This window comes from Crocodylus siamensis, chromosome 5 (assembly GCF_052110815.1).
Source record: "Crocodylus siamensis isolate JL-2025a chromosome 5, ASM5211081v1, whole genome shotgun sequence".
Lineage (NCBI taxonomy): Eukaryota > Metazoa > Chordata > Crocodylia > Crocodylidae > Crocodylus > Crocodylus siamensis.
The window spans coordinates 33,614,323-33,736,218 of record NC_143399.1 but is presented as its reverse complement, the minus strand read 5'-3'; the positions used below and the strand labels follow the sequence as shown (position 1 = coordinate 33,736,218).

Sequence of the window (121,896 nt, the reverse complement as noted above, 5' to 3'; positions counted from 1 at the left end):
AGGAAATACTGGGGGGATTGGGGGAGGAGAATGTCTATGTGGTTGAGACCATTCATCTTTTGCAGCACCAAGAGCTTTGAGGTGGAGATGTTTTTCAGGGTGGAGGGTTCAGCTTTTTAGTGTCAGGGTGCAGCCACTAGGGTGCTCTTGCTATTCTCCATCCCTGCAGAACTTCAGCATTATTTGCAGGTGTGGGCAGGTTACCGTGTGAATTTAGAACAATTTATATTCAAGCTGGGCCAAGGCACAAACTGAATTTTAATTAGCAAAGCACAAAGGCAACAAGAACATTTTCTTAAGTTAGAACCTAAGACTCTTGGTTCCCTGCCTTTACCGACTACACCACACATCACTACCTGGGCTAGGCCTAAAACCCTGGGGTGTCTTTTCATGTGCGCCAGGGGAAGGTGGGTGGCACTTTAATTACAGCGGCTCTTTGGAGCTGGTTTGACAAGTGTTAGTTGAAGCACCCTGATCACCATTTTGAAGCACAGAAACACTGAATATATGTAATGGCAAAGCTGCTGAAGTGTGCTAACTGAACTTCAGGATAATGTTCAAAAAACTAGCTCTGGATATAAATTTTGGGTCTTGTCCTCACTGCAGATCAAGAGAAAGAATAAGTAGATTTTGAATGTTTACTCAAGTGCAAGGTTAATGATAATTTGTTAACAAGAAGAGGACTTTTAAGTACTGGAATAAGCTCTTTTAAAGGAACTTCATGGTAGTTTGCCTAAATGAACTCTCTAACAGTCATTTAGTTATGGGCACTCATATGAAATACAGCCACAACAAAGTTAAACTTATTCACCATATTTTTTTTACTAGATTCATATTGAGAGATTTTGACAGACTGAAGTGAACTGCAGAGTATGCAAGGGCATGAAATAACCCTGCATGGATGTATAGGCTATATTTAGTATACGGATGATGAGTACTGAATAGGGGGAAATACAGCATTTAGTCTGTATTGCATGGGAAAAATGAGTATTTAATGTGGCCTATGAAGAGTAGAGATTTAGGCAAATTAATATGGCAGCACAGGAACACTGTATCTATTTTATTTTATTTTGTTATAATTGTTAAAATGGAGCCAGGACAGGAGCTGGTGACAAAACTGAATCTTTGCAGGACCAAAAATTGAGACTTTGAAGAGGTATATTTCACACATACTGTCCATATGCATCTGTTATTCAATACTGTTTAGACATGCACCTGTACACACAGCAGACAAATGCTTGCCTTGCATTCTTTTCAGTCTGTTCATGGCTGATTTTGAGGAAAGGGTATGGACTCATAGGAGGAGGTAAGATTTAGCCTAGGCTGTTTACTTCACACTGAGACCACGATTATACAAAATACTAGTTCATCACAGTATGTGATCTCACATACCACTAATGTATGCGTCAGCTTATCCAGTTTTTCCTGGAGAGTCAAAATAGCTTAAAATAGTTGTCAGCCAAAATCATTCTTGATAGCTAGAAAAAAAAAATCCTCCTGCTTCTTTTGGTGATGACATCTATAGCTTAGCAGGTCTTGATTTGAGTTATTTTACCATAATAAAATAACTCTTGTGTGGAACAAACTCTGTTAATGTCACTTTCTGTATTCATCATTTGGAAAATTAAGTCTTTCACAGGCTAGCACAGGCTGTCACAGTAGACCTGTAAAGCATTTTAATGAGATATTTTTGTAGGGACCTTCTTTGCATAGGACAATCAGGTATATAGTTTTCTGGCTTTCAAAATACAATTCTAGCTATCAGCACTTGAAGTGAAAATAGCTCTTTTGTTCTAACTATGGGTCCTTCAGGGCAACAATTCAGTACATTTAGCATAATGGGGCTTCACTGTTAACTGGGAACTATGGCAATAGAAATAAACTGTTTTGTGAACAGGAGGGGATAGAGCGTTAATTAAAATTTTTATTCTTACTTTGCTTACCAATAACATTATTATTAAAGGGAAAACTATTGCTCAGCAACACTTATGGTGACAGGCCAAAATGCAAAAGTCATGCTTGCCAAGCTGTTCTAGGGGGAAATGTAAAGCTTGAGCTGATGCTAAATATTGTGTAAACTTTTCAAAATATAAAGCCAACTTCACCTGCAGTAACTAATTCATTTTTAAAGACTTACTTTTCTTTCTGTATTAAGGAAGGACATTTTATCAGTGGAAAGTGCTGGTGACAGACAAAAGAGAGTAGCCAAGGATACTAACAATGCTCATGTTGCTCAAGCCTGGTTTTTTTTTTCTGAAGGGGGTCAACATCATTGATCAGCAACAGAATAACTGAAGAGGCAGAACAAAATCAGCCTCTGTCTTATTCTTGGCAGGAAGAAAATGTTAGAACTTTTCCTCAGTGCTATATGTTTTTTGGAAACACTCTTATTTACCCTCACAGCCAGGAGGAGAGGGGCCTCTCCTGCTTCTTTCTTGTAAGTAAAGCAGTCAGTTTTTTGTGAGCTTAGTATTCAGTGTAGCAGATGTGTTGGCAGAATGAGCCGATGAGTGGTGCATTTGAATTTTTTGGGAAAAACAACCTGTATGTCTATTCACACAGCATCCTTATTCCATATTCCTTTGGTGTTACCTTCTCCCTGTCAATTCTAATTGCACACAAAATTAAATAACCAACCTGTGTTAGTCTGTTGCATTTAAAGGTTTAGAAAGTACCACATGTTGAAAGAGATAACTCTCAACATCTTTCTGTAAACACATTTAACAAATAACTCGGCTGAAGAATCAGGTCTGCTCATTGAATACTTACTGCACAATGCTTTGCATGGTTTACCCATTAGCAACACAGGAAGTCCGTTCAAAACAAGCAACTGAGAAAGAAATAAACTTTCAATGAACCTTTAAAGAACATGTTTCTTGAATAAAAAACCACAAAGTATTTGACAATGAAATGTTTACAAAGAAGGAGGGAGATGCAAATGGCAAGGAGACTATTATTCAGGTGCTGCAACATAACTTTTGTTTCTGTGCAACACAACTTTTGTTGCTGTGATGGGGGGATTTTAGTAATCTCATTAAACTCACCTCTTCTGGCCTCCTTTATAGGAAAGGAATTCAAGCCTCCCATTAAATGAAAGCAGTATCTGGTTGAAAAAAGAGGTAATGCCTCAGGTTCAAAGGAGGGTGAGATTCTGTAAGAGTTAACGTTCCAAGGGCAAAGCAATCTTACTTACTTCTAAACCTCTGTTTTATGTCAGGCGGTAACGTCTGTGCCAAGCTTGCCTCACTTCAGACAAAAGGACAGGTGGAGGAGGGGGCCCTGTAAAACATTTAAAAATGCAACACAAGATTTTGTTTGCCATACAAGATTTTACATGTTAATTACAGGAATGAAAAGCTGTTGAAAGCTAAACTGTTGAAAACGGGAACAAGAGAAAGCAGCATTTAATATGCTGTTTAATGTTATAGAGTTCATGCCCTTTTACTAAAACATTTCAGAATATTTCCTGGGTTCTGATCATGTAAAAATGACTAGAAAAAAACCTGAGACCTTGAAGGGAGATGTTTTATACATATTGGGTGCATCTACATGAGACTTTTACTGTGGAGCTGACTAATTAGCTCTGCAGTAAAACATCACGGTCTACATCAGGGGTTCCCAACCCTGGGGCCGCAGCCTGAAGGGTGGGCTGCTGGTCCACAGGAGGGCTGGCTGCTGGACCGGAAGTGACTACGGGCCGGCAAAACATGGACTGGAAGTGACTGGCATACTGGAGACTGGCAGCCAACACTTTTTTAGCCTGGGTACCTGTGGCTACCTACCCACAATATACCCGTCACTGCTGGTCTGCAGTTTGCCAGTCCACAGTCACTTCCAGTCTGCAGCTTGCTGATCCTCAGCCTAAAAAGGTTGGGAACCCCTGGTCTACACATGTGACCCTATTAGGTCACAGTAGACTAATAAATGCTACCGCAGGGTAGTCTGGCTAAACACAAGAGTTGGGACAGACATTACACATAAACCAGTTTAAGTGATCAGAAATTAATTTAAATCCGTAATAAAACAGATATTCAGTGCACATAAACCAGTTTGAAAATGGCTGAAACTGGTCTGAAATAAACCTGGTTGAATGCAGTATCAGACTTAATTGATTTGCATCAAACTGGTTTATGCAATGTCTGTCCCAGATCCCTTGCTGGTTTAAGATGTGCCAGAATCCGCCAGTGGAGTTCTGGGCTGGACAGGGCTCTCTGCTTCGCAGCAGGGCTGGCCCCTCCCCTCTGCTGCCTGGCTGCAGCTCTGGCAGGGACTGTGGCTGCTCCCCTCCTCCCCCTGCTAAGCAGGAATTCCCCCCTCCACTCTGCCTTGCAGAGAAGTGTCTGTGTATTAGCTAGCAGACCACATGCTGGCTATGGTCCATGCTGAGTCAACAGGTAGAATCAACAGGTAGCTGATAATGTCCCTCCCTTGTTTTCTTAATGGGGTGATAAACACTGAGCTAAAGGTGGTAAACAATGTTATCAATTCCATGCTGGGCTAATCAGAGCATCCTGCCAGGGCCTGGTCACGTCCCCCTCAGCTCAGTACTGTACAAGGGAAGGGAGGGCTGCTCTAGCACCCCCCAGCTTCTAGCCTGAACCACTACAGGCAGATGTCTGCATGCCTGGGATGTTTGTGCAGTTACAAAGTGATTTAGCCTAGCCAGGTTAGATTAAATTGCGAAGATTGAATCAATTCAGGCTCAGACTTTTTGAATGTCTGTCCCTAACCGAGTACTACCATGCAGCAGCCTTGGTTCATGTGCCATAACACATGTGTAGACAGTGATGGGGTTGGCTGGAGCATGAAGGTGCTTCAGCATGGGGGCTGCCTGCCTCAACCAGCCTTCTCCACCCCTCCGCTGCACATGGAGCTTGGGTAGGCTGAAGCCTTCAGTCCCCTACCAGCCTGGGTTGTTCTGACCATGCTTCATATGTTGCACACGAATGAACTCTGGAGTAATAAGCTCCAGAGTTTATTCATGCACATTAATTGCATGTTTAGACATGCCCACTGTTCATGTGCATCTGTTATTCGGTGCTGCTTAGACATGCACCTGTAGAAACTATAAACCTTCAATACTGCAGTCTAATATAGAAGCTCTGGACATCCTCTGTGGAAAGAAGTTGAGGCTTGTGTACAGGAATAGCCTGACATTAATTTCCAAATGGATGTTCTTATTTATGGAGGTGGATTAAAATTCCATTTTCATAATTTGGTTTAATGGTGAATCTGAACATCCACAGGGGGAACTATGGAAGTTATTACTTTAAATTCACTACTTCATTTTGCTGTAGCTTCTTCTAATAGACAGGCATTTAGATTGTAGAAGGACTGTACAGCTAACAGTCCACTGAAACAATCAATTTTCATGGATATGGAAGGGACTTGGTAGGAAATGGAACTTCTTTACAGTACCACCTCGTACTGAATTCTATGGATATGCCAGGTCAAAGTTCACTTGCTCCCTCTGTCACCACTCTTATGTGATTTTATCTGTATCCATTGACTTCCAGCTTGAATTACTTGAAAACAGTGGGAGCAGATGATAAAATAATTCCTGAAAAATTAGATTATTGAGCCAGAGGAAGCTGGAAGGTAATTTAGAACTACAAGGTCTTTGCTAAGCTCTTTGGGGTTTCTTAAATGGTAATTTATAATACTTTGTGGTTGTTTTGTCACAACATACTGAAATGATTCTAGAATTTTTAGTTACATTACTTACATAGGTGTCACAGTTCTTCACAAAGCAGGAGATGAGTTTTGCCATTTAAAATGGAATTTACTGTGGAATCCCGGTTTGGCTAATAATGGACATGAAGTTTATATTCTGGGAGTTACCTCTAACTCATTAATTGCTGTAGTTCTTTGAGCTATTGGATACCTTAGATGTGCAGGGAATACTGTTCCATTTTGACAATTCTCTCTTTATTGACTGTATACTGAGTGCCAGCTCTTGCACCATTTAAATCAGTGGAAGCTGCGTGATAGTCTTCAATAGGAACTGAATTGGGAACTGAAGTATCTTAATGGTCACAACATTCCTTTGGCCCAAAGAAATACTCCTTATAGCCCTATCTGTGGAGATCTAGGGTGTATCTACATGTTCTTTAATGCACTGTAATTGCGGCGCATCAAGTTTAGTACCCATACAGGTACTAAGTTAACGCGCTGTAATCAGTGCTACAGCACAGTAGTGCCAGCACACTTTTTTAATGTGATGCTAATGTGCAATAAATTAATTCTACTGTGCATTAGTGCATTAGCATGGCTTTTGCCATGACACGCTGTGGCAAAGTAGGAACTCACCGACCAGCCACAGTGCTAGTCTCCCACCTGCCTCTGGGCATGCCGCCTACCTCTCTCTCACTAAGGCCTCTCTCACTCCACTACATCCCATGTGGTCTCTCTCATACTGCCCCTTTGCAGGGCCACTCTCATACCACCCCTCCTTTTTCCCAGGGCCACACTCCCTCCCTCCGGGAGGGTCCTTGGACGTGTTTTCCTGCATTCCCCAGCCAGCAAGTGCGTGGCCTTTTGGGCGCCCCTGCTGCCCTCACCTGAGCGAGCGCTGGGTGGTTTGCAGAACACTAGTCTGACTCTGCCACTAGCCCCTCACTGGGTGACTCACCCAGCTGCTCTCAATCAGAGGCTCCTGACTCGCCCTGTTGTTTACTTGCAGCTCTTCTTTAGCCATCCCACCCAGTTGACCTCCGACCTACCTGTGGCCTCAGGTGCCCGAAGGCTTACCTGGACCTAACACAGCCCCCATGTTAGCAGGACCTACCTTCAAGCCCCTTGCTCACCAGGGCCCACTTCCTGCCCCTTCCTCACAGGGCCTGATCTCAGGCCTCCTTGTTCGCAGGGCTTCACCACTCTTGTGAAGGCTGATAGGTGCCCCTCTGCAGCCCGCTCTGCACCTCCACCTCCTCTGAGACACATACTCTTCCCCCTGCACTGGGACCTGGGGCCAAACACCCCCGCAGGCTCAGCTGCCACTCGTTGGTGTGCCTGACCCACCACTCTCATTCTCCAGGGTCCTGTACCCCACATGGGCTCAGGTGGCCACAGCCGTGCCTGGCCCCACTACCCATTCTGTGGGGTCCTGTACCCCGTACGGGCTCAGGTGCCACACCACACATGCCTGGCCCTCTACTGCCTCCGATGATAACCCACCCAAAGGTGGGGGCTGGGGTTAAGATGCCCTGACCCACCTTTCACCAGGGTGGTAACTGGCCTGGCATTTCCTGGGGGCTCCCACACCATGAGGAGCCCCACCAGACCACCCTTCCCTGCAGTTTTAGGTCATGCCCAGGACCAGGAGCCTCCAAACCATCCCCATAAGCTCCTGCCCTCACCTCCAAGCATTACCAGAGCAGCAGCTCCACTGGGAGATGTTGTTTCCTCAGTGCCAGGCAGCAGATTGCTGCCTTCGGCCCTGCTGGCCTGGATATTAAAATGGGCACTCATCAGAGCTGGGTTGCACCTGCCGGTTGCCTCTTCACACTCTTAAAGTGGCAGACACCAGAGGTGCTCCGCCACACATGCCAACACAGGGGCTCCCAACCTTTTTAGGCTGAGGACCAGCAAACTGTGGACCAGAAGTGACCGTGGACCAGCAAACTGCAGACCAATGGTGATCAGCATACTGTGGGCAGGTAGCCAACCCCATTTTATACTCAGTATAAAAAAGGGTTGGCTGCCAGTCTGCAGTGTGCCGGTCACTTCCAGTCTATAGTTTGCCAGCCTGTGGTCACTCCCGGTCCAGCAGCCAACCCCCCTGCAGACCGGCAGCCAACCCTCCTGTGGACCAGCACAGGGGTTGGGGACCCCTGCACTAATGCACAGTAGAATTAATTTACGGCACTTCCAGCATCTGGTGTAGACATGCCTCTAGTGATGGAAATGAAATGCCCAGAGTATAAACGAGAATTTTTGTTTTTTAATTACAGATCAAACAAAGATTTATTTGGCTCCAAGCAACATCCTATTTTCAAGACTAATAAGTTAGGGCTGCCTCTGTTTATGTAGTACCACAGTTATCTAAATATTAAGTAAATACTGTTAATGAGCCCAAGTAACTGGAATGCAGACAGATCTGAGCAGTTCTACTTTTTGTAGAATAAAAAACCTAAGATTTTTTCCTCTTTTCCTGTGTCTACTTTATATCCGTGTCAACACAAAAAACACAAACACTCTCTTAGAAGAATATTTAGGTTGCAAAGCCAAATGTTCAGCAGTTAGGAATGCCAGAATTAAGGCTGCACAAGCCACTTTAATTATTCCCTTTATATGCATGATTACCAGCTTTTTTTTTCCCACCGACCTTTTGTCTCAGTTCACAGAACAGACAGTACTGATTTAGTAAGCTGCTAATCAACATGTTCATTCCTTTTGATTGTGCGACCTCGTGCTTTATTTACTGGTTGTTTTTTCCAACTTTGCTCTGCATGCATGATTAATTTTCTCATGGGCTTTTCTATAGTGCTTCACAAACATCATCTTCTTAATATCCCCATGTGGTGAAGGGGCAGTTCCTAGATTTTAAGTTAGGTACAAAGATTTGTTGTATTGCTTTGGCACATAAAAACCTTAAACATGGAACCAGGACCCTGTTGTGTTAGGTACTATACAAATATGGAATAGAAAGCCATCTTCTGCCCCAAAGAGCTAGTGATCACTGGTCAAAACTGTCCACTAGCTTTTGGTGTAAAGTTTAAAACATGTTCTGCTTTGCTGTTTTGCTTTTAAGAAGGCGTATCAATTTTACACACAGAAGCTGCTGACAGACGTGGAAAAAAAAGTGCTTTACCAGAAGAGGCAGTGTGTTAGTTCGACTCGGCTCCACAGTCTCTGTATAGATCAGGCACTTCAAAGGGGCTTTTTGATGCTTTTTATCTAATAGCTAATAATCAGCTATTAGATAAAAAGTGACAAAAAGGTCCTGCTGAATCACCTGATCTATATAGACATTGGGCGAGCCAGGTCAAACTAATGCGATGCCTTTTCTGGGCATGCACTGGGCTCAGGGAGTTTAAAATAAAGCACCATTTTGGGGGGAGAGTGGGGAGGGTTATATCTGTAAGCAGCCTATGTGCTATAAATTGATAAGTTCATTTTCAGCTAAGAGTATGCAGAACCTGGGAGTCAAACTGTACAACTACAAAATGAGAAACACGCAAGTAGTTATCACTTCTGAAAAATATAAATGACTTGCCTATCATAACTCAGGCCTGCAGAGGCAGAACAAAGATTCATGTCTGTCAGCTGTTTTAGCCATGACACACGAGGAAAAATGTAGGGTGTTTTTGGCAATGCCTGGTTCAGTGGAGGACAACCTTTCTGGCAGGCATGCCAACAATTAGCTCCACTCCCTCCCTAAGTGCAACTCTGAACTTCTTCCCCTGCCTGATCTGTTGCTCTGCTTTCTGCTACCCTTCTTTGCTATCTGCCATTGCACTGTCTGTCCCCTCCCTGATCTCCTGTGTGCTACATAGAGGCCACCCAAGCCACAGGTTGGCCACCCCTGGCATAGTTCATGGCCTGATAGTTATGGCACTTAGCTGGAAAGTCAGCAAAGTTCAAATTCCCAAAGGGAGAGAGGAGCCCTGGACATGAGGCTTCCATTTCCTAAGCACCCATCCTAACCATGAGGCTGGGAGCTAAGAAGTGGGAGAGCCTCCACAGAGTTATGTACCTTCCCAAGGGAAACAGGATATAAAATCTGCCTAAGTGCCTCAAAAAGAACTACGTATGTGGCAAACTTAGGTACATACGTGCTACTTACCTACTTAAAGGCAGAGTTAAACATAACATCTATTATGCGCTTGCTTGTGATTTCAGAGGACTAGACTTGATAACCCCTGCCCCTTCCAGGCCTGCAACCCAGTTATTCCTTGCAACACCAGAAAGGTTAAATAGGTTAGAGCCATGCATACCCCTTGTGACCTTTCCAAGTATCCCTAGGGGTTCTCATACCCCTAGCTGAAAACCCCTGGCCTAGCATCTTATAACCAGGGATCCTGGTTCTCCTTGATTAAAAAAACCCACAAATTCTCTGATAAACCCCCCAAAATCCATGATTAAAATGAGAGGTCCCTCATTCCCACTCCCACAGCCCTGCCTCTCCACCCACAGTCCCCTTCCCCCCAGCCCTATCTGAGGGGGCCCCCAGCTGCCAGGGCTACAGGGCCAAGGACCAAGGTCCACAGCCCCCTTACCCCAGCAAGCAGCAGTGGCTGCTGCAGCAGAGCAGAGCCTGACTCCCCCTGCTTCTGCCTGTCTGCCTGCTGTGAGGGTGGGGGCATCACTGCACATACTCCTGGTGGGGCAGAGAGAATCCATGATCCCCAAATCTGTGCAGGGGGTGGGTGTGGCCATAGGCTGCCAGCTGTGGGTGTGGGCTCCTACCTTGCTGCCCTCCCCAGGGTCCTTTGCAGCCCAGTGGGTGCAACCGGGCACTGTAGGGGACAGCGGGGCCACATGGGGGTCTCCTTGCCACTGTGAGCTCCATGCTGCCCTGGCAAGGTGTCCCCTGTCTGTGCAGCAGCAGTGAGGGGTACAACCCTGAACCAGCACCCCCATGCTGCCATGCGCACAGGGGGAACCTGGTTACGGCAGCACGGAGCTTGCAGCAGCAAGCAGCTTTCCTGTGCAGCCCTGCTGTTCTCTGCAGCACCAGGTCACACTCACTGGACTGCAAAGGCCCTGGGGGAGGGCAGCAGAGCTGGAGCCCAAGCCCACAGCAGACCATCCATGCCCACCCCTACCCCACACACAGATTTGGGGGCAACAGGTCCCCCCTCTCCCTGGGTGCGCGTGCAGCAGCAGGGAGACAGCCGCACCCCCAGCCCCCTGGACAAGCCACCCATGGCCCCATCCCACTCCCCACTGGGGCTCTGCAGCCATGCATTCTGGCCCCGGGCCCCAAGTCCCATGCACCTCCCAGCTGAGTAGCAGCCCCAGCCCTGCCCAATTCCCTCCCTCCCTATAGGGGCCTCAGTTCCTCCCCTCCCCACCACTGACTTGTGGAAGCTGCTCTCCAGGCTGCCTGGCAGCCATGTGCATATGTGAATGGCCACCACCCTCCTCCTGCTCCCCTCAGCCCCTTGCAGGCTGGAACTCTGCCAGCCCGCAGAGACCTCTTTGCAAAAGTACACAGTCCATGGATTTCTCCGTTAAAATGAGAAATCCCCTTTTCCTTGGATAAAGGGGAAATTCTGCATTTTTCTTCGGTTTTCCCTGCTTGTAACAAACTTAGGAACTTTAGTATGAGAGACCAATGACCTCTAAAACTGCAACGTACCATAGGAAGAAAGCAGGAGAAGCCATTTCTTCTTAGCTTTAACTTTTTGAACCATTATGGGAGCAGATACAAAGTAAGATAGCAGCTAGTAATATCACAGAAATACAGCACACTAGAGAAACTCTTGGTCTAAGTTTGCTGAGTAACTTTACTACAAGGAATGTTTTTTGTTCTTATTAAATAACCACAAAAGAGAGCATTATGTGACAAGAGGATTAAACATTACCATAGCCAAGTCAAACAGAGTCGGGTTTACATTGCTATCCCTTACAGTTCCCAAAAGTGGGTGTAATTACAGCCTAGGGACTACGGTAGACAAAGTTTCAATCTGAACTCATTTACCATTTAATTGGCTGACCTTAATGATATCAAGATCCTTTTTAAGCTCTGTATTGGAATGCTAGTGGGTGTGGAAGAGTTATGTAAACCACATATTGCATTAAAAATCAGCAGATACTTTTAACAGCAAAAAAAAGCTTTGTTAGCAACTATAAATAACTAAGTGGGTGAATTAACCAATTACAGTTATATGATGAACCAGTTGTAAGCAGAGACTGGACTAACTGTGAAAAGAGAGACTCCTTTTAACTTATATACCTCCTTTTTAATATTTATGTTATACAGAGGTCCTAGAGATTACCCCAGTCCCTTTTTACTGTACAAACACATGCAAACTCCCTGTAATAAAAAAGTTTGTGGTTCAAAAAAGCTTTAAAAATAAATATGAGAGTCCCTTATTTTCTTTGATTAATTTAATTAAGCCTACATAAGAGTTGAATAAACTTAGTGATAAAAAGACAGTGTTGTCTCACCCCTCTTGAAAAGATTTCCACTTTCATCTCCCATTATAATCCTCTTGTTCTGATACTGTTGCATGTATTAATGGGAGCACGTGCCAAGTTGCCTGTGATTCCTGTAGGTTTCAAAGTTTTGAACACTTTATGAGGACAGATTCTATCAAATACTTTTTCTGACGACAGTGAAATACAAGCATGCTCAACAGCTGTTTCTAACACGAGCCAGAGATGTATGACAGAATTTATCATACTCTTGGCATTTCTGGAGTTGTATTGTTATTTGTTGATCTTCAGATCAGTTCATTGGTCTCCTTATCAGTCTTTGCTGGTATACAGTCTTGAGCAATGGGTAAACGTATTTTGGAGGCATGCAGAACTACCTTGATTGTACAGATCTTGCAGTACATTTCTTTGCTCTTTGGGACTAGGATGTTGACTGGCAATTAACTTGTGCATAATGTGTCATTTCTTATCTCTGAAAGAGCTTCTAAAACTTCCTCTCCCAACATTTTAGCTGCTCTTTTTAGCTGCCCTGATGTTATTCAAATTGGAGTGCACCCAGATGTGATAGAAAGTTTCTTGGTTTCAGCCTGTGTTGTCTTGATATTAATGAACTTTCTTGTGTAACTTCAAATAGAGGTTTTTCAGAGTTTGTCATCATATGATTCCTTCACCATCTCTCTTTTGAGGAGGGGAAGGGATTTGTCTAGCATCTATCATTTTTAGTGTCACTTATAACTTTCATTTTTGTTGACTGCTTTATCCTTTGATGCATTTAATTTTATTTTATCCAAATTTGTTTCTTTGAATTTTTAATTCCATTGTTTGCATTTTGCAAATCTGCATTCTTTTTGTTTATCATCCTATTTTAAAATTTGGTATTCTTTTCCTGCTGCTGAACATAGTTCATTTACTTTTCTTCTGCTGTCTGCAGGATAAATGCTTTCTTTTGTTACCCAAGGGTTTTTCTTCAACTTCTTTCTTACAGTTTTACCTGCAGCTTTTATAACTGCATCTTTCAGTTGTTCCAGTGTCACTTGGTCTTTGTGGGCACCTATACACGTGCCCAACGCCTGCTCTGACGCATGCTAATTAGTATCAATTAATTGAGTCTGCTGGAGTGTCCTAATTAGCATGCTCCAGTAACCTCAGCATCACATGTATTCAGCATCCCCATGCTTCAAAATGGCAGTGAGGGCATTTTAACTAAAGCTCCTCAAACTAGCTTTTGTTAAAGTGCCCCTGTTGCCATTTTTAAGTGCAGGATACATGAGGTGCTGCAGGCGCCTTAATTAAAGAGGCTCCTGAGAGCTGCTCTAATTAAAGGACCCCACCCTGGAGCCCTTATAAAGATGCCCTGTATTTATATTCTACGTAACTACTTCCTGGAAGTAACTTTGAATTTCATGATACCTACCAACTTCAAGGCTTCATTTTGGGTAGCATTTGGCCTTCTGAAATTTTTTCATCTTAACGCTCAATCTCACCAATACCAATCTGTGGTCTGATGCCCAATCTATACTAGGTATGACCCTAACCTTCTAATACCATTTCTGTATCAGTGGTTAATACATTTGTTTTCTCTACATCCCTCTTCATGATTCACATGCACGTCTTGCACTTTCTGATTTTTTTTAAAACTGAATATTGTTAATAATGATTTGCATGCAGAATTCTGATTCTTTAACTATAATTTCTTTCAGACAGACCAAGCATAGTAGGTATCTTTTCCTGTCCTACCTTTGCAATTTCTTCCCCCCACAACAATTATCAGCAATATCCTTCTTTCAATGACTGATTTTTATTATTTCTTCATTATTTTTAAGTATGCTTACTGCATGTTCAATAAAATTCCCAGAGTGGGGTAGATAGAAGTTGGAGAGGCTAGGTAATCTGAATTCTGGAATTCTGAAAGAACTGACATAGGACATTGCAAGTCCATTGGCAAACTTTTTTTTTTAGTCTAAAAAGTTTGGGAGTGATACCACGGGGATTGAAAATTAGAAATGAAGTACTTATATTTAAGAAGGGAGAATGAAATAATATGGACCACTACAGGCTGTGAGTCTAATCTCAATATTTTGTATGGTTTGTATCTATTCTCAGCTACATCTATACAATCCAATTGGTTCCAACGTGCTTCTGAATTAAATATTTCAAAGTAAAGATAGCCAAATTAAAAACACAAGCTTAGATACAAATCACTTAAAAAAAACCATGGCAAGACAGCTCTAGAAAAAAGGGCAGAAAAAATCACACTTCATATTTGAAGTGAAAGATAGATGAGAAGTTAGGAATTCTGAGTTACTATCAGAGTGTTCATCAGTATGTTCAGTGCCTGAAATGGTCAACAAAGTTCCTAGTCTTAGGGCTTTGCTTGCTGGAAGTGCAGGGAGGATGACTGTACCATGCAGAGACAAGAGCAAGTCCAGACCTGAACATTCCTTCATAGTTTCCACCTCTGGGAGTGCCTGGCTTCAACTACAAAAATAATATGAGGAAATATTTACATGAATGAAATGATAAAGGATTAATTCTGAAAAGCATATCAGAAATCTATACTTGCCTAACTTTGGTCAGCAAAGTACTTTAAAATCGACCAGTAATTCATACTATATATTTGATCAAGTTATAAGAAGTATTTTTTTTATTAGGTCCAGTGCTTAACTCCACACTCATTAGTTTATTCTTTCAACAAGCATGATTTAATTGCAATTTAATGTCACTGCAACTCTAATATTCATAAAGAGTTTTGTATACCCAGGCTTACCTAGGCTGAAGGAGCTTTTATTACATTTTTCCAATTTTTGAGTTTTGAATTGTCTTTTTCTGTTGGTAATGTTGTAGAATCACCAGGAAAGGAACTGATCTGTAGGTAATCTGGGACTTGTTTATTCTTTGTATTTCAAAACTACTTAGTAATTCTGTCTAGAGTGCTAGTGTAATAGTGGCTTTCCATGAAACCTTTTTAACCATCCAAAATTTATATTTTTATTTGTAATATAGGACAGAGGCAGTGTTTAAGTAGCATTCATTTATCTTTATATTTCAACTGCTATTTGACAGCAGTTGATCTGAGACAGTTTTAGGGTAAGTCCACACACTATATTTCTCTAAGTATGAAGCAAGTTAGAAATCGCTTCTCTTCAACTATTCTTAATTTGATTATGCTGCAACTTATAACACTAATTTCATACCACAAATTCATAAATTCATTTCCCACTAAAGTTGACCATTAAGGTATGGTAATAATGTTTAAGAAGTAGAGTGAATATCTGCAGATATATTCACAATATCAGCATAATTCTTTCCTAGAAAACAAGAGATTAATGAAACTTTTGGACTTCATATGAAAACGTGTTTCATGTAGGGAAAGCCATGCCAGCACTACAGAGTTCTTCTAGCATAGCTATGTCATTTAGTGCTAGGAAGAGAAGTCCTGACTGCCATATACTAGCAGTATAACTTGGTTGCTTGGAATAAACAATGCCAGGAAGAGAGTGGTATTTCTGGTATAAGCTGCATCCCCATTAGGAGTGCTTTGCTGGAATAGCATGGCAGTACTGGCAAAGCACTGATAATACAGATGATCTTTATCAGTATGATTACATATACATGTAAGTTCTATTCAACCAGAGGAAGGGCTACAGAATTAAGAGCTTTGAATGAAACACATGTGAACCTGAAATTGTATAGGTGAAGTATCAGTTCAGCCTTCCCAAGGGGACTATGCTTTACAGGAGAGAAATTAGCTGTTTCCAGTGTTCAAAAGCAAAGGTAAAAAATCTTTAATATCAATTCTGCTTATTCTAGAATTACTCCAAAAGTGTTACCATGGAATTCTAAAGTATCACAACACCCCAGCTTACAGGTTACAAAATTCTGCAAAGAAAATAATCACAAAGCTGCGTCTGCATAAGAAATCGAACCATTACTGGCATTAATGTATGAATTTTACTTATGTGTCAGTAGTTGGGTATGATCAGTCTGGATGGGGCGGAGCAGGTGGGGCAGCCTCCTCTGCCCTCCCCATCCTGATCCAGGGGCACATGCCCCCCCATGCCCTCCCACCACTTGCCCAGCCAGGGCAGGGAGGGGAGCTGTGGAACAAAGCTGCTGCTTGTCCAGGCGATGCAACTCCCATTGTCTGGAGGCAGTGCAGTGGCTATACCTCATTTCGGCTGGGCAAGTAGCAGCAGGGCATAGCCCCACTCCCAGTGCCTTCCGCCATCTGCCCAGCATGTAGCCCCAGCCCCACCCACCCCACATAGATTCAGGGGCACACACCCCACCCCCCAGCCATGCCCTCCCAGACTGGCTGCAGGAGCAGCAGTGCGAGCCACAGGACAAGCTGCCAGATGAGCAGCTCGCAGACCGGTGGTGCGCAATAGCAGGAACCACCTCAACGCCTCCCCACATCCCCCGTCCTGACTGGGCAGCGCTTGCCCCAACCTGTCCTAGTCCCAGGCCCAATCCCTTCCTCACTGCAAGGGTGTTGATCTGACTCCCCATGCCCCCTCCTTTTCAAGTGTCATAAAGGAACCAATCACCCTTTTATAACATTGTTCCTATGGGAAAATTGGTTCCAATTTATGATGTTTTGACCTAAGATACAGTTTTCAGGAACCAATTGCATCATAAGTCTGAGGGCTGACTGTATATGTATTGGGCCCCAAAGTCATGAGATTTGTGCAAAAAAGAAAGATATTTTAAATGGTATATATAAGATTCTTATTATTTGCCTTCTGAATCATTAGGTTATACATTTCTCAAGTGTGAAAGTAAGGAGTGTACTTTTTCACTGAAAACTGAGATTCTCATGTAATCCTTTAACTTCAGATGCTGATAGCTTGGTAAAAACACTAACTCTTGCAGACATGATAGAATTGTGGGAACTAGTAACTCTGTTGGAAACCAAAATGTGTTCTATATGTCCAAAAAGCTAGGCCAGATACAACAGACCTAGTTCTTGGTGACCTTTTGTGTCTAGCTTGATAGAAGACAAAAGAGGCCAAATTCTGCCCAGGCATGGAGGTTTCCAGGGCTATAAGTCAGTATAGAGCCCAGTATACAGACATGTGATAGGTGCCCACATATTTACACAAAGGGAAAAATGACAACTATGAAACTATGAAACTATTGCGCTAACTAAAGTAGCATACTATGCAGATTCCTACCATGACAGAAGAATTTGTAAGAAAGTACAGGTTTCCCTAGCTTTATGCTGTAGATGCATTCCTGAAAAATGCTGCATAACTTGTATTCGCATAAAGGGAACCCACTTTACATCATAACAAATAAGGATATGTTCCAAGACCTCGACTGTACTGACCCCCAGATGCATTTCTACAACTTTTACAAAACAATTTTGGTACTCGCCAACAGCAGATGGTACACACAAGCACAGGGCACTATCATAATGGGGATGGCAACTACAGAAACATGTCGCAGATGAGCCAGGAGCACAGATCCACACAGGAGACTATATTTTGGTGCGCATCGCTCCCACAATGCACTGTACAAAGCAGCTGACTTCAGGCTTCCACCACACCAATCGCCTAAGGTGAACTTACCTCACATATAACGAATTTTTGGTATAAAAAGGGTCATTGCATAAGAGTGAATTCACATATACAGTACATGCATAAAGTGAAGGAAACCTCAAAATCTCTGTCTCCTGTATTAAATACTTCTAAGGAAATCTAACCACACATAGGATAGGAGTTTAATACAAAGTTAAAAGAATAAAAATAGTACTGTCACTGACAGAACTATCTTACAGTGGGGTAATTAGTTGTGATTAAATATACATGTCAATGCTGGCTGTAGGTATAAATTTTGCCTGGTCAACCCAGGCAGCAGGGGGCTAGACTCTTGCCTCCTGGCTGGCCACATGGCTCTGCACTTTCAGTACCCTTGTGCCCCAGCCAGTCCCTCCACTGCCTGACACTGCCACCTGGAGCTAGCCCCTTCCCCCCCTTGCACGTGTAGATGATGCACCAGGGAGTAGTTTACTCTGACTCAAAATGCTTCAGAGTTTATTGTTTTGAATTAAACAACGAAGAAGGGTTTTTTTCACCTCCCTGGCTGCCTCTGACATTGGATACCTCCAGGGACGAAGACAGCCTAATCTGCACATCACAGAGCAACAGTCTAACGAAAGGACTCTCCAAAGCCCAGGGGAATACACTTCCAGCCTCTATTACCCATGTGCAAAGTGGGTACAAGTTTATTTTCTACCTATGAGGACTTCTACAATCTTTTAATTTTCCTCAACCTGAGGAAGGGTGTCTGTGCCTGAAAGCTTGCAAATAAATCATTTTTTTGCTACTGCTGTACTCAGTTGGTCTAATAATAGATATTGCCTCTGACCCAAGAGCTTTTTGAATCTCTTGCACATGTAGATGCAGGCAGGAAGTCTGATAAGCAGGCTTGAGGGACAGAGAAGGCCTGAGTTCAGCAGCAAGCAGAACTTCCCATGTGATTCTGTGCAAACTACTTGTCTCGGTTACTTGAACAAAAGTCATTACAGGTCCCTACTTTCCTGGAGTAGAAACCCTGAAAGACTTGGGAGAACTTCAAGTGGAGTGTTGTAGCCACTAGGGGCCAGGAAATACGCGAGGAGGAACAGCTTCCTGGCCATCCCTTTATTGGAGCAAACAGCTGGGAAGAGACAACAGTCTGGACACCAAGCGCCCTTCCCAGGCCCTGACAAGGGACACTGCGCCTAGGGCTGCCAACTCTGCTGGAGTCCGTTCCGGGGGGATCCGTCCCATGATGTAAAGGACATTAATGACCGACTATTCCGTGCTCGGGAAGGCAAATGTACAGTTTAGAAACCTCCTGTATACATCGGCTTCAACATTTAATATTTGTTTGAATGGATGCGCTATCACGTATTTCCCCGGTGACTGAGCAGTCTCCTGGAGACGACCTCTAATTCCTGGAGACTCCGGGGCAGTCCTGGAGGCTTGGCCGCCCCAGCGCGCCTCTACGCCCCCCCGCAGCTCGTCCCACCGGAGACATCGCCAAGGCCGGAGAAGAGCTGCGGGGGTGGGGGGCGGCCGCGGCGCGGCGGAGCCGGGCGCTCGCTCCCCGCCGCCCCGCCCGCGCGCGCACCTGGGCAGAGACAGGCTCGTCCCGGCGCGTGAGTCACCCCGCTCCGCCCCGTCTGGCCCCGGACTTTCCCCCGGCGGCTATAAGGGCGGGCGCCCGGCGGCACCGCACACATGCTCCGCTCCGCTCCGCGCTGCTCTCCGCGGGATGGTGCCCGGCCGGACCCTGCTCCTGGGCGCGCTGCTGGCGCTGGCGGCGCCCGGCTCCGGTGAGTGCCCGCGCGGCGGCGGCGGCGCCTGGGGGGGCGGGGGGCTGCGCGACGGGCCGGGGCTGCGGCCAGCGCCTCAGTTTTCTTGCACCTGCCCGTCAGGGCCCCAGGGTCGCACCTGCTGAGCCCCTCAGCTGGACCAGGGGCTGCCAAGTAGCTTGCAGCGTCTGATATCCAGGAAGTTCTGATTTAGAGGCCGTGTCCCTCACTCCTGCTCTTGTAGCTACTGATGCCCCCGTGGATTTGTCCTGTCTTTTGAATCTGGATAAGCCATCAGCTTTACGCAATGTCACTGAGCCCATTTTCTCTCCTGTCTTTTTAAAGGTAACTCAGAAGTGCCAACAGCAGTTAATATAACTTGGTCATCAATCAATTATAAAACACTACTGACATGGCTGCCAAAGCCAACCAACTATGCTTACACCGTAGAAATATCTGGGTAAGTAGAAATCGTTGGAAATGTGTTAGTGTCAATGCGTATTGACCCTCTTTTTAAGTTTTTATACATAAGCTTCTGTATAAACTTATAAGAGTAACTTGGAGAGGGTACTAGCGTTTTGCAAACAGATTTTTGTATTAATCAGCAACTCCTTAAAAGTACTGGTAATAATTAGTCCTGTTGGGTAACATTCAAATTGCCTCCGTTCATCTAAATCTGTCTAGTCTTCCTTTGTTTCCTTCATGGTTTATAAAACAAATGTCACTTACTGGATGAATAAAACCCAAGCCTGCAGAAGTGTCTAACTTTTTTTTTTATTGTTAAAATGTTCCACTGCAATATCTGTAGAATATTACAACTTCTATGAATTGGCTTAGAAAATGATGATTAAACATGCCCCAAAGAGAAACTTCATCATTGCTCTGTCTAGAGTGGTGCCATTTATATTACTGTAACAACTTCTGGCAGGTTCAGTGCCTATAACTGAAGGATCAATATAAAGAACAATGAGAAAAATACCCGAGCAATAATTCAGTGACCTGACCTTGTCTGTGTGAGTCTGGGGCAATTGAATGACTTTGCCCAATCCGTGACAGCATTTTGAAGGCAAACGTTTAAACAGAACCCTGTAACACAGCCAGACAGTGCAATCCTGCAAATGCTGATAGACACAGGCGTCCATACCATGTAGCATGATCCATGTAATTCCCATCAACAGAGGTCCACTTAGCTAAATCAAAGGGTTCCCTATAGTGTGGCATAGTAGTCAACTAGTGCAAATCACTGTGCAGGATCAGGACCACAGAGGTCAGCATTCTGCCTAATTGGGCCATACTCCCAAAGGTATTTGTGTTCCTAGCTGCCTCTTTAGACACCTACCGTTCAGTAAGTTAGCCAAGTTGGTTTTTAGAAAACCCTAAATATCTGTTTGGACCTTTTTTACCTTTTAAAATTTGGTGCTCAGTCCATTGGGCCTCTAGGGCCAAATTCTATGTGTTTGTAATATAACATGAAACATACAGGACCAAACTTTGCTAGTCTTAATCACATAAATAGTTATATCTTAAAAAGGAGTTTGATTCACTTTTTTTTCTGGTCTAGTTTCAGCAGAGTCTAACAAAAGCTAGTTAATTTGCAAGTCGTACTATTTTAGTACTAAGCCTCTTATATGAATAGAAATGATCCTTTGGAGAGAACAATTAAATAATGTTACAAAAATTACTTAAATGTACTTGGAGGAAATGTGAACAGACTGGCATTAATTACTTCCCTTTTTTTTTAGTGAAAAAATAGCGTATGATGAGATCTGTAAATGGAAGTACTGTAGACTTCCACAGGCGCAGTAGTACACCCATGTGGATTCATTCACTGGTAGCAAAAGTACTGTACCTTGCTCTCAACCCCTAACAGACTATTTTTGATACTGACACAACTATCCCTCCATCCACCCAAATGAGAGGGGCAAACAGTTTTGAGTCCTTTTCACTTTAATGTCATTAATTACATAAGTACAGTCTTCCTACTGACTTAGTGTGACAACTGCTTGGTTTTCTTTCAGTCAATTGTTTATTTCAATATAACTGAAGCTCTTACTCCTGTCATTGATGATGATAAATGGATTTTTAATGTTGCTTATACCATCTAGTGAAGACGAGCATAATTGCAGGTTAAGAAACTTCTTCATGATGTATGCCAGCAGAGGCTTTTTTTTAAGGCTTTGTTAATTTAGGGTATAGGATCTGAAAATGTGTTATTGCATGTAAACATTTTCAGATTTCCATGCCATGTGAACTTACAAGTGACTCGAGAGTGAATTTTGAAAATTTTCTTCCTTTTTATTACAGAATATCTTTTAAAGTCAGAATTTATTCAATAGCAATTTATTTTCAATTTGGATATAACATGTATGTCCACATCTAAGTATAGACATAAAGCCATATTTTTCTCTAAAGCGCATGTTACTTTTTAGCAGAGAAGGAAGGTCAGTTAGTTTACTCTCCATATTGCTTGAGTTGATTAAATCAGTGTTTTGTTTTGTTTTTTTTTATATATTGTAAAGCTACCCTGTTTACATGGTCTGGAAAACAAATTTAGGTGTATAGGTACAATAAAGCCACAATCAAAGTTTTAAAAATGGAACCATTTTAGCCAGGCACAACATATGCCTAAAACTGCTAACAAAAATTTAATGCATTAAAAATGTCATTTGTTCCTTTCAGGAGTCGCACTAACATAAGAAGAAAATGCATCCACACAAAAGAAACAGTGTGTGATGTTACTGATATTATACTAGAGAATGTAAAAGACACCTATACTGCACATATAGTATCTGACATGCTTTCAAATATAGATGACTTTGATGAGAAACTTTATGCAGCCTCTCCAGAATTCACACCTTACAAACAGAGTAAGTAAATTGCCTTCATGTTGTCTTTCCTCATGCTTTAACTAAGCTATAGGACAAGTTCCATTTACTATAACTGGACTGGAATTGGGATAAAGACATTTTCCATTTTGAGTTCTCACAAAGCTCATGCTTGAAAGCCGTTCATAGCTAAATTTTTTTTGCTGGTACTGTGGACCACAAGTGGAAAGGTGCATCATAACCACATATTGTGAAGTTTAAGTAGTATATACAGGCTTGGAATATTTATTAATGTACTACCTAGACACTAAAACTTTTGAAGTCTACTGTAGCGGGTTGCAGGTGGGGTGGGGAGGGGAGAGAAAATTTGTCAATTAATCTTCTTTGTGTACAATTTTAATTCTGAAATAATTGCTTATATTTAGCTTTAATTGGGAAACCAACTATTCAAAATTCTACGCAAAATGGCTCCAAGTTGATAGTATTGGTTCAAGATCCATTTATACCCTCAACGTCTCCCAATGGAAGCTTGAAGAGCATCAGAGACATTTTTAAGGATGATCTGGAATATGTACTCTATTACTGGAAAGATAAAAGTTCAGGAAAGGTAGGTTTGTTTTGTGGAGTTTGTTGTTTTGTATGTGACAGTTACACAACTTCTACGGTATATTAAGAATTAAAACTTTTAGACAAAACACCACCTTAGGTGATTAAAAAAGACTTCCTTTTTCTCCACAGAAATATGAAAAAACCAAAAGCAATCAATTTGAAATTGATGTTGACAAAGAAGAGAACTATTGCTTCTTTGTGCAGGCAACGGTTCCTTCACGTACAGAGAACCGCAACAGCTTGGAAAGTAAAGTGGCTTGCACCAGTATTTCCAGAAATATTTTGGATGGTATGTATCTGAAAAAAATGTGGCTTGACTCTTGCATTCCAACAAAAATAATTCTAATCCTCTGTTTGCTTACATTTTTAAGGAAGCATACATTTATGAACAAATTTCAGAATAAACTATTTCCTGCTTAAATTATGAGGAGCACTTTTGCCCCCTGCAGTGCAGAAACTGATGGGGGGAAATCACGGAAATTCCTTACTAACTACTTAGATCATACTACAGTAATAATAATAGCTGCTAGTTTTTTAACTGAGAGATGAATCTTCCATCTAAAACCACCTATGGCTATTCATTCCTCTAGAGGAGGAAGGGGAGGTTGAGTTGATGGTTTTTCTGTCATTTCAAATAATTCCAGATTCTCTCCCGACTATTTTTGTTAAGATTAAAAAAATGTGGTTTGATATTGCAGTAATTTGAACTGCAGTCAACTCCATCCAAAACTACATGCATTAGGCAGATAATATTTTAGCCCAAGTGTCTGTTAAGGCTTGACTAATATATAGCTACTTAGGGAAGACTAAATTCATAACTTTTAGTTCATTCAGGTTTAAAAGTGGGTAAGCTAAATTTAGTGTTTCTTAATAGGGCTTAGTGCAGCATGTCTGAGGAAAAGGACTTATTCAAGAGCTCTCTAGTCTAGTCAGGATCTTAGGATAAAGAAACTGGCTATTCGTGTAAAATCTTTGTGCAATGATGAGTTACTAAGTCTAAATCTTTTTTTTTTTTTTTTTCCTTTTCTCCCCCTCTCTTCCCTCCACCCACTCTTAACAGAGTATCGATTCGAACTGTTTGTTATCATAGGGGCTGCTGTATTAGTAATCATCATTATAATCGTCATTGTATCTGTGGCCATCTATAAATGCAAGAAAGAGAAAGCTGCAATAGTGAAAGAGAAAACACCACTTAATGATGTCTGAGGAAAAAGCCTCATTACTACTGCAAAGACTACAGGAAAGCTCATGGTACTTGTTGAAGAACACTACTGTCTCTAAATATTTTTATTAGTTTTAGTCTTTACCCAAGAGCAAAGGAACATTTTGTTTCTGTGAAACAACTATGATTGTATTTTTTTTAAATAATGTAAGTGGTGATAGGGACTGGTAAAATATGTTACTTCACAGCAAAAAGCCACTATTTTTTATTCCTTCTACACTTTTTTTTTTTTTAATACATAGTTCTGCCTTTTTAGTTTGGATATTCTGTCCATCAGCTAGGTTATCAAAGCTGAACAAATAAGTGACTTCATAATCTCCCAGTGACTTGACTTGGTGAGGTAGTGACATGACTTACATCACACATTTTTAACATGAGAAAAAACTTTATGCAAAAAATCCAAACTGTTACTGGACACTCTCTCAAAGCACTTGTTACCAATCAAGAGACAGCATAGCCAGTCTGAACTCTGGCATGCTTCTAGCATCTCCAGGTAATGTCAGACTGAATAACTTGCATTTGCATTACCTGCTATTTTGAATTGGTAGATTGAATATGCAGTAGTAGCATTTGCTGCATAGCAAATGCAATGCTGATGATTAAACACTGACAGATCAATATTTTATTAATGATATCTGTACACAGGACAAGCTGATGTGATCTAGATATACCTCAGATTTATAATAATTTTAAATATTTATAGTTTTATTATTGGGGAATCTAATTTTATATGGGCAATATTTGTATATATTGTGGTAACTTTATTTATACTTTTTTACTGAAATAAAGATGAATCTGAAAACAGTTTTATTTATTATTGTAACATGACATTCAGTGTAGGAATCCAGTGCAATGTGGATTTTGGAAATATGTGGTGCACCCCTCAGTTGAGTTGTCAACAGGGCCAATATATCCTGTAGTGAACTCTGCTGCTCTAGCTACACTTACGTTTTTAAAGCTAATATGGATGTCTGTGAAAGTGTCTCTCTTACCCTGTAGTGGAATTAGTTTAATACTTTATAAAAGCAAAGCATTAGGTCTGAGTCTGCACACATGCATGGACACTGTTTCTCTCAAATTTAGTTTAGTTACTTGTATTTATTAAAGAAGTCTTGCACTGGAGTGAAACTTCACTTTTACCATGTATTTATTACTGTAAGTACTGTACTATCTACATAAAAGAAAAATGCATATTTTACTGTAGGTGTAGGTCTCAAAGTACATTACACAGCTTCTAGGGAAACCCTATGTATGCATTTACTGTAAGGAACACTAACTTACTATAGTCAGTTCCTACATGAGAACTGGCTTGACTTATAACACAGCACATTCTACAGAACACTTTGTAAGGGAGAGAAAAATAAATATCCTTATTCTGGTTTTACAAATTGGGTAATTCAGTCACTGCAAAATTCATCTTGCATATTTTATACCACAAGCAATTGATAAACACATGCTTCCTACCTTCTACACTTGATAAAATTAGAAAAAGCAGGTTCAATAATGCCTAAGGTGTACAAACAGATAGGTGAACAGCCAGCAACCAGGGAGCTGGCAAACAGGAGCTGCAAACAGGGTAAGCAGTTTGCAGGCCAGTTCACAGGCTCTCCATGCCCCCCCCCACTCTTCTTTTGAGCGGCAGGTCTTTCAGCTTGGTGTAAAGAAGCAGGAGCGGGGGAAAAGGGAACACTTTGGGGCCAACAAGAAATAAACAGGCTAGTTCTAGCTGAGTTTGCTAGGCAAAGTCTGCTTGGAAGAAGAGCAGTAAGAGACAGAAGGCAGATTAAGAGACCCAAGAAAATGGCTGGAGAAGCCACTGCCTCTGCTTGCACCTGTGAGGTTTCTGTCCAGGCAGGAGCACTCACCATCAAGGCTTCACCCAGGTCCAGGTTTGATGCTGCAGCTTGCAGGTTCTTTCTGGTGGCAGCCAGGTCAGGGAGTGCCTGAAGTGTGAGCGGTGCCTCCTGGTGGTGTCTTTTAGGAAACAGGGAAGAGAACTACGGGAGGAGGTGCTGAGGCTCCGAAGCATCCTATACCATGAAGCATTCATTGAGTCAGTGCTGGAGGAGACCTCTGGGACTGTGGAGGAAGAAATGCCAGACACAACACTGTTGGACCAGGATGAAATGGTGGATGAGGCTTTCTTCAAACAGCTAGCAGAAGTGTCTGGATCACAGGCCCTGGTTCTTCTGGGGGACTTCAATCACCCTGACATCTGCTGGGAGGGCAATATAGCAGTGTGCAGGCAATCCAGGAGTTTCTGGAGAGTGTTGGGGACAATTTCCTGGTGCAAGTGCTGCAACGGCCAACTAAGGGGCATGCCCTTCTTGACCTGCTGCTCACAAACAAGGAAGAATTGGTGGGGAATGTAGTATAGTGGATGGCAACTTGGCCAGCAGTGACCACGAGATGATTGAGTTCAGGATCCTGAGGAAAGGAGGGATGGAGAACATAAGAGTAAGGACCCTGGACTTCAGAAAAGCAGACTTTAACTCACTCAAGGAACTCATAGGCAGGATCCCGGGGGAAACCAGCCTAAAGGGAAGAGGAGTCCAGGAGAGGTGGCTGTACTTTAAAGAAGCCTTACTGAGAGTGCAGGAACAAACCATCCTGATGTGCAGGAAGACTTGCAAGTATAGCAGAAGATCAGCTTGGCTTAACAGGGAACTCTTCAGTAAACTAAATCACAAAAATATAAGAGCATTGCTTGGGCATGCAGGGATGAAGTGAGGAAGGCCAAAGAATAATTGGAGTCGCAGCTAGCAAAGGATGTGAAGGGTAACAAGAAGCATTTCTACAAGTATGGCAGTAGCAAGAGGACAATCAGGGAAAGTGTGGCTCCCTTCCTGAATGGGGGGAGGGGGTAGCAAGAGGACAATCAGGGAAAGTGTGTCCCTTCCTGAAGGGGGGGGGCAACTTTGTGACAGAGGATGCAGAAAAGGCTGAAGTGCTCAATGCTTTTTTGTCTCAGTCTTCACAGGCAAGGTCAGCTCCCAAACTACTGAACCATACAGCACAATTTGGAGAGGTGGTGAGAAGCCCTCAGTGCTGAAAGAACAGGCTACGTAGAAAAGCTGGATGTGAAAAATTCGATGGGGCCAGATGGGATTCGCCTAAAGGTACTGAGGTAGTTGGCTGATGCGATTGCAGAGCTATTGGCCATCATCTTTGAAAACTTATAATGATCAGTAAAGGTCCTGGGTGATTGGAAAAGGGCAAGCATAGTGCCCATATTTAAGAAAGTGAAGAAGGAGGATCCAGGGAACTACAGACCAACCAGCCTCACCTCTGTCCCTGGAAAAATCATGGAGCAGATCCTCAAGGAATCCATTTCTAAGCACTTGGAGGAGAAAAAGGTGATTAGGAAGAGTCAACATGGATTCACCAGGAGCAAGTCATGCCTGACCAATCTGATTGCCTTCTATGACAAGGTGACTGGCTATGTGGATGTGGTGTATCTTGATTTTAGCAAGGCTTTTCATAAGGTCTCCCACAGCATTCTTGCATGCAAGCTGAGGAAATATGGGCTAGATGAATGGCCTGTAAGGTGGATAAAAAACTGGCTACAGTATTGGGCTCTGAGAGTAGTAATCAATGGCTTGATGTCTAGTTGGCAGCTGGTATCGAGTGGAGTGACCCAGGGATCAGTCCTTGGGCCAGTTTTGTTCAATGTCTTCATCAGTGACCTCGAAGATGGCATAGAGTGCACTCTCAGCAAGTTTGCAGATGACACTAAGCTGGGAAGAGTAGTAGATATACTGGAGGGTAGGGCTAGGATTCAGTGACCTAGACAAATTGGAGGATTGGGCCAAAAAAAATCTCATGCGGTTCAACAAGGACAAGTGCAAAGTCCTGCACTTAGGACAGAACAATCCCATGCACCAGTACAGGTTGGGGGCTGAGTGGCTGGGCAGCAGCTCTGCAGAAAAGGACCTGGGGGTTACAGTAGACAATAAGCTGAATATGAGCCAAGAGTGTGCCCTTGTTGCCAAGAAGGGTAATGGCATACTGGCCTGCATTGGTAGGTGTGCTGCCAGCAGGTCAAGGGAAGTAATTATTCCTCTCTATTTAGCACTGGTGAGGCCATATCTGGAGTAATGTGTTCAGTTTTGGGCCCCCCACTACAGAAAGGATGTGGAGATATTGGAGACAGTCAAGGAGAGGGCAACAAAAATGGTGGGAGGGCTGGGGGACATGACTTCTGAGGAAAGACTGAGGGAACTGGGCTTATTTGGTCTAAAGAAGAAAAGACTGAGGGAGGATTTAATAGCAACCTTCAACTACCTGAATGGGGGATATGAAAAAGGATGAAGCTGGACTGTTCTCAGTGGTGGCAAAGAACAGAACAAGGAGCAACAGTCTCAAGTTGCAGCAAGGGAAGTTTAGGTTAGATATTGGGAAGCATTTTCTCACTAGGAGGGTAGTAAAACACTGGAACAAGTTACCCAAAGAGGTGATGAAAACTCCATCCTTGGAGGTTTTCAAAACCTTGCTAGACAAAGCTTTGGTTTGGATGATCTAGCTGGGGATGGTCCGCTGGACTAGATGACAGTATAATAATGTGATTACTGAAATGTTAGGCATTTTTGTTACTATGCATAGCATTAAAGCAATGCCCTGTACAGTCAGGGACTAGATAGAATAATGGCCAAACAAGGCATAGCAGACTCAGCTCTTCACAGTGGGAAGGCTGCTGCTGAGAGGTACGTAATGAATGTGATTATGAGCTTAACTTGGATCACTACTCATGTGACAGCACAGGACAAAGAGTTCACAGTATGGCGTTAAGTGACAATAAACAGCAGTGAAAGAAAATACCTGCCCGGTGAATTTTTTGTAATGTGGATTATTTTCAGTTGAGTCATAAATACTGTACAATTCCAGTTTTGAGATGCATGGTATGGTATAACTGAATCAAAGAAAATAAAGTTTTAAATGATTTTGGAAGGTTGCAGTGTGCTTCTGCAACCTGGCTATATTCAAGTGGGCTTGTCTGGCACATATCAGAAGCTGGAATCACATTTGTATTAGTTAATGCAAATATTAGGCACAGGGACCAAACTCAATCACAGTAAGATAAAGGGGTTTTTGTGGCCTGCTCATAACACAAAGAGCCAATTTAGCAGGTATTTTGTAGCAGCCCCACCCCTTGGCACTGATTGGTGGAGAGGCTCAAAGGGAAGAAGGGGTGAGGGGGTGGCCGCCATCTTGATTGCTGGCTGCCCTTCATACCACCCTGCCCTTCGGCACTGACTAGCAGAGCACCCCTGGCAGGGGGCAAACACCATCTTGCGTGCTGCCCTTCATGCTGCTCTGCCAGCCAGCGCATTCACCTTCCAGCTGTGAGGACCTATTGGGAAGCCAGCATTTTACTTTTATTAAGTTGTGGGGGGGAGGAAGTTGCTGATTTCATGGAAAATCCCAGATTTTGTGGTTTGCACAACATTTGTGAAACCACAAATTAAGTAGGTCCCTATTTCTGCATAATAAAAATACAGGGAAACAAGGATTTTTGAGGGTGATATCTTTTATCGGACCAACTGTATATGCATACAGATAGATATCTATATCTATATAGATACTATATGCATATACAGTTGGCCCGACAAAAGATATCATCCATATGCCTTCTCCATAATTCCTAGATCATCATGGCTACAACATCACTCCAATGCTACTAATACAAAGCAGTAATTCCTTTAATGCTTTTGTTTCATTGAGTTTGCTAAGGGGGACAGAAGTGTTTGTGAGTGAAATTCATGTCTGCTAAAGCACCACCCCCTCCAAAAAAAGTCTTGCTAATTTTATTCCAGAATTAGTATGCTAATTGCCCTCCCTGCGACACTTAGCAGCACAGCTACCCTCCCTGCAACTGCAGTAGTTTGGCACACTAATCCTGTGCCCCTGCCCAACATGTTCATGCCACTGGGGGGAGCCCCACGCGATGGAGCTGGCTGCTTTCCCCACTCCCTGCCATGCAGGTCCCGGGACTCCGCCAGAAGCAGCAGGGAGCCCTGCCCCCCTGCTTCCCAGCAGAGTCCCAGGACCTGAATCTGGTGGGGAAGGCAGCTGACTCCATCATGCAGGACATGATTTTTGGTATGATTTGGTTTTTTCCTGGTTCCAAGATGGCAACACCTCCCCCCGAAAAAGAACATTTCCAGGGCCATGGGGAGAAACTTCTGGTAGCAAAGGTCAGGGGGTTACAGGGTAGGATTTCTGGTCCCAAAATGGTGACCAGGGGGCAGGGCACCTATCAAGGGGTGGGGCTACCCTTGTGGCCCTTGCCAGCTCACCAAAACTCATTATGTGGCCCTCCAGCTGAAATAATTGCCCATCCCTTGTTTAGATATAGTAGCTCCTTCATGAAGTAGAATAGAAAAGTTGAGACATACTTCCTCTCCCATCAGCTTCTAACCCCCTGCGCCTGTTCCCTACCACCGCAATTCCCATCACTTACTCTGCCTCACAACTGTTTTCCTTCCCCACTTATAACAAGAGTAATGGGGAAAGACAAATGCCGTAAGTGTTCCTGAGTCACCCTTCACTGTTAGTTGCATCATACGTAAGAGATTAAACAAAATGGAATGAGGGTAGAAGTTTCTCCTACACAAATAACAGAGGGGAGCTTCAATCCTACACTTGATTAAACAGTATGCCCTAGAGGTCCCATCTTGCTTCAACGTATTGTATTCAAACACCACATTTTTACTTAAATGAATATAATCCTTGGACCAGCAAATAACAACATTAAGACAAGTGGCATCTCTCAGTTTCCCATAGCTTCCTGTTAGATGAAAATTGGATCTGCTTCTTGCCAAGATTAAAAATAGACTGCTAACATTAAAATGAGATCAGTAAGACCTATTGAAAATGTATGCATACCGTGTTCTGATTTTTAAGTCTATTATTCTAGGTGCACTATAGGATTTGAATACAATTGTTTTGCTAAGATATCTAACTAGAGGGGAAGCCATTAATCTTAACTCACGAGGATTTACAATTCTGGTTCATGGTTACTCTTAATGATGCAGATTTCATTCCTTAATTTTTTTAAATTTTAAATATTCACTAAAATGTGAATTATTTAAACCACAAATTGCTTGAACATTAGTCATGTATGTAGAGAGAACCTGTACTTAATTATTTCATCACAAATAATACAGCATAATTCAAATTCTTTTTTACTTTGGAATTTTTTTCCCCCCAGTTGCATAAGCATTTTTTCTTTCTTTTTGTTCCTCTGCAAGTCATCATAGTACTTAATTTTGAAACTATAATGGAAAGTGTTGGATACCAAGCAATTAAAAAAAAACTTAATTCAATACAGCGTACTTTATAACAGCAGACAATGCCTGGGATATTTTAAAATATGCACAGAGTACCTCCTCTTACTTTAATGAATGGCTTTTACAGAATGTGAAGCTGTCCTGCATGCCGTATTTTTTTTATTCAGACCACAGATACACTCATGGTAACAAAGATTACAATCAGTTTTGCTTCTTGTCCTTCCACTTTATTCATAATGTTATTCAGAAGCATATGAACATCAAGAGTACAGCCAGCTCATCTTGTTACAAAACTGCTTTAGTCAATCACTTATGGTAACAGTCATAGCTACTACATACATAGTGTTCCGTGTTTTCAGTTATTATTTAACAAAAAAATATCCGGGAATTTTTCAGGGTTTATTTTCCAAAACCAGGTTGAAATCAGGATAAAAGGAAGAAAAGAAAAAAGTTGGTTTAAATTGGGGAAAATAATACGTTCCCATGGCGGTGAGGGAGGGAGGAAGGCTGGGACTACGGAAGGGGTGTGGAGAGGGGTGCGGCACAGCCCGTCAGCTGCTCCTGGGGCTGCAGTAGGGAGCAAAGTGGAAGGAACTGTCAGTGGGTGCAGGGCAGAGTGCGGGGCATGGCTCTTGCTGCTACATGCACCCAGGGAGGGCTGCGAGCTGTGGGGCTGCACCGGGCTATTCCGGGGGGGGGGGGGCGGTGCATACCCCCAGATCCGCATGCAGGATGAGAGCAGGCTGCTGCTGCAGGCAGGACTGGTGGTGCCATTGGGCTCTTCCCAGTGCTTGGGATGGGTGGCAGCCTGCTCTTGTCTGGCATGCAGAGCCGGTGGCATGTGCCCCCCAGCCCTCCCAGGGTGCAGGTAGCAGCAAGAGCCATGCCCCCCTGCCCCACACCCACTGACATACAGCTCCCTCTGCAGCTGGTGTCACCTCTTCCCGGGGCCGCTGCAGCAGGGGCTGGGGCGAGTATGGACAAGTGAAACCCTGCAGGGTATGGGGCATGGCATAACTTGCCCCTACTCACCCCAACCCCTGCTGCTGTTGCCCTGGGAGCAGCTGATGCCAGCTGCCTCCAGCTGCTGGGCTGCGCTGTGCCCTGAACACCCCCCAAGGCTCCGCTTGTCCCTATTCACCCCAGCTTCTGGGCTGTGTCATACCATGGTGCAGGCAGCTGGTGTCGGCTGCTCCCAGAGCTGCTGCAGCAGGGGTTGGGGTAAGTGGGAACAAGCGGACCCCGGGGGGCACAGGGTGCGGCACAGCTTGTTCCCACTCACCCCAGTCCCTACTGCAGCAGCTTGGGAGTGGTCAATGCCAACTGCCTGCAGCTGCTGGGCAGTGCTACACCCCGAACCCTCCAGGTCTCCACTTGTCCCCACTCACTCCAACCCCTGCTGCAGTGGCCCTGGGAGCAGCCGACACCACCTGCCTGCACTACAGCATGGCACAACACAGGGACTGAGGGGAGTGGCACACAGCCGGATGCAGGTGGCAGGCGTGGGGACCCGATCCTGACCCTAGCACCAGCACTGGCACCTCCCGTCCTGTCCGGAGTAAGAGCCGGGAGCTCTGTGCCCACGGGCAGTGCCTCCAGCCCTGCAGGTCTGTGCAGAGTGGCTGGGTAAAGCGCCTGTAGCAGGGAGTGGGGCTGGGCTCTCCCGCCTGCCTCCCTGGCAGGGCTTGTAGCTCCCAGCGCCTGAGGCAGGGCCGTAGCCGGTGCCACCAGAGTGCAGTTGGGACCCACCCGCCCCAGGAGTGATTCCTGCAGCCCCTCCCAGGGTCAGAGCTGGGAGCCCCACACCCCCAGGCGGTGGCTCCAGCTACCCTCCGGCCCCCACACAACCAATGCCCCCATCTCTGCATGTGGCTGCTGCCACACCCCTTCCCCCACGTCTGGCCGGAAACCTGTGCCTCAGGTAAGCAGAATGTTTATCTTACTGCCACGCCCAGCCATTCCCCACTTGTACTGGTTAACAGGGATTTTACTGTACCTGGTAAAATTGAGTGAACTGAAAAGCTGGTGTAAATCAGTAAAAACTGCTGCAAATCAGTAAAAATCTAATAACTTCAATTAAAAAAAATCAGGGAATTTATCAGTGAAAAATCGGTAAAAACTGAAAACATGGAACACTATACATACAAAAGACCCAGTTCTTTGCCTCTGTATTTAACATAGTTAAATCAGAACAACAGCATTCCATACTGTGACTGACTGCCTGGTAAAAGTTTTGAGTGAATAGGAGAAAGGACCCCACTTTTCCCCAAAGTTTAGAAAAGAAAACACATCAGATTACCTTTGGACACCTACTTGGTGAAGAATAACAAACCTATTCCATCTGGTCAGTCAGATGGGAGGAACATCAGTTTCTGATGAATACCAGTCCACGTCTTCCATTTGCTTTGCTCCACTGTGTCCCCTAAAGATCTTGAGTCACAATTCACACATTTTTCTCATGCTTTGATTGTAGTGTGTTATTAGGAACAAGACTACATTAAGCATCCTTCCAGTGAAAATAAGCAGCACCTGTCTCATCTTCGTGATGGAGCTGATGCCTAGAAAATATCTTATTAAATTCCTTGTATAAACAAGTTCTCTTGTTCAGGATTGTGGAAAAATACAACATTTCTTCCCACCATCAGGATATTCTGCCATTGTATTAGCATTTACATAATGGACTTCTCCTCCATAGTCTAGTGTAAGTTGTTTTGAACACACAAAACAGAGTCCTGTCATCTCTCTTCTAACTCACGGAGGGGTAGGCTCTGAATCTTCAAAAGGTGTCTGGAATATTCCAGTAGTCATACGCATCACATTCTTACTACTAAGGCTGTAGCACAAGGGGAGAAATTTAATTTGAAGTTAGAAGCCTGCAATGGTTTTTCCTGCTCCGTGAAGAAAGATAGCCTCGACCCCCTGACCTTCCCATTTATGGTCCTATTTTAAAAATGTATTGGAGTTTGATAGTAATCATACAGTAGTAGCAGTATATATTGTGTTTTGAACTGTAGTGATGCTATCTTCTTAGCAATGAGAAAGGAAGAAACTGACCGCATCTACACAAGATGCATACTGTGCAGTAGCTCATTACTACTGTGCACTAGCATCACAGGACACGAACTGCGGCACAACACTACAGTGCAGTACTACGGTGCAGTAATGTCGGTTACTGCACAATCATTTAATACTTGGGTATGCAAGTACTAAATGATTGCTCAGTAATAAGTGCAGAGTCAGCGTCTCATGTAGACATGACCACCGAGAATGGAACTTAATAGGTACTTAACAGCTCAAGCGCATCCATATTTGTTTGGAAGAGTTGCAATTTATGGTTCCAGCCACTTGGAACTTGTAGGAATGGCCTGCTAACACATGTCTGAAGAAAAAGAATTCCTTTGAGGGGCCAGTCTTGTACCTGGGAGAGTAACAGTGATGACCAGAAGTAATGCTCCTGGGAAAGAAGTTCCTGCTTTTCTGTGTTTTCTCTCTCGCTATTATCTGATAAGAACCGTTACAGACTAATATATAATAATGGAGTTTATTATATATTTATGAGATGTTAACTGATATTGTAAACATAGGCACTGTCATACTGTATATGAGTCATGGTCCATGTAGATCACTATTCAATCTCCAATCTCCAACAGCAGCCTTCACAAGAAGCTTTAGAGAAAGCAGATATGGGGTCTCATCCTAATTCTCAGAAGTTAGAGATTCCTGTAGACCACAGGACAAGACTTGATATCCCTTCTAAAACTACTTAGGATGAACTACAGCAACTCTGTATTCTCTTACAAAAAAATCATTCTGCATTTTGTTGTTTTTGGCCTTACTTAAATTAATTTTCTAGCAGTATTAAAAAAAAGAATATCAAGATATAAACTTGTACAACTTTTTTAATCCCATATCACAAACAGAAAAAACATTTTGTACATGTAACTGTTACATGCTACAAATACATATATGTATATGTTACAATTTTAAATACTGGGCCATTCACTTTAACCATTTCTGCTTCAAACAGCTTTTGCTCATGTTCCTTTCTTTATGTGCTCAGCTTGTTGTACAACAGATATTATTTCATTGTTTCCATAAGTCTCCCATATGAAGAATTCTTAGAGATGGTTACAACCAGAGATAACAGCCACTTTTGTATCAGTACTTTTTAGTTAATTCCCATAGTGAAGTACCATTAAAAAGGTATTAGAGGAGCTCTGCTTTTTACTCATATTAATTTGTCTTAGCACTGAACATAAATCTTAGAATTCATCACATTTTTCTGTCTATGAACCATTCAGCTTAAGGAGACAAATAGACCCTTGGTTTAATTCCTCTGGCTTTGTTATTGTTACTCCATGGATGAATTTGGCCTAATGACTCTGCATTTCCTACCCCAATATGGTATGAAACACACAGAAATGGGACTGTAATTTAGACAGCTTTGTTGTATTAATGCAACATCATCACTGTGTTACTCAACACCTTTCTACAAAAACCTTACACCACTAAATAGCAATTCAATTAGTCTCTGAGCACCGTTGGCTCCCTTTTGCTAATACCTTAACCAAAGAACCCTCTCATTCCTTTCAGCATTAAAGTGATACATAATGACAAGTCAAACAAAAATGTAAGATAGAAATGGCTCACTAATCTACTACATTGGGAAACACTGCTTGACCACAGAAGTGCTAAAGAAAACTAGCATCTTAGTACAAAGTTAGAAATAAATGACAGAAAAATGTTCAAGTACTAGAGCAACATTTTTTGGAGTGCATACACAGCAACACCTTTCTAATGTGACCGCTCGAGACTGATAAAAATTGTTTGCTATCTGAGGGTACTTTTCCAGTGACACTACTCGCTATGTGCTATTTTACATTACCCTGCTAATTTCCAAAAGGTGCTTACATTGAAATAATAAAATGGGCCTGATCCTGCTCCCATTACATGTTGATAGCAAAACTCCCCCTGATTATAATAGGAGCAAGGATCAAATCTCAATTTCTTTTCCAGGATACTAAGCTGAAAAGAATCTTGAGAACTGACTGAAACATTAACAAGCCATTGACAAAACCCCCATTGCCTCAGTTCTACAGGACAACCAACGGAAGTTGTGTCACCCCTTAGAAAATCTAGGGCAACATAAGGTGCATGCAAGAAGCATATTTCAGCTTTATCATTTTACTGAATCAAACCCTACCTGCCAATATAACCTTTGAGAAAATGCACACAGAGAAGTTGAACTCTGTAGGTCAGGAGAGAATGAATTATCACAATTTGTGAAATACCATAGGCCAGGATTATTCAAAGGACAGACCACAGGTCATACCTGGCTCAAGAGGGGTTAGCATATAAACCTGGGCCCAACCCAGCCACTGCTCCCCCTCCCCCTCCCCCTCCATTGGCTCCAGTTGCTGCAGTGGCCAGGGTTTCCTGGCTCCCCTTCCCTCCTTTAACTTCGGGCTCCTGCCCCTGTGTCTGGGGGTGGGGTGGTGGAAGGGCACTGCACATGTGGCAGGGAGAGACCCTGACAGCCCAGGCAAGGAGGAACCCAGGCTGCTTGCAGCTGGGAAACTTGGGCTGCTTGTGCTGTACATTATGTGAGAGAGAGGAAGTCAGACTGCTCACATGGTGGGAGAGACCCCAGGGCTGTGATATGCAGCATCTGTGGCTAGAGTACTGTGCTGCTCCTTGTCATCCAGAAGATGGACAGTCCAGCTATCAGCTAGGGCAACAGTTCCAAGTGCTACATCCCACCTTATTATACAAGTCTTAAGTTGGTTGATCTCTGATAGCCATTTCCATAACAAGTTCTTCTCTGACCCATTTCCCACTCCAAAAACTATGCTCTGTACATCTTTGAAGAGCTGGTGTACAGCACTTCTCCAATGTGTGAAGATTTTCCAACATGGGTCCACTCTCTAGTTTCTCAAGTACCTTCATCTCTGTACAGGGAAACTACAGTTCTGTTTGATTTAGCCTTCTATGCTTTCACTGGAGATTGGGAGGCCAAGACTTGGTTCATTCTATTTTCCCTTTTTCTTAAGGTTCAACTGAAGCAGGGGTGGCCAACTTGTAGTGTGCATGCCACAAATAGCACAGGCATCGTGTGTGTGCCATGTGGCAGATCAGGAAGAGAACAGAGCACAGCAGCAGCAGATAGGGCAGGGAGCAGGTCGAGCCAGAAGCATAGGGTAGGAAGCAGAAAGCAGAGCAGCAGGTCAGGCAGGGGAAGGGGATGAGAGTGGCACTCAGGGAAGGTGGAGGGCTGATTCGTGGCATGCCTGCCAAATATGTTGGCCCACACAAAACAAAAGGATCACACTTCCAACATTGCTAAGTTGTGTTATTAGTGGAGAGTAGCCATTTCATTTAATTATACAGTTTGGTTGTATTTCAGAATAGAAACCTGTACAATGAAAGGCACTGGAAAAGTCACTTACTGAGAATTTTGTCATGCTTTTCAGGTTTTCTTTTTCATGTGGCAAACACAGCTGCAATGGCTAGGAGTGTTGGGGGAAAAAAACCTCTCACTAGTATAGTTTTGCAAGACCCAAATTCCTGCCCTATCCCTGTAAAAACAATCCATTTTTGGGTACAGCATTTGTAATTCTCAGAAATACTGAGAAATAATGTCTTTTGCCAATAAAGGCTGCCTCCCCATTAGGCATCTTGGCTGATATAACCACACCAATGCCTGACAGTGTAGATTAGCCCTTAATCTAGTAAAAATGTGATGTTTCTAACCAAAACTACACCCTGATCTGACTAGCATCTTCCATGGAAGAGAGAGGGAGGCCTGGTTTGCCCCCACATAGTCTATTTCATAATACCAAGTGCGTGAGCATTCTCACAATACAGGATTCTCACTGAAATATTGGCAAGTAGTCTCCTCTTGCATGAGGAGGCTGTTTCCCTGAAATTTTCACCAGCCATTTGGATCTGATTACTATTTAAATCTGAAGTGAAAGAAGATGACTGAAATTCAAGTCTCCCTTGTCTCTGTGGGTTTTTTTGTGTGTTTTATTTGGCTCTGCACATACTTCCCCAGGGAGATGATTCTGCAACATTTCAAGGATGACTTGGCCAGCTTTAACTGCAGTAACAAGAAGAAATGTACACACTGTACTGATGCTGTAGTAATCTAGCCTGTCTGCATTACGTTATAAAATCTACAACTGGTTCTGGAATATTTGAGAGGAGGAATACGGAAGAGTCACCAGGAAGAATGAAATACATACTAGCCTATGAGATGCTGCAGTTTAATGCTTTGTAGTACAGATGTGACAGTTAACTTTGAGAAAGGCTGGGTGGTAATCTGTCCCTCTGTGCAATCAGAGGAAAAGAAAACAAATGCATAAGACAAGGCCAGATAACAATAGATTAGGCAGGCTTATTCATGGAAAGATATCTTGAATAGGGCTAAAATCGAGTTCAGTTGCAACAATACATGGACTAGTATTTCAAATGTATTCTGAAATGTCATCATTTTAGCTTTAATTTATGGCCTGTATCCTTATAACCAGGTACATTATGCAGGGCAACCAGGATTCCCATGATTAAGTACTCACTAAAATAATAAAGACACTGATATACAAGTTTTTATTGCTTATTGTAAGCTACCCTGAGCCTGTCTGGAGAAGGGCCACATACATGTCTAATAAATAACGAAACAAAACAAATCGTTTAGGGTGTAAAAAGAAAAGCACTTTAATCTTTTTCTCTTGTAAAGAAAAAAGTTTTAAAATTAAGCAAGAGATAGTATGTTTGGTAGTAAAATATGGTGTTACAAGGTATTGGATTTGTTTGGACTCTGCCCTGGTATTAAATTCTGTGCTGGGAGCAGGAAGGGAAAAGCATATTTGGCTCATACAGGAATAAAGGGACTAGTATGAGCTTCACTTGCTCTTATGAAGTGGGGATAGATAACTGCATCTTAAAGTGTTACCCAGCCACATGTTCAGGCAAGTAATGGTGCAATAAAACTAGAAATGGGCCACAAAATTCTTACACAAAAAATGTGTCTTGAGTGAGGGTTCAGCCAGGACCTTGGTGGCTGGGCCTGCAGACAGGCCATGGGAGGGAACTAGGTTAGCAGGGTGGTTAGCAAGAGATATAGTCTGAGACAAGCTGAGATCAAGGGTCAGGAAACTGATGCCGAGTTCCAAGGCAAGTCAGGATGCCAGGAAAACCAGAGAGAGCAGAACCAGCACCAGCAAGTTTCAGGTAAGATCTGAGATCAGGGTCAGTTAAAGCTAAAGCCAGGTCAGAAGTCAGGAGAACCAGGGAGGGCTGTGAATGCAACGCTTGCTGGAACAGACTGAGGCTATGTGAAGGCATGAATGCAACCTGAGGCTGCAGGTATGTTTAAAAGGGGCGAGTGGTGCTTTCAGCAGCCAGTCTGGTTGCAGAGAATAGGGTCAGCCATACTGGGCCAAGGATCAGGGGCACATATGGTAACTCACATGCCTGACCCAGCCAGGTCTGATTGATCAGAATCCCTGACAATGATTTTCTGGCAGGTTTCCATTGGGCCTTGAATTGAACTGGGGTTCCCATCAGCCAACAATCACCTGATCATTGGCCAGATCTAGGACCATACCAGGGTGTGAACAGGTCCTGGTGGTCCCTGCTGATCGTCAGCTGGTGGAGACAGGTTGAGTTCAGTTTGAGTCCCGATTTTGCTGACAATCAGCTGATCATGAACATGAATGGAACCAGGGCCAGTTCTGGTCCTGGTATAGTCCCTGCTGGCTGAGGATATACTGATCACTGGCCGGACTGGTACTGCACAAGGGCTTGAACTCCAGTGCAGTCCCAATCCTGCCAACAATCAGGTGATGATGGGTGGATTCTGGGGACTGAACTGGGGTTCAGATCAGTCTCTGTGGGTCCAAGAAGCCAGCCAACAATCATTGGCTGACTTTTTGGCACCTGGCTGTCAACTTGCTGGTGCAGGAGAAGTCAGAGACCACCTCCCTCTGCACATGCAAGTAAGGCATGATGGAATCTGGTCCTCAATCCCAAAAAAATCACATGTCCTGCCATGCATCCATGGCATAGTAGGAGGTGCAATTGTTAGGATTAGGGATTATATCCCATTGTGCCTTTAAATAATGTCTGTTAGTGGCCTTAAAGCCTCAAAAAAGGATCATTGCACAGAGATCTCAGGCTAGCCTCTCGGTTAGAACTATTATTCCTTCTTTATACATATTAGAATAGCAGAAATGGAAATTCCCATGCTATGATTCAGCATGGAAAGAGAGCCTTTACAAATTACCTTTGTAGTGGAAAGGGTTGCCAATGGCTAGCTGACTGAAAACATGACTCCCACTACATAGCACCAAGTTCATACTTTGGCAACGCGGTTCTACTTTATCTTCCCCTCATACTGTAAACTACCTTCAGATGGCATCAGTGGGAATTTAATATTTGCTTTTACGAACACTATTCCACACATAGGTTCTTTTACAGCTTTCATCACAACAGTGCCCAAGTGGCTTGGAATAATGTACTCAGCAACATAAGTAACAGCTGTAGCATTTGGTTGCCTTATTGCTTCCACAGAAAAAAAGTGGGTGCTGTAGAATCATGGGATTTTGGCAGCAGCACTACTAAGTAGCAGCAAGCATGTACCTGTGTTTGTTACGAGGTAGCCTGGTTGAAAAGCATGCCTTGCATTTGGAACAGGGAGTAGAGTGATTTGTGATGACAGCATTTTATTCTAGTCTCAGACCAAATCTTTGTGAAAGACAGTTTGATTGTAGGCCTCCCTTCCCTGATATTCTATAGATGTTGGATGTAGGGTGCTAAGTACCTTAGAGATAAGGTTGAGACCTTTAACTTGATTCTTGAAAATGAACTTGAACTTGTTGCTGCAAAATTTGGTTTTGTTGTGCCATGAAGTACAGAGTCTTGACTACAAAGAAAAGGCTATAGTGTTAAAGCAGACAATTTATTTCATTTTCCTTAAAGGAAGTTCAAGCTGGCTCGCTGCAACAGAATGTAGACGGAACAGTAAAGAATTGTTTAAAGGGAATAAAGTCACCCTTCTGGCTACATGTGTATTAGGGAAATTCTTTCAAAAGGAACCTTCCAAACGTGAATTACCTGTTTTTAACTTTGCCATCAAAGACAAAAATAAATTATTCACAAAACTACTGACCAGAAATGGGGCTTTCCTCTTCTAATTCATGGTTCAAATTTGACTCCAATAAACAAGCATTTTTGTCCAATAGCTGGTTAAAAGTATGCAAGAAATCAGCTGGTCATTTTAACTCCTGTTTATATTAGAAAAAGAATCCAGTAGTGACAAAAGCATCAGCAACTGGTTTCAGTGGCATTCTTCTATTGGCACCTAAGTGACTGACTGCTAGTGTACAAAGGATAAAGCCATTTATCACTACCACTATAGTGGCAATGAATATAACCTTGCACAAAGGATAAAGCCATTTATCACTACCACTGTAGTGCTGGTGAATATAACCTTGCACCATCTACAACAGATGTGGGCAAAATACAGCCTGTGGGCCAGATTCAGCCTGCCAACTAGTTGCACCTGGCCATGGGCAGCTAGCCATGAACTCATGGGATCTGGCCCACGGCAGCCAGTGCTTCCAGCTCCAGCTGCTGCGTGGTGCCAGGTGTGTGGGACCATTTCTGCTGTGCTGAGTAGCAGGGACTGCTTCTGCCCAGTGCTGACATGGCAGCAGCAGCTGTGGACTTGTGTGGACACCCCAGTCCCCACCTGGAACCTGCCAGCTGACGCTGTTGCCCACCTGGGTATGTTTCTACCGTGCCACGCAGGTGCAGACAGACAAACAGACAGACCCTTGAGAGGACAGCAAAACTCACTAAAGTGGCCTTCAAGTCAAAACAATTGGTCACCTCTGATCTCCACTATATTGTTTCAACACCAGTAAGTAGCAAACATGGGTGAAGATCAAAAGCACAACTGTCTCAGCTAAAGATGGAATCCATTACACAGAGGAACACCACGATATAGATAAACTCCAAATTCCTGGGATCACTTTAACACAGAACTGAAAAACGGTGGAAAAGTAGATTGAGAGCTTACACCGAGCTCCTCTTGTCGAGAAAACACAGACGGTACAAATTCATAATGCATACAATCTCTTGTTTTGCATAAGCATTACCATTTACTTAACCAAAACGAAGGCCCATTTATACAGACAGTCCTGTTCTACTCAAGCCCAGCACTGGATGACACCTCATATCTAAGGTAGTAATTTCCAAAGAGACCCCTTGTTTTACACTGTACTCAGTGGTTCACGACTAGGCCTCCTGGGCATAATAAAACTAATAACACCAGCAAATTGCTTCTTACCATTTTAAACCCTGACCTTACAATAAGAATCATACATATGCATGTACCTATGCATGGCCTCACTACTCTCAAAAGGTCAATACAAAAGACTAAGAGGTTGCAAGCTGCAGCCCCAGCTCACACCACAAACACAGATTCAGGGTGTTAATTTGTTTTAAAGGGTGATCCCATCTCTACAGATTAAGTGTCTAAGAATCAAGCTTTCCATTGCTTTGCCCTGAACCTCTAAAATAGTGGGGGCCAAACTATCTGGCAGGTGTGCTAGTAGGCCCTCCTTCTCCCCAAGTATCACTCCAGTCCCCTTCCTTTGCCCAGTCTGTTGCCTTGTGCTTTCTGCTCCCTGCCCCATCTGCTGCCATATTCCCTGCTCCCTCCCCAATCTGCTGAATGCCACACACCAACTGCCCATACAATGGATTGAACATCCCTGCTCTAGAACATGGTGTTAAGTGTGAGAAATCAGAATGCAAACCAGCAGTCTGAACCAAAGCAAACCACCTCACCTCTAGTGTGTGCAGCAGAACCCATTTCCAATGCCATCAGTTTCCATTGGACTATCAACAATTACCACCATTGGGAAAACTAGGACCAAAGCAATAGTATTTTAAGTAACTAGCTGACTTTATTTTGACACTACAACTTCTTTAGAATTAATTTAATCAAGAGCTGTAATTCATAAATAAAAATTATATAAAGGCCAATATATAAGCAGCAAATACTAAGATCATGATATATACAGATAAGTGAATCTTACAAAATGCAAGCCTAGGATGTTTGGCATTTTCATATGCACCTCATGTAAGGTATTTTCTATGTCAAAAATTTCACCTAAATGTAGATATTATCAGGGCATTACATTTGTTGCACTTTACATGCTGTTGGTTATGCTATAAAAATGGTGGATCTGCCACAAAAACACCGAACCCACCCCAAAGAAGTCACTGTTTGAGAAAGCAATTTCTTTGTGGCTCAAAACTGTTCCACCACAAATTTAACATCTGCACAGGTCTCTCTGAGCCCCTCTGGCCCAGTATCCCACAGTACTCTATTCTCTCTCTCTCTGCCTCCAAAGGTTGGGGGCCAGGGAGGGAAGGAGACACAGTGGCTGGCTGAGTCCCTGACAGCCTGACCAGCAGGAATCCGTCAGGGAGCCCTGCAGGAACTGGTTTGCAGCAGTGGCAGGGGTTGATCTAGTAATGCAAACCACCCAGTCAGCCTTTGCAGGCAGCCCTGTCACAAATGTTGCCCAGTGACAAATGTAACTGGGCTGCCTATGAGATAGAAACTTTAAAAGACTGCTAGTGTTCAACCACCAGCAGCCTTTTAAAGTTTCCCACTTGCATGCAGCCCCATCAGGAATGTCTGTCTCCTTGAAAACCTCCCCCGGGAGTAATGGGAGCTAAGAAGTAGCCTTCTTTTGTCTCCTGGCTAGAAAGCATGCCTTTATGGCAACTCTGTTATGCTTCAGCCAGGAAGCTGTGCACATGTCCATACCCAAGAGCGATCTATATTTTTTATAGGGCTACAAAACTTCATGGTGTTACAAAAATAACATGTCAGCAGTCTCAGAGAACTAAAGGATTTAGGAAAGCTAGACTGGAGATGTGTTAAAGATTTAAATCTCAATAAAGTCAACAAGGAATTGGTATCAGGATTTAAAGGAATAAAAAGTAAACTATAACACAAGTGTTTTTAAATTAATTCATGGAGCAAATTCTGGGTCATCCTTTACATACACAAAAGTAAATTCTAAGTGTTCAAATGATGGGAATTTTTACCCCTGGGAAGGAAGCGAGAACAGATCAGAGCAGACAGGGTAATCACCAGTAGTCTTTTGGAAGGTAGACTGAACTGGAAACCTGTCTCTTTACAGCCTGATAAATAGCAAGGAACTGTAGAACTTTGGTCTTTATAGTCCATTTTCAGAACTTGATCATCTATTCAGTCTTGACAGTCCATATAACCTCGCAAAAATGTATAAAAATGAAAAGATACTGATCATTTCCACAGGATAATTACCATGATACCCATTTCTCCAATGTTTCGTTCTTTGTTTCTATTAGCCAAGTTGAGAGTGATTATAATAAATCTGACTGATCAGAGTATGAATTTCATGCAAACAGTGCAATTAAATTTTATGAAGCTGACCGCAGGTCAAAAGTTTTATAAACTGGCACTAGGTTTACCGAACATGCACTTTTCTTTGTATTATTAAATAACAGAATTGCTAATTACATCAATCAACAAATATAAAAAGCCTAGAAGTAATTTTTCTTTAGATTTATTATTTCAAAGGCACTTAGTGTTGTACATTTATATAGCGCCTTTTCCCCACAAAGCGCTTTACAATATACACACATACAGGAATTTTTTCCCCCACCATTGAAATGCAGGCACCTCTGACCGCACCACTGCTGCTTCAAAATATCACCAGCATGAGACTCCATACTTGAGGCCATGGAGATGCTTCTCAGTATTTTCAGTCTCAGCGTGACTTATTATATCCTTTATTTTCAAACTTCCAGCTTGAGCAATTAAAAAGACTGCAACTAGAATACAAACACCAGAGCTTAATTTTGGAACTGAATCACAATTTGTTCACCTTCACTAGATTTTTAGTTTCTTTGTCAGACTGACAATAAAAACATTTTTTTAAACTAGATTTTTTTAGTTTACCCTCAATGTAGGTTTTGGGACATCAAGACCTAGATGTTTAAAGATTTAAGGACCTGGTTTTACGAGGAAATGAGTGCCGTCAATTTCAACTGATGTTATGTTACAGAGATAGAGATATTCTTCCCTTGTTCTGAAGCAGAATCCGTGTCCGTTTTTAAGGCAAAACTGAGGATGTTTATCACCCAGTGCTGTTAGTAACCATTTTGAATTGTAAAGCACCCTGGGTCTTGCTGCAGAAGATGCCATATAAATGTGTTTTGAGAGGTTTTTGCTTGTTAGTGTCAAAAAACACATAACTAAAAACACATTTTTAAAAAATATCCTAAATCTACTACTTTACATCACTGAAGATGTCTCTCTAACCAAAAAAATAAAAATGGAAATCCTAATTTAAGGATTGTTTTTGCTTTGACTCTTTAAAAAGGTACTAAATCATTTCCCTTAAAAAATGTTGCATTGGGGATGAAAAATTTCACAAAAAAAGCTATCATGGTAAACCCCGATAATATAGGGCAATAAGAAATACACTAGTCATTTACAGCAGTACTAGCTGCTTCACTATAAATTATGACTTGAAAGTTTAAAATTTAATTTAAATTAAAATGTAGTAAATATGGTAGCTTTTTGACCTCTTGTGGAATGAACACACAATTTGTTTCCCTGATCCCTAAATGAAATTAGGCTTCAAAGACATATTTTTTTGATTAACTCTGTAACTGTTCAAATTTACCTGCTGTGTCATTGGGTAGCTGAATGTAGTCATTGGCATTTCTTGTGTGAAGAAAGATCACCAGTAAATGATATGTACAAGGACTATGATAATCTCAAAATTTCAGGTTTCAATACAAGAGGGAAAGTGTTTACACAGAGTAACAATTTTAACATGAAAGATGGTATCCAGTATTCACACAACTAAGCTACTCACTAACGGGCAGATGTAAACCCATACGCATATCAATTTTACAAAAAGAAAATAAGTATTTAAAACCTTGATAAAAGATGTACAGGAGATCACATTTATTGCATATTCAGTGCATGCCTTCATGTCGTGCATTCTTATGTTACAGCGTGTGTGCAACACCAAAGAGCTATCAGACCTTCAGTGCATACCAAGGATTTTTTTTGGTAGCATGGAATACAACCGAACACTCTCAGTGACCACCACACTCCTACGCCCTGATCTTTTTTGCGATCCTGTTAAATCATGTAGCAGCTATAGTAACTGTGACTAGAACTATTTTTCATATAAAGCATTAGATGTACTTGCAGCTGTCTTTTCATTAGATTTGACAGCTGGAATAATAACCAGTACTCCAGGTCTAGTAGCTCATAGATACTGTTTGGGAACTAGCTGTGTATAATTTAAAAACTTACAGAACAATTGCCTAATTGATCAGAAACAGTAAAAGAGCCCTCTGGAAAATGGAGACATCCTGAAGAATTTGAGGTGTACCATTTCAAACATGGCAAGAAAATAAATGAACCAAAACCCCAGAATGAGGATTACCATCACAGCTCATCTTAAAACCCAAACTATACAGTACAGCTGCTGAATAGGTGTTCACCTTAGTTTGAAAAGGTTGCCAAAAGGGGAGACTGGAGAAAATGGCCACTAGCCTTATCCCAGGAATAAGAGCATACAGGACAGATAGAAGTCTGCCACTGACCAATGAAATGGAACTTTCAAGGAGAGGTGATAAAGGTTTCAGAGGGAAGGATGGATTTTGAGTCCATTCTTTTTCTCCCATTAAAGTCAATGGTAAAATTCCTATGGACTTCAAAAGGAGGACTGGTCTCAATCTGCTTCCCTCCACCATTTCCTTGGGAACTAAAATCATACTCAGCTCCCTAGAACTGTCACATTAACACAATTCTAAACAGGAAATATTCAAGCTGCCAGAGGGATCTATAGATAGACCAACACTGGAAAGGCTCCATACGCACAGTGGGATAAGCCTATCATTTTAGCAGCAAAAAAAGTTGCTCCTGCCATCTTGGTTTAGCCCACCTACACCAGACGGTGTACATGCAAACACTGACCATAACACACAGTTACAGAAAGTGTGTCTACCCAAGCTAGCACTGTGATAAGATAACATGCCATAAAAAGGGCTGCAATACATGGGATAATTCAGAAGTATTAATAGAATAGATGATACAAACCGACAACTGTTTGGCCAGGGACAAAAAAAAAAAAATGTAGTAACCCTAATTTTAACTGGGTTCTTCACTGAAGGAAAGGAAGGTCCATAAAAAAAAAAAATATCAGATGAACTGACTTCAAATGGTTTACATCTTTAGACAAATCAGATTACATTGATTTAAGCCCAATTTAATTTAGGCAGGTTTTAAACCACAAGAATAAGGACATTCTTAGTACATATTAATAATTAAACCAACATATACACAATTAGCAATATCCTACATAATAATAAATGTTTAAATAGCTTGTTTTGGATTATTCTATATCTAGTTAATTTGTTTAAAAAACAAGCCAAGTAGTTTTATTTTACAATGCACTGTGCCTTTCTACACATTTCTTGTAATCAGTCTCTGTAGCACTGCACCTTTATAGATTTTATGATCCAAATTCAATGGTGTCTTCAGTAATTCTCTTGAACTCATAATTTCCTCTCCCATCCATGTGTAGATAAAACTGTGGAATAAAAATTATGCATTAACAACGACAAAAGATATTTTTGTTACTTTTGTTTACCGCAACAAATTTTAGTAGAAAGCAATTTGTTAAAGGAGTAAAATCTAAACCCCCATTGAACTGGTTAAGGAATAATTGAGTCCTACTGCAATGCCTGAACAACGTAATCACCTCTGAGAGACAGTATACTGTTACTTTTGTATACAGTCTCTCTCTATCTGCTGGTAGATATAATTACTTGATTTGTTGTGATAATTATATATGCGAGTTACAGGTCACTTACATAATGGATACCCAATTTTAAGAATATATGGCATTAATTACATGCGATACTGTGTAAGCTTTTGTCCATATAAAATTAGATATACTGTTTTTGTTTTTATACTGTTTTAAACATTCAAAAGGGTTTTCAGAATGCTTCACGTAATGAGCAATCCTTTCCAATCTTCTATGTAAAGGCAGAATTCCCCACCAGAACCTGAATGCATCCACCAGATTTCTTCACCTCTACAGTCTTTGGGAATGGGTAAAACTATCTTATATTGTAAAGGAAACAATGGCTGCTGCTGCTGTCATCATCATCATGTATTTATTTATTTTTTACAGGATTAAAAACATCCTAAGTATTCAACTGTATTAAAATCAAATTCTTGTTTTTATAAACAAAAACTCTTAACTGGCTTTTAGGGCACGTACAAAAAAGTTAGACATACAACTCTAACAAAATTTAATGAGTATACTTGTAAACGCATTCATTAATATCCTAATTTGAAAAACTTCACGATTGTTTAGCTACAAGCCCCACTAATGAATACCCCTAAATGACAAAAATACTCTGACTTTTGGATATTTTATATGGATAGCTCTTCAGGACAGAGCTGTCTGTATAATTTAGAACTGTAAACTGTTTCAATTTTCATTAGTATTTGTGAATATTTCAGATACTGCTAAAGGACTATGAAAATAACATCTATCATCCTTTAAGCAAGCATATTTGGTTGAAAGGCAAGATATTAGAACAAAATTGGATTTATAGCTCTTTTATACACAAAAAAGGCTTAACCCGTAATCCCCAAGAAAAAACAAAGACTACATACGTCATGGTGTTTCCACAGAGACTTTCTATGAGAGACTGTGAACAGCGTGATGCCAACCTATGGTAAGAGAACATACACAATAAACATAAACACATACAATATTTTAACTAATTTCCTGATCATCTTGCTTAATATTTTAAAAGGTGAGCTGTGTGTGTGTGTCTCTCTGTCTCTCTCTCACACACACACACACACACACACACACCCTTCCCCTTCAAGACTTTAATAATTAACAGGGAATGTATGTAACCACACAGAATTTTTAAGAGAATTAGAAATGATGGTGTAAGAGAAAGGGGAAAAGAAGTGTGAACAGCATGGTGTTTAAAATATTTTCCTTTAGTTGATTTTTGAAAGGTGTTCTAACAGGTTTAGCTTTTATCTTAAATAAATATACTGGTTTTTAAACTCCAAGCCCTAGATTGCAGCATGGCCAGTAAGAGAGGTTTTATGGCACAAAAAGTATAAAATTATCTTGGGATGTTAGACAGACTTAGATGTTAGACAAGTGTGAATAGTTTGTTTGAAATTAATTATTGAATTATACAAATTTGATGTTTTTTACCAGTTTTTCCACAAACAACATAAATATTATACTTCATTTCTACTTTAACTTGTAAAGAATCCAAAAACAAAGTCAAAACCAAAACCTTACCTTCCGGCAGTGATTGTAAATGTATCCTTCTACATCAACACTAACAGCACTAGTACATTCATCCAAAATTGCAAACTGGGGTTTATGATAAAATAATCTTGCCATCTGAAATGCAAAGCAAAATAGCATTTGTGAATACAGAACCAATTCTATAATATCAAGAACCACCAATTTCTATAACATCAAGAATTTTAAATAGAAAGCACTTAACTAAAAACTAGAAAGTTACCAAGACAAAAATATATTAATCTTTAACTATTATTAGCCCAATAATGCAGACAGTATTTTAATTTATTCACTCACAGAAAATAAATATAGATACAACAAAAAAACCAAAATTTCATATTAAAGCCATAAAAGATACTGCCTATCTATAAGCTAATTTTCCTAAGTTTCAGATGTTATTTTAAAAAAAAAAAAAAACAGTAAAAATATTTACTGACTAGACACTGATTGAGCTTCAAATGAATTGTTCTAATGCACAGAATTTTGTGAGCATGTGACAAAGACATACCGCCATTCTCTGTTTTTCTCCTCCACTGAGCACATCCATCCAGTCCTGAACACTATCCCAGCCACCCTCACGTTCCAGGATTGGACCCAACTGGACATTGTCCAAGTACTCCTGCAGTACCTTCCAGGAGAATAATGGTTATAGGTATAGCTTTATATATGCTTTACATTGTAATGACTCCTCATATTAGCACAGGTATATCTATTAATACCATTCAATAAATATTCATTTAATTCATCCAAAATACTGGTGCTAAAACATTAAAAATATAACCAAACTTAATCTACTTAATTGCCACAGCAATGTGATTAAAAATGAATGACCACTTAAACATACTTAAAGGAATACTGAAATTCAACAAAGTCCCCAAGTTCAAACTTTACTCCAAACATTTAGCATCTTATTGCCAAAGCATTTAAAAACATTAGTACTACAACTTGCAGTAGTAGGACCCATTTTTGCAAAGTGCTCCATGCAGGTATGTTCATGAAAATAGGGAGGAGCTGCTTGCATAGAGTAGCTTGCAGAAACACAGTCTTACGGGGCCTATCAGCAAATAAATGGGAAATAAAGTCAGGCTTTAGCAGACAGATAATAGTCTTAACATCTCTTGGCCTGGAATGCTAATGGGAAGTTTGTAAATGGGTAAAGAAACAGCCATTCAGTATGGCATAGTTAAAGGCAAACTGATAAGGACCCTGGACTGGTTACAAATTTATGTTTACCACATAACTTACAAGAAAAGGAAAGGTAGGGTAAGAGAAAGCCTGTTATGCTGCAAAATGTCTCAGATGGAAGGTTTTTAGGATGATCAGTTTTATTAACATTTTATGTTTGTATTCAATGTGGGGGGTGGGGTGGGGAGGCTTAGAAAGGGTTTCAGAACAGGTCTGTAGTTTGAAAAAACCTGGAGTTCTTTTCAGAAAATAGCAAATATCCCTAAACTTAAAAATAGTTTCATAGTTTCATAGTTTCATAGTAGCTAGAGTCGGAAGGGACCTAGGTAGATCATCTAGGCCGACCCCCTGCCTTAGCAGGAAAGAGCACCGGGGTCAGATGACCCCGGCAAGGTGCTCATCTAACTTCCTTTTAAAAATCCCCAGGCTAGGAGCCTGCACCACTTCCCCTGGAAGCTGGTTCCAGGCCCTAGCCGCCCTGACTGTGAAGTAGCGCCTCCTAATATCTAATCTAAACTTACCCTCCGCCAGTTTGTGACCGTTATTCCTGGTCACTCCTGGCAGCGCACGGGGGAACAGGGACTCCCCCAATACCTGCTGATCCCCCCTGACCAGTTTGTAGCAGGCCACAAGGTCCCCCCTTAACCTTCTCTTGTGGAGGCTAAACAGGTTCAGGTCCCGTAGCCTATCCTCATAAGGCCTGCCCTGCTGACCCCTGATCATACGAGTGGCCCTCCTCTGAACTCTTTCCATATTGTCCACGTCCCTCTTGAAGTGTGGCGCCCAGAACTGGACGCAGTACTCCAGCTGTGGCCTGACCAGTGCCGCATAGAGGGGGAGGATCACCTCCCTGGACCTGCTCGAGATGCATCTGTGGATGCATGACAGGGTACGATTGGCCTTCTTGACTGCCTCCCCACACTGCCGGCCCATGTTCATCGTGGAGTCAATGACGACTCCAAGATCCTTTTCCGTCTCCGTGCTGGCAAGAGGGGAGTTCCCCAACCTGTAAGTGTGGTGCCGGTTCTTCCTCCCCATGTGCAACACCTTGCACTTATCAGTGTTAAACCCCATCCTATTCTCATCCGCCCACCGTTGCAACCTGTCAAGGTCAGTTTGTAGCCTATTGCACCCTTCTAGTGCACCCACATCCCCCCACATCTTAGTGTCATCAGCAAACTTGAACAGGGTGCTTTCTACCCCCTCATCCAAGTCACTGATGAAGATGTTGAACAGTGCAGGCCCGAGGACCGAGCCCTGCGGAACCCCACTGCCCACATCCTTCCAGGTCGAGAAGAACCCATCCACTACCACCCTCTGGGTGCGGCCCTCCAACCAGCTGGCGACCCATTTGACCGTGTGGGCATCGACACCACAGTCTCCCAGCTTTTTGATGAGGACAGGGTGAGAGACAGTGTCGAAAGCCTTCCGGAAGTCCAAAAAGACTACATCCACAGCAACCCCTGCGTCTAATGATTTGGTGACCTGATCGTAAAAGGCCACCAGGTTGGTCTGACAAGACCTGCCACTGATGAACCCATGTTGGTTGCCCCTGAGCATGCATTCCCCCGCAAGGCCCTCCTGGATGTGTGCCAGGATAATTTTTTCAAAGAGCTTACCCGGGATTGAGGTCAGACTAACTGGCCTGTAATTTCCCGGGTCCTCTTTTTTTCCCTTTTTGAAGATAGGGACCACATTGGCCCTCTTCCAGTCCTCCGGCACCTCGCCAGAGCACCACGAGTGCTCATAGAGCCGTGCCAGGGGTCCCGCAATGACCTCAGCCAGTTCCTGTAGAACCCTAGGGTGAAGATCGTCCGGACCAGCGGACTTGAACACGTCCAGCCTCTCCAGAAGTACCCTAACTAACTCCTCACTAACCCTTGGCCCAGGCGTGTCTCTCTCGGGGCCCGAGGGGGGCCCAGCAGGGAGGTGGCTGAACTGGTCCCTACTTAGGAAGACAGAGGCAAAGAAATCGTTAAATATGTTAGCTTTGTCATCTGGCGTGATGACTAAGTTGCCCATCGTGTCCTGCAGGGGCCCCACATTACCCGGGACCCTCTTTTTACCCCCTATGTATTTGAAGAAGGACTTCTTATTGTCCTTAATCCGGGAAGCTAGTCCTATCTCCAACTCTGCCTTGGCCCTCCTGACTGCCCCCCTACATCCTCGGGCGACTATAACATAGTCCTTCTTGGCGATGACCCCATCTCTCCATTGGGTGTATGCCTCCCTTTTAGCAAGGAGACATTCCCGGATGCTCTTAGTGAGCCATGGGGGTTTATGTGCCCTCCTGCTCCCTTTGACCCTTGTTGGGATTACCTCCCTTTGGGCATGGAGGATCGTCTCCTTAAGGAGCAACCACTCACCTTCGACATCTGATTCCCTTCCCCTCTGGGTCCTCAGCGCTTCCCCAACGATCCTCCTTAGCTTGTTGAATAATAAATCCAGAAAAAGACATTATCCTAAATAATGGTCACTGAGATGATTGTTCTTACCTGGTCAGATATCCCCTTCCTCCTCTGGTCATCTAAGGTATCTGGATATATTACTTGGTCTCGGAGTGTCCCAAGGGTCATATATGGTCTCTGGAATTCAGTTGCGAATGGTAAGTACAACCTGACAGACCTTCATAATAGTCAACAAATACAGGCATAAAGGTCAGTATTAAGTATTATGGTACTTTGCTTTACCTGAGGAACATAAAACAACTTTCCCCTTTCAGGTTTGGTCAGTCGCCCACCAAACAGAGGCCACAACTATAACAAATGAAAAAGAAAGCTTTAACATTTAGAGAAAAAATTCTTTTAATTTAAAAAAAAAAAAAATACTGTTATTAGTGTAGCCTTACCTCACCAAGAACACGGAAAAGTGAACTCTTCCCACATCCATTTGGCCCACAAACCAGAACATTTGCACCAGATCGAACCTAAAACACAAATCAATGTATGACACTATTAATGGAATGTAAAAAGTCTGCATTGGTCCTGAGATATGCCAGGGTTTCCGTAGGCATGAGACCATCTTTTACATAATAAACTCAATTTTGGTAAACTAAAGAAGTCCACCTGACACTTTCTATGTACAGTGTGATGGTGGGGTAAAATTACTGCACACTTCATGCAACAAGATCAAAGTTTTGGGGTTTAAAGTAAGACAAGTTAATTCAGTTTCACTGTAAGAAGCTAATGGTCTTTTCAAGAGCCATCTTCAAGTTTTTTCAGTTTACTAGCCTCAATGAAGGCTGATAGCTAACTAATTGACAAGAGTTTGCTGGGTCCCACGTAAAAATTATAAAATGTGCATGATTCTCTAACTTGCGGACCAAGATCAACAAGTGGTGAGTTCAAGATCACACAGAAGTCACAGACAGGCGTTACATTTCTGCCAGGAAAACTGCTGCTCTCCTGCAAAAAACTACAAGTGCACAAGAGTCCACTTAATTTTTCACAGGGGAAACAGGCCTCTTCTGGGAGAAAGATCTTTCTAAGGAAGTCCTTCCTTATGGGAGAAATTATCTCGCAAGAAATAACATTTGTATGCTCCCTTACGAGACACCCTGGTCTGCAGAAGGGACGGGAATTCTTTTCCCACCCCACTCCCGTTGATCAGTCTGGGAGGCGAAGGGAGAACTGAGGCAATGCTTCTCGTCTCTTCCCCAAGCTGGGGACTGCCCAATTTGGGGAATGGGCTGGGGGCTTTGCCTGGATACTATCCTTCCCTCCCAGACCAGTCAAAAGCTTGTCTAAGTCTATCTCAACCATGCAGTTAGTTCAATTAAAAAAAATATATCACTCTCATACATCTGTGCCTCTCCCATTTATATCTTGCTTTTGTTATATGTCATCTCCAACTTTTGCATGCATTTTGCCTGCTTGAAGTATAAGTCTTCCATGGGTGGGACCATATCCCCTTGACACAGTAAGCATCACTGTCTAGGCACTATTTTATACAGTAGCCAAATTCCAGGAAAATTACTAAACTTTGAATTTACCAGATCAAGCTGATACTATACTTTTCAGATTAAGAACAGAAAAGGAATTATTTGGTTATCATGCTTTCCTTCAAGCCTAACAAAGGTCCACAAACTTCAAATAAGGCCCAAGAGTAATTATTCAAGAGTTAATATTTGTAGTACTATACACAAAACTTAAACTTGAGGTACTGGGGAGAAAATTAAAATGCAATCTAAACTTCATTTATATTACCTCTCTTAAAAGTTATAGTCTTATTTTCAACCTTAAAGCACATTTCAGCATATCAATACCTTTCAACTTCATTACAATTTTGACAGAAATTCTTGTTTTTCAGAATGACTTTTTTATTTTTAACATTAAATCTATAGCAGTAACTAGGATAGGAAAAAGTTGAGCTTTCAGTGCCACCTAGTGAGCTTACTACATAAAACAGAAGTTATGAAACTGAAACCTGATGCCTCATTTAAGCAACAGTCAACCTTAAATAATGCACCTAGTTCAAGTATTGGCACATTTCTGAAAGTGTAAATCAGCTGACGGAGCTCCTAGTGTGGGAACTCATGATGTGTCCCCATGGCTGGTAGCTGTGTCAGCTGATCAGAGCTTTCAGCTGTGAGGGGGTAGTGGATTGAGGGGGGAAAGCAAGCTCCCACAGCTGGGAGCTCTTCCAACAACTGCACCTCTCAGCCTCAGGGAAGAACCATCCGGTCCTGTGGCTGGGAGCACTATTAGCTAGTTAGCTGATCAGATCTCCTAGGCCTTGGGACACACCATGTGCTAACATGGCTGAATGCTCAAATCAGGTGACAGAGCTAACAGCTGCAGGGGTGTATGGTGCACCCTGGGGGCTCTGATCAGCTGACAAGGCTCCCAGCCACAGGGGCTCACCATGCACTCCCCATGGCTGGGAGCTCTGTCAGCTCATCAGGACTCAGCTGGGAGCATTCGTTGTGCTTCCCCAACTGGGAGTCCCAATCAGCTGACCCCAGCTCCCAGCCTCCAGAGCACACTCATGTGCTCCTGTGTGCTCTACAGGCTGGGAGCACTGCTCACAGGTTCAATTAAAATGTGACAGCAACCTGCCACAACATTTTTATACATATTTTGTTTAATAACTTTGTCCCTTATTCCTGGTTTTATTGCACCATTAATTGAATGAATATGTCCTAAATAGTGACTTGGCCACATAATTAACTGGTTAATCACATCTTAAGTACAATAGGTTTCAGATGCCTGAAAGTAGTTAGATAAACTGATAAACTTTTTTCACTATTCCTTGTTTTGATGGGAAGGAACCTTTTTTTAAATCTGATTACATCCTAAGCTGAATTCATTACACTAGGTTGTTCAAATTTCTGATCTATACCACAGCATTTCTAAATACGTAACATGCTTTTAGTTAGTTTAGAACTCAAATGTAGATTTTGATAGAAAAAGAGGTGATGTTTTACAGTTGAATTAAAGCATTTCTATTTTTAAAATTCACTAAAAGTTTCCCTTTCTACTCATGTAGACATTCACTTTTTGCATTAATTTGTGTACTTTCTGAAGAAAATATAAGATTGCAAAATGGGCAGACACTGTTGGTTATATGAAATCAAAAAGTGTTGAAAACATATACATGCATACACACCAGTCAAAATAAGATGTATATATGTAATGCTACAGCATCAGGCTAATGCAGGAGAACCTCAAAATGAAAGTTTTATATTGTATTGTCAAAAGGAAGTAAAATATAGAAAGCAGAATAAAAACTGCATTAAATTTGAAACATAGATTCGGAAAAAGAACCTCAGCTTTTAAAACCTAGTATCTGGTCAAGTAATACCAATAACAATTTTTGATAAAAATATGATTATAACATTGACAGCTACCTGAAAAACATGCCTTGTTTCTATTTTTTTCCTTCCTTCAAATTAATAGAGTAAATTTGTAGGAAAGTCACCTTAATATATTAGAACTTACCTCAAAGTTAAGATCTTTAATCAACACGTCTCCATTTGGTGTTATTAATGGGACATGATCAAACCTATGGGTAGAATTGACAAATTACTATTATTGAGTACATATATACTGAGTATGTATAGTGCTAATTTGTGAAATCTGTGGAAGCTGGTATCAAAAATATAGGCAGATGACTTACAGGTGAGTAGATGCACCCAGTCATTAAACCTTGACTGCTTTGTGGAATAGATTTCATAATGTATGTATTTTGCTTTGCTTTTTTAATAAACTGAAGAAGTAGGATATAATTTGACAGGCACTAACTGAAAGAACAGGCACAGGTATGTACTTATCAGATACCTCCAAAACACTTCAACTGTATATGGAAAATGTTAGGAAGTCAATGTAGAAATTCTAATCAGGAAAGATAAGGCTTAAGTACCAGGAAAAATAATAACCTGAGGCCTTAATAACATCAGAGCAGAAAAACTCTCTGTTCTCTAGACCCAACCTTTCCAATTAGTAGTAGTAGTAAAGAGTAAAATGGTTATGAACTGTTTTGTGGATTAGGGATTATGAGAAAAAATCTAGCAGATACTGAACATATGGAAGTAATACAATTAGCATCTTTATGACAGTATAAACAGACATTACAACTGTATTGCTGTCAAAGAATAATGATACAAGTTGTTACAATACAACTATTATGTTATATAATAGTGATTCTGTAAAGATACTAGTAGCAAAACCATTCCAACTTTAAAACTGCTTTATTCATGTCAAAGTTGGGGTGATCTAGGTAGCTTCTATTGCTACAGGATCATGCATATGTAACAGTTAGTATTAATGGCTGCTGTGTTTTCCCAAGCAGCAGCTCATCCTCTCTTTTTAAGTGGCTAAAATTTCTCTTTATCCGGACTTGTATTCATAGAGATACAAGGAAAAGTTACAAAGCCATAATTATTAAAGTGCTATCTATACATACTTGATAAGGTTATCAATATTGATGATTTCTCCAGAACCAGGTATCAAAGGAATAACTTGAGTTCTATCTGCATCTTAAATTAATAAACAAAATAAAACAAAAACAAGCATTAGAAAGTAGGTTTATGTATATCACAAAAAGAGTGTTAAATTAAACTTGTCACTTTTACCCTTTTCTTGTGATACCATGGTACGCTGATATTTGCCACTGTTCAACTCCTTTAATACTTGCATCAATTCTGTAATTCGAGCTGTGAAGCTGAAATGAATTAAGAATTAATCTTTAGAAATCTTATTTTATAATTAAATGGAGAAGGAAACCCCTAAAAATATTAAATTACAACTTTAAAATCATAATATTGGGAGGACTAGAATCACATTTCTGCAAGATGACTGAGGGTATAGTTTCTGAAAGTATGTTGCTTCAAAATGTATGCATTAATTATGTACAAGTTGATATCACAGACCTTTAGAATATAACTGCCTGAAACAGAATTACACTAAAGACCTCCCAACTCGAGTATTTAAACTCCATAACCTCTGTCATCCACAACTGCCTGTTAAATTGGTCAGATATTTTAAACTTTAAAAAGTATTATAATTTTTAATTTAAATATAGTTAAAATATCAGTATTCTGATACAAAATGTTAAATTGTGAACTTATTTACATACATATTATAAAACACAAATATATATATGGTGGTCAGTGCCAACCCATAGATAGTCAAAATATCTACTATTTTTCTGAATAAGATGACATTTAACCTGTAAATATTTAGACTGCTATACTAAGCAAATAAACACAGGCTTGTTTGGTGTTAACTTAGAAGTTCCATGTGTAAACAGAAAATACATTGGAGACATGAGTTGTATTTATCCAAAATAAGATAACTTTGATTAACCAGTATCACTCTTACCCAGCCAATCTGGTCATTTCACGGCCTGCTAGGACTATTCTGCCCAAAGCTTGAGACATTCTTAGTAACATTCTTCCACTCTGATAATAATCCTTAAGCAGCAAAATATAAACTGTTTAGTTATGTGAATTTCCAAAATTCAGGCAATCAGAATATTTATTTCTTATTTCTGTTCTATATTACTTACCTCCAATAGTTCTGCATGGTTACTATTTAGATGGCGAGGATGAGTTAGATTCAGAAATGGACGGCTAACAACAAGGTAACCAACCACAGTGGCAAGATCTGCAATATTTAAAGGTAAACATTTAACACAGTTTGTCATGTCAGAAGTAACAAACCACTAGCACTTTGTGACTACTTACATTTAGCAATGATGGTATCTATGAAACCCATAGAGAACCGGAACAAGATGAAATTATGCAAATGTTCCACCTGATAAAACACAGGAGAGAAAAATATAAAGTACATGCCAATATTTGCTATGTTGCCTGCAATTACTGCCACCAGAAAAGTAAATTAGATTATAAAAAATTACAGGCATACCTCGGAGATATTGCGGGTTCAGTTCCAGACCACCGCAATAAAGCGAATATCGCAATAAAGCGAGTCACACAAATGTTTTGGTTTCCCAGTGCATATCAAAGTTATGTTTACACTATACTGTAGTCTATTAAGTGTGCAATAGCATTATGTCTAAAAAAACAATGTACATACCTTAATTAAAAAATACTCTATTGCTAAAAAATGCTAACCATCATCTGAGCCTTCAGCAACTCATAATCTTTTTGCTGGTGGAGGGTCTTGCCTCAAAGTTGATGGCTGCTGACTGATCAGGGTGGTGGTTGCTGAAGGTTAGGGTGGCTGTGGCAATTTCTTAAAATAAGACAACAATGAAGTTTGCCGCATCGATTGACTCTTCCTTTCACGAAAGATTTCTCTGTAGCATGCGATGCTGTTTGATAGCATTTTACCCACAGTAGAACTTCTTTCAAAATTGGAGTCAATCCTCTCAAACCCTGCCGCTGCTTCATCAACTAAGTTTATGTAATATTCTAAATCCTTTGTTGTCATTTCAACAACGTTCACAGCATCTTCACCGGGAGTAGATTGCGTCTCAAGAAACCACTTTCTGTGCTCATCCATAAGAAGCAACTCCTCATCCATTAAAGTTTTATCATGAGATTGCAGCAATTCAGTCACATCTTCAGGCTCTACTTCTAATTCTAGTTCTCTTGCTATTTCCACCACATCTGCAGTTACTTTCTCCACTGAAGTCTTGAACCCCTCAAAGTCATCCATGACAGTTGGAATCAACTTCTTCCAAACTCCTGTTAATGTTGATATTTTGACCTCCTCCCATGAATCACGAATGTTCTTAATGGCATCTAGAATGGTGAATCCTTTCCAGAAGGTTTTCAATTTACTTTGCCCAGATCCATCAGAGGAATCACTGTCTATGGCAGCTGTAGCCTTACGAAATGTATTTCTTAAATAATAAGACTTGAAAGTCGAAATTACTCCTTGACCCATGGGCTGCAGAATGGATGTTGTGTTAGCAGGCATGAAAACAACATTAATCTTGTTCTACATCTCCATCAGAGCTCTTGGGTGACCAGGTGCATTGTCAGTGAGCAGTAATATTTTGAAAGGAATCTTTTTTTCTGAGCAGTAGGTCTCAACAGTGGGCTTAAAATATTCAGTAAACCATGTTGTAAACAGATGTGCTGTCATCCAGGCTTTGTTGTTCCATTTATAGAGCACAGGCAGAGTAGATTTAGCATAATTCTTAAGGGCCCTAGGATTTTCGGAATGGTAAATGAGCATTGGCTTCAACTTAAAGTCACCAGCTGCATTAGCCCCTAACAAGAAAGTCAGCCTGTCCTTTAAAGCTTTGAAGCCAGGCATTGACTTCTCCTCTCTAGCTATGAAAGTTCTAGATGGCATTTTCTTCCAATATAAGGCTGTTTCATCTACATTGAAAATCTGTTGTTTAGTGTAGCCACCTTCATCAATTATCTTAGCTAGATCTTCTGGATAACTTGCTGCAGCTTCTACATCAGCACTTGCTGCTTCACCTTGCACTTCTATGTTATGGAGACAGCTTCTTTCCTTAAACCTCATGAACCAACCTCTACTAGCTTCAAACTTTTCTTCTGCAGCTTCCTCACCTCTCTTAGCCTTCATAGAATTGAAGAGAGTTAGGGCCTTGCTCTAGATTAGGCTTTGGCTTAAGGGAAGGTTGTTGCTGGTTTGATCTTCTATCCAGACCACTAAAACTTTCTCCATATCAGCAATAAGGCTGTTTCGCTTTCTTATCATTCATGTGTTCACTGGAGTAGCACTTTTAATTTCCTTCAAGAACTTTTCCTTTGCATTCACAACTTGGCTAACTGTTTGGTGCAAGAGGCCTAGCTTTCGGCCTATCTCGGCTTTCGACATACCTTCCTCACTAAGCTTAATCATTTCTAGCTTTTGATTTAAAGTGAGAGACTTGCGACTCTTCCTTTCACTTGAACACTTAGAAGCCATTGTAGGGTTATTAATTGGCCTAATTTCAATATTGTTGTGTCTCAGGGAATAGGGAGGCCCGAGGAGAGGGAGAGAGATGGGGGAATGGCCGGTCGGTGGAGCAGTCAGAACACACACAACATTTATCGATTAAGTTTGCCGTCTTATATGGGCGCGGTTCGTGGCACCCCAAAACAATTACAATAGTAACATCAAAGATCACAGATCACCATAACAAATATAATAATAATGAAAAAGTTTGAAATATTGTGAGAATTACCAAAATGTGACACAGAAACAAGAAGTGAGTAAATGCTGTTGGAAAAATGGCGCCGATGGAAAAATGGCGCCGATAGACTTACTCAACACAGGGTTGCCACAAACCTTCAATTTGTAAAAAACGCAATATCTGCAAAGTGCAATAAAGTGAAGTGCAATAAAACGAGGTATGCCTGTAATTAGATTTGTAATAAGTCACAAAGGCCCCAGTAAGGATTGCAACCTCATTGGGTCGGACCACGGGTTCTCAAACCGTGTGTTGCGGGCAACTTAAAAGGGAGGCGCAAACTTAACCCAAGGGGTACAGCGGCGTGGGAAGCGGCATGCAGTGGTGGCATGGAAGGGTGGATGGCAGTGGCAGCTGCTGAGCGTGAACTCCCCGTCCCCTGCCACAATTGGGATCCGCCATCTAGCACTTGGGATCATGGTATCACAAAGTTTGAGAACCCCTGGGTTAGACACTACATAAATACATACAGACAACTGTCCCTGCATACAAGAGCTTACCAACCAATCTACTAAAAAACACAAAACTGAGTAACAAGGAAGAAAAGGAAAACATATGGGTAGTAGAAAAAAAGAGGACATAAGAAGAGTGTAACAGGGGACTAGCCCCTGTTACAAAGAGTACAGAAAGAAGACCAGAAAGTAGGCCTGGTCTCTTTAAGATCAGGACCTTTTGGACCAACAAGGGCCAGATGCACATGACTGGGGGGGGAGCAGCTTGGAAGGATAAAAGCTCACCCTGCAGAGGGGTTGGGGTAGTGGGGCCTTGACCAAGGAAAAGGCCAGATTGCCAGCCAGGAGGACAGCAGACCCAGCCAAACCCTGTAAGTAGCCCCAAAAGGGGGAGAAGTTTCATTGAAGTTTTCTTTTTTTGTTGATTTGGTAAACTATCGGTTCATGGGCTAGAGCCCCGAGGTGGGGAAGAAGTTTATGTTGAATATTTTTTCTTTTGTTTGACAGACATCCAGTGGACTAGGAGTGGCTGTAAGGGGAGATGCGTAACTGCAGGATAGGGTGTCCCAACACCGCCTAACTTACTTCCCAGGAGGAAGCAGGGGGAGCTGCTGCTGACAGCTTGAGGGCCTGCGGCAGTGATGCAAGACTAAGTAAGGTGGCGCCAAAGTCCAGAGTCTTGGGTTCTAACCCCAGAGGGCTGGAAACCCTGGATTAGCCAAGAGCCTGAAACTCTGAACTGAGAGGCATAGATTTAGGAACCAGACTGCAAGACAGAAGGAAACTGGAAGAGGCAACGATCTAATCAGAAAACCCAGGACAATACCCAATACTAGGAACCCCACCAGGCAGTGAGACACAACCTCAAGCCCTCCCCCCACCCTTCCACTTTGAGCAGCTGTAAGACTTCCCGTATTAATGCTTTTCCCAACAAGGGGTGGCAGATGAGCAGGACAGGGAAGACTCTGAGTAGGGCAGGGAGGCAGGACAGGCTGCAACAGGTGGAGGGATCCCCTTCCCCCTGCCACAAAGTGAAAAAGGTCACTTTTGGGTAGAGTTGCTCTGGCTTCAAATAATCAGCAAACGTGAAGTAAGTAAATAATGAGCTAAACCTAAACTAAAACACCTAGGCATAGTTATTGTCTGATATTTATATACTGTTCTATAATAGGTATCACAACATAAATGGCCCGTAGGAGGAATTTAAGTAGTTGATAATGATTTTATTGGCTGCCTCTCCAAGATGGTACAACATGCAAGCAGAATAAAGTATGGAGGTGTTTTAAGTAGACAGACAACTGCTGAATTTAGCATAAACTAGCAGAGAAAGGGAACAAGAGTGGATAGATACTGGAACAAACAGCTGAAGACTGTGAAACTGATTACACATAGTTTAAGATGTGATCTGATGGGAAAGAGACAACCAGCAAATGGATTCAATGGTAGCAAACAGGTATATTACACAAGCAGAATTACAGAACCAGGAAAAGAGCTATAGCAGCAGGGCTGGGGTTTTTTTTAATGAACTCAAAAGAAGCAAAAGGGCAAGAGGTTCAACCAACCAGCATGGGAAATGACAGCTGACTAAAGAGCTTCAGGAGAAGTTGTTTAATATTACACTTTGTATGCATTCCCCAGTGCATTTCTGCTATGAGCAAGAAAGGCCCACTGCTTTCACCCTTTTCCTCACAGCCATGTAGCTTATTCTTTTTGATGAATATACAGTAAAAGCTGTGTTATCCGGCACTTTACCATCTGGAACACTTTATTAACTGGCATCTATCCCACCATGGCAATTCCCGTTTCACCACCATGAGCTGAGTCCCCACAGCCCAGGCAAAGCAGCCTGCACATGGCCCCCCTCCCTGTCCCCTGGCCCACTGATGCCAGGGGGTGAAAAACCTGGCAAACCAGATGTGGCAGGAAGGGCATCAGCCTGAACAGGCAAAGACACCTCCAACCCACCAGGCTGGAGATAAACATAACTCTCAGATAACCAGTATACTTGATTAACTGGCACCCCCCATTTCCCCTGGATGCCGGATAACAGAGCTTTTACTATACAATCTATCTTCCTGAATAGAATATGACAGGGGTATCAAACTCACACAGTCCTCTGGGCTGGATCTGGATCCAGATCATGGAGCTCCTCACAGTCTGGATCCAGATAATGGTGCTTCTTGTGGTCCCAGATCCAGATCCACAACTGGCAGTAGGGCAAGTGGTGTCAGGGAGCCATGAGGGTTAATGCAGTCATTGTTCAGTCCTCATTACCACATACGTTCCCAGTGGAGCTCTGTACATCAGATTCGGCGGCAGGCCCCAACCCTGAATTCCCAGTCCCCTCTCAGAGCCCCACAGGCCAAACAGCATAGCTCTGATTAATAGATCCAGCTCAGAGGTCATGTATTTGATACCCCTGGAATACAAGATGCATGCTTTTTTCCTGCCACAAAATTGACATTTTACTCGGTTAATTAACAAAATAATGGGCAGCTATACTTCATCTGGGTCCAACCACCACAGGAACCCAAGACTGCTCCAAAATCGGCCCTCTCCCATTAGCGAAGCTATCATTCTTTTGCCCAGAGGCACTATTGCAAGTCTGTATAATATGTAGTAAAAATCATTTCAGTTACAGTAGCAAATCACTCACTCACTGAAGTAAAGATTAGGCTGTTAGGACATATTAGAAATTCAGAGTTAAAATTCTTAGAATCCAAGTGATTTTGGTGCACGTGCTCCAAAACAGCTGATGGTGGGGTTCCCTCAAAGTCCTTTCACCAATGTAGTTCTGGCTGAAGGACAGAATGAACAGAAACAAAGCAACCAGCACTTCTGAACCATCATGACAATATTCCTTACAATGTTTACAGTTTAAAAAGTTAGCATTTATGATATTCAGATCTTACCAGTTTACGAAAGGTTTTATGAATGGTCTGTTTTTCTCTTACATTGCCATTATAAAAAGCAATTTCTTCACTAAAAGATAAAAAAACCATATATTAAATTTCTTTACCCAAACATTCCACAAGACAAAGGCTTAGCTATAAAAATGAAGTTTTAGAAAACAGCTGCATTTAAATTAACTTGTGAACAAGGAGGAGTTTAATATTAACCACAAGAAAACAGTAAGACATAGTTTGTCTTTTAAAATGAGCAATGAAATGGAATTTTCCCACTAGCTGGTGGTCTGCAAAATTATGTAAACCTTGGTTTCAAAATTAATGAGTTCTGCTAGATTTTTACAATTTACTCGAATAGTTTTCTTCCATCTGCTTTGTAGGACAATGATACTGCTTACAAAAAAAATCCTATTTACAGCTATTCTCCAAACAAATCCATACCTATTTGTGATAAGACGTGAGTTGACATATCTGTACTCCCCTTCATATTTTTGTTCAATAATGGTCATCTTACCAATGGGTCTCCTCAAACGTGTGAGGAAAAACCCTGAAACAATCAAGTAGGCCATCATGGTTGCTGGACCCTATAAACAGTAAATAAATAAATAAAAATAAGGACCCTACAATCAAAGGGTCTCAAATATTCCAGCTTTTACATACCAAATGAACTATGCCCATCAGAGGCTCCTTTAATTCTTCCATTCCTCCCCACAAGCTGCCCTTGAGCACTCTTCTAATCCCTTCTGTTTCAGCAACTCACTCAATTCCCTGTCATGCTAAGGATTCTGTTTCCCACTAACCTCCTTCAATTTTCTACCTGCCTCATATCCACCCTCCTATTCCTGATTTCCTCATCACCGCCATTTCCTCCCATCATTCCTCTCCAAACACTGCTATGCTCCCTTCCCCTCCACCAAGTCCCTAGTGATTCCACCCTCCAACCTCTCTTGATTTCTCCCTTCTCACCTGTCCATTCTCTACGTCATTATTTCACCCATAACATTCTCAGCCTTTATTCCCTGCCTGCCACAAACAACTTTTACTGTTAAAACAGATTTGAAATTTCAGATTTAAACCACTTAGCACCATTACAAAATACCCCTAAAAAGGCACTTTCATTGTTCACATTTAGTAAAAAGTACAGCAAACAGCGTTAGCCATTAAGGAAGCAACACTTGACAGCAATTGCACAGTGGAATGCAAGACTTATCCTTCTTAGTTATTATATGCGTAGAAAAACAATAGTTGTATCTCAGATTCAAACTATTTAACGGTAATCTTGAGAACGTAAAATAAATACATGAGAGCTTGTATTCATTCTTTTAAATGTTTTAAGAAATCTAAGATGTCACTTCACTTGTATCCTTATTATAAAATGTCCTAAACCCTACCTAAGAAATAGCTCAGCTCTCCTTTGTTGGAGTAATTTGCATAGAAATAGGAAACACATTTTTGCTGAATGTAGGCTCCCTTGATACAAGACCTTGATCCAGCTAGAAAGAGTACTACATTAAAATGGGACTTGTGTAACCACTGAAAGGAAACAAAGAACTTGTTTGTCTTTCTAGAAGTCAGCTATCCGCTTAAATGAGATCAGAGAATTTGGAGACTGTCTATTTTATTTTGACACAAAACAGAAACCTTTAATAACATTTCAGAATTAGCATGAAAGCAAAACAGATTATATCTTTTCTTTCTTTTCAAATAATGAGTGATCCTAAGATTAGTAATTCAATACACAAAGGGACAGAATAGCTAAAAAAATTAGTGTTTGCTTACTTACATGTAAATAAACAGCATAAAACCAGTTAATTTACCTGAGCTCCAATTGCACTTGTTAGCTTGAAGATATACAAAACTATATCCAAAAATGGCTGTAACCAAAACGGGACAGTATTAGAATACAGAGAAAAAACATGTATGTAAAAATCCATAAGAAACAGATACTTCTGCATATTAAAATTGGCACGTGCTACAATTAACATGCTACAAAACAAGGACTCAGATAAATTAGAATCCAGAAACAAAAGCAATATCCTAATCTGCCTGACAGTTCAGCTTGATATATGGTCAAAAGAATAGTGACATCACATAAGCTTAATACTCATTTTCAAGCCATCTGTAAAGTATATAAACATTTTGTTAAGATTATTATATGGCATCTTTTGGCTCAACTGCTGAGCAGAAGTGGGCAAAATCCCATTCTTACAAAAATGATCCTTCAGCATACGGTGCATTGGATGAAAGAAATGGCACACAGATAGCTATGCATTTGGCATAAAGAATACCCTACCTGAAGGACAGGATAGATATCTTACAAAAGACTGTTGTAATACTAATGGATTGCCATTCATCATGGGTGACATTTTCAAAGTCCAAACATCCTAAGCTCAGGTTCTATTGCCAGCTACTATATACTAGGCAAGCTGTAGTTCTGAAAACCCTGCCTTTAGGCAATACAGATCATATACTAAGAACTTTAGTGAGATACATCTGCTAATATATTTAGGCTCTAGGAATTAAGTGTGCCTGTCTGCTTGCATAAGTTTATAAGGGTATCCCTTGCACATTCAATACGCTACAAAAAAAAATTAACTCACCATTCATGAATTATTGTAAAGATGCTTAAGAGTGGTCAAACAATTACTACATGTGATAGAAGCCAAAGTGAAAGGGGTTTTGCTATTAATACACATATAATTTTTGCTAACTTCCAGAATGTAAAAATAGGATAGCCTTCTTTTAATGACCCATAAGTGTCAGACCTGTGAAAAAAAGGTCTTAAGAAGTCAGTATTCTAGACCAGTGTTTTTAACCTTTTTTTCATTTGCGGGCCCCTAAAAAATTGTGACTGGAGGTGTGGGCCCCTCTGAATTGTAACTGCAGGTATCACAGAGTTTTGATAGATCATAGTCATCTTTTGCAGACTCCTTAAACAGTCTGTGGATTCCCAGGGATCTGCAGACCAGAGGTTGAAAACCACTATTCTAGAAGGTCACCTACCTAATCTTACTAAGCAGAGGGAAGGAAAGGGGGAACAGCTCATTTCTTGTAAATGCATACAATGAGTGCAGTAAATTAGACCATTGTTACATGTTATTGATGTTTTCCCCCACCTCTGGTTTGAAGGTTCATACCAGGAGAGGTATGAACTGGAACTTAAGAAGTACTGCACATTAGCAGTGTACGTAATAAACATACTAAATTCAATACAAAATTCTCTCGACTTATTCCCAGATTACTATAACTATCCTAGAATCAATGCAGTTAACTGCACTGTAGTGTACACGCTTACATTTTAAGAAAATAGTCAACTGAATGACTGTTTCCTTTTCATTGTCAGGTTAGGATTTTTTAAAAATATATTATTTCTAGCCTCATTATTAACATAACGTATAAAACAATGTCAAGTATTTTAGGAGTTTTGTTTATTTTGCCTGCTTCACTCAGCTTGGTAAATGAGAAAAGGTTGATAACCGCTGTTCTAGAACATTTAAGTGCAAAAGTAAGTGATAATAGGCAGAGGTGGTGTTCATCTTTATACGACTTCTTGCATATAATTAAACAAAAATGAAATGTTACCAGTTTCTAATATGTGGGTTACAAATACTACAAGGAAATGTTCTATACATTTTTGTTAAAGAAAAGTGTTTGTAAAAACACTTACGATGATGTTAGAATTTGAAAAATACATTAACCTTCTACAGCTAGGTCTGAACTAGATGACACCATTGGAGAATCATAAGTACTGTGTTTATTCACTACAAATCCACCACTGCTTGAACAAACAGTTCTATAGAATGTATATAGAAGTACATTTCAGAAACCTATTTTTTCAAGACTTAATTTTTTTAATAAGAGCTATAACAATGTCAGATAAGTCTACAGAACGAGAGCTCCTATGTCACCTCCACAGCTAATTTGTTGAATAGCAAGTCACCCTAGTAACTATTTGAAGGCTGCTTGCCCACTAATACAAAGAAAAACTATTAATATGCCTACAGGATATTAATTAAACCATTAATATGCCTACACTGTTATTCCTCTACTCCACAGCCAGACATCATACTTGAAACACTTAGGTATAAAGAGGAAAACACCTTATTTACCTTATTCTGATCAGATTATATGTATACATAAAGTCCAGGAGAAACTAGCAAATTTAAAATGTGAATTTTCTTTCCCGTCAGCTTATTTATAAGACCACTGTCCCTCTTATGCTTCAGCTGACACATAAAAATATCAAAAGATAACCAAAGGAAAATAAGCTACAGTTTAAAAGAAGGACATGGAAGTATAAACAAATGGTAAAAAGAAAGCACTTCAGGAACATTATTCTGTACAAATGGTATAGCACATTAAATAAATGGTAGACTCTCTTATATACAATCTTTTTATATTCAAATGATCAGCTTGAGCTTTGACAAAATTAAACACTAAACATTTATTCAAAGCGATTTAATATTCCTCAACTACCTTAAATGTTGGCACTGTATTCAGTGATTCAGAATGAGAACTATGCATTAAAGGTTCATTAAAGGAACTCACCTTGCTAAGGTTTGAATACAGGTCCACTACACTGTTACAGAATTTTTCCACATCCTGTGTAAGTAGTTGATCTGGATTGGCTATTCTGTTGTCCAGATTTCCCATTTTGTAATATGTGTAAGCCCTAAAGCAGAAACAAAGCAATGACTAAGAAAAATCTGCACTAGGGCTTTTACTTAATTAAATAATTCAAAAAGGATTTAAAAAGTAGCTGAAAGCTGAACGGCAGTTCAGAACATTATAATGCCTAATAACAACACCATTTATTGTTTAATTAGTTAAGTGCATTTCATCAGAAACTTAAAACAAATCTAGCAGCCTGAGTGTTTCAAAAAATTAGAAATGAACACTTACTGCAGATATTCCTCATAGAGGTATTTGGTAAGCCTTACTCGGAAACAAAGTTTAAGTTCATTTAATCCATATTTCAGGAAGTTATTCACCAGAGAGATCTAAGAACAAATAGCAGTAAATTAATATAAACAAGCCCCTCAACTGTATTAAATGTATTGTCCAGTTTGCTTTATTACACTGGCAAAAAACTGGTTTAGCTAAACAAACCTGGTCAACTTAAATCAATCTTCACACTAAGACATAGATCAGGCAAACATGATCTCATTCAACATGGTCTCATTCAAGCCAATGACACTATGTACATACTTGAAGGCAAGCATGCGCATAAATGTTTGCAGGATCATGGACTATGATATTTAAAAGCGGTGAATCAAATCAATACATACCAGACATGCTGCAGCACTCACAGAATTTTAAATGGATTTTAATGTGTCAAGATACCTTTTTTAAAACTTTGTTCTACAATCAAACTTTTCACTCTTGCAATCAGTTCTAAAATGCATCTGGCCTCTCATGACTTCCACCTTAAAATGTTATCATCTTGTTTTGCAGGGTATTTTAAAATTTAAATACATTTCTGTTAGTTTGTATAAAATGTCCCCCTTTCATGCTGGGGTTATTTGAATAACACCTGTTAATACCCCTAATACTTGTAAGCAGGCTGTGAGTAAGGAAAAGAAGAAAGAAAAGGAACAATTTTAAAATTGTAAGTTATTGAGAATATAGTTGCTTGTACAAATTTTGCCTTCAATTCTAATCATTATTTTAAAAAATATATATATATGGCATTTAACTCTCTGATCTCATGTCTCGACAGCTTACAGAGAGCTATCATAGTTGACTGACAAGAGAGATTTTAAGTAATTATTTTAACTGACAACAGACAAAGCTGGGATCCCAACAAAGTTATGTCAATTTTACTGCCTCAATGGGCAATCAAACCTGAGTTCATACACTTGGTCGTTTCTTATAGCCAGAAAATGAAACCAATTTCTAGATGTGACATGCCATAAAACAGCTCATTTTTGAGAGCTTTGAAAAACCTTACTTGGAATCTCTTTATAATTTCTAAATTCATATTTTAAATTATTTTTATCAAAGAGATGGCAACAAAAAAACACTTACAGCAGGCATTGCAGCGATGAAGTTGAACAAATATTTCTTGAAATCTTTTCTGCTGCGACCAATGATAGCACTGCAAACCACCACATGCTAAATGTTAGTTGCAAAAGAAGCAAAACTTATATATATCAGTGTATCCAAAGTTGAGGGTGAATGGGGAGGCCAGACTATGTCATGAATCACAGGGGAAAGATTGCTATGGAAACCTGTAGTACCAACTGTGGTATTAACCAAACGCGATAGTTGGTTTGGTGAAAGCCATTTACCTTCTCTTCCTTCTCCTGCTGTGACCATATCACAAATGGCTACAGAAACAACTACTGTATACAGGTTGCCATCCCCAATGGCATTCAGTTGAGCCTCAGGTAGACTTCATCACTCCCCAACAGCATCATACAGATTTTGGGTAAGAGGAAGGAAGGAACAAAACCAAAAGAATAAAAAGGAAAAAAGTAAAGACAGCAAGAAAAAAATAAGAGAAGGGGCAGAAGGAGGGGTTGCCTGTCCCTCTTGGCCTGTGCATGAAAGATTTAAAGAATGGAACAGATGAGACCAAAGATAATATATTTTTAAACTATGATAGAAGCTGAGATGCGAAGAAGTAAATGGACAGAAAGCTAAAACTGGGTGAAGAGGACAGAATCATCTGTCAATCCACTGCAACAGAGTGGATCATCCACCGCAATATTTGTAGTCATTGCTCCAAGTGACCTATGACTTGAAGCAGAACTTACCAAAGACAAAATTCTTTAGACTTAAACCAAAACAGTTACTGATCCTAATTCAATAGAAGTATTCAGTAATGGTGTTTTACAATTATATCTGACACCTGAAAAACCTGCGTATGATATCTTTGCCAGCCAGTTTATGAAGTATCTTATCCATGTAAGTCAGGGGTGCTCAACCCTATATTATCTGGCCCATGGAGCAGGCTCAGAAATGTGATGGTGGGAAAGCAGTGTGACCACTCCCCTGCTGCCCATGTCCCAGATGCAAGAGGGGCCCGCTCCCAGCATGAGGGGCAGGGAGAGGGCAACACCACGCTCCAAGGCCCAATCCTGACATGCAGGGCTTGATCTGGCCCATGGACTAGCCCTGCTCCACTCATGAAGCCCATGAGGCCAAACGATTGGAGCACCACTGATGTAAATGAACCACAAAGCCAAAAAAATCCCACAAAAGAGACAACTTTATATCATTTCTTAATCTCTTATTCCACTAAGATATAAATGGTCCCAAACTTTTTTTTTTTTTTAAAGAAGAGTTTTTCTTTCATAAATTTGAAAGATCAAGAATATCAAGTCCTCACTTCCCTAACTTTTCTAAGATTGAGTCCGTGGTTCAAGAATAGAAAAACCTAAATACAGTGATGGCTTAACAAAGAAAATCTGAGTTCTAAATCTTCAGGTGCGACTTCAAACACTAGAGTTCACACTGCAAAACCATCTCTGTGTGGACCGCATACTCCAGTATAACAATGACTCATTTTTTTGTTTAGTTGATTTTACTTTGGACAGTGTTTAAGTTAATAGAAAAGAGTCAACTGGTCAAAAATAAGCGATATTATTTTCTCCTCTGTCATCTTTAAGATAGCACTGTATTAAAACGAATCTCATCCTTCATGCTAAGGTAACTGTGGTACAGAAAGTTATTCTTTACAAAATTTCCTGATACTACAAAAATAGAATTAGAGGTACTGAGTTCATGTATATGAATGGGCAGGACAAATGAAGTAGCTCCTTGGATTCTTCAGGTAGTAGCATTTAATCCAAAGGTATCACCATTCCCTAGCAGAGAGTTTAGAAAGGAAACTAGACAGGAAAGGTGACAAGAGGACAAATAACAAAGCAGACAATGGTGCGCCCCTACTCAAAATTTATAAAAAAGTTAAATATTTTTAGGTAAATCTTTGGAAACTATATTCAAAACCAATGTTTATTTTAGAAAGACAAAAGTATAGATTTTTATTTTGGAAGATACAGGATGCAAGAATCCACCATCACTAACCCTAGTTCATGCCACCAACAAGCACACAGGTTCCAAAGCAAAAATGAAAATTAAAAAATAGAAGCACTGGAGGCGGTTGTGCAATTTAGTTGAAGCTGTTCAAACTAAATTTATTAACAATTTGCTCCAGTACTGCACCACTTATGGAACATACAGCATATGTGAGATATTGTGCATGCTAATATTTTTCAACAACAGTTTACCAGTGGAATGGCAGCTATGAATTTAAAAAAGTATTTCTTGAATAGTGGTTTATCTCTGCTTACGATTGCACTGCAAAAAAGAGAAAATTGTATATAATTCAGCAGCTATACATATTTCTGACTATGCTGTTCGACTTACTGTATAGCTACACAGCTGAAAAGCAATAGGAAATATATTTTTCTGCAGAAGTGTAACAGAAACATTGACTTCATTCTTTGCAGACAACACTAAAGTAGTATAGTCCTCCAGCTTGCTCTCTGTAAAAATAGATTCTTTCTACATCACTGGACAAGGGGAGTTTGAAAGGAACAAATGTCCACAAAGGAACAAAAGCAGAGATCTACAGCAGGAGCTGGCAACATTTTTTGGCCAGAGTGCGAAAAACACCCACAACCTCAACTTGTAAGATGTTGATGTGCCAAGGGTAGATGGCAGGGGAACTGTGAGGGGCCTGATCCTTGCTGCAGCACTGCAGTCCTGGCCACTTCTCTGCCATCTGCCCTGGGGCATGCGTGTACCCTTCACCAGCCATGAGCTGGGCCAGGGCTCTGTGGACCTCAGTGCAGCTTCTTGCAGCCCCTCACAGGCTCTGGCCAGGCCCCTGCTGCCCACCAGAGAGCCCAGGCTTGTAGCAGCAGGCAGCAGGAAGGCTACAAAAAGCTGTACCAGGGTTCAGAGCCCTGGCTCAGCTCGTTGCTGGTGGTGGGTGTATGCATATGTCTCAGGGTGGATGGCAGAGAAGGGGCTGCGGCTGTGCTGCCACAACAAGGATCAGGCCCCTTGTGGCTCCTGTATGGTCCACCTCAACATGTGTATGCCAAGCAAAACGCTTTGACATGCCAAACTCTGGTTGCCGACTCCTGATCTACAATATAACAGAAGCTTACTTCAATTTAACAAAAAAGTATATCTAGGTTCAAAATTATCAAAAACTCAGACTTAAAAAGTATGCTTTTATCCATGTAAAAAAATAATTTGGTTTTTCTTGTTAAATTATAACATAATTACTGCTATAGAGGTTCTTATGCCATTTTACATTATTTTGCTAAGGTATTTTCTTGTTAGCAGTCATCACTCTTTTTCCCCACTCTCACGATGATACTGTTGAATATAAGCAGGAAGACAACATTTAAAAATTATCAGTTAAGTAATTCACAGATACCTTTCAATGACTGTTCCATTCTGAATCATCCAAATATCACAATACGTGCGCAGTATCAGCATAACAGCAATCAGTAACAAATAACCTGTCTAGTACAAAAATAAGCACATTTAAAGAATGCTCAGTAAATCACTACACATGAAATTAAAAGTTAACCTAATAGAATTTGCTAAGAAAGAAATCTTTCACTGCTTTATAAGAGGAAATGCTTACTTTATATTGTAAATTCTAAAACATACTGCTTTCAGAAACAAAAATGATTGCTACAGATGCTATAAGAAAGTTTACAACAAAGGTTTATTTCTTCTTTTCTCAAAACTAGGGGCTTAGTCCATTTTCTCCAGGGAAAGTCCCTGCTCTCTCAGGAGAAATCAAGAGTGTACAGAACTTTATAATTTTTCTCCCAGAGTAAAAATAGCCCCCTGGGGAGAAAAATAACTCAGGAACCCAAATGGAGTGGCTTCCCAGACAGTATGTACTTTACTGCTTCATGCTCTCCCTCCCATAGGAGGAGGGAGCGTGTGTCGGTTCCAGCCAAGCAGGCAGCAGAATACACCTCCTGTGTACTTTGGACTGGAAAAGCCCAGGGCTGAAGCAGGTGCATTCTGCTTCTGGCTTGTTCCCTGCCCGAATCACACGTCAGTACTTGGGTGCCAAGAAGCACATAAGCATGCTCCCTTGCCCAGCCACAGCTGGGCTGGAACACACAATACAGGGAAGGGGAAGTCCGGAAATGCATATGAGCTCTGTCAAAGTACCAATTTATGCATCAAATTTAGCCAGTTGAGGGGCACCTTTTTAGCCAAAGAATACCAAATATTGTCATCTATGCAAACTTGTAATGACTACTGCTTAGTATGTTAATTCAGATTTCAACTAGTTCTTTCATTCCAAACACCTCTTCACATGCTTTTGGTATGTGGAAGATTGGTGCCTAAAAAATCATGGCTAGCATGAACATGGCAAATGGCGTCTAAAGATTCCTGGGCACTGCCTACTTTGGTCTCCCACTGGGAAAACACAAGCTGACAGTCTGGCAGAGACTCTGGCTTGGTCAGCAATGGAAGCTGCATTTTTAGGGCTAATATGCAGAGGTAAGATCAAATACTGCTCGTGTAGTTGATTTGTTTCTTGTATTTCTGTCAGTGTTGAACATATAGTTAATAATTGTTATGATTTCCCTTGTTTATATAACAAACCTTTTTGCTATATCTTATAACTTACTGTCTGTGGTAAATGTGATTTCAAAGCATTTGACAATATAGGCAGGTGTCTTCTGTGGAGGAAGGGATCTGTAGTTTCTAGTACAGAGTGTGACTTTTAAGCTAGCTAAACCTCCTCTCATAGAAATTGCCAATGCCTGAGTGAGACAGGTAGAGCCGAGGGACCGTGAGCCAAGGAGCTGGCCCCGGCACATCTCAGCTTGTTCTCAATGGTCAAGCAGCAGACATCAGAGAGAGGCTTGGGGCTACAGGACACTCCTGAAGGGATGAGAGCATGCTGGAGTGCGTGTCAGTCATTCTGAAAAATGACATTGGCCGCCTTGGGAGGGTACAGACAACACAGCAGCAGATAGAGCAGGGAGCAGAAAGCGGAGCAGTTAATTGGGTGGATGAAGGGGGTAGAAGTGTTGCTCAGGGAGAGTGTGGGGCTAATTTGTAGCACATCTACCAAAGTGGTTGGCCGTTACTGGTTTAGGTCAACCACAATTTGCTAGGCTTGAAGCAGGAATTAAGGAAAGTTACAAAGAAGGCTAGACTATATTAATATTTAATTTGTATATTATCTAATTATGAACTTGCATCTGAATTTAATCCAACCATTAATTTTTAATGTCTCTAGTGGTACATGCTATTTTTCTAACCTGGGTAACAGTGTACAATCCAGTAGAAGCGTGAGAACAATCAACATGCTTATGTTCTCAAAGTTTTGATTACAACAGAAAGCAACATAACTAAGAAGCATAACCTTCCTTAATTTTTATTTTCTGCAAAGCAATGCTTACCTCTTTACAAAATGTTCTAGGGACCATTATTTTCACAATTCGACATATTCGCTTAACAAAGACTTTGTCCACCACTGCACGTTCTCTCTTTCCTTCTTTCTGTATAGCGTAAGATCACACAGTACAAAAAAAAAATTATTTTGCATTAAATTACTGAAACATACATCTTAAAATGTCAGCTCTATACTTAGCTACGTTATTTCCAATTAAAGAATCAAAGCTGCTAATGCAACATTAATAAAATGAAATTGAAAAATAATATAAGCCTTAAATATGCTACTTCAAAATTGCTCAATCTGATCATTATGTCCTGGATCAAACAGTATCTTTTTAAATATATAACCTATCTAGTCATGGAGCACAACAGGTTTAAATCTACAGCCTGGGTCTCAGCTGGAACCAATTTTTTTGCCCTGTACTGTTTAGCAAACTGCTGCACCTGTCCTACTATGCTTCCCTAAAGAAAAATAGCCAACTATTGTGGCAGTGAAAAATACTTGTTCCCTTGCACAGGCAGTTTTCAGCCTTTTTTCATTTGTGGACCCCTAAAAATTTAAAATGGAGGTGCAGACCCCTTTGGACATTTCAAATAGAGATGCAAACCCCTTGAATTGTAAGTGTGGGTAATCACATACTTTTGATCGATCATAGTCATCTTTCATGGACCCCATACATATAGTCTGTGGGTTTCCAGGGTCTGTGGGCTACAGGTTGAAAACCACTGCCTTTTCCCTACTCAGTTTAGAAACACCGCTTTTTATGTGCTCAAGTCTTTATCTGGGGTAATTCAAACTTTCTTACAGCAACTACTCTATCATTTGCCAGATTAGCTAGGTGGTAAAGAGATCTAGATCAAACAATTTATTGAAAATGAGAGCCTAGGAAGAAGTGGCAACATATCCAACTTAAGCATGCCATTTCCCATCAAATTGGTCTTGATGCATCTTCAACTCCAGACACATCTAAACTGCTCTCATTTCTTCACAAGTTACCCCAATTACCAAGGTCCATAGCAATGGTAAAATCCACATTTGTCCAAGAAATCTCAATTAAATACAGATTCCTTAAAGATAGGAGAGGGAGAACTTAGGCCAGTCAATGGAAATAAGTTCTAGCTAGCCCTCTCAATCTTCTTGAATGAATTCCTCAGAACTGATCCAGAGAATTATATGGTGTATGCACTGGACCCTCTTCTGGTCACCTGGAAAATAATTCATGCACTTGACAGAGCATAACAGGAAACTGTTGTTATAGATTAAGCTCATGTGAGATATTCAGGAAAGACTGATTAAAACAACATGGAATGGTAAGTGTTTATCCAGGAAGGAATTAATTTTCACCTTGCTTAAAACATTTTTTTAAATCTAAAAATAGTTTAATCTATATGTATATGTTAAAATAAACTCAATTGAGTGCAGTTACATTGAGGTCCCATTTCTGCAAACATATGAAATGTCCCACTGACTACCATGGCACTGCTGTGGTGCATAAATTAAAGGTGAACTGCAAGTTATTTTTAAATACTGGGAATGTGCTTTTTTTTTAATCTATAAAGAGGTTCTAAGTTTTGGGGGGTTTCAGAACATAGTTATGGTGAGCTCTCACATTAACTGAAAGGAGATTTTAAAACACAGACAGTCTCCCAAAGTGCTGGCCACTGAAATTAAATAAGTTAACAAGAAACCCATAAGAAAGCTTAATTAAGTACCCCTTCCATTGACTTAGTAATGTCAACGTCACTAATTCTTCACTCCTGGGCCAAAATGGACATGAACTGCTTACAAGAAAGAAGTAAGACAGAAATCTGAGGTCACCTTAATACATCATAAATCTGTGTAGGTATGACAGTTACTTAATGTAGGCACTCTTGAAAAAGCTTCTCAATTTATATTTTCATGTATTTGTATTATCATAACTCATAGAGGCCACGATCTTCTACAAGAACTTACTGTGCAAGATGTTGTATTGTACTTTATAATTCCTATTTTGCCGTATTTGATGTCTGCATGTGTAATGTTAATTTTATTAGATACATTTTATTTAAAAAACAAAACAAAACAGGAGATTATGCTTTTCCAAAGGCTTTGGTTAAAAAACAAGTTTTAAACAAAGAAGGCAAACAAATATTGATTTCTACTTATAATGAGGGAAAATGTATTGTTCCAGGAAATCCTTCTGATGAGGAAAAATGCATTATTTCATAAACTCATGTCAATATATAAAGTTTACAAGCAAATGCTGACCAACCTTGTATGCTAGTTTATGTCTGTAAAGCAGTTTTGAGTAGCAAGTGTACTGTAAGAAGCACTATCGTTTTACAGTCTGACTTAAGCAATTAAGCCAGATTCTTTTCTTGGTTACTCAGATGTGAATTTGGAGTAACATCACTAAAACCAATATAGTTACACTAGAATTACATGAACAAAATCAAGAATAAGATTTAAACACTAATAGTATGGATAAACAACGTGATTGCTACAGTACAATACACCTTCGATTTCATTCTATAGTAAATTTATTCTGTAGGGGGAGATCGAGGGTGGGAGACCAGGGAGACATGCAGCGCACTGGTGCTTTCTCTGGCTGTGTTGTACATGTGCAGTGAACTCTGAGCTCACCAGCCGATCAGTGCAGGTCCTACCGGAGTTCCACATGCAAAGGGAGATCAGAGGTCACTAACTGGACACTGATGACGCTGCCACAGTGAGGTCAAAGCTCTGGCAGGACCTGGATGGACCAGCCAGTGAGCTCAGAGAACTTGCTGTGCATGCACTTCACAGCTGAAGTGAGTATGGTTGCATTCATCTCCCCATTCGCAATCCTGGATCCAGCCACGTTCTACAGTAAAGAGCAGACAACCAGTTCTCCCAAGCTAACTGCCCACAGCAGATACCATTACCATGCCTGTTTGTAGCATATGCTGGTGGTCCCTGGAATACATATGCAGTGATCACACCCTTTTATTAAATGGGCAGACATTTGGAATCTTGTCCTGTCTCTAATTATTAAATAAAGCATGGAAATTTAATGAATGATAACATTTTTAAGCAGTGGCTAGAAAGTCAAGTTTCACTTTTATAAATGCGATGGTTTTGCTAGTTCCTAAGGGATAATGTATTTCTTCTGGACAGACAAAACATAAGTATCCAATAAAAGATGCAATCTAAAATGTAAATCTTTCCAGGCACTTTTTAGATCAAACAGAAAACAAACAAACACAAGGCCATTTTTCCCTTTGCAAAAATCAACCTCAGGAACTTAAAAATACTAAAGTCTGATAGTTTCAAAATGTAACCATTTTATGAAGTTAACATGACTCTTTGTATCTTTTTTCCCAAAAGGATGTATTGCTTTAAAAAAAATAGCAGTCTGATAATCAAGGTGTAAAAACCAATAAGCACAACACTATCCATTTTTGTAACATTAGTTCTATAGCTAACCACACCCCAGACAGTTCAATTTTGATAATACGAGGAATAATTATAACATTTAGATTTATTTAAACTAATTTTAAAAATTCAGGGAAAAGGGATTACCTCATTATTCTGTAATGCTTGCTTTCCACTTTTCTTACTGCAGAGAAAAAATAAAGACTATTACTTTCCATTAGAGCACTGGTGCTCAACCTTTTGACCTCATGCACCAGATGAGGCATGGAGCTGGTCCACTGGCTGGATCAGGCCCTGTGCAACCTCAGCCAGCCCCCTGTATGCCTGGATCAGGCCTTGAGCTAGCCCCACATTCCAAGATCGGGTCCTGCAATGCTCTACATGCCCAATCTAGCATGCAGGGACATGCTATGAGGCCCATGGGGCTCCCCACAGGTGAACAAATTTGGCAGCAGAGATTTGACTTCCCTACTGCCAAATTTTTGGATCCATGGGGTGCTGCCGTGTAGGCTGGATACCTTGGCTTCAGAGGCTAGATCTGGTCTGCAGGCTGGGGGTAGAGCACCCTTGCATTAGAGTTGTTCCTGGCGCTTAAAGTAGGTCTCAAACAGAGCAAATTCCTGAAAAGACTTCTCAGGAAAAATACCATCTACATACTACAGTGTAATCAGAACAAAGCATTTCATGGATTCTGAGAGCTGATGAGTTTGTGTGTCCATACTAAATCCATTTAAGAGTTTCTGGTCATTTTATTTATATTTATACACTTTGTAGAGCTAAAGAAAGAAATCAGAAGACTAGCTTCATAGGATAATCTTTTAATTACTGTGTTTCTATGTTACACAAGTCTGATTAGGACCAACTTTTCTTTGAAACAAGTTCTTGACTTTTGCACGATTATAAGCATATCATGCCTGAATGACATAATTACCAAAGCCGTTGATTTAGTCTATCTACTGGTGTAGATTCCATGTGCTGCCTCTATAATATGACCTGTAAAAATGCAGATCGCTGGAATAACATAGCAGCAACAATAAAGGAAATGTTTTTTTTTTTAAATTAGGCTTTTGGATAAAAATCCAAAAATTATATCCACTGCTATTTTAACTAGCGAAAACATTCTATGAAAGATCAAGGATATTCGACTTACAATAGAAAGCTAAGCCACAGTTCTGTTTGTTGGAAACTTACTTCTATGGGCTGACTGCTATTGAGCTTTTTCCCTGTGTTAAAGGAGTCTCATTTCTTCACCTTGGTACCTACTGGCATTAATCCAGACTCTATTATCTTATTGTAAAACTTTCTATGGGAACCATGGTTACATGCCCAATTAATTCAAAAGCAAAATAATGCCCTCAAAACCAGTTAGCAAGACTTGTGGTTGTGAGCAACACTACACAATGTTGTGACCAAATACATTTGACTTCAGAAAGTGATTTGGTTCTCCACTACTCCAAGCCTCTCTGTTATATACCATCAAAAGAGTCACATAGTTATCACATACTCAGAGTGCTGTGTGTTAATCTGACTTTTAAAATGAAAATAGTTTTTCAAAATAAGTTTAATTTAAGAAGGTAGTAGAGGCAGCAGGGGAGCTAGGCTACACCAGAAATTCTGGACTCCTCTCCTATTCAGGCTGTGTTGCTTTGGAGCATATCAGGCATTACCCCAACTCCAACTCACATTCACATATGCAAGTCTCTAGCTCAAGTTAAATGGTACTTAAATTTGAGTAACAATTCCATCAGCCCAGTGGCTGGAAGCTCAAGTGCTGCTGATGTTGGAGTTAGTAATACCTAGGGACCTACCACATACAGACTGCCACATCAGGAGGAGGAGTTGGACAGGGAATTCTCCAGACAGCTCTCGAGGCTGTACAGTCAAGGGACGTGGTTATCATGGGTGACCTAAAGTACCCAGACATCTGCTGGAAGGAGCAGTCAGCTAGATCCAACTGTTCCCATAGGTTCTTAACCTGCATACAGGACCTCCACCTAACACGGGAGGTATACAGTCCCGCTAAGGGAAATGCCTTTCTGGACTTGGTCCTGGCTACAGGGGATGATTTGGTGTGGGGATCTACTGACACAAGGTAACCTAGGGAACAGTGACCATGATTTGATTGAATTCACTATCCAGCATAGGATCAAAAAAATAACCAGTAGGAAAGAATTGCTAGACTTCAGAAAGGCTAACTTCAGTGTGCTCAGGAGATTAGTTAGCAAGGCACTGATGAACAGGAGTATTGGTGAGATGGGAGGAAGGGGAGAGGAGGGGAGCAGGGTAAAGCCTGCTAAAAGTCCCTGGGAGGGGAGAGAGAGTGCCCCTGCCCATAAAAGCCCAGCTCCAGATCCTGGAACTGGAGGCAGGGGCGCAGAGCAGCACCCGGCTGGGCTGTGGGCACCGGAGGGAACATGGTCTGGGCCGCTCCAGCACAAGTGAGTGGAGCTTAGCTTCATGAAGAGTGCCAGGGCTCTGGCTCCAGATCCAGTGGCCAGGAGATGAAGCCAGAGCCTTGGGCACTGGGGTAGGAGCCACCCAGCTGAAACTGCTTGCCCAGCATGGTCATCAAAATGGCAGCCCTTGCAATTGGCTGCCAGGGCCTGTGAATTTGGTGGGTCCCTAGTAATACTATAGGGATACAGTTATGGGCTACAGTTCAAATTAGCACAACCCCTAGCTGGTAGCCCAACCTCATTGCTAATGTAATCTCTGTGTGCTACTAATCGTTCCAGATGATCTCCACCCTAGAGTACTAAAGGAACTGGCTGAGGTCATTGCAGGACCCCTGGCATGGCTTTACGAGCACTCATGGTGCTCTGGTGTGGTGCCAGAGGACTGGAAGAGGGCCAGCGTGGTTCCATCTTCAAAAAGTAGAAGAAGGAGGACCCAGGAAACTATAGGCCAGTTAGTCTTACCTCAATCCTGGGCAAGCTTTTTGAGAAAATTATTCTGGCACATATCCACGAGGGGCCAGAAGGGGAGGCCATGCTTAGGGACAACCAACATGGGTTCATTAGTGGCAGGTCCTGTCAGACCAACCTGGTGGCCTTCCATGATCAGATCACCAAATCATTAGATGCAGGGGTAGCAGTGGACATAAGTCTTCCTGGACTTTCGGAGGGCCTTCGACACTGTCTCTCACCCCGTTCTCATTAAGAAACTGGGGGACTATGGTGTCGCCAACTGGCTGGAGGGCCGCACCCAGATAGTGGTGGTGGATGGGTCATTTTTGGCCTGGAGGGATGTGGGCAGTGGGGTTCCGCAGGGCTCGGTCCTCAGGCCCGCACTGTTCAACATCTTCATCAGTGACTTGGACGAAGGGGTAAAAATCACCCTGTTCAAATTTGCTAAGATGTGGGGGGATGTGGGCACGCTAGAAGGGAGGAATAGGCTACATTCGGACCTAGACAGGTTACATGGGTAGGCAGGCGAGAATAGGATGGGATTCAACACCAACAAGTGCAAAGTGATGTACCTGGGGAGGAAGAACCAGCACCATACTTACAGGTTGGGGAACTCCCTTCTTGTCAGTACAGAAGCGGAAAAGGATCTTGGAGTCATCATTGAAGCCAAGATGAACCTGGGCCAGCAGTGTGGGGAGGCAGTCAGGAAGGCCAACTGTACCTTGTCATGCATCCACAGATGCATCTCAAGCAGGTCCAAGGAGGTGATCCTCCCCCTCTATGCAGCACTGGTGAGGCCGCAGCTGGAGTACTGCGTCCAGTTCTGGGCGCTGCACTTTAAGAGGGATGTGGACAACATGGAGAGGGTCCAGAGGAGGGCCACTCGCATGATCGGGGGCAGCAGGGCAGGCTGTCTGAGGAGAGGCTACTGGACCTGAACCTGTTCAGCCTCCACAAGAGAAGGCTGAGGGGGGATCTAGTGGCCTGTTATAAACTAGTCAGGGGGGATCAGCAGGCATTGGGGAAGTCCCTGTTCCCTCGAGCACTGCCAGGAGTGACCAGGAATAACGGTCACAAGCTGGCAGAGGGTAGATTTGGGCTAGATATCAGGAGGCGCTACTTCACAGCCAGGGCAGCTAGGATCTGGAACAAACTTCCAAGAGAAGTGGTGCTGGCTCCTACCCTGGGGGTCTTTAAGAGGAGGTTAGATGTACACCTTGCTGGGGTCGTTTGACCCCAGTACTCTTTCCTGACATGGCAGGGGGTCGGACTTGATGATCTACTCAGGTCTCTTCCGACCCTAGAAACTATGAAGTTATGAAACTATAATCAAACTATTCTATGTAGCCCTAGTGTTCTATAGGGTGGCCATTCTACCTTGAGCAAGGCTAACATGAGTGAAATAACTTGAGCAAATTATTGCAGCAGAGACAATCCCTGAGAATGTGACTGAGGAAGTTGAGAAGAGAATATTAATATTAGTAAAACTGGGAGAGGCAGAAAAACTACCAAGAAATTTGGAATGAAGTACAAAGTAATTGTGACAGTGATGTGAACATTCCTTACAGAAAAATATGCATGCTTAATGGATCCTATAAACTAAGGCACTGCAAAGCCCAAGGGCTCCTGGTATTCCTTCATTACTTCCCCCACAAGTTTCCTATATGCCACAATATTATCCTCTTGTATTTTAAGGACTCACTGCAATCCATCCCCCTAACTCATCTCCTCAATGCCAAGGGTTCTGCATATCCCTGCTCCTCTTTCCCTCATAGGGAGCGTTCTCCCTGCAGGCCATTTCCATTCTTCTCTTCCCCATTCTCCACAAAGAAACAGGCTCTATAAGCTCCTCATTCCCTCTTTTCAGTTTTTCTCATAAATCATGAAGTTTCTGGCCAGGGATTCTTAAAACATGTCCTAGTGTTTTTGAACAGATCAGATTCAGCATTCAGAAGTCAACAGATTACAGGCTGAGACAACACCATCAAAAGTACTCAAAGACCCCATAAGTAACAACAACAAAAACGTTTGTGTGGACTGTCATGAAACATCCCAACCAGGGAACTGAATTCAAGCTGTGGCATTTTCTAACTTTTCAATATTCTTGTATAAAAATGTCTTTTTAAAAAACACTGGGGGTATCCACATAAGTGCTTTACTGTGGAATTGACTTGTAAGCTCCACAGTAAAGCATCACTGTCTACATGTGTGACGCTATTAGGTCAGAGTAAACTAATTAACTCCACTGTAGGATTGTACTGCCCAACACAACTACTATCCTATGGCAGAGTTATTTACTCCACTGCAGTGCATGTGCAGATGGTGACCAGAGCTGGCTGCAGCACAATGGTGCTACAGTGCAGGGGCTGCCTGCTGGCTAGCCCCACTCTGGACCACCATCATGCCCTAACCAGCCCCTCTGCAGCACATTGAGCTGGGGTGGAGCAGCACCGGGCTGGCAGGCTGACCTCCCCAGGAACCTAACTTAACAGAGTGACATCTGCTTGAGTCTGCGTGGAAACCTGTCCATGTCTGAGAGATGATACTTACAGGGAGCATTCACAGCTGGAGTTATATGGAAATTTACTATTTTTTCAGGATGTCATGGAGTTCAATATTTTTGCTACAGAATTCAATATTCTGCCACAGACAAAAAACTAATGTTGTTTCCTACAACTTGCCTGCAGTTGCATCTAGCTTTGGGAAAATGTTTTTTTCCCACAGGAGTATGGTAACTGGATTATAGTGCATACTGTCTACACCAGTGGTGCTCAACCGTTTCTCACCTGGGCCAGATAGACAGTACCCAATCTGTCCACAGGCTGTCCTGATCCAGCACTTGGGAAAGATGTGGTGTGCACCATCCAGCCACATGGAGGACGGCAGCCCAGCCCAACCCAGCCCCATAGGGAAAAGGGGGTGCAGCCCAGTCCCAATCTGGTCCTGCAGGGGAGGAAAGAGGATGTAGCCTGGCCCGGCCCCATGGGAGTGGGGAAGGGGGTGTGTTCCAACTCGGTCCCAATCCAGGTGTGAAGGAAGGTGGTGTGGCCTAGCCCTGCCAGATGAAGGTGAAGCAGCCTGGCTTCAACCAACTATGCAGGGCTTGCAGTTTGGGAAATAGATGTGGGGGGGCAAGGTTGGCTGTATAAGTGGCCACTACTCCCCCAGCCATTGAATTTCCCAACCCAGGGAGAGCCCCACAGGCCAAGTTCCAAGTATCCTCAGGCTGCATTTGGCCCACAGGCTGGAGGTTGAGCATCCCTGCCCTACACAGTCCAATTAGACCAGAGATAAAATTCATTTTGGAGACAGACAGCATTGGAAAGGCAGGCTAGCTAACACGGCAGTCAAAGCTGAAGAAACCAAAAAGATAAGAGCATTTTACAAGCTTCCCAAATTCCATGGCACACAGAGAAGGGATGGGAAAGAAGGAGAATCTAAGTAGAGCTCCCCAACATGGGGCACAGGAAAAAATAAACAAACAAGCCTATTACTAAGGAAGGGAAGGAGGAAACAAACCAACCAACCAAAAAACCTAGTACTTCCCTACAATGTAAATCTTTCCATATGCTCCTGATGTCAATTTAAGACCTTGATCTCAGTCTTCAAGGAAATTAGATCAAGCCTCAGCTACAAATACCAAATGCTGATATATGAGCCAATGTAATAAGCCAAAGTGCAAGGTCAACAATCAAACATTTGTTCTTGACTGAAAGGATCCAGCCACAGAACAAACATCCAGAGAAGAATCCAGAGCCTGACCATCTTTAAGAAAGGCTGCAAGGGCACTCTCTTTACAGAAAAGTCTTCCACTATAAGAATAAAACTAACAGACCTTTCAGCTCTGCTACTTCATTTCTCTGTTAATGACAAAACCCTTCTCCTAAGCAGAGCTCTGACCTGAAAGAGGAAAGGGTCAATCACTACATGAAGTCTGCTGCTGACCTTGGTATTGCTAGTACATGGAAGGTCCTCAAATACTACAGGGAATCTGGCAGCTCAGGTGCCAAGTTGGAAGCAATATACCCTACTTAAATGCACAGTCCCAGAACTGAAAAAAGGTTATGCCCTTACCTGAATGTGAGGCAGGCAGTGCCATTAAGTACAAAACAACCCACCTCAACAACTTTCAGTACTGTGATACTAGCTGCCCCAAAACTGATTTGCTCCTGTTATTTTCAGAGCTTCTAACAGAAATCCTTTGACAACTGTTTCCCCTTTACTTCTTCTGGTGCCGAATATTACGCAAGTATCTGACACTGAATTGCAATATAAAGTAGGGCTGGAAAATACTATGCACTTAAGTGATTCAGGATCATAACTGACTTGCAAATAACCTGTTTTCTATGAAGTAAACAGGGGTGTCAAATTCATCCAGACAGATTCTTTGGATCAATCTGCAGGCTGGACCACACTGGAGCCAGCAGACAGGACCAGTCTACTGGGGCCTAGGGGACTGACATGAGGCACCCACTGCATGCACGACCCTGCCAGATTGGCCCTGAGCACTAGCATTGGGGCCAGGCCAGATCGGACACCAAACTGTGTGCCCTAGAGCCAGCATGTGGTGCTGATCCAGAAGGATGCTGCACGGTGCTGCCCACGGCACAAGGGGTCAGCATGGGGCATGTGCTGCATGCAGTGGCCTGCTAAACCAGCCCTATACACTGGCTCTGGCATAGCGCAATCAGGACCAACCCCAAAGGCAGCGCACAGGGTTGGTCTGGTGCAGGCAGTGCATGCAGTGCACATCTCCAAACTGATTCTCTGTTTTGTTAGCAGCACCTTCAGCACTTCAGCACAGGCTTCAGGCCACATGCCAGACTGGTGCCACACGCTCCATGAAGGGTTGGTCTAAGACTCATGAGCTGGATCATATGGTCCCTGGGCCAGATCCATCCCACCAGCTGTATGATTGACACGCCTGAAGTAAACAGGTAAAAATTGGGACCTACATTACTGTTATGCATTTAAGTGAATTTTGCTCGTCCAGAAGTTGGCACTGAAGTGGAGCTGTCTATACATATTTATTGGCTTGGCTGATGGTCTTTCTTTGACAGAAAAATGTACTGTATTTACTCCAATACAGGACAATCAGCAAAGGGAAAAAAGCCCTTCACTTTATAACCACGTACAAGGAAACCTCACTTAATATATTGTCTTTCATTAAACTGCTGCCAAAAGCAGCATGTGCTCAGTAATGGAAACCAGCTATGAAGGTAATTAAATGCAGCCAGCACTGAGTATGACTACAAAACACATGGCCCACTTATGGGCAAACATGCTGATGGAAACTTTTTTTTTTTTTGCAGTAGCATCCTACATGCAAGCCCCAGGCAGTAAGCCTTGGAGTTCAGATGTCACCTAGTAGTGCTTGCTCTTAAACACATGGCCAAGGACATAGTCCCCCCTCAGTGCTCCTTTTCAAGTCATAGTGAGCCACTAAACTGAATACATTTTGACTTTCTCTTCACTCCACAGCTGAACTACACCTTCCTTTCTCATTCCCAATGATTCCTTTCTTCACCAGCCTTAAACGTCTGGCAAACATCACCAAATGGGACCACAAACAATTCATCCAGAATCCCTCTGTCGCCATCTCTCTCAGCCAGTTGCATATGCTTAGTATGTCCCCACCCTCCACAAGGTGGAGCTGGACCAGGTTTTCCTGAGCCTCTTCAGCATATACATTTTTGGAGCATCCCAGGACTCATGACAAGAACACCTGATTCCAGTCCTGAGTGTGGGGGACTCGTTAGCACATCTATCTTTTGTGGGAGATATTGAGTACACAAATGTACTGAGCAGTGCTGAGCTGTGGGGTCACCATGGCTTGAAATTATGTCAACTCTGCTGGAGCCCAGTCCAATGAAATATATATTAAATCATGACCATTTTGGGCTTTAGACTAACACCATGCATAGTTTGTACGAAGGAGGCAGACACCAAAACGGTGTGTCTTGTGAGGTACTTTGCAGGGCACATTCTGAGACACTGGGGGGTCTATGAGACCTTGAACCGATGCTGTGACGTGTATGGCCTGCAGAACACGGGCCCAGCAACCATGAAAAGCCACCAGGAAGAGCCAGGAGATGGTGAGACTAAGGGACACTACATCACCCGTGGACCTGCTCCAGGGCGACGCATGCCAAGCCATGTGGGAGCGCATCCACCACAAGGAACTGCACAAAGATCACAGGGACCTAAATTGGCTTATAGCTCACTGAGCTCTCCCGGTGAGGGCCGGAGACAGAGAGGGGCAGCTGGGGAAACCCAAATGCCACAGGGCCACCGAGACAATAGAACACCTCCTGTGGCTCTGCACCTGTGCCAAGAAGGTATGGAAGAGGGTACAGCAGCTTTGCAAGCGGTGACCAAGGTCAGCTGGCTAACCAGTGAGGCCACACTGTATAGGCACCTCACCAAAAACCAGGGGAGTCCCTCGCTCTGGTTCGACCAGTTTGCACTGTGTCAGGAGTGCCTTGTGGAAAGCCAGGAACCTGCTCCTGAACAGACAAATGAACGCAGACGTAGTGGGCTGCGTGAAGATGGTGCTGAGCAAACTTGGAACCAACTACCAGAAATCGGTAGCAGAGGATGGAGAAGATGCAGCGAAGGCCACCTGGCACAGGGACACGTGGCAAAGGACCATACAACTGCCACCAAGGGAAGAAGAAAGCAATGGCAGAGGAGAAGAGAAACAGACAAGTGGAATGGAGGACAACGACAGTGACAAGAGCAGCAGCAGCAACGGGTCCTCCAGTGGAAGCTGGAGCGACAATAACGAAGAGACTTTGTGAACTGAATGCCTGACCCCGGAAGCGGGCCACGGGTGGACATGCAGGGAGAGTTGGTCGGAGAGACTAGAAAGGACTGAGTGTGTATTTTGCGTGCGGTTGTGGACATTGTAACGGGTACAGGTGGCCAGTGGGCCTTTGTACAGGTGCGTGGGTGCAGTTTTTCTGTAACAGGATTGGTTTAGATATATATATAACCATATATATAGAGAAAAATACATTTTTACAAAAAAAAAATTGTACTAATATAAACTGCTGCTTAAAAATGTGTTCATGGAGTATTTATAAATGTTGTATATACAGAATCTAATTATTGGGGGGGTCATCTTACATTTGTGGATATCTTATATTCAGGGGTCATCTTATATTTGAGTAAATATGGTAGTTAAATAATTTCTAATCAAACCTTTTTTTCTGTTTAGGGAGATAAAGACAGTACACAGCAGCCATTCAACCTTTTAAGTTTACCATTCAACCTCTTCAACTCTGAGAAGTTGAGTGGGGAACACACATACTAGTTGTTCATAAAGAAACTTACTATACACCCTAGTTGTCAATATGTACATATGCAAAAGGTGAAAATCCCAGGAAGAAAAAAAAAAAGTGTGAATTGTTTTGTTACACTCAATGAAAAGTATTTGAAGCTTCCCAGAGCTTACTGGGAAACAAAGCTGCAAATTATGTTTGAAGAGTTATAGAAGCCATTTAGCAAAGTTTTTAAAAAATTCCCACACATACATACATTAAAAACCCCAGTTTTCCTTCTCTGGATAACACTGGCTCACCAGTACTGGAATACTCATAGTCATTGTATAACCCCAGGTCTATGAGCATTTCAAGTGCTGTATTTGACATTGGCTGGCCAACTTTTAACAGTTTTACCAGTATAATTGTTTCAGTTAAAAGCACTACTTTACCAAAATCATGACAAGAGTAAAAAGCTTGGGATGACTGCAAACTACCTCAGTATAAAAGGGCCTTCAAAGCAGTATGGCCACTGGACATTGGACCAGAACCTGGGAGACCTGGGTTCTTTTTCTAGCTTTGCTCCTGCATAATCTGGACAAACAGTTTCCTTTGTGCCTTAGATCCCCAACTGTAAAAAGGGATTACTAATACTGACCTTCTTTGTAAAGCCCTTTGGGAAAAACAACAACCTAACTGAGCACACAGAAGCAATAGTTCCTGCTCCAAAGAACGTGGGAGTCCCAATTAATAAAAATTAATCTTAGCAGTTTGGTAAGGAAGTGTGAAAGGGAAGGAGGACAAGGTAACAATAAGTAGAGAACAAAATTTAAGTTACTCAGTGTCTAATCCAGCGGTTCTCAACCTCTATAGACTATAGGCATTCTTTCAAGAATTTTCAAATTTTAGCAACACCCAATTAAAAAAATTAAAATACATGTATCATAACATAAGATGATAATTCTATTGTGTTGGTAATTGATTAGGGAATTAAATTATATTTACCCCAGTGCCATGCCTGCTGCAGACAGGTGGAACTGGACTTTCTGCCTCCTGAAGAGCTGGATCATCTTGCCACAGCCCTTCCCAATCCAACCCCACAGTATTTCCCAGAAACAAAGATCTAACCACCAAATAGTAATAAAACCAGCAGATAAAGGAGGAGCCATAGTCATCCTAAACCATGAAGACTACATAAAGGAAACCAACAGACAGCTCTCTGACACCACCTACTACAAAGAACTACAAGAAGATCCTACTCCCCTTTTCACTAAGAAACTCAACAATACCATCAAATTATTTCCACCAAGACTACAAGAAAAACTACAGACCTTGATCCCCCCCACTACCTAACCCAGGGACTTTTTACATGCTCCCTAAAATCCGCAAACAAGGGAACCTTGGCAGACCTAGCATATCTAACCATGGGACCCTAACTGAGGAAATATCAGGTTTCACTGAATCAATCCTAAAACCACTCGTCACCCACAGAGCAAGTTTTGTACAAGACACTACAGACTTCCTACGGAAACTTAAAAACATAGACCACCTTCCCAGCAACACCCTCCTAGCCACTATGGACATTACCAACCTGTATACCAACATCCCCACACCAGGATGGCATCCAAGCCTGCATATCTACAGGAACTAGATTATAACTCAGAATAAAGACCCAAAGATATTACTGACCTTATACACTTCATCCTCACACACAACAATTTCACCTTTAATAATCAACACTTCCTCCAGATGATGGGAACAGCTATGGGCACCAAAATGGCTCCACAGTATGCCAACCTTTTTATGAGCCACCTGGAAGAAGAATTCCTCAGGAACTGCACCATCAAACCCTGGTTATATTTAAGATATATCGATGACATCTTCATCATTTGGACTGAAAACCTACAATCTCTGATTGAGTTCCATCAGAAATTCAACAATCACCATCCCTCCATCCAATGTTTTCTAGAATACTCCAGCACCAACATCTCTTTTTTTAGACACGATGATCAGTATCCAGAATGATAAAATACAGACCATGTTATACAACAAACCCACAGGCCAACATACACAGAACCAGCAATCACCCTAACCACACCAAAAAAGCTGTGATATACAGCTAAACCCTCAGATACCACCGAATTTGCACTGAAGAGAACACCCAGGATTGCCACCTCACCAATCTTAAAAAAGGCTTTCACCCAACAAGGACACTCCTCCAGAGAGACAGATTGCACATTTGAAAGAGCCACCTGGATACCACGTGAAGAACTACTGTAATATAGAAGAAAACCCCCCACAAACGGCACACAGCTGGTTCTGACATACCACCCCACCCTCAAACCTGTATGGAAAATCCTCAAACAACTGCAATCCATTCTAGAAAGAGACCCTATTCTTAAAGAGATCTTCCCAGAGCCACCCATCCTAGCCTTCAAACAAGCACCAAACCTTGCTAACTTCATCAGCAGAAGCAAACTTCCCTAGACCCAGAACACACGGAATAGATCCATTCCATGCCATGACAAGAAATGCAAAACCTGCCAACACATCTTCACCACCCCAACAGTTACTACATCCCACAACAGAGCCATCAGCATTTCTGGATCTTACAGCTGCACCTCCAGAAATGTAATATCTCTCATCCAATGCACCAAGTGCCCGGAGGGAAAATACATAGGAGAGACCAAACAACAACTGCGCACCCAAATGAAGGCACACCGGAAATCTACCAAAGACAGGAATACCCGATTACCTGAGGGGGCACATTTCTCACAAGGAAACCACTCTCTCTCCAATCTCTCAGTCAGGATTCTCAAAGGAAACTTACAGAACACTTCCCAGAGACAAGCCTATGAACTCCACCTCATCAACCTCCTGGATACTAAAAATCATGAACTATAGACATTGGATTTATGACACACATTATAACCTGTCTGACATCTGACTCCCCAGGTATCTCTCCACTATTCATCCCCCTTCTCTCCCCGCCCCCCCTTCTCCCCCCAGTCTCTCACCCGTTGACTCCTCAATCTACATTTTCACTGACTTGTACGTATACCAGACCAGCCTCTGGCTTGTTTACTTTTCATTTCATCCAGGAAGAGCACACACCAACTGCAGAAACTTCCTTAGCCTGATGAAGGGTTTTTGAACCCGAAAGCTTGCTTAATAATTGTTTTTCCTACTATTTAAGTTGGTCTAATAAAAGAAATCAGATTCACACAAAGAACCTTGTCTCCCAGAAACAAATGCATTCACAGCAGGTGGGACTGTTCCCCAAGCCTGTTTTTAGGAGGCACATTAGAGCCAAACTGACAAGCGGCTCCAACAAAGACAAGTCTACCTGCATTACACTACACAGGCAGGCACGCTGTTTCTATTGCAGCTATTTCTGGTTCAGCTGCAATATGCCTCCTGCAAACAGAGGTTCCACCTGGTGACAGCAGCATTTATCCCCAAGCGACAGCAGCATTTATCCCCGGGCTGCTACTGCTACAGGGTGAAACTTTGCTGCACACCTGCTGGGAGGCGTAGCTTTTTGCTCCAGCTGCTTGTCAGTTCAGCTTCAACGTGCCTCCTGAAAACAGAGACACACGGGGCAATTTCACCGTGTGGCAGCACTGCTGGAGTTGCAGCACTCCAGCTGAGAACCACTGGCCAAAACAAACTAGACAAGAAACTACAGTCCACACCTTTTTCAGTCCTGTAACCAACATTCCCAAAGTGAAGGCTTAATCTACGCAGCACGACTACTGATGCTTTAACTATGGTGGCAGGGCTAAGACACCTGTGATACGGGCAGCCGGCTCAAGAAAAAAAAGGAGTTATGCAAGCTTTCCTAAATGGTTGAATCTCTGCAGGGCACTACCAGAAACCTACAGCACAACCGTGTCCACTTCGGGGATTTTACTGGCACAGCTATGTTGGCTACTGGGCATGAATATTTCATACCCCTAGTTGATGTAGTTTGCTGGAAGAACTCTGTAAGTTAGACAATGCCAAAGTTTGATTTTTACTACCACTAATCTAATATAGTGTTCCACTTGGGTTACACCAAGTCTCTGGAACTCTTTAGTGAAAAGTGCTGAGCTTCTGATACAAACATGTGTTCATACATGGCAAGTCTGGAATAACTATAAAATGACTTCTAAAAGCATTAGCTAGCAAAAGAGATAATGACATCCAGGATAAAGGAAGACCAGGATAAAAGATTAATACTACATATGTGCAGTGTAAGCAAATTCTAAATACAAATGCCCCCGTTAACTGACAGTACAAAACTCTACCAGTTACATAAATAATAAGTCTCCCCGAGAAAATCAATGAGCTTCTTAAAAACACGGGCAGCCTTTTTATCTTTGTATTGCAAACATTTTGAGACAGAGATGGTGCTTTCTTTTTGGAAATCTTGTAGAATGTTGTTGGAAATAAGTATCAGAAATAAATAGTGTTATCCTACAGTAATTAAGATTTATCACGATTGTGGATCAGTTGAATTCAAGGTATACTGTTTGGCAAAGTTGATGAGTTATTCCACATCAGATACCCGAAGGTGACATGCAAACCACACAGAAGACAGCTGAGCTTTTATAGAGTACATCCTAGTGTTCCAGTACAGTGCTGTTCAACCTCTGGCCAACAGGCCATGTCACCTGACCAGTGGAGCTGTCCATGGGTCCAGAAATTTGGCAACAGGGGAGTGGTGGCAGCATTAACTGCCACCACTCCCCCACAGCCAAATTTCTTGACCCATGGTGAGCAGCGTTCCCTCTAAGCTATGCGGTGTGCGCAGCTGCGCAGGCACACTCATGCCATGCTGCCAGGCACACCTGTGTGGCCACACACACCACACAACTTAGAGGGAACGCTGATGGGGAGCCCTCCAGACATAATGATAGAGCCCTGTGTGCCAGACTGCACCAAGACACAGGGTTACTCCATGGCCAGATCCAGCATGTGGGGCCAGGCCAGCACACAGGATCACTCCACAGTAAGATCCAGGGCACAAGGTCAGGCCAGGCTGGTGCATGGGATTGTTTTTTGGCCAGATCCAGCACTCAGGGCTGGGCTGAAGCTCTGGATTGCACCTGCAAACCAGCTCCACATGCCTATTTTATGATGGATCTGGCCCAACAACTGTCTCTGTCATGAGCACAGAGGCCCCAATCCTTGCTCCTGCAGCTGATGAGTGTTGTGTTTTGGTTGTTTTTTTTAAGTGCCAGGACTGGGCAGGGGATGGGGCTGGGCAGGGCAGCCATGACAGCTTCTGCTGCAGCTCCCCCGCCCCGGGAGAGGCAGGCACAGCCAGAGGAGCTGGGGGAGAACCTGCAACCGCCCGCCTCCTCCCGGCCAATCTAAATCTCTGAAACAACATCAAAACTCCACAAGAAGAGTCAGCCAAATCAAAACGGTTCAGTGATCTAAAACACTGAAATGAATCACTGTTCTCCAAAATGGCAGAATCCAAAATCGAAACAAGACACTGTCATTTCGCACAGCCCTAATCCGTGCACATACAGCTTATAGCAGCTGTGTTATCTATAAAAATCTGCTTTATCAAGTCTAGAATAGGTTGAGTTCCCATTCAAAACAAACTGACACGCCTAAGCCTACAATATTCACCTTGGTTCCAGGTTTTTATTAGAATAGCTTATATAGTCTACTCAGGTCCATGGTAGAACAAAGATATTCTTCCTTCTTTGAGATTAATTAGAAGCCTCTGATATTAGAAGAAGCCTCTCACCCTGTACTCTTGGGGAACCTCTTCTCTTGCTCCTGGACAAAGCTATGAAACAATTTTTAGGGGATAAGAAGGGTCCCTGAAGATGGATATGAATGACTACATCCACCACCTATTTGTCTCGCGTTATAGCAGACCACACCTGGCAGAACAGGGCAAAGTAGTTCCTGGAGGTAGTTGCTGACTCCTGATCAGTTTTGATATGTTAGTTTTTGATATATCAGTTAAACTGCTTATGCAGCTATCAAGGAGGTGTGTGAAAGGAGGCAGATGACAGCAGCTTTTTCTGATATTACCACCATTTCTATTGTTCATAGTCTGGTTTTCTGCCTTAGGAGGTGCATCTGCTGCCTCAGAAGGTATTTGTAGGGCTTCCTGTAGAAGGACAGTATCTAAATCACAGGGGATTTCATGATGTTCCCCAGGTTTTCAGAGCGGGCTACTTTGCATTAAACTGAAGAGCTCCACCCCTTTGAAAGGTAAGTCTTACAAATATTATGCACCCTCCTCAGTATTCCCATAGCCAGAAGCCAGAGGGCTTATGTTCTGGTCATAGCTGTGGTCATCAACTTGCAGTCATGTCCAAAGCGTCCATGGATTTGGCAACTACCTAGCTCTTCATCTCCTCCTCAGCATCTTGAGCATGCCTGGGTAAAAAGGGACTCACCCTGTCCTATGTTAACAAATTGCACCTGACAAATAATGCTTGATAGTTTGCCACAGATACTTGCTATAATGTTGGCAATAGATGTTAACCTTAAACAGGAACAACTTGTGAAATTTTTGGAAGGACTTCATAGCATTTTTCCACCTTTTCAGAGAATGTCTGAACAGTGGTTCAAGTTTGCAAGAAGGCTCTGGCCCCAGTTCCATTATGACTTCATTAATGTAGAGGGTGATCTTGGTGGGAATTGAGCAAGTAGTCATAACGTTAAAGTTTTTGTGTAAACTTCCCCTGAATGACCATTATTTCTACGCTCAGTGTTATTACAATACCATTTCACAATCTCCTAAAAGGCTTGAACTTGTCAATCAACAGGGCAGACTAATTGGACTGCCTAGATATAAAAGGTTCTTTCAGTGGGGACTGCTGAGTACTAGCTTCAAGTTCTGATATCAATGGTCTGGGTAGTGATGTCCCTCAAGAGCCTGCTCTCCTTTTATTGGGTTGGTAGGAAGAAAGAGTAACAGGTTAGATATTTATTGTCAGTGGCACTGATAACAAAAGGAAACGGAAGAGAATCATAGCCCTCTATAATTCCACCTGGGAACCCAAGATGGAACAGCATGCATGTATAGACCAGACAGATGCTGTTGTTCAAAAGACTCCCGTTTCACATACACATGTAATGGAGGTCTACACTGTCAAGTGTTCTGTTGGAAACTTCACATCAGTTATCAACACTGCAGACATTACTCTTGTGAGATAAGGAGCCAAGATTTAAGCTCAGGAGCCAAAAAGCCCAGCCATTCTAAGGGATTTCTACAGAATCTTACAAAGTACATTACTAGATTTGGAATGCAAGACCTCTAGCAAGATGCTAATTTAAACAAAAAATAAACAAACTACATTGACTTTGATTGTATTTGTTTTTGATTTGATAAAGAAGGCAACTTTTACAAGAAAGACATTTCAGGATATTATTTGTAAGTTGTATTCCAGTAAAGGCTGGAGGTGTCACCTAAGATTGTGACAGGCACCATACAAACACATAACGAGAAAGAAAGATTCCTGTTCCAAGTATGTTACACTCCAAGTAGACAATACATATGCAGGATGGTGGGGAGAAATAAGAGTAATGAAGAAGATAATGACTTGCTCAAGGTCACAGAAATGATGACGGCTAAACCCGGAACAAGAACTCAGATCTCCTGACTACCTGTGCAAGGAAAACATTCAGGTTATTTCCTTTCCTCTTTTTCCTCGCAAACACATCATAGAATTATAATCATTAGCTTCCCCCAAAGATTCCTCCCATGCAACATAATAGAAATCCAGCCTACCATGCATCATTTAACAACTATTCAAAGCCATTATACGTGATGCAGACCCCACCATTGGTGCTGCCCCTCAGCACTGAGAAGCAGAGATGGAAAGGCTTTTGTTATTTTCTAGTGTTCTACTGAACTGAATGGCTTGTTCACGTGGGGAAGGATGTTTGGGTTCTGGGAGAGCCATGGCTCACCTGGGGGAGAGGAAGGTGCAAGCAGGTGGGTCTGAAACTGGGGAGTGAGGAATGTGGCAAAAGATTTTCTGTCACACAAGACCCAGATATGAACGGATCTTGGGAAGATTGGGAAGCATGGTTGGGATGGGTGAAGGGTGAGGCTCTCCTGGATGAGAGGCAGGGAAACAGGACTGGCTGGGGTGAAGTTGTTAAGGTTTTCAGGTATCATTTGGTAAGTCTGTTTCTGTTTCATACCTTGGGGGTTTTATTGTAAGCCATGCTGAGCCTTCTTTGGATAGGGTGACACATACATTTTTAAAAAATTAAATAAATAAATATCATCAGCATATGGATGACAGTTTTATGTCAACTTTTTAATCCATACACACATAGCAAATTTAGGGACACAATGCCTAAATGAATTCGGAACCTTTAAAAAATAATCCACTGAAGAGCCCTTTAGTATACAGGGAAAATCAGGACTATTTCTCACTAGCTAGATCTGAAACTTTAGAGGGAAAATAAGTTTCTTATGATGCTAAGATTTTATTTCTTGAGTAACCAAGCCATGACTTAAACACTCTTCTGTTTCTGACAGCTTCTTTTTCAAAATGTGGTTTAATGATCACATAGCGTTTAGAACAGAGGTTGTCTAATCAAATAATATATTAACTTTCACCTAAGAGGACCTAACTGCAAGTCTGCTTGATGTTACAAGTGAAGTATACTGACTTTCACCTGCACTATAGCAAATATTTGTTTGTTTCAAGCAAATCATCTGATCACTTTGAAGATCTCTCATGGAAAAGCTGGGTCAGTCCTACTGCAACAACAGTGTTTCAATTCATACTCTTCTGTAAGGATGCTTTTACAGTGATTCAAGGACACAGTAATGAAAAAAGAGAGATTATTCTTCTATTTATTACATAGAACCCATGAATCTACTGTGCACTTCTCAAAAGCTACATGGCCAAGCATATAATGTATGTAGCTTACAAGCACTGTAATTCTTAAATAAAATTTGGAGGCAAAGAAATTAGGTTTTTGATACAGCACCTATGTTAAAGAAATTAAGTTTTTGAGTGCTTGACTTTGCAAGCCAGGAAATATAAGCACTCAGGTTGCCCTAAATGAACCATACCTACATACATTCATTATACAGTCTTTACTATTATAATTGCATATAACTGCACATGTAACTTTTAATCCTTAATTTTGCATGTTTGTATTACCAAACCTTTCTTGTTTTACTATCTAAATGACTTAGGTGAGGAAACAAATGATATAATGTATGCTGTCATTAAGAAACATCTACCTAGTCTTTGGTTAGAAAAATGCATCTGATAGTGCAAAAATATGAAAAAAAAATCCATAATGGCCTCTCACTGTGTCATCTGCAGGGTTAGGGACCTTTGACACTTGAGTTAAGAGTAGCTGGTAGCCATAAAAAGCTGCTGTCCTCGAGGCAGACTAACTGCTATATGGGAAAGTTTTACTCTCATCTTCATTTGAATCAGAATTTCATCCATAATGTGTCTGCATGAAATCAGGTATTAGTTATATCTAGGAGTCTACCAGACTCAAGGAGGTGGCCAGCCAATTTTGCAGGCAGATCCTTGAGCCGACCACCATTTTAGCAGGCTGAGTGCTGTGCGGCCCTTGACACGTCTGGTTGGTTGAGAGGCCGCAGCAGTCCCACCCCTCCCTGCAGGTTGCCACATGCTCTGAACCCTGGCTTAATTACCCCACTAAGCCTAGGGAAGCCATTAATCCACATGTTATTAAGTATCAATTAATGGCTTCCCAGGCTTAATCAGGGTAATTAAGCTGTGGTTTCAAGCCATCCCCAAGGAGCAGACTCCCCATTTCTGGTGGGCTCACTGCAAAAAAAACCCAAAAAAACCTAAACTTATCAGCAAGCAGAGAAAAGCATGTTGGAAGCCCTGCAGTCGGGGGGGGGAGGAGGCAGAGGTGGAGGGAAAGGGGTGGAGGGAAGGGAGGGGCAGGCAGGACTACTTCAGCCCCTCCACCTCTCCCATCTCCTCCCCACCTCTGCCTTCCCACTCCCCTAACCCCAAGACTGCAGGGTTTCCCATACACTTTTCCCTGCTTGCTGATAGGTTGGGTGGGGGGATTATTTATTTATCTTTTTGCAACAAGCCCACCAAAAGTGCAGAATCTGTGCTTTTTCACAGAGCCCACCCAAAATTACAGTTTCTGTGAAAATAGCACAACTGCAATTTTGGTAGGTTCCTAGTTATATCATAACAAAATATGCTGCTTAAATATAACATTAATATGTACTCAACTGAACTACAGAAGTGGTTGAGTACATATTACTCAACTACTCATTCTACTTCCTCCACATCAGGACTGTATTATTTGTATAGTTATTAATTTATGTTTATTTCTTAAAACAAAAACCTATTCTAAAACATGAATTCTCCTACCTTGCTCTATGACAAAATTTTAGAGATATCAACCTTACTTCTTAATCTTATCTGATATGAGAGAAATCCTGGGGTAGGTTTTAATTTCAAGTTAAGTTTTTCATTACTGGGTGCCACAGAAGAATGGAACTCTTTGCCTTTAAATGTTGACGCATATTTTTAAGTCATTTACATAAAGGAAAGCAACTATTTTTAGCTGGAAAACTAAAAATATATTGTATAACTCAAGTGCCCCTAAATGACAAAATGCTTAAGTTTTATATCATCAGTCATCAGGTTTTCAGACACATGAAATGATGAAACCAACGCAACTGGAATTACGTAACTGATCTTTGCCCTACTAAGAAAATGTATACATTATTACGCTAACTTAATTACTCTTACATTGCCCAGTCACACTGCCTTGCCCTGAAGCCCAAATACATAAGAAATGTGGGTGAGAGTTGACAAAAGAAACAACATTCCTGCAACTGCCTAGTACCAGAATCCAAGACAACTCTGAATTAAGGCAACCTCCAATAATTAGTTTCTATGCATAGAAAAATTACATGTGTTATAATTGTCCATGTATAGATTCTAATTGTTGAAGAGTCATTTAAAATTCTGGCCAGGTCAGGACCAGAGCTACTGCAGCTCCCCTGCATGCTCCCTGTGCCACATACCACATTCTTCCCCACGGTCACCCCCAACATCTTCCCTATGTGGTCATCTCCACCTCCTAGTCTCCTCCTGCACTCCTCCCCATGGTCTCTTTTGCATCCCCCAACCCCACCCCACACCACACAGTCTCCCCAGCTCCCCCCATCTTGCACTGTGCTGTCTCCCTAACTGCCTCCCTCCAACTCTGAGAAGACTCCCCAGCACCTTCCCTCCCTGCGCTCCCCACCACTGTGTGGTCCCATGCTGCCCACTGCACAAGTCACCTCAACCTGATATAAGTATATTAGGGGTGTGCATCAGGATCTGGGAGAATGTCTGTTCACCTGGGCACCAAGGAAAGACAAGGTCCAATGGTCACAAACTGCTGGAAGACAAGTTTTTTCCATATGCCCAATCTAAAATACTTTACCATCCAAGTCTCCAGACTCTGGAATAAGTGGTGCAAGAATCTGACCCAAACTGACTTCCTGCCCTTTGCGCAGGGGCTGGACTCAATGATCTCGTGAAGTCCCTTCCAGCCTTAATGTCTATGAAATCTATGAAACCCACCCTGGCCCCAGCAAGGCAGCAGCAGCAGTTCCAACCATGGCCCTCAAATACAATACAAGATCCTTCTCCAAACATTAAATGGGGAAAAATCTTCATCTTGTATTTGAGTAAATATAGTACATAATAAAGTTATGGTGGGCACTATGAAATTATGTTCCAATAATGCTTTAAATAAGTCTTTAATATTTCTCCAAGCTTCATATCATACTATTCCTAAAACATGGCATAGGCCAGATATATGATACAATCTCTGGTCAGGGATGTGAGGAAGTGGGGTTTGTTACAACCAAAGCTGTGTTGGCAAAAATGGATAGCATTGATGCGTTTTTATTGTGCATTTTATTTTAATGTACTGGAAAGAGCAGGGTAGGGTATGAAAAAAGTGCCAACAAAAGGGCAGATTTATTGGTATAAGTCACACCTACAATAAAAGTGTTTTGCTAGTACAGTCAACTGATATAACTATCCCACTGAACCAATCCCAGTATGGGCCTGTCTTCACCCTTCATGATGTTCCCCAAACAGAATGTTGAAACCAGACCGTTTTCAAAGGGTAAAATTCACTTTTACCTGCAGAGAGACAATGTAATCAAGCAATCGAGTAATTAGGAGAAGGACACAGGCCAGACTACAAGATGAATGGTAGCCATTGCTCCTAATATTCCTTACTCAGATTCTACACACTGCAACCCACTGCCCCTTCTACACAAGACCTGTTCACAACCTGCAAAGAGCGCTCTTCCTGACAAGCTGTGATAAGAAATTCTCTAGCCCAAGACTCAGCAACATTTTCTGACAGCAGGCTAGAATCACCCAGCTCGGATCTAATGCTAGGACCCTGCTGCTACCACAACTTCTCCCCAGGCCACTTCTTTTTGCCACTTCGTTGCAGCGTAGCACAGGCAAAGTCCCTGCTCCACTGAATGCCAATGAAGCTCCCAGTCCATGAGCTTTATGGGTTAACAAACCCCGATCTAGCCCATCTGCTTGCTCTACTCCCCAGAACCCACATCAGGCAGAAGAGCACCACAAGATTTAGATGGTACTCGGGGCTTTGGATGATTTGTATCACTATTACACACAGGTTTACCATGTTATTTCAGTATGACAAGCAAGCCCCAACTGAATAGAATAATCAAAAAAATAAAAAAAACTTGGTAAAAGGACTACCCCTGCTCCAAGTATAGCTACATTAATTAAACGATTCAGCAAATTAGTGTAATATAGGCTGATGGGGTGGAGCGAGGATGAGGCAACACTAATGAGAAGATAGATACACAGGCTAGTGATGCAAGAAACGTAGTTCACCATCTGCCAAGCTTTTAATACGTAGGGTACTCTAAGTTTCATAGCCGGCAGCTGATAAAACACTGTAGGAAAGAAACAGCCACCAATGAAGGAAGGTAACAAACCGACAAGCAATGAAGACTGCTTTAGCAGAAGCAGCATGTAAAATGGATTTGAGGAAGGCAAGGATCCAAAAAATGAGATTACAGTAGTCATGATGCAAGAAAAGACTGGACATGGAGAAAGGGCTAGACGAGGGTCAGATTATTTTGATTCAAAATTGCTTTTGAATGAGCTGAAAACTGCCTTTTAAAGCAAGAACTCTCTCCTTTCCTCACCCAACTACATATGCCATTCAACTCAACATTTAAGAGCAGCTCCTGGGGCTGTGCAGGGGCCTACAGGACCAAAAAGGTTGAGTACCACTGCTTATCTGTGTCATGCCCTTCACCAGGATTGGTGCCCGAGTGCCCGACCTTCTAGCATACAGGGCTATGCTACCTGCCCCACAGGAGCTCTGCACAGGCCTGGAAATCTGGCAGCAGGGAAGCAGCAAACTTTCCCCATCACCAAATTTTCAAACCTGTGGGCAGCCCCACAGGCCAAAAAAAGAGGCTCTGGGAGCTGGGTCTGGCCCACAGGCCCAGCACCCCCAATCTAGAGCGAGTAACCTCCTATTAGAAAATGTAACATTGAGGTTAAACTGCCTGGCTGATATTTTCTTCGATTCAGCCAAGCACCCCAAAAGCCGCATAATGGGTAAACGCAGGCTGTTGCCCTGACTGCTTTCACTCAAACCAGTGCCCACATCTTGAGGTGCTGTTTAGCCCCGGGGACCTGTTCCCGCTTGTTGCTTCTGCTCACTGCCCGGAGCTCTTCTTAGCTTATCGGCTGGGCAGCAAAAAACGGAGCAGGGGAGGAGGCCGAGCTCCATCCTTCCCGATGTGTCCTGGGGGTTTAAGACCAACCCTCCGGCTCCGGCCCCGCAGTGGCAAGGGCCGCGCTGCCCAGCACCTGCCGTGGCTGCAGCACTTCCCCCCGGGGCACCGCGAGAGCACCGGGCGCGGGGCAGGGCCCGCGGCGAGAGGGCCCAGGGTCCAGGCGCTGCCCACCCCGCGCTCACCCGTGCTGCGCGGCCTCCTGGCGCCGCTTGTTGAGGAGGCAGAGCAGGGCGCAGGCGGCCGCGGTGGCGCCGGCCATGGTGGAGTAGCGCACGGTCAGGTACTTGCTGTAGGCCGCCATGCTGGAGCGCCGCACAACCGGCCGCCCCGAGCCGAGCCGAACCGAGCCGAGGCTGGCGGCGCGCGGGGGATGCCGGGACCCGCCCGGCGCTTGCGACAGCAGCGCCCGCCCCCGGGCCCGGGGCCAGGGGCGGGCCGGGGGGAGGCGAGCCAGGCCGGGCGGGGGGAAGCCTCAGATAACGGGCGGGCGCCTTGAGGAGAGCTGTCGCCTGTCACGAAGGTGAAGGTTGTCCCTTACCCGAAGGGTGGTCCTGCTCACAGGCCTGCAGCGCCCTGACAGAAGATGGGGATTAAAAGCTTTTTCATCGTTTTGCTGCAAGTTTAAGTGATGCTCTGACTTGTGAAGGGGACATCCAGTCCCACATGACGTGCTCACAGGTGACCTGGAGAAACACAGACCCCATAACATGACGTTGAGGTGGAGAGGTCACTGGGCCTGTGCCTGCGAGCGAAGGGCAAGACCGAATGGGCAAGGGTCAGACCGGCAGGTGTCCCACAGCAATCCTGGGGTGCTCTGCTAGTGAACGATGCCTGAGCAAAGACCTTCCTGATCAAGCTGGCAGATGACACCACACTAGGAAGGACTGGCAACATGGGTAGGAGTAGCATTCAGACAGCTCTTGATACCTTGGGCTGGAGACAACAGAAAGAAGTTCAATGCAGACAGACATAAGATGCAACTGGGGAAGAATGATTAAATAAACAATGGGAGAGAACTAGCTGGGTGGCAGCCTTCCCAGTCTTGCTAGAAAGAATCTAGGGCAATGATTTTCAACCTTTTTAAGACTTGAGGTGCCCCTTGGAGAATGCCAGCTCTTAGTTTCCACTTGTTTTTTTTACTACAGATAAACCAGAGCAATTGGTTTGTTGCAAAGAAGTCAGAAAGACCACAACAGGCCTGAATGGTTTTGACACTGTGGATTCATATTTGGAACCTGAGTTCACCTTGTGAGTCCTGCATGCATAGCTAACCATGCTAATATTGTGGACACCCTGGCTACGAATCACTGATACAGGAGTTTTGATGGATCACAGACTCGAGTCATCAATGTGACACAATTACAACATTTTGTACCATATCAACAGGAGTATTAAGTGTAAGACACGAGAGGTAGGAGTACCACTCTACCTGGTATTGGTTGTACCAGAATACTGTGTTCAGTCCACATTTTAAGAAAAATATGGAGAAATTAGGGTTTCAGAGGCAGGTGACAAAAATGATAAAGGGGTTAGGAGGCAGGCCATATGGGGAAAGCTTAGAGAAAAGGAAATTAAGTGAGAACTTGATAGCAATCTTCAAATATTTGAATGGCTGCCATAAAAAAGTGAAAATGACTGTTCACCTTTGCCCCAGAGGACAGGACACAAATCAATAGCTTTAAATTGCAGCAAAGTAGATTCCGATTAGATATCAGGAAAAATGTCCTCATTGTTAGAATAGTAAGGCAGTGGAATAGACTGCACAGGGATACTGGACAATGGGGATACAAGCACTGATCAGGAATAGTCTCGGAGTAGCATTCTGGCATTTGTACAGGGGTCCAGATGGGATAACCCTTGAGGTCCCTTCCAACCCTATAATTCTATGACATACCCAGAGCAGATACCATCAGAGTATCCGCTAACTAGTTAGTTGAAGAAATGGTTAGTGTGGACACAATTGCAGCAGTATAGCTGTGCTTTATAACTGTAAAACTACTTTCCTATAGAAAGGAGAAAAACTCTACCAATGTATCAGGTCTACATGAGAAAAGTTTTGCTTGTATCACTATAGTAGCAAATACTCTTAGTATAGATACAGTTATACCATCAAAAAGTGTTTTGCTGGTGGAGATTATGTCAATCTGAAAACCAAAAAAAGCAATACCAGCAAAAACAGTTACGACACTACAGCTATTTACTGGTTGCGAAATGTCTCCAAACTCAAATTCATTGCCAACATTTTTAAGCTGGCAATGCTTTCAATGTACCTATATAACTTCCAGCTGTTATACGTGAGCTCTCAGTGTGGAGCACAGCCAGACCTCCTGCTTTCATGTGGCTTCAAGGCCCAAAAGGTAAGTGCTGCTGCCCACCTCTCTACCCTACTGCTTAAATCAGAGGGGAGGGAGAGAGAAAGGAAGGGCTAACAGCAGTAGCAGTCCCCCAGGTTCCAGAGCCCTACAAAAATGGTGACTCTGGTCAGACCCTGTCCTCACTGGTTATATGGAGCTCCAGTAGGAGCTCATACTGACCAGGCAGTGAGCTCGGAACTCATTGCACAAGACATGGCACTGCCAAATTAGGTGACTGCACTCTCCTTCGGCCCCTTCTTGGATATGCTTCTGCTAGAATTGGCTTGTCAACTTTCCTGGGGGAGGGGGAGTATGCAGACTTACTTTGAAATAGCTGCATGGCTTTCACTTCACACCTTTGCAAGTCAGCATGTATACTAGCCCTCAGACAGACAACCCTGGAAAGCATTGCTACAGAACTTACCCCTGAGTAGATGAACCAGATGCTCTATTCTAGTTGCAGGATACACACACTTGCCCTGTACTTTTGGAAAAATCTACTCAATTCCCTGCCCTAGCTGGCATACTATAGGAATTTGCACTGGATGCAAAAGAAAGTACTAGGAACAGGTAAAAGCAATTACATGCCCAAGAGTGCTTTTATTGTTTCCATTCCCCCGGTTTTCTAGGCTTCTCTGTCCTTCAGTGTGAATGATATAGTGCATCTGCCTTTTGCTTCTTTGTCTTATCAGGCACTGTACACTCTCTTGGGAAATTTAAGATGACCCAGTCCCTAGAGTTTCAGAGCATCGTTATTCTTATATAAAATTAAAGTTGACAGAGAGAGGGGGCATACATTTTCTAGATTATTTCTAGAGTATTGGATTCTGAGTATTTGATTCACGTCCTTTCCCCCCACCCCAACTTTATATGTGACTTCGGGTAAGTCAGAAAACTCACAATGATTCAGTGTTTACATATGTTAAGTGAAGATCACAGAAGTGCTTTGAGGAATAAGTAGAGTTGGAGTGTTGTTATAGCCATAACTAGCAAATTGCCTCTCATGAATGATGGGGGGGGGAGCGCCACCGCCCAACACCCCATGGTGCTGCCACTCTGCCTCCGGCCCCATGGCCCCCCCACCCCCTGCTCCTGTCTGTCTGCTGGGGTGGAGCATGGCCACCCCTTGGATGTGGCGGTGAGGCTGGAGCAGGGGTCCGAGGCCAGCGCTGCACTGCCAGTGCCCTGTGCTGCTGCCACCTGCAAGGATCAGGGCCAGGGGGCCAAGGCCAGCACTATTAGCCTCACCCCTCTACTCCAGCCCTCAGTCCTTGCCTTCATGGCGACACTCTGCAGAGCACTCTGATCAGTTGTTTTAGTCAGCGGTGTGATTGGCTGCCAAGACAACCAATCAGAGTGTGAATAAAGCATTATGGACAGACAGACAGAGAGACACACTAAGGTTTTTATTATATTACAATGAAAATGCTGGAGAAGCAAGGATTTTTTGTGATATTTTTTATTGAACCAAGTGTATACAGTAGTTGGGAGAGCTGAAGAACAGCCCTTGATGCCCAAAAGCTTGTCCAACAGCTCTCCCGACTGTAGCGGTGGGCCAATAAAAAAGATCACAAAAAATGCTTGCTCTAAGATTCACAGAAGAAAAATGCAACAGATATGCAAAATATTGTTAGTAAATTCATGTGCATAAAGGTTTTATTCTCTTTTGCCTAGTAGACCACATACATTATTTACACATTTATATTTAGACCTCATAGCAACAGATACATTTTGTAGGAACATAAATAAGGGCAGTTCCACCATTTTAAGTCAAATAATTTGCATCATTTAAACTGTGAAAAAGGAGTGCGGTCCTGATTCCAAGGGTGTACTGAAGATTTACAAATAAACTGCTGCTGCTGCTGCTTTTCATCTCAGGTCATCATTGCAGACATACAGAGTGTAGTGTGTCACCTTTCATTCCTTCCCAGGCTTGTTTATCCAGTAAGTCCAGCTTGGCCATGGTCCTGTGTGCCCCAGTGTCTAACCTTCTAGTTGGCTGCCAGCCTCTAGGGCAGACTAACCATGGCTGTGTTTGCATTATTTTCTCTGGCATTCTGTCATCTGTTTGTCTTCTGCAATAACCCAATCATTATGGTATTCTGAGGCATAACTACTGGTGTCTGTGCCCTGGGGAGCGGCAGTGGCAGGGCCAGTTGGGACAGAGATTGTGTCCATGGCCTCCATTTCCTATAGTGGTGCCTGTTTCCCTAAATGCACTTCCTTCCAGTCCACAAAGTAATTTTGTCAGTATATTAGTCTGATGTATTTACATTTTGATACCAAACAGAATGTTTCTATCAGTCTATAATTATAGTAAATTCTGTGTAGCCTTGTCTCTCAGACAGATCCTTGATGAAACTCTGTGTAGCAGGGCACTAGGGTGACTGCTACTGAATAGTAGTAAATGGGCTCAGCTGCCACTCTCCAGGACAGCAGGTGGGAGTTGCTATGGTAACAGAGTGGGTCAGCTGACTGCCAGGGGGCAGGGCCTGGCCTTTATAAACAGAGAAGGCTAAGGTCAGAGTTAGTTCCCTTCTGGCAGTCTAAGGGGGTAAGAGCTTTGTTAGAGTGAGTAGGGTGGTGGTGTGTACCAGTGTGTGGATACAGGGTGGAGAGGACCCTGACAGGGATGAGAGAAGGATAGCCAGGTTGGCCTAAGATTTGTGTTATGGCCTAGGGGCTTTGTGTTTCTGTTTTGGTTGGTTGCTGTGATTATTACATTGGAGAACTGGGCAAGGTTGTAGGGGTGGAGGAGGCCTCATTAGGCGTTCGCCAGTAAAATGGGGGTGTTCCTGGTACCACAGGGGGTGCTGTATTTTGGGGGTGTCCTGACCCCAGCCCAGTGTGGGCTGCTTTGGGAAGAGCTCAGTGTGTAGGCAGAAGCCCCAGTGGGGCATAGGCTTGAAGAGGTGGGTCTGGGGGCCAGGTAAGGCTATGGCTGCCTGAGCCCCAATCCAGAGAAGCCTGAGTCGGGTGCAGGATCCAAAAAGGGATCTGGGGGCCAGGTAAGGCTAAGGCCGCCTGAGACCCAATCCAGGGAAGCCTGCGGAGAGTGTGGGGAGTGGAGAAGCAGGAGCAAGGGCCCTGGTGGGAGCGGCAGGGGTAGGACAGAGTCCTGGTACAGCAAGGCAGGCACTGTGCCAAGGAAGGCAGCCTCCCATTAATAATATACCAGCAAGATGTGGCAGGCAAGAGAGGGTGCATTCAAGACCCAATTTGGCATGGTAGCCAGGGGGCGCTAGGGGAGGTCATGGCACCCCTAGAGAGCATCCTGTTGCACTCAGTCTTGATCAAGTATCTTATGTATGCATAAAAATCTACTTTTTCTATGCCTACTACCCCTTCAGTATTTCATCTATTGTCCCTTTTTTTCCCTAGATGCAAACATTGCATTTTTGGGTGTTTATTCTAAGTTGCCCTGACCTTTTTTTTCTAAGGTATCATAATTAATTTTCTAATGATAAGCTTCTTATCATCATTAATTCAAGTTATATGCATAACTCTAGATTATCCAATACCATGGTCTCCATCTTATCTAACATGCTTTATGTGCAGTTCATGATCATAAGATTACATACCCCCTTGTTTTACTTGAAACAATTGCTTAATCTTCCAGTGATTTTTGGTTTTACAGCATTTCAGGAGTCTTTGTATACACGGGTAGTTTTATATCGCAGTTCTCTTTCCTGAAATGAGGAATGACTACTAGTTTCCACTGTCAGTTCACCAGCAGTTATTTTTACCTTGTATGTCAGTGGCTTGATTCTGTTTCCATACAACTTTATATTTATGGATATTGTTTCCGTACCTTATTTTCCTGATGCGTCGCTTAGTGTTTTTTTTTTTGTTTGTTTGTTTTAGTCTCTCTTCCCCCAAACCTTTTACTTGTCCAATTTTTTTTTTTATTTCTTCACTTATTTACATAATACTTTTACTATTTCTGCTTTCCCAGAAGTAGACTGGCTTGCATCTTTCTTACAATCCTGTTTTGCTATTTGTCCTCCTTTTCATAGTTTGCTTTACACTTTCCAACAAGTTTTTCTGCTGGATTTTGTATCACTACTTTGACTATTTCCTATCCCATCCATGGAAGTTAGGTTCCTGAATACTTTTGAGTTGCAGTATGTTAGATCAGGATTGTTGGCACCATGTAACTAATGTTTTGTACAATTCCAGTCAAGACAAATCTACTTTAGTACATGCTAAATTAGTACAAATAATCTTTAAAATGAAAGTTTTATCCTTTTCTCTAAGTCTTACCCTAAGCTGGAGGAAGCTTCATAGAATATGGCTGCCAAACTCTTAACAAGTATCTACTGTACATATATAAAGTGAAAATTTTGGGGGCTATAAACTGGATTAACTTGGGTAAATTTTCATATAAACAGCAAAAGGAATGTTTCAAACAGCAGAATAACTGTCATGCAAGACTTAAAAGTCTCTTCTCTGGTGTTATCAATGAAATGGTTATAAGTACATTTATTAGCACAAACAAATCAAGGTATCTTTTTCTTAATTTCATGCTCTAGAATTACTAAGTCTTCCTTGCCCCACCCACAAAAAAACAAACTTGAAGCAAAAATGCATTACAGGGGAACTTAAACCAAATAGTTAAGATTTTTCCAAAACTGAAATCAGAATCCTCTGTAATGGGAACTGTTAGTCAATCATAACTTTTGGCAGCACTCTCAGGATATTTTGACTATTTAACAAAAAATATTAAACTGGGAATTCTCTTATCTTCACAAACAGGAACCTCCTTGTCTGTCTTTTTTTTTTAATGTTACTCAGTATTATCAGGACAATATATCACATTCTGTCAGTTTGTCTTGAATGGTAATATTCGCTTGGTGTTTTTCCATAGGTAGAGTTGATTCACAGTCTTTGTTTTAAGAGAGTATGGGCTCTTTCATGACTTCTGGATGATTCTGTTATTTTATGCATAAACTGACAATGATGTCTGCACACTTTAAAAATATTAAGTATGTTTTAATTAATTAAATTAATGTTTTCTGAAATATATTATTCCATGACCTGTAAGGAAAAGCTAGAATCTCCATTTTATTTTAGGGAATGGATAACATGGAAGAATCTAAGAGGCATTTTCACCAACTGCTAATAGTGTAGGTATGTGGATTAATTTTTAACGTGGAGTCTAGACTGACACACAAAGAGGAGGTACAACTATTTGGCTTCTCTCAGAACACGAAGAACCTGTATTACTTGCTGTTGGCAGTTAATCCACAGAGCCAAATCTGCTCTGGGATCCATATGTTTCACAGCAATTAAAAGAACAGTATGGTAATTGTAGGCAGAATTAAATCTTTGAACCTAAATATTAGGGAGAGTAACTTAGAAATATTGTGAAAGGGCCTCAGGTAGGTGGAGGAACAATATTCCTGGATTTGACATTCAAATTAAATAACTTGGCAGAAGATAAGAGCATTGCAATCTGATTGCAGTTGCTGCACTTAAAATTAAAACTACTACTACTAAAATGTTATGTTTTCCTTATGAACACTTATGCACTTGATTATTTTAAGCACTTGAATAGTCTCATTGATTCAGATACTCAAAGCTAAGCAAAGTTCTCTGATCTTTTGCAAGACTGGGCTAAGGAGTTATCATTCTGGCTTCTCTGGACAATCCCGAAAGTTGAGCTAGAGGTGGATTAAGATTTACTGGGGCCCTGAGCAAACAAAATTAGAGCCCACCCCATAGAAGCTAGACACCAGGGTGGGAGGGGTCCCTTCCCCTCCTGGTGCAGCCACTGCCAAGGGCGGGGCGGGCCTCCATGCCCTCTGAAGGAGGCTGGGTGGACCTGGCCAGGCTGGGGGCAGGGCAGCACATGCCCTCCTCTCCTCCCTGCCCCCCCCCCCCCCCCCCCGGCCCCCTCTCCTCTGCCAGAGCAGAGATCATCAGGTGAGGGTGAATGTGGGCTTGGGGCTCCCCACTCCCCTTCTCCCCTGGATGAGCTGCCTGTAGCTCCATCCCACTCCCTGCCCCAGCTCTGGGTCCTGTGCACCACCCTGGCTGGACAGTGCCTCAGCCCCTGCCCCACTCATCCCTCCCTGTGGGGTGTCAATCTGCCTGCCCCATGTTCCTCCCCCTAATTCAATGTACCTGCAGGAAGTTGGCTGCCCAGCTGTGTTCCTAGTCATGTACAGCCACACACATGCACAGGGACTGTGCTAGGGAGGGTCTGGGGGGGTGGCTATAGTCACTCCAAAAATTTTCCATAGCCACCCCTCCCTGCGCTCCCTGTGCTCGCACCTGCAAAGGCACAGCACTCCCAGCCCTGGCCCACTGGTGCCTCCCCTGAATTTCCCAGCAAACCCAAGCAGGACCCACTGCAGGCTGGAATACTGCCCTCCTGCAAGGGACACCATTGAGTTAATCTGCCTATGAGTTGAGCCTTATTTTAGCTAAACCCATCTTCCCCCAACTTTTCTTGCATCAATACACTTAAATACAACTCATCCATATCTTACAGTGTGTTCAGCAGTCTATTTCATTAATAGGAGTTATTAGCTTTAATGTAACATCTTGTCAGCTTCACTTAACTGCTCACCTGTGGGGCTGGGGGAGAGAAGAGAAACAAGAGAAAACAATACCATGACATCCTGTTGCACAATGTTTCACTGAAAACTTAATTAGTTCTGATATTTTATCCCATGTAGAACAAGGAAAAGAAAGTTCAGCTTAAGTCCCTCATATAGAAACTAAAATGAATGAATTCTGAAAAACTCTTACCTTCTGTTTCTGGTTGACAGGACTGGGAATAATTCGCATGATGTGCTTAGTAGTCTTCCTATTCAGTGCATCTCCAGCACTGATGTGTTATAGTGTTTTGTATTAATCTATTATTTGGTATTTAACTGAATTAAGTTGTGTGTTTTTGAAGTTAAATTAACTACATATTCATAACCACGTGTATGTCTTTAAAAAGGAAAAAAAAAGGAAGGATTGCTCAAGTCTAACAAAAGGATCACTACAGCCTAATACAACTGATCACATAGGGCACTTATACACATACTTTTTTCCCAGCAACATGCTGGAGATATGACTTTGGAACAGACTTGATTAATTGAGTCTGCTGTGCATGTGACCTGAGCACTGCACAGCACTATGTATTACACTGTACATTACACTGCTCAGTGTACAGTTGTACATTTCACTGCTTATACATTAGTGAGCAGAAAATGGCAGTGGTGTACTTTTGAACTAAAGCACCTCTGAGGTATTTTAGTTCAAAAGTGCACTATTTTTTCCCAGCACTGACATGCATTTCACCACTTAGACAACTGTATGTGTCACATTGCTGGGTACTTTTCAAAGCACCCATTGCTGCAACACATGCATGTGTAAAAATGCCCTTAGGGTTAAGCCATGTTTTGCATCCAAACACTGTGGACCTTACTACATGCTATTTTTAGGCAACTTCTTGAGCTCTTGGATTGTTTCCTGGTTTGTCTACACATTAACACCTGAAATTGGTTTTAAGCATACTTTAGGCAGCTTAAAGTTGCACCATTCCAGGGCAGGTTTATTTCTGATCCATGTTATCCAGCTCATATTCCATTAATGTGTAGCCATTTCCCACAGATGAGCCACCCAAGTTGCAGTCCTCCAGCATCCCAAGATACAGTGTCACCTCCCCCACCTCCCTGTTGTCTGTGGATAAGTTTTCCATCCTGATCTCTACTGCCCAGGCAGCAGTTCTAGCATTGGCAGAGAGAGCATGTATTATTTGTGGGGAGCTGTGCACGCTTGCATGTATGTGTACACCCACACAGCAGGTAAGTCTGTCACATGGAAGAAGCATGGGGGGCAGATCTATGCTCATACAGTGAGGGAGGGAGTGGAGCAGAGGCAGGGGCTGAGGTGAATGAGGCCCTGAGGCCAGGGTGGGCCGTGGGACACTTGGAGCATAGGCAGCTCACCCAGGGATGCAGGGGGAGGCTCCTGCCACTGTGTGTACCTGGGCAGAGGCCCAGGGGACATGTGCCCCCCCCCCCAATCTCTGGGTGCAGCGGGCTGGGCTCTGTGCCCCACTGCTGCTACCTCTGGAAGTGGTGCGACACCATGAGCCTGCTGCACACCATGAGCAGCTGCAGGAACATGGCATCGCACTGCTCCAAGGTAGTAGGGCGCAGAGCCCAGCCCACAATAGCAGCATACCTCCGTCCTGTGCATAGAGCCGGGGGGCACATGCTCCCTGAGCCTCAGCTGGGGTGCACACAGTGGTGGGAGCCCTCACCCACACCCCTAGATGAGCCACCTGGGCTCTGAGTGTCCCACAACCTGGGCCCAGGGCCCCATTCACCCCTGCCTCTGCCCCATTCCCTCCTCACTGTGGGAGGTGTTGATCTGCCCCCCAAACCCCTTCCCCATGACAGACTTACCTGCTGTGGTGGGCAGTGCTCTACACGCTGCTGGGCTGTTGCAGGCTGCGGCTATGCGTGTGTCTGTATGTGTCCCTCCCCTCCTGCTGCAGCCACCCAGAGCTCATGCCCGAGCTGACCTGAGGCCTTCTGTGCTGCAGCCGCTGCACCACATTTGCGGGGCTAAGTCCCATTAGCTGTGGCCTTCTACCAGCTTGGTGCCAGAACTCATAGATATCTCCCCCTCCCACCTCTGGGAGTGTGACCTTCCTACCTCCAGGGGTGCAGCCTCCAGAACACATGCCAGCTGGCTGGGTCACAGGGCATGGGCAGGTTCAGGAATGGAGTCTGGGGAAAGGGGGCAAATAAAAGCCAAGGTAGGGGGTCAGAGCAGGTCTCTATGAAGTGGGACTTGCTTCCTGGGGCAGGAGCAATAATTCCCCCAAAAGCACTTTCACTCTCTGATTCCCACTTCCCAGCCACCTCAGGAAGCACAACCAGCTCCCCCCATACCTCCCCCCATACCAATTTATTAAAACATGAAACCCTCTTTAGTTTACTTCCTTTTTATTTCTTTTAAACTTTTTTTTCCTTCCAGTGGCTGATATCCTTTATTTCACCTCTTATCACCCACCCCATCCCATTTAACTCTCCACCTCCCAGCTTCATGTTCCTGCCTCCCACCAAGCCCAATCGCACCCCCCCCCCCCATCTACAGGGGAATAAAGGCCTGTCCTGGCTCACCAGCCCTGTACTGGCAACTTACAGCTATAACTCCTAGTCAGTCTCCTCCTCATCAGCCCTCTAATAGCAAGTCATACCTGTGCAAAGGGGGGAGAGTGGGGAAGGAGGGAGGGAAGGGATAGTCAGAGGATTTTAGCCTTAAGGTGTGACTGTTCCAAACTTGAGCTAGCACTAAAACCAATCAACATGTGAGCAGCTCAAAGTGCAACATGGAACAAGGCCCTAACATGGTCCCATAATATTACCTCAACATTATGTCATCTGTATCTACTGTAGTAGGACCAGGCCCCAGGGTTAGCCATGATGTCCCCTGGTGGCCATGCACCTTCTGCCCCACTCCAGCTCTTGGGGTACTTTCTCTTTTCCTCTCACCTGCCATGCCTTGTGAGAATTACTTTATTGTAGAAAGGAGGCTACCCCAGGGCCCCAAAGTCAGCCCTAGTCTTTTTCCCTCCCAGGCACAGCTGATCTCAGTCCTGCACATTAAGCACTAAGTGGGGGGGCTTCCTGGCCCCATCAGTGCCTCAGGGCACCAGTTACCTTAAGGGTCATTCATAGTCTCCATCCTTCTCTGTAGTCATGTCCATGCCTCATGAATGATACTTTAACTTGTCCACTAGGCCTCATCTGTTAACCAACCAATCTACTTAGCCTGGCCCTGGCAAGGCTGTCTTCTCCCTGTGCCCCTGGCCCTAGTCTGGCTTCTACCCATTTTAGCCTTCAGCCTGCTCTGGCTTTGGTCTCTCTACTGTGGGCTTAGCCTTCCACTCTGGATCCCTGTCCCTAGTTCAGCTGCTGTGCCTCTATCCTAACCCTCAGCCCTCTGGATCTGGCCCTAGTCCAAGCTCCTCCCACTGCATTATTTTCCTGACCTCAGGGTCCCTCTCTGACCCCAGGCTGGACCACTCCCATTGGTCTTGACTTCCCCAGCCTCAGTCTCAGCCTGCACTAGCCCACATCCCTCTGGGTCCCAGACCCTAGACTAGGCTGCCTGAAAATGGATGCCCTGCCAGGTACCCTTCTGTGGTTTCCATACTTTCCCCATAGCCCCAACCCAGTCCCTTAGTTTCCAGTTTAAATACAGCATAAACACAAGAAAGCAGAGAGCTGGTGCCCTCCCCCCAAGAAGAGCCACTGGCACTTCCAGGCTCAGCATCCAGCCACAGGGGGACCCCTACAGCAGCCTTCAGACAGTCCCTACTTGGCCTGCCCTTGCCATTGACGTCAGTGCAACTGCCTGTGGGTGTTTCCTGCTCACTGCTGCCATGCCTCCACCATCACGACCACCGCTGCCACCTGCGGGCAGTCACCGTGCCCCCCCAGCCTTGGGAGGCATGCATCTCCTGTGAGAGCACCACTGGGTGGTGTCCACCAGCTCCTTGGATGCTTTTGAGGACCAGTGGGTGCAGTCCGGGGGGCTCTGCTTGGTGTCCCCGCTCAGGTACACTTATTTTCATGTTTTGACCCTTTGACCCACATGACCCAAAAACTTTGACCCTATTTTTGCATTAGTTGTCCCAAGCATTTTAGTGTGTTATTCATTCATTGGCCCCACACTGTAGGGGCCACTATTTAGTTGGGTGGGCCTTACAGTCCATGGCATTTGAGTAACACAAATAGACAGGAGCTCCTCCCTCAGCAGTATACAGGACTAAACTGACTGCCTAGTCTCAAACACTGGTTTATATTCCTGCCACGCATTGTTGGAATTAACTAATAGATGTTAATAAGAGGGAGGCTGCCCATTTCCTGCCTCAATGCCCGGGGGTGTACTAGCTGCAGCTCCATTCCTCCCCTACACCACAGCCCAAGCCTCACAGATGGCATCTAGATATTATCATCGTAACCGGCCCCCACTCTGGGCCCCAGAATCCTCCTAATTGAACCCTGCCTGGATTCCTCTCTCCACGTGGTCTCACTGGCCTTCATGCTAGGCAGCATAGCTCCCTGAACCGCTTCCCCTTCGGGTGTGGTCCCCCTGGGACCTTTGGCTCACTAGCCCTGGCCCATCTTCAGGCCAGTCAGAACCCCAGGCACGCAGCTCTTGGGTGTTCCTTGCGGTGGGCCCCTGGCCCTTTGACCCTTCTGGTCCTGGCCCCAGCATTGAGCAGTCAGAGGAAGTTCAGAGAGGCCTGAGTCTATGGCCCTTTCTCTTTCTCCAAGGGCCCACCCTCCAGGCCCTCCAAACAAGGGGTAACCCACCCGTTTGTGGGGACTAGGGGTTAAGGTGCCCCAGTATCTGGGGGAACATCTGTTCACCAGAGCGCCCCAAGGGATAACAAGATCAAACCGTTATAAATTACTGCAAGACCATTTCAGGCTGGACATAAGGAAGAATTTCTTTACTATCCAAGCCCCCAAGGTCTGGAACAGCCTGCCATCGGAGGTGGTTCAAGCACCTACATTGAACACTTTCAAGAGTAAATTGGATGCTTATCTTGCTGGGATCCTATGATCCCAGCTGACTTCCTGCCCTTTGGGCAGGGGGCTGGACTCAATGATCTTCCAAGGTCTCTTCCAGCCCTAATGTTTATGAAATCTATGAACCCCGCCTTTCACCGGGGTGGTAACTGGCCTGGCATTTCCTGGGGGCTCCTGTGCCACTGTGAGCCCCACCAGGCCACCCACTCCTGGCAGGGTGCAGTTTTAGGTCATATCCAGGACCAGGAACCTCCTGACCATCCCCTACTGCTCCTGCCCTTACCTCAAGATGATACCAGCAGCCCTTTGGCCAGGCAATGTTGTTACCTGGCCTCCAGCAGCAGAGCTGCCCTGTTTATATGAGCAGCCCCAGATTCAAAATGGCTGCCCTCATCGGGCACCTGGCAGCTGCCAGCTCCAGGTCTTTAAAGTGGCAGGCACAAACAATGCCCTGCCACACCCTGTTAACATGGGGGCCAGGTTAGGTCCAAGTAAGCCTTTAGGCGATTGAGGCCACAGGTGGGCCAGAGGCTGACTGGATGGGGTGGCTGAGGAAGTGCTGCAGGTAAATAACAGTGCGAGTAAGGAGCCCCTAATTCAGAGCAGCTGGGTGAGTGACCTGGTGAGGGACTAGAGCAGGGGCAGGCAATTATTTTGGGCAGAGGGCTGCTTAGCAAGTTTTGCCAAGCTGTCGAGGGCCACATGGGTAACCCTGCCCCTTGATAGGTGCCCCACCCCAGTTGTCATCTTGGGATTGGAAGTCCAGCCCCAGTCCTCTGACCCTTGCCACTGGAAGTCCCTCCCCTTGCCCCTGGAAGTACTCCTTCGGAGGAGAGGGTTTTTGCTATCTTAGAACCAGGAAAAAAAAATTATGTACTAAAATCAAATACCCATAATATTATATTTTAATTCAATTAAAAATATATTTTTGTTGTGATACCTGTGTGTTTGTGCTTTATATGTAGAAGTGATTGCATAATAGCTCAAAATGTAGACTTACTCCTGTATAGTATGGGTTGTGCAGCAGTGTTGGGGGGTACGGGTGGGTGGGTGGATGTGGAGTTTGTGCAAAGCTGTGTGTGTGGTATTTGTGGGATGTGTGATTGTGTCTGGAATAGGGTGTGGCTCTGAGGTTTGCAGGAAGGGTTGCAAGGGGGGAGCCAGCTGGGCACTTGCTGCCCCAAGCCTCATGGCTGCGTTTGCACTCTGGCAGCTGCCAGGGAAGGGTCTGTCAAGCTTGCGGGGGAAGTGTGGGGGGCTTCTGGAGCCACTGGGGGTGGCACAAGTCGGTGGGGATATGGCCTGGGACATGGGAAGCCCAAGGAGGTGGTGCAGAACTTGCATCGCAAGCCTGAGGCTTGGGGTAGCAAAGGCTTGGCTGCCCCACCCCCACAGGCAGCCTGGGGGTTGCCAGCACCCTGGGGGGGTGGCCCAGCCCCCCCCATACCCTGCAGGGGCCCGGCAGCCTGACAGCACCTTGCCCCCTGGCCCTGGGACAGGCAGGGAAGCTAAGCCAGGAGCCAGAGCAGAGCAGCGGCTGGTTTTCTGCTTTAGGAGCTCCTGCAGCTTCCAAGAGGCTGGGGGCCCTGGAGAAGCTCCTGTCTGGCCCTGGGGGTAGTGTGGGGGGCCACCTGAGGCCACTGCTGGCGGCACATGGCCCAGGATGTGGTAAGTCCAGGGATGCGGCATGGATGTTGCATCTTGTGCCTGAGGCTTGGGATGGCAACAGCCTGACTGCCCCCACCCACAGGTATCCTGTGTGCTGCCATCCTGGGGCGAAGGCCTAGTTCCCCCTGCGCCACAGGGGTCCAGTGGCCTGGCAGCAGCTCACCCCCCCAGCCCCAGGATGGGTGGGAGGCTGCACCAGGAGCCGGATCGGAGCTGTGGCTGCTTTTTTCCTCTGAAAGCTGCTGCAGCCTCCCCGAGCTTCCTGCGCTCTGGGCCAGGACCCTGCCAGGTTGTGCCACCCCAGCAGCCTCAGGAGATGACCCATGCTGCCCCTGGGGCTGGCCAGGAGCTTCCCTGGGGTCCCTGGGCTCCTTGTGGCCACAGGAACTTCTGGAGCAGAAAAGTGGCCATGGGTCCACTCCTGCTCCTGGCACAGCCACCCTGCCCATCCTGGGGCCAGAGAACGAGCTGCTGCTGGGCCCCTGTGGGGCGGGGGGGGGCCTGGGCCTTCTCCCCAGGGCGGCAGCACCCACTGGAGCCTCCTGTTACTGCCCCCAAGCCTCAGGTGCAGGATGGAAGTTCCCCACCGCCTCCCCACACCTTGTGCCACATCCCTGCTGGGTCATGCCACCCCCAGAAGACCCAGGTGGCCCCCATGCTGCCTCCTGGGCCAGACAGGTGGGTTGGGAGCCAGCGACAGCGAGGCAGTGCCCCAGGGCCAGTGCTGGCAGGGCCCAGAGCAGGCTGGCAGGAGCCCAGGGTGCAGCTGCCTGCTCTCTATGGAGCCGGGCCAGACTGCCCCAGCAGGGAGAGAGGGGAACCACCCTGCTCTGGGTCCTGCTAGTGCTGGCTCCCACGTGTCCCCTCACTCCCAGCCCCCTGCCCCAGCCCCATGGCCAGACAGGGACCAGTGTGCCCCCGACCCGCTCTTACCTGAACTTCCCACTCCAGTGTTAGAAATATTATTAAAAATGCATTATCAATAGTGTTGTTAGAACAGCACAGCTGCTAGCTCTCCCTGTCTCCTTGGTGGAAGAAGGGGGGGTTGGAGATTGAAAAAAAAGCTACTAAGGGCTCTTTGTATTAAGGTATCACTCTCTCTTTGTTCTGCAAATTTACTATCTCTTTGTTACACTAAATCACACCTCCTTTCATGCCTCCTACATTTCTCAGGGTAGATAAGAATAATTGCCATCTTGTCCTTGGGTTTGAACTTCTTGTAACCTAAAGTACTTTCTGAGCAAGCGCAATTAGCTAATACATATAAGCCTATCCGCCCCGCATACTTAAGTAGTTAATTATAATACACATGCGATGTATGACGTGACGCCATTTCATATATGTTTGTATGAACCGGAAATGAGTTGCAAGAGTTCCTGCTTCTGTACACGTGCTCAGGAGAGAGGGGATAAAAGCCTGCTAAGAAGTGCTCCCCGTGGGCAGAGAGTTTGGTCTTTTGTCTTCTCTCTCTGACCCTATTTGCAAATATGTACCTTTTGTATCACCAACAATGTGTGCCTGAAGGATCATTAATATTCATGAGCTTCCAAAGAAACGAACCGTGATTTTTACATCACCAGTACGGGTGGGAACAGCTACATGGTCCCTGGCTTGGGGGCCAGGGTGGGTCCTGCTCTTCTAGGGGCCTGGCTTCCACTGGGTCCTAATGTCACTTTTGACTGGAGCCAGAGGCAAATAAATATTAATTTAAAAAAAATTTCTCGGGGCCTTGTGGGACGGACAGAATGGCCTTGCAGGCTGGATGCGGCCTGCAGGCCGTATTTTGCCCACCTCTGGACTAGAGGCAGAGCCACTCCAGTACTCTGCAAATCGCCCAGCACTCGCTCAGATGAGGGTCGTGGGAAAGGCCCAAGAGGCTGTGCGCTTGCTGGCCAGGGAGTGCAGGGAAACGAGCCCCAGGACTCTCTGGACGAGGGCAGGGTGAGTGTGGTCCAAGAAAAGGAGTGGTATGAAAGCGGTCCCGTAAAGAGTCAGTTTGAGAGAGACCGCGTGAGAGGTGGTGGAGTGAGAGAGGCCTCAGTGAGATGGAGGCAGTATAAGTGTGGCCCATAGTAGGGCAGAAAGTGAGAGGCCTAACACTGGGGTGAGTTGAGCCTGGCCTGAGGCTGGAGCAGAGCTCAGCTGTTAGGAACACCTGTGAGACTTGGAATGCAGTATAGGGGTGGTTGGAGCTGCATACATAGGCTCAGGAGAACAGGGCATATGAAGGGCAGCTTCCCACCTAAGGAAGTCCTTAATTTTTGAACAACAAGGCATGGCAGTTGAGAAAGGTTAGTGGCGTGCCCAGAGGCAGGTGGGAGACTAGCACTGTGGCTAATCAGGGATTTCCCAATTTTGCCACAGTGCCTCTCACCCTTTCCTGTCAGGTGACCCTCCAGCCACCCACAGAGGCTTCCATTTTGACCTGATGACCTACTGCCCTCCTTTGCTGCAGCCTAGCCCAGCTGCCTGGAGCTTCTGAGCTGCCTAAATGTCTGCCCTTAGCTGCTTATCTTCTGGTAGCTGGCCTTTATCCAGCTGCTGACCCTATGCAGTACCTCCTATTAGGGACGTGAAAAGCTAAATGATTAATCATTTAACTGATAAACCCAGTG

At 43.1% G+C, this 121,896-nt stretch overlaps 2 protein-coding genes across 4 annotated transcripts; one reads left to right on the top strand and one right to left on the bottom strand.

The window, feature by feature from the left end:
• The first annotated feature begins 19,044 nt into the window (after nt 1-19,044).
• On the top strand, nt 19,045-24,865 carry F3 (coagulation factor III, tissue factor). Its single transcript, XM_090049460.1, has 6 exons — nt 19,045-19,426; nt 19,751-19,865; nt 22,085-22,272; nt 22,656-22,837; nt 22,969-23,128; nt 23,900-24,865. Exons 1-6 carry the CDS (start codon nt 19,366-19,368, stop codon nt 24,043-24,045), a joined length of 852 nt encoding a protein of 283 aa, XP_089905586.1. The 5' UTR covers nt 19,045-19,365; the 3' UTR covers nt 24,046-24,865.
• A 12,978-nt stretch (nt 24,866-37,843) lies between these two features.
• ABCD3 (ATP binding cassette subfamily D member 3) lies at nt 37,844-104,098 on the bottom strand. 3 transcript variants are annotated; one of them, XM_090047260.1, is made up of 24 exons: nt 103,890-104,097; nt 79,889-79,925; nt 76,353-76,451; nt 74,348-74,436; nt 70,978-71,047; nt 69,853-69,950; nt 69,499-69,622; nt 66,768-66,824; nt 65,392-65,534; nt 64,957-65,026; nt 59,161-59,230; nt 58,983-59,080; nt 58,796-58,887; nt 58,048-58,136; nt 57,879-57,951; nt 56,915-56,978; nt 53,824-53,901; nt 53,666-53,731; nt 53,471-53,560; nt 50,299-50,418; nt 49,785-49,889; nt 49,130-49,186; nt 47,944-48,032; nt 37,844-45,249 (listed from the first exon to the last, which is right to left on the bottom strand). In XM_090047260.1, the coding sequence occupies exons 1-23, from the start codon at nt 104,006-104,008 to the stop codon at nt 47,955-47,957; spliced, it is 1,986 nt and encodes a 661-aa protein (XP_089903386.1). In that variant the 5' UTR covers nt 104,009-104,097; the 3' UTR covers nt 37,844-45,249; nt 47,944-47,954. The 3 variants fall into 3 exon arrangements, with proteins under 3 accessions (XP_089903386.1, XP_089903387.1, XP_089903385.1); XM_090047261.1 differs by lacking the exon at nt 70,978-71,047 and adding an exon at nt 73,185-73,254 and having other exon boundaries at nt 37,844-48,032; nt 103,890-104,098; XM_090047259.1 differs by having other exon boundaries at nt 37,844-48,032.
• Nucleotides 104,099-121,896: the final 17,798 nt, after the last annotated feature.

What these genes read in the sequence shown, in the direction of transcription:
- F3 (XM_090049460.1), top strand. Translation starts at nt 19,366, where the DNA reads ATGGTGCCCGGCCGGACCCTGCTCCTGGGCGCGCTGCTGGCGCTGGCG. An exon ending in TACACCGTAGAAATATCTGG is followed by an intron (nt 19,866 to 22,084) that starts GTAAGTAGAAAT and finishes TGTTCCTTTCAG; the next exon opens with GAGTCGCACTAACATAAGAA. An exon ending in ATTCACACCTTACAAACAGA is followed by an intron (nt 22,273 to 22,655) that starts GTAAGTAAATTG and finishes GCTTATATTTAG; the next exon opens with CTTTAATTGGGAAACCAACT.
- ABCD3 (XM_090047261.1), bottom strand. Translation starts at nt 104,008, where the DNA reads ATGGCGGCCTACAGCAAGTACCTGACCGTGCGCTACTCCACCATGGCC. An exon ending in AAGCATTACAGAATAATGAG is followed by an intron (nt 76,452 to 79,888) that starts GTAATCCCTTTT and finishes TACGCTATACAG; the next exon opens with AAAGAAGGAAAGAGAGAACG. An exon ending in AGATACCATCATTGCTAAAT is followed by an intron (nt 59,081 to 59,160) that starts GTAAGTAGTCAC and finishes TAAATATTGCAG; the next exon opens with ATCTTGCCACTGTGGTTGGT.